A 144,179-nucleotide genomic window follows, 5' to 3' on the forward strand; every position below is an offset into this window, starting at 1 on the left:
TTCCATTACTTTTCTTCCCTTGGAACAGTGACAATGGACATCAGTTAGGGTGTCAGCCTGATGAATGTGTTCATGGAGTTGTCCTGACATGACCCCTGTGCAAAAAGCTCAGGCTTCCTGGATGCTGCATCTGGCCAGAGAGTACACATGTGTTGGAGGAAGGGTGTAACCGGGCGGTGGGGCAGAACCTGATCAATCTCAGTTTTTTTGGCAAGGATTACCCAGGGCAGTGTTGAGTAGAGTGTGCAGTTAAAAGCTTCTACTAGCATGCAGCACCTTTATATTGGCCCCTAACATTCACCCATGAATTTGGATTCCATTAACTTCAGGATGTCATGTCCTTCCTGTGTTAAAGATTGATAACCTCCAGTCTGCCAAGGATGAGACTTCTGGTCCTGGCTTTGCATTCAGTTATTCTCCCTATATCTTTCCTGGCATTTCCTGTTTAGTAGGGAGGAAGGGGGACTGCAACACTTTCTAGTTTTCTATCTAGTCTGAACCTGGAAGTTCCAACTTTTCCCATGTTTGTGTTGATGTGTCTGCATGTGTGTGTGTGTGTGTGAATGCAATGTGTAAATGTTTGTGTGTCTATGTACACACAAGTATACATACACATTCTCTCTCTCTGTCTCTTGATAGAGATAGATATATACACACACATTCATATATATGTATGTATAAACACACACAGGTATATAAGCTCATATATGCCAAATATATACATCCACTTATATATATTTATGTTATATTTATTAGTCTGCTATTGTTTTTCTCCTTTGCCAGATCTAGAAGAGGTGGACTGGTTCACTCTTACACAACTTTGTAGGGCCTGAGGTAAGAGTAAAAATGAAGGCTCACTTACCATAGGAATAAGTATTTAAAAGTGACAAATCAAGACAATAAATGGTTAAACAAAATATGTCCTCTCCTCCTACCTTGACAATTATATTTTCATGATAACCTGGAAGGCCAGGCTTAAATTTAAAGTGCTTTTATCTCTCAGAGTTCTGTGTCAGAAGTGGTGGTATGGGTAAAGCTGGTCCTTGGTCCATGGCCTGCTCCCCTTCTTTCCACCCCTGACTGGTGCGCACACTAGCTCATGCATTCAAGCATCATTTATACCTCCTGCAAAGAGTCACCCTTGGCCACACTTTGGGCTTAGGCATGGACATTCCAAGAGCCCAGTCCACCCTTGGAAGAATGGTTAGGGGAAGGCCAGGTAGGTGGTTTCAGGGACATTTGGGGAGGGAATGCCAGGGTCCTAGATATCCAGACTGTGGTCTAGAATGGGTCGGGGCAAGACTCCAAGTAGGTATCTCTTTGGCCCTAGAAACATCATCTTCCCCTTCAACCTGTGAGGAAGAGCATAGCCAGCAGAAGAACATATATTGCTAACAATACTATAATGCTAACAGTGTTTCATTGAAATATAAATCTTCCTTGATCAGGTGCATTATTCTTTCAATATGCTAGCTGCAAATATTTTCTTTAGAATTTTTGTATAGATACTCATAAGTAAGACTGGTTTATTTTCTTTTGGACGCTGTTTAATTTGGTTTTGGTATTAAGCTTATGCTAGATTTATAAAATGATTTGGGAAACTTTCCACTTATATATTATGGAACAATTTGAATAATTTATGTAGAATTATATATTCCTTGATGGTTAGGTTAGTTAGATCTTGCCCATAAAACAACCAGGGTCTAATGTTCTTTCTTATTTTTACTTTTTAAAGTGGTGGATTTATTTATTTTATTATTTTTTTTTAATTTAAAATTCTCGGCTGCATTGGGTCTTTGTTGCTGTGCGTGGGCTTTCTCTAGTTGTGGCGAGCGGGGGCTACTCTTGGTTGTGGTGCACGGGCTTCTCACTGCGGTCGCTTCTCTTGCTGTGGAGCACAGGCTCTAGGCGTGCGGGCTTCAGTAGTTGCAGCACGCAGGCTCAGTAGTTGTGGCTCGCGGGCTCTAGAGCGCAGGCTCAGTAGTTGTGGCGCATGGGCTTAGTTGCTCTGCAGCATGTGGGATCTTCCCAGACCAGGAATTGAACCCGTGTCCCCTGCATTGGCAGGCGGATTCTTAACCACTGCACCACCAGGGAAGTCCCATAGTGTTAGATTTATGAAAAACTTTGCTAGTGTATTGTGTGGTTGTTAATGTGTTCAGATAGTCTACTTTTCCTTGAATTAATTTTGGTAATTTCTATTGTGCTGGAAAATCATCCATTTCATCTAGATTTTAAACATTTGACAACATTTTATATTGACAACATTTTACAAGATATTTTATAATTATTTTTACTGTTTTTCCACAACTACGGTTTTATCTTCTTTCCCGTTCCTGATATGTGTATTTGTCCTGCATTTTTTCTTAGTCAAACTTGATAGAGTTTTGGGCTTATCTACCATTTTTTGCTGGCATTTTGTTTGTGATTCACTATTTTTAGCATTTTATCTCTATTAATTCCATCATATTTCTTTGAGTTTGTTTTGTTCTAATCTTTTAACTTGAATACTTAGCTCATTTATGTTCAAATTTTCAAATGTGAATACCAAGGAAAGAGCAGATATAGGACATAAATAGGAAATGAAGCCAAGGGTCAGGAGGACGGGATGTGAGGTGGAGGAGAGAGGTTGGGAACCACATGCAGAGGGACTTGGAGTGTTATTACAAGCAGCACAGAATGTGTGAGGTTTGGTTGTCAAGGTGACATGTTAGAAAACATTGCCATCAGGACACCCTGCCTCTGCAGGCTCTGCATCCAATTCCTGTCTCCTTCTTGGCCGTGAGCACATCATAAAGAGCTTGCCAAATACCCAACAGAAATCCAGACCCACAATGTCTACTACATTTTTGATCCAAGACTTTTAGTTTCATAGCCCAATAAAATACAAAAAATCAACAGGGACAAACATAGGGTTGCTGATTTTTATTTTGTCAAGTACAGATATTAAGCATATACACATACAACCATTTATTAGCACAGCAATTATACCAGGTTTTAACAGACAGAAGTAATAAGGTCAAAAATCACAGAATAACTGTTTTATTCAATTTGCAATGTGGCTTGCAGAATTTCAGCCCTAGCATCACAAAGCAGAGTATAGAAGGGTGGGTTTGAAGCTGAGTAACAATAGCTTAATAACCAGCTCACTTGCTAGGCATGGGGGAAACTTGGGGAGCCCTACTTGCTGTAGATTTAGGTCTCCAAATTTTGTACTCTAGGAGTAAGCACGAAATGGAGTTTGAAAACCTATCACAGGGAGTGTAACTCAGCTTTGCTAACCCAATTCTTAAAAATTAAGGTGAAACCACAGTGCCAAGCACCTGGCAGCAGCAAATGTCAGTTCTCTCAAAAAGAAGGCATGGTCATGTATATCACAAATTATTTTCACAAGCAATTTTGTAAAGGCAGTATCCTGGACTGGACAAAACTAGCCAGGAACACAAGGAAACAAAACAATAAGAATGAAACCCATCAGAGGCAGAACCAATAGTGCTTCATTTACTAGAATGATCAGATATAGACTTTAAAATAATGGTGATTACTTATTCAAGGGAATAAAATACAACGTCTAGAATTGGAGCAGAAAATTGAAAGCTATATTAAAAATGGAACCAAATGAACAGCCTACATATCAAAACCAAAATTAAGGAGTCAATGATTGATTGGGTTTAAGAGCTAATGAGAGAATTAACATATTAAAAGACAGATTGGAAGAAAGCATCCAGACTGAAACACAGAGAAGCAGAAGGAGGAAAAACAAAGAATAGAAGCTAAGAGACAAAGCGTATAAGAATATCCCATATAGTTTCTAATATTTGTATTACTGACATGGCAGGAGGCAGAAAGGAGGGCGAGAGAGATAGAGGGAGAGAGAGAGGGAAAGAGAGGATGAGAAGGAAACAATATTTGAAGAGATAGTGGCTGAGAACTTTCAAAACTGATAAGAGAGATAAATTCCCTACATATGTCTTGCAGGATCGATGAAAAGGATTCCAAGCATATCATAGTAAAGATGCTGAAAACAAAAGACAAGGAAATAATCTTAAAATCAACAATAGAACAAGGATATATTACCTTCAAAGACACATAAATTAGTGACTAAGAACTAATAGAAAAGAAAAATTGAACAATTAAAAAAACTCAAGAGAAAAAAAGAAATAAAAAAAGAAAATATGTGCAACAAAGAAAAAACAAATAGTAAAATGGTAAATTAAACCCTACAATATAGGTAATTATAATAAAAACAAATGGACTAAATATTCTGATTAAAAATCAAAGATTACTAGACTTGATTAAAAACTCAGTCTATGCTTTAGACAAGTTGTACATAAAACATAAGGCTATGGAAAAAAAGGGAAGGATTGAAAAAAGATATATCATGCAGATACTTATCAAAAGAAAGCTGGTATATATTCTAAATATGAGCCCCTTACTCATTATGTGTGTTTTATATAATAGATACAGGTCTATAAAAGTATAGATTATATATTTATATTATATATTATATATTTAGATATATTATAGATTATATATTTAGATATTTAGATATATATTGTAGATTATATATTTATATTATATATATCTCATCATCAATAAGAAAAAGACAAACAATCCAACAGAAAAATGAGCAAGAGAGTTGAAGAGGCATGTCACAAGAGCATATCCCAAATGACCAAAAAATATATGAAAATATGCATAATCTCAGTAGTAATCAGGAAAATGCAAAATAGAGCCACAGTTGGATGCCACTATCTATCCACCATAATGGCAAAAATTAAAAAGATGGATAATATCAAGTTTTGCCAAAATGTGGAACGATGGTTCTTTTTTGTTTTTTGTTTTTGGACAATAACACCACTAACCTCAAATATTTATTTCTGAAACTTGTTTTAGATTTTAATCACCTTCCATTTTCCCCAACCATCTTCTCATTAGGTAGTATTTTGGTAAATATGAAAATAGTAAATTTCATATGTATAGTACATTTCAGTTTATAAATTATTTTCACATACATTACCTCATTTGATCCTCACAAAATATGAACAGAAATTATCATCCTGATTTTATGGATGAGGAAACAATTGCCCAGAAAGATTACATGCCACGCAGTAAATAAGTGCTGAAACCAATACTGCAATAAGGATTGAAAATTTTCGATTTCTAGCTCTAGACCAGTTCCTTTGTACTACAACCAGCTGCTGCTTCCAAACAGACGAGAGAGGACTGGATAATCTGTCTTTGAATAACAGTTTAGGAAAGGTTACTCCTATCTTCATCAGTATATACAGTCAATAAATGTTGAATTGTAACAATTTATGAAAGATGTGAAATAATAATTAGAGAAATATTTTGGATAAGTATTAACAGCATTTTCCATCTAGAGAAAATTAGTGATTTATAATCTTTCTCTCTCAATATACTGGGTAAAGAAGTTGAAATTTTTATTAAGAAGAACAATGGAATTTTTATACACTGTGTGTGGGAGTAGAAATAGATACAGCCATTTTGAAAAACTGTTTGGCATTATCTATTAAATCCAAAGATATGCATACCTTACGAGCCAGCAGTTTCACTCCTAGGTGTATCCCTATATTCATTTCTTAGGGCTGGCACAACAGAGTTTCACAAGCAACGTGATTTAGAACAACAGAAATTTATTCTCTCACAGTTTGGGAAGCCAGATGTCGGAAATCAAGCTGTTTGCAGGGTCATGTTCCCTCTGGAACTTCTAGGGAGGATCCTTCCTTGCCTTTTCCAGGGTCTGGTAGCCCTAGGCGTTCCTTGATTTATGGCAGCAGGACTCCCACTTCTATCTCCATATTCACATGGCCATATTCTCTCTGTGTGTCTGTCTGTGTCCAACTTTCCCTCTTCTTATAACAACACTTCTTATATCGGATCCAGGGCCCACCTTAAGCCATTAAGACCTCATTTTAACTAACTATATCTGCAAAGAACTTATACTCCAAATAAGGTCACATTCACAGGTACCAGGGCTTAGGCCTTCAACATATCTTCTTGGGGGACAAATTCAACCCACAACAATACAATACCCAACAGAGGTACGTGTACATATGTACCTTGAGGCTTGCATAAGAGTATACATAACAGCATTATTTGTCATAATCCCAAACTGGAAACATCTCTTGTTTTAGCAATAAATTATGGTGGTGGAGTCATACAATAAAATGCATAATATACAATAATTAAAATAAATAAATTATAGCTATATGCACAGCATGTATCTCACAAACATAATAAGTTGAAGAAGCTAGACACAGAAGAATTCATACTGTATAAATCCATTCACTAAAAGTTAAAAAAAATGCAGGCACAGCTATACTTAACTATTTGGGGATATATGTATAGATGGTTAAACTAAAAAGAAATTCAAGAAAGTGTTTACCACAAAAGTCAGGATAGTGGTTACCTTTGAAGGAAGGGAAGGAATTGCAATTGGGAAGGAGCATGAAGGGGGCTCCTGGGTTTTGGCAATGTTCTATTTCTTGACCTGGGTGCTGGTTACATTGTGTTATTTTGTGATAAATCATTTAATCATACAATAGTCCCCCCCTTATCTCTGGGGGACACAACTTCACCACCATCATCTATCAGTACATCCTTTGTCTCCATTTTTATCAGTCATTGCATCCCCAGTGGATGCCTGAAACTTTGGATAGTACCAAACGCTATATACACTATGTTTTTTCTATACACATATACCTATAATAAAGTTTAATTTATAAATAGGTACAGTAAGAGATTAATAATAACTAATAATAAAATGAAACAATTATAACAATGTACTATAATAAAATTTATGTGAATGTGGTCTCTCTCTCTCTCCCTCTTTCTCAAAACATCTTTTTTTTTTTAAAGGAATTAAAAAAAAAAAAAATTTATTTATTTATTTTTGGCTGAGCTGGGTCTTTGTTGCCGTGCGCGGGCTTTCTCTAGTTGCGGCGAGCAGGGGCTACTCTTCGTTGAGGTGTGCAGGCTTCTCATTGCGGTGGCTTCTCTTGTTGCGGAGCACGGGCTCTAGGCGCGCGGGCTTCAGTAGTTGTGGCTCGCGGGCTCTAGAGCACAGGATCAATAGTTGTGGCGCACAGGCTTAGTTGATCTGCGGCATGTGGGATCTTCCCGGACCAGGGCTCGAACCCGTGTCCCCTGCATTGGCAGGCGGATTCTTAACCATTGCACCACCAGGGAAGCCCTCAAAACATCTTATTGTACTATACCTACCAGTATGTGAGTGATAATGTGAGCTGATAAAATATCTATGTGATGAGATGAAGTGAGGGGAATGATGTAGGCATTGTGACGTAGAGTTAGGTTACCACTGACCTTCTGATGGTAAGTCAGAAGGAGGATCATCTGCTTCTGGTGATCCTGGATCATCGAGTCATGGTGATGTCCATTTTCATAGTTAAATACCAGGAGCAGACGATGTCAATGGTTGGGGATCCTGGGTAGGATGGAGTGGGATGTCATCACGCTACTCAGAATGGTGTGTAATTTAAAACTTATGAATTGTTTATTTCCGGAATTTTCAAAATTTAATATTTTCAGACCATGGTTGACTGCAGGTAACTGAAACCATGGAAAGCAAAACTGAGGATAAGGAAGGACTACTATATACCCTTATTTTGTTTACTTTTCTGTACATGTGTTTTATTTCTCACAGGTGTGCACATGCAAGCCTTTTTTTTAAAAAAGAAAGAAAAAAACAAAGAGTGACTCCAGAAGGTTAGTGGATTTAAGGCCATCTGGGTTACATTTACAGCCAAATGAGCCAAACCAAAGCAAGGGTAATTAAGTTTAGTTGAAACAACATATTGTTCTCAATTCTATTTACCAACCTGGACAGGTGTGGCCCTGCCTGTACTATCTCCTGAATACAGTTTTGAAAATGTTAATTTATTCAATAATTTGTTTTTGAGAACCCACAATGTGCTGGACACTGTGATGTGCCTTTCCTCTGAGTTGTGTTTTTGTGGAATTCAGAGGAAATATAGGCAATTTTGATTTGAATAGCTACTAATCTCAAATTTCTGCACAGTGAGAATCTTTTCCCTCCCACCACTCCCACCTTTGCCCACACTCTAGTTGGAATGATGAAAACTTGCAAAATACATATTAAAAGATGCACATATTCAAAAAATATCATGGCCATCTGAGATCAGGGTGAGAAAGGCTGTTGAAAATCTGTGGCAGCCTGAGTTGGGGGGTTGATGTGCATGTTCTCTGAATATTTAAGTTTAGATAAAGATTCTAAATCTTATTGCTTGAAAGCTATCCAGAAACCCAAAATGCTAGTCCCACTGGTCTCTCCTTTCTTTAGGAATATAGATGTCATCAAATCTCAAAAATGAAAGCTATTAACAGAGCACGTGAGACTAAAAAGAAACTTAAGACATTTATTGTTTCTTAAAATTTTATTATCTTCCACGCCTGACTTGAAATTCATTGCATATGATGTTGCTGTCCTATTTAATTGTATATTTGGGACTAATGTAGCTGTAGCACATGCCAAAAGTAAATTTCCAGGAGTCTGGCTTGCTCAGTTTTAAGTAAATCCATGTTCAGGTAGTGATGTGCCAAGATGCCTATTCACTTGTCATCATAGCCTTTCTCTTTTCTGAGAAGCCATGAGCTTCAGAGGGCGGAGACTATGCTTCCTTCCCTTACCAATGTGTACTCAGTACCTACACAGTGTTAGACACGGAGTAAACACTAAATACTTGTTGATCTGCTGATTGAGAAAAAGAATGAGCAAATTCTTGATAAAACACGTTTCCCTAGAATGAGCAAGAATATTCCCAGAATGGTTCCATTTAAGTTGTATTTAACCCTCCAACCCACAAAAATACCCAGACTTTCGGGCTTTCATTCATTTCATCAACTAATTTTCATTGAATGCTTATGTAGACCTTAGGGATATATAGTACTTTTGACGATGAAAGCTAAGGGAAAATAAAGCAAAGTGGTAGGAAGTGTTGGGGGACAATTTTAAAGAGAGTCATCCAGGAAGGTCTCCCTGAGGTGATGCCTCAGTAAAGCTCTGAAGAAAGTGAGGGAGTAAGAGGTAAAGTGAGAGGAGGATAGGAGATGAGGGAGTGTGCTGTGGTTCTACCTGACAGAATGGCCTTTTAGACAGAGAGAACAGATGTGCAATGGCCCTGAGGCAGAGAATCCTGGGAGAATTCAAGGAAAAGCAAGGAGCCCATTGTAGCCAGAACAAAGTGAAAAGGGGAGAACAAAAGGAGGTAAAGTCAGAGAGGTAACTGGTCCAGACTGTGGAGGGTCTTAGAAGCCACTGGTTTTTACTAACAGTGAGATAAGAATCTATTGGATGATTTTGAGCAAAGGATTGACATGATCTGAATTGCTTTTTAACAGAATCACTTTGATGGCTTTATTGGAAATAGACAGAATGATCAAAAGCAGAAGTAGATGGAACCAGAGCTAGCCTATGGGAAATCCTAATCATCAGATATATACAGTTGTAACAGAGGATTCAGTTTTCACAGAGGCCAAGTCGAAATAGTAGTTTTCTCCTTTCAGGAATATATTTGATGATAGAGTAGATATAACTATAATTACACAATAGATATTTTCTTCTTTTTGATAAAAATATGTATTTGATAATGCATGAATATGGTACTGTAACTGCAATTTGGAAAGATGTTTTGGAATATTTAAATGAAATGAGTGAGAAATTATAGACTGCTCTTAGGAATGTTTTTGGAGGCTATCATTTATCATCTTTAATGTATTTTTTAAAGAACTGGGAAAAGATTTAAATGAAAATCAATGGAATATGAAGCAAAAACAATAAAGATGAACAATAAAAGCGATAGAAATTATTTGAATACTGAGAAATGAATTGTGACAAAATTTTCCAGATTATACTTAAAGCAGTAATTCATTAAGACAAAGAGATAAATTTAATCCAGTATATTTGATAATCCACTTAATAAAGAGAAGTGATTAACTAAATCCACTGTTAATTTGGCAAAAATCATTGACATTAATGAAGATAATATAAAATTCAAAATATACCAACAAACTAAGATATCAACAAAAACTGACTAAAGAGTGTTGTCAATTCAAAAGTATTTATTTTCAATCATGGAACAGTAAAGCTTGGAATGTTCTGAAATCTTATAGCTCATATAGAGGTTTTCCCAAATTTGAAAACAAACCTAAAAACTTATATGACATTACCATGAACAAGTTGTGAAACTGAAAGAAAATTTTCTAAAATATCAATATTAAAACTCTATTTTTCACCAACAATGTGGGAGGAAAGACCTGATTTTGTCTTTTTATTTTTCATGTAGAAAATGAAGTGTTGATCAAAGAACATGTACCCCAAAATGGTAAGATAAAGTATTATAAAGATGTGTCAGGCAGTTAATTCATCAAAACCTTTTATTATGTTTCTGGATTTTGTGATGTTCATTGGTTTTGTTGCCTTTTAAAAATTTGGATCTAGTTGTGATTTTTTTTCTTCATTCTTGTTAAATCAATTAAACAAGGGAGGTCATTAGACTGAGGTGGCTCTAACAAGGTGGTGACCTATGTAGCAAACCAAACCTTAAATGCCTCAAGGTTACAAAATCGAAACCTAAAAACAACCAATCACAAAGAGCCAACTAGGCTTTATGCTACAGCAAATCAAATAATTTCCTTTTTTTTTCTTTTTGCTTCAGATCCCTCAAATATGGATTCACTCTGACCCACAGGTCCATTTGTGCATGTTAAGACTGAGAAAACAAATGGGTGTCCATAAAGATATACTGAGACAGATATTTGAATCTGGAGTTCAGGGTAGGGGTTCAAGTTGGAGAAATAAATCTGTGAGTTATGGTGTGTTGTCCATATTCCATTTTTCCCCTGTACCACCAAGCAATTAACTCAGTTCTCCATGGACACTGACCAGGTGTCCCACAAATTTAACTCAATTCTGACACTATTTACCTGGAGAGTGTCAGATTCCACAGGTAAAGGCTCAGTCCCACAGACTGCATATATATATATTTCAGTTAGAGCCAGAAAGTGAAGGCAGCCTATAGAGAAGGCATGAGGGTTTGGGGGACATTGCTTATTATGACCATGATTTCCAGATAGTCGATGGTTTTAGAAGTTGGAGAGTGTTATGAGATGAGGTCAGAACATACAGAACATTGGGGGGATTAGATCTTGGGGATGAGGGACAAATTAGGGGACCCAGGCATCTTGCAATGACTGATGAAAATGGAGATAAAGAACATACAGGTAGATGGTCAGGTTGAAGTTGTGAGTATTGAGGGGGAAGAGAGGGATAGGGTTCTTGTCAAGGAAAATTCTGAGCCCCTGTGCTTTTTCAAGACTCCTAGAGGTGTAGAAGGCCACACTCATAGAGTGACAGATTAAAGGATCATTTGTCCATTGAGCACATGGGGCTCTGATTTGACCCCAAAGATGGAGGTGTGGAGAATGCAAGAGGGCAGTCTTACAAATGTGAAGGTTTCCAATGTTAGCTTAAAGACAGCCCTGTGAAGACTGCCAGAGTTGCCTCAAAAGTCCTACCAAGCTTTTAACATGAGCCTGATACACAGGCATTTGAATATTTGTTGAACGAATGAGTGAATAACATTTGCATTAGAATGACTTCTTGGGTAGGTCCCTGCCAGTCTTCCACACAATAAGAATAACAAAACAAAAAGGAGAGTCTGCCTTAAGAGCAAATTTCAGCAATGGAATGAAGAAAATTCTTACAAATCCTAAAATTGCAGTTTTCTCAGTCTGATAATTTAAAAATCCAGACTGTGTAGAACGTAGGACAAGTGATTACAGAAAAGGAAGGAAAGAAGGAGGTAAAGAAACAACTTTTTCAGTGGTGGTGGGAGAGAGTGAAGAAAGGGTGTGATGAGTTTTCAACATCAATTTGTTGTAAGAAACAGATCTGGGGGAAAGGGGTCGTGTGTAACATGTATTTCCTCTAAGTCCCACCGACCCTGGGGCAAAGTTGGGGAATGGGGCACCTAAATGCTTAAAATGAAAGAAAATTAGTTATCTCACTTTTCTTCATTAGCCACCCTAGGGGATCACCCAGCATTGCCTAGATCTCTCCTTGCAGTGGCATCCAGGAGCAAGTCCTTGGGATGTGGGTCTCTGCCCTGGGAGAACCACTGAGTGTCTCTGGTTTCTGGTTCTAGGCTTGTTCAGGTCACAGCCCTGCAGCAGCTTCTAGAAGAATTCATATTCTGCTTCCCAGTTAAAGTATAGACCCATCAAGGCCACACTCCTAAAGTAAGAGATTAAAGGGACCTTACAGCATTTTTAGTCTATTTCCCTATCTGATGCAGAGGCCCTTTAGAAAATGGCATTCTACCTCAAAGTGACATAACATTTACCACCCCAGAGCCAGCCCATTCCATTTTGGTCCTTTTCAATGAACAGAATGTTCAGGCTCCTTTAACTGAAATCCCCATAGGTTTTTCACATTTCTGCCAAGACTTTGTAATTAGTTGAATTAGATCAGTGGTTGCTGGTTACAGGCCATAGGATGTCTCTCTGATAACCAGAATTCAAAGTCTCTCTTACGGAAACAGCTGATTCAACCCTGGTGCAGTCTTACTAATCAATTTCTTTTTCTATATGCATTATGTATAAGTGTTCTTCTATTACATTATTAGTTAATTCACTCTTTCTTATATCCAATCCAAAAAGCATTACATAAATTACAGAATGCCTACTATGTGTGGGGCACAGGGGTTTTAGTCACAATGGTAAGTGAGTCAGATAAGGTCCCACTCTCCAGGACTTTATTGGCTAGAGGGCGTTAGAGCCAGAGAAACAGACTACAATTCCAAAGCAAATCTTAAGAAAAATGGAGCTGAAAGAATCAGGTTCCTTGACTTCAAACTATACTACAAAGCTATAATAATCAAGACAGTATGGTACTGGCACAAAAATAGAAATATAGATCAGTGGTACAGGATAGAAAGCCCAGAGATAAACCCAAGCACCTATGGTCACCTAATCTATGACAAAGGAGGCAAGAATATAAATGGAGAAAAGACAGCCTCTTCAATAAGTGGTGCTGGGAAAACTGGACAGGTACATGTAAAAGAATGAAATTAGAACATTCCCTGACACCATACACAAAAATAAACTCAAAATGGATTAAAGACCTAAATGTAAGACCGGATACTATAAAACTCTTAGAGGAAAACATAGGCAGAACACTCTTTGACATAAACCACAGCAAGATCTTTTTTGACCCACCTCCTAGAGTAATGAAAATAAAAACAAAAGTAAACAAATGGGACCTAATGAAACTTAAAAGCTTTTGCACAGCAAAGGAAACCATAAACAAGACCAAAAGATAACCCTCAGAATGAGAAAAAATATTTGCAAATGAAGCAACAGACAAAGGATTAATCTCCAAAATATACAAACAGCTCATGTAGCTCAATATCAAAAAAACAAACAACCCAATCAAAAAATGGGCAGAAGACCTAAATAGACATCTCTCCAAAGAAGACATGCAGATGGCCAAGAGGCATACGAAAAGATGCTCAACATCACTAATTATTAGAGAAATGCAAATCAAAACTACAATGAGGTATCACCTCACATCAGTCAGAATGGCCATCATCAAAAAATCTACAAACAATAAATGTTGGAAAGGGTGTGGAGAAAAGGGAACCCTCTTGCACTGTTGGTGGGAATATAAATTGATACAGCCACTATGGAGAACAGTATGGAGGTTCCTTAAAAAACTAAAAATAGAACTACCATATGACCCAGCAATCCCACTACTGGGCATATACCCTGAGAAAACCATAATTCAAAAGGACACATGTACCCCAATGTTCATCGCAGCATTATTTACAATAGCCAGGACATGGAAACAACCTAAATGTCCAATGATAGATGAATGGATAAAGAAGTTGTGGTACATATATACAATGGAATATTACTCAGCCATAAAAAGGAACGAAATTGGGTCATTTGTAGAGATGTGGTTGGACCTAGATTCTGTCATACAGAGTGAAGTAAGTCAGAAAGAGAAAAACAAATATCGTATATTAACGCATATATGTGGAACCTAGAAAAATGGTACAGATGAACCTATTTCTAGGTCAGGAATAGAGACACAGACGTAGAGAATGGACATGTGGACACAGAGGGGAAGGGGAGGGTGGGACGAATTGGGAGATTAAGATTGACATATATACACTACCATGTGTAAAATAGATAGCTAGTGGGTACCTGCTATAAAACACATGAAGCTCAGCTTGGTGCTCTGTGATGACCCAGATGGGTGGGATGGGGGTGCGGTGGGAGGGAGGTCCAAGAGGGAGGGGATAGATGTATACATATAGCTGATTCACTTCTTGTACAGCAGAAACTAACACAACATTGTAAAGCAATTATACTCCAATGAAAAAAAAAGAAGTCAAGCACTATATTATGGGAGTTATTAGAGTTCATTAGAGTTTATAGATGGGCTACCTAATCTCATTTGAATTATAATACCAGAAATCAAGTTGCTGTCTTTTTTAGGTACCTACTAGACCTGAATGTAAATTCCACTCAACTTAGATAAATTTGGGTAGGTTCCATGTTTTTATTAGTCATTCATTTACAGACCATCACCAGTGATGGAGCATATGGATAGGGCAAACTCACTACTGAGCAGTCATGGAGGGAATCAATGGGGGTGGAGGTGTAGGGAAGTGGGCCTCGGCCTTGGGTATGTTTTATGGCTGTTAAATTTCAGACTCACTGGTCTTTCCCTAGTGGGAATGGTTACTTCTCAGACTGACATAAGTTCCTGGGCCTCTGCTGATAAAATAGAAACACTACTTATTGATCATTGATTATTCAATGGAAGAGCAAGGTCAGAAACATTAAGCACAGACATTTAAAAGAATGTATGCAAGGATTCATCAGTTTCTCTCTCTCTCTCTCTTTTTTTTTTTTTTTTTGTGCACAGATCCAGTAATCCAAGGTGAAGATTGAAGGAATCAGGAAGAAGATGTATTCTTAGGCACTGTTACATATTTCAAGACAAAAATGATTACTAATATATTTCCCAGATATCAAACCACATAAGTTAAGAGCCTCATTTCACTGATAGCATTCCTAGCCCCAGGCCATCTTCATAATTTTTACATTTTCTTTAATTTAATGAAAACTGCCCTGGTTAAAAAAACAAGATCTCCATAATTATGCTCTCAGTTATGGCTGAGGGAAGAGGAGGGGTCTAATTATAGACATGGGTAAGAATGTGGACGAGGCTTTAATCCCAGCTCCTCACCCTCTTGTCTGTGATCTCCAGCAAGTTCCTGCTCCACTCCATGAATAGGGGTTAAAAGAGGCACCATGTTATGGTATGAGTGTTAGCCAGCCATCATTCACTCAGCAGATATTTACTGAGCCCTTACTCTGAGGTTCCAAATCCTCAGGACAGTTCTAGATTATTGGGATACATCAGTGAAGAAAACATACAAAGATTCCTGCTTTTGTGGAGTGTACATGGTGCAAGGTATGATGGTAAACAATAAACATAATTAATAAGTAAATTATATAGAAGATGATAAGTGCTAGAAAAAATGAAAATGCAACAGGGCAAAAGGGATGTGGGAGGGCAGCATGGGGCCGTGCAGTTCCCAGCGTTAAATAGGGCGGTATAGGTAGGCCTTGTTGAGAAGGTGAGATTTAAGCCAAGACTTGAAGATGGTAAAGGAATTACCTAAAAGAATGGCTAGGAGAAGACCCTCACAGGCAGAGGGAACAGCCAGTGCAAATGTCCCAAGGTGGAAAGTTTCCTGGCACATTTGAGGGTAAAGGAGGCCAGTATATCTAGAAAAGAGTAAAAAAAAAAAAAAAAGGAGTTGGGAGTAGTGGGGGTCTGGGGTATCAGAGAATTGTGTTAAGACCTTGTAGGTTGTTGTAAGGACTTAGGCTTTTACTCTGCGCAAAGTGGGGAACCACTGCAGGATTTTGAATATTAATTCTGAGCATAGGAGATTTCCTGTCTACTGTGTTGAAAGTACATCTTTAGGAAGCAAGGGAAACTGGGTTGGAGTAAAAGGGGTGAGAGATGATGGTGACCCAGAAATAACAGGACGTGGTGAGAAATGGTGGAATTCTAGATGAATTTTGGAGGCAGGGCAAGCTTGATTTCCTGATGGATTAGATGGGGAACATGAGTGTGTTTGTGGAGGAGATCTCAGTTTGGATATGTTTAATCTGAAATGTCTGTTAGACATCAAAGTAGGGATGTCAAAAGGCACTTGGGTATGACTTTGGAGGTTGTGAAGGGAGTATGGAATAGAGATATAAATTTGAGAGTCATCAGAAACCCATTAAAGTATGTAGCAAGTTAATTATTGATAATAATTAGTGTTTAAAATTTTTTTTTAATTTTTTATTTCTTTATTTTTAATTTTTTTATAGTAGGTCCTTGTTGGTTATCTATTTTAAACATAGCAGTGTGTACATGTCCATCCCAAACTCTCAGTCTATCCCTCCCCCCACCCTTCCCCCTGGTAACAATAGGTTTGTTCTCTAAGTCTGTGAGTCTGTTTTTGTTTTATAAATAAGTTCATTTGTATCATTTTTTTAGAGCCTGCATATAAGAGATATCATATGATATTTGTCTTTCTCTTCCTGACTTACTTCACTTAGTATGATAATCTCCAGGTCCATCCATGTTGCTGCAAATGGCATTATTTCATTCTTTTTAATGGCTGAATAATATTCCATTGTATATATGTATGACATCTTCTTTATCCATTCCTCTGTTGATGGACATTTAGGTTGCTTCCATGTCTTGGCTATTGTAAACTGCACTGCAATGAACATTGTGGTGCATGTATCCTTTCGAACCATGTCTCTGGATATATACGCAGGAGTGGGGTTGCTGGATCATATGGTAATTCTATTTTTAGTTTTGTAAGGAACCTCCATACTGTTCTCCATAGTGACTGCACCAATTTACCTTCTGGCCAACAGTGTAGAAGGCTTCCCTTCTCTCCACACCATCATTATTTTGTTGTCATTACATTTTTCCCTTTGTATCCCCATTCCCATGACAGAAAAAAAAAAAAGGGAAGCCAGGCTTTTTCTTCCTTTTGTCTCAAGGGGAGTTTGTTTGGCGATGGAAAGCATCCAGTGCATGAAGGAAAAGCCCTTTCTTTGCTTTTGTCTTCCAAAGCTTAGAGTTTCTGAAAAGGGCCTCCCAGGGAGGTATGTGCAGCAGGTAGGTAGTCTGAGTAAAGTTCATCCTCCTTGTCACAGTTCAGGAAACCCGAGACTTCCTCAGTCAGCATATGACGTTCTTCTAACCTCAGGGATTAATTCAGGGGTGGCCCAATCTGCCAGAAGCTTAAGACATTTGTGAGGGATTCTAAGATATCCATGCAGACTCTCCTCTTAGACAGTGTGGTGTATGGTTGTTGGACCTGGAACTGATACAGCCATTTTACCCCATGGGAGAAGTAAGCTTAAGGACTAAGATGTCATATGGAAAGGGCATAATAAAAAAAATAGCAGAAATGGGGCATATTAATTATCTATTACTATATAACAAATTTTCCCAAAACTAAATGGTTTAAAACAACAAACAGTTATTAGTTCATATGGTCTTGTTGGATGAGGAATTTGGAAATGGCTTAACTGGGTGGTCCTGGTTCTTAGGGTCTTTCATGAGGTTACAGTCAAGATGTCAGATAGGGCTGCACTCATCTGAAGGCTTGTCTGGGGCTGGAGGAGCTTTTCTAAGATGGCCCTTTCACATAGACGGCAGGTTTGTGATGGCTGTAGGTAAAACCCTCTCCATAGGGCTGCCTAAATGTCCTCACAACATAGCAGCTGACTTCTCCCAGAGTAAGTGACCCAAGAGAGAACAAGAAGGAAACTGCAGTGCCTTTCATGGTCTAGTCTCAAAAGTTGCACACCATAACTTTTGCCACATTCTATCCATTAGAAGCAAGCCACTGAGTCCAGCCCACACTTAACAGGAGGGGAATCAGACTTCATTTTTTCAAAAGAGAAGCATCAAAGAATTTGTAGACATTATTTTGAAACCACCCCACATGGTGTTAGAGCTCTTATATAACCACACCTGAAGCCTTTCCTACGAGTAAGTGAGCCAATAACTTTCCTTTAGTTGTAAAGCCAATTTGAGTTGAGTTTTCTAATACTTGTGGCTGAAAGCATTCTAATGGATGTAGAAGGCTATAAGTTGAAGTAGCTGATTCAGGAGAGGATAAAAGTTTCAAAACGGGGAAGGAGATTGTTTCTTATGAGGTGATACGTTCTCAAAGAGATAAGGGGAAATGGCAGCTCCTAGGGAGACTGGACCTTCTACACTGGGGCTCCCAGCCTCCACAAGGATCCATGGGCCCTGGCACCGCACTAATCATGTCTTTTATTTTCTGTAGTCTGATGCTTTGACTTACTTCACTTAGTATGATCATCTCCAGGTCCATCCATGTTGCTGGCACCGCACTAATCATGTCTTTTATTTTCTGGCACCGCACTAATCATGTCTTTTATTTTCTGTAGTCTGATGCTTTGACTTACTTCACTTAGTATGATCATCTCCAGGTCCATCCATGTTGCTGGCACCGCACTAATCATGTCTTTTATTTTCTGTAGTCTGATGCTTTGACATCTGGGGCCCTGCTCACTCTGCAGGGACTGCCCCTCCCATGGTTAGTTTCCTAGAGATAGTGAACAACTCACCCATGAGAACACTTTTCACATACAAACCAATCAATCCAGAGCCCACACACCAACCACCTCCTTTATGGGGCTCTCACACTTTGGGCTACTATCCACCTGTGCTAATCATCTAGGGCCAGGTCTCAGACAACTAGGGACAGCCTCTATGCTCCAGACCCTGTGGAAATTATTCAAACTTGCCAATCCTAAACCTGCTCACCATGCCTCACCTGTCCTTCCCAAGGAAACTATAATAAAGGCTCTTGCACACAGTTCTCCCCTCTCCCTCTGCCTCCTGACCAAACTTGGTGTTTCCCTGCGTGGCCCCTGCATGCCCTGGCATGCTCCTCTTGGGAACTGTGAGTAACAATGTATATTTTCAATGGCGATCATCTCCTGATCTTTTGACCTTACTCTACCTCAAATTTTCTATTAATACTATTTCTATATTTTAAATCAGGGATACAATCCATGGAACTTCCCACCTTCAAGGGACCATGTGGATGAAGATGAGAGGTATTATCAGCTGTGACCAGTATTGTCCCTTTCTCAGCATTCTGCACTATGTAAGACCCTAAGGGAAAGTAGGGGGCAGGAACTGGCTAGTTGAGGTAGAGTCAGATTTAATATAGTTTTAAGAAAATGTTAGGAAAATAAATAACATGATGCTTCTTTACCTGAGTGCACTGAGTACAAATTAATGTCTGCTACATATAAATTTTGTTTTTTGAACAATCTGTGATAAGCTTAATAAGCAGTTATTTCTATTCATTTGTTGGTTTAAATTTTCAAAGTAATTTACAAAGATTTATTTTTAAAAATCTCCAGCCTCTACCATCTCCCCCATTTGACCTCATGATACATTTAAACACTAGGATGTGTGAAAGCATTTGGTAACAATTTTTGTTACACAGATGGTGTACGCCTCACCTCATCTACAAAATTTACGAAGTACTTTGAGTCTTATTATTTCAAAAATATTGTGCAATTATTTTTGTAAATTTTATCATGAGTTCACTTCATCGGGCATTTCAATTTGACCTTTCTGCCAACCTACTGATTTTTCTCAATTCTGAATCTCAACCATCTCTATCTAGTAGGTGAAAGGCTTTCATTTATTTATTTGGATCTATTTATTTCTTCCTAGATAGGAAGGTGATTCTCCTTCTTAGAAGCTTCTTTCAACAAGCTTTGCCTAAGACTGTTATGCCCGGAAATATTTTCTCCTTTGTAGTCATGCTGATACCTTCCTTGTAGTGTCTGTCTCAGGCCCTTTCTCTATCTGCATGCCTATCGTCAAGCTTTCCCATCATTGTCCTCAGTAAATGATTGTACATTCTTCATCACTGATGACATGGAAGCGGACTAATATGAGGGAGTTCCCTCAGTCACACTCAGGTTCCAAATTCTCTGTACCTCTGTGTTAAATTCTTTCATTTTCCTACAAATGTCAGAGGAAAGCATTGTAGGAATGTACTCTTAAGCTAAACCATTCCTTTCGGCTCCTTGAGAAAAGGGGCTCCTATGTTCATCATCTCTCATGCATCCATACATCTAGCCAGTCTAATGACTAAAATTAATTATTGAGCATCTGCTATTTTGGGGAATCAGAGATGCTTAAGACACTGACCTTGTCATTAACAACTTGAAAAGAAGACTAACCAATTAGCAAACCAACAATTACAAAAGTGTGTACAAAAATACTACCTAGATACACAGAGGTGATGATGACTTAATGTGGTATAGGGTAGTGTTTCAGTTTTCTATTGCAACAAGCCACTCCCAAATTTAGTGGCTTAAAACAACAATAATTTATGATTTCTCATGATTCTATAATCTAGCTTGGCTTAGCTGGGAAACTGTCCTGCGTTATGTGTTGTCTGCTGGGGCAGAAAGTCCATGATGGCTTCTTCACTTGTATGTCTGCTTATTTATCTGGGATGAATGGGTGCTGGCCAAGCATCTCTCACCCTCCTTGTGGCATCTCTATTTGGCTTGCTTGGACTTCCTCATAGCATGGCTCTCTCACGGTAGTCAGCCTTTTTTTCATCAGAAAGCTTCTAAGAGAGAGGACATGAAAGCTCCTAGTTGTCTTAAGGCCTGGGTTTGAAAGCCCTAGAATGTCACTTTCACTACATTCTATTGTCAAAACAGATCATAAGTTCAGACCAGATTCAATGGGAGGAGACAAAGTTCATTTCTTAATGAGTGAAGCGCCATGCATGTACACAGAGGGAAGGCATTTACAGCAGCCATCTTTGGAGATTACCAAGGTGAAAAGGTCAGGGAAAGCATTGTAAAGAAGTGATTGAATTGGCCCAGGAAAAATTATCCAAGCATAAACTCACTTATTCTTTTGGCCCCTACAAATAAGGACTTCCTGTCCTCACTAACTCTTACCACTCCCCACCCCATTGTCCAGAGAATCAAGCATGATTCACATCGGGCGTAAAGATAAGCCTTGGAGAATAGCATTTGAAATGTGATAAAGAGTCTATTGGCCATACTAGGCCTTTCTTTTGATTAGCTTGACCCACAGTTTTTCTCTCCATGTTCCTGGCATTTCTTTTTTTCCTCTTGTGACATATACCCCAGTCAATACCAAACTTGTCAATAACCTGGAGAAGAGGTATGCCTCGCTGAAGGAAAGTAGTGGTGAGAGAAGGGTTCCTGTGGGCTCAGGGAGAATGATGAACACTTGGCCTCTTTTGGTCCCCCCTGGAGAGGAAACTGGAGAGAATACAGGATATACTAGGAACCCAATTTATATGCGGGACCACAAAATGGTGCTTGTTGAAGGAGCCAGGCTGAGAGTTGGGAGGAAAGTGATGTGGCCATGGCTGGCTGAGAGTTGGGCGGAAAGTGATGTGGCCATTGCTGGTGAGGCCTGCCAGCTCTCTGGGGCCAGGAATTTCCTGCTGCCTTTATGGAAATGTGGACTCTGGAAACCTGGCAATGTCTGTTCCTGTGGGACTAGCAGCTCATTTCTGTAGCCTTAAAAACTCTGGAAATCATGCTATTTCTGTGCAGTTTGCATGTGGGGAATTACTTCTTTACTGTTCTCTCTCTGGATTTAGTGAAGTTTCCTTGGCATTTCCGTCTTTCTCAGCTGTGCTAAGTGAAGCTATGGGTAGAGGTTTAAGCCCACACTTGGGCCAGAACCATAAAGCTGTACTTCTCCCCTCCCCCCACCTCTCATGGTCTGTATGGTGGCAGCGGCAGGAAAAGCAGGGGGAGTGCTTTCAAGTGGGAGATCAGAGACTTTGGTGGGGCTCTCTGGCCGGCTGCCTTTACTTTGCCAGAGTCCCCTCCTCCTCTTCTCAAAATGGGAGGTTCTGTGTTTTACATTCATTTCTTTATAGGAGACGGTTGCTAAAGTCCAGGTAGACATGGAGGGTCTGAACTAAGCTAGTGTGTTGGGGAGAAGTGGCCAGGCATCTCTGCCCATGCCTACTCTCCATCTCACACAGACACACACAGACACACACAGACACACACACACACACACACTTGGACACCCCTGCCTGGCCAATGCAGCTCAGTTTCTGCTTTGTGTGCACAGCAGCTTGTTTTCCCATCCTGTTGGATCCCTGCACTTTTTCAGGGCACTGACAGCTCTGCCTGAGAGTAACCCTCTGCCTGGGAGCTGCCTTCTTTCATTATCACCGTCTATAACAGCCACTGAAGTCAGATGGGGGGCATGTCTGGGAACACATTGCAACTTCAGAATCCAGATGCCACCACATCCAGTCTAAAGACAAATGGGATGACAGTTTCTTGCCCCTAATGAAACAGAGGTTAACTTGGAAATTAAGACCATGAACTATGAGCTCCACAGCCCTCCTCCCTGTCAGGGGTCCGAGCAGGTCAGGACATCACTGTTGCCCTTGGAATAGGTTGTTCAGAAAGGAGATAGGACCAAGCTGATTCCCCCTATCTAGGGGGTCCAAATTTTTCTTTTTTAAGATTTTTTTGATGTGGACCATTTTTAAAGTCTTTATTGAATTTGTTACAGTATTGCTTCTGTTTTATGTTTTGGTTTTTGGCCGCGAGGCATATGGGATCTTAGTTCCCTGACCAGGTATTGAACCTGCACCCCGTGCATTGGAAGGTGAAGTCTTAACAACTGACCTGCCACGGAAGTCCCAGGGGTCTTTGTTTTTGTGTTTGTTTTTTCCCCAGATGTGTTTTGAGAATTAAACATTTCTGAGAAATTTTGGTATCAAGCCGGGAAAAAAGAATCACCGTAACCATAAGAGGTTGAAATCAATATGCCCATTTTACAGAGGCACGGGGTGATGCAGACACTGCTCCACGCTGACACAGCCAACAGTGGCAGAAATTTGAATCCCAAACTCTTTGGCCCTGGATGGCCTCCGCTCCCTGATTAGAAGGGATGAACTACCAGGAGCTCTAGGCTTGGCCTTTCCGCTGCTCTGCCCCAGGCTGCTTTCTCAGGCCTGGCCGGCTCCCTGCTCTCTCCTTTTCCTTTCCCCGACAACAAACCTCAGAGACTTGGCCGCTTTTCTCTCCTCTGGAGCTTCATCACTGCCTCCCCCTGGTCTTCTCTTCCCAGTCTCAGCTGCACAGTGGGCTGCAGTGTATCCAATTCCCTGCTTCCTCCCTGCTGTCAAAGACAAACACACCTTTTGTGTTTAAAGGATCTCGCTGCAGGTCTCAACAGCGATGCAGAATGGCAGTTACAGAAATAAGAGCTCTGCAGCATCTTTATAGTCCTGGTCTCGGGTCCAGTGTCCCTGACTCCCTCTTGAGGTGGGTAAGGAAAGCCTTGGTGACCTTTAAACATCCATTTTTATTTCAGAGAGTGGAGCTCACTAGCGCCCCTCTCTTCCCACTGTCCCCCGGCTTAGGGATGAATGCAGGGGTGCTTCTTTCTTTTAGGAAACTTCTCCCTGGTCAAAAGACTCCAGCCAGGCTGGGCATTTCTTGCCTCACCTGGGCAGTTTGCCTCTCTGGAGCCTTCCAGACTGGGAATCACTCAATTTCCTGGCTTCTGCCATTCCCAGCTTGTCCTCCTGGGGACGCTGTCTCATTGTGTCTTGGCCCCAATCCTTTGAGGCCAGGAGGACCCTGGCTAAGTGAATGGGGAGCTGCTTCTGAGACCAGGACACTGGTCTCAGAAGGCATCACAGGACACCGAAGACTGAAGAAGTACGACGCATCAGCCTGGTCACTCACCAAGAGACCACACATTTTCTCAGAATTTAAAGTATTCAATTTCTTATTGCCTAAGAAAAATCTCATAAGGGAATCAGTCACGAACAAAGAAGGGGATGGCTGTAAATTTCTTTTTCCTTTTTTTCAGTGGAGAAACAATACAATAAGGTCAGAATAGAATAGGTGATTGTCTCACCAGGTGATTCTTAGGGGAAAGCAGAGATGGTGTAGCTTGAAAATAATCTAGTATCAGCCACAGCTGTGGAGTGGGAGGGAAAGTCAGCATTCTCAGCGGGCAGTGAAAGTCAGTTATTCATTACCACCAAAGACCTGACGGTACACTGAACACACAACATTATATTTATGCTACATAAAATAATGTGATACAATTTTTATGACCCAACTTAATCCAGTAGAGGATATTGGTTTAATAAAGACAAGGACACTAGAATTAAAATTATCTATAGATCTACATAACAAAAGACTAGTAAAAAGGGGAACTACACTAATTTGACAGGAAATAGATAGCATTGTCATAAAATTTGTAAAATGGAGAGAAAGTGCCTCACTCTGAATTTGTGTGAGTTAAGCTGACAGGTGCTGAGATCTGTAAGAGGAAAAAAGCAAAAACCACAAGGTCTTTTCTGAATTCCCAGGCCAAGCAGACGTTCTGTTCATTTATTCATTCCTCTGACAGCAAAACGGAGTATCTGCTGTGAAAAACTTTAACGTTTTAACAACCATCCAACAAACAAGCAAACTTTCCTACAATCGTGTAAATTTTTCAAAGTTGAATTTCACTCTGTGTGGGTACCTTGCTTACCTTCTGGATATCCATGGCAACTGGCTGGAAATGGCTAATACAAATATAGAAAAATCAGCACTAGCTGCTCTCCAGACCCATGGAGAGCTGTGGTCTCAGAGCTCTGTGTGATTTCACTGAAGAAGAAAAATGCGTGTGACATGTGGGTGGATTTCAATTTTATGTCCACCCATCAAGTGTTTATGAAACTTCCCCTGAGAATCCCTGGTCCCTGCTCTCAAAGAGTTCACAGCCCATAGGGGATGTAAATTACTCTGATGTGTGGGCTTTTTTTTTTTTTTAATTGAAGTATTGTTGATTTACAATGTTGTATTAGTTTCTGCTGTATAGCAAAGTGAATCAGTTATACATATATCCACTCTTTTTTAGATTCTTTTCCCACATAGGCTATTACAGAGTATTGAGTAGAGTTCCCTGTGCTGTACAGTAGGTCCTTATTAGTTATCTATTTTATATATAGTAGTGTGTATATGTCAATCCCAATCTCCCAATCTATCCCTTCCCCCACCTTACCCCCTGGTAACCATAAGTTTGTTTTCTACATCTGTGACTCTATTTCTGTTTTGTGTGGCCTTTCTTTTATGGGTTGGGGTTGAGAGTAAATCCTAAAGGTTTTTCTTACCCACGTTCCTAGTTCCAAGTTTGTGGTGGCTTCAGCCTCTCAAGTCTCTTTTTCCTTTATCAATCAGTCAACTCCCTTGAACTACCCAGCCAGAACCCCACTCTGGATTAATCCAACCATTGGCTTCCTTTACCCCTTAGGGTTACAGAGGTGGATTTTGGGGATGTCAAGCATCTAACCCCTGTCAGCCGATTTTCAAATCCTGAGCTCTTTTCTCCCTAGAGTGGCATCCAGTCTCTGCCCCTCAGAACTCCAGGGCTTCCCTGAGGCGCTTCAGGGAATATTGCAGGGAGGGAGAAGAAAGAAGGGAAGCTGGGTCAGGCCCCCTCCCCTGCTACAATCTGGTTAGCTCCACCTGCATATATTTTATGTATAAACTACATAGACACTATCAAATTCGTATGAGCCTCAGCAAGGATGGGGGCTGAGAAGCAACCACTGGATTTGACCATTAGGGAATCTTTAGTGGTTTGTGTGGTTAATTTTATGGGTCAACTTGACCGGGCTACAGGGTGCCCGGATATTCAATTAAATGTTATTCTGGGTGTGTCTGTGAGGGTGTTTCTGGATGATGTTAACACTTGAATTGGTAGAGTAAAGCTAATTGCCCTCCCCAATGTGGGTGGGCGTCACCCAGCTCACTGACAACCTGAATAGAACGAAAAGGAGAGGAAGGAGGAGCTCAGTCTCTGCCTGTGTGCTGAGCTGGGATATCAGTCTTCTCCTGCCCCGGGACAGGGACTTTCACCCTCGGCTCCCCTGGTTCTCAGTCCTTCAGACTCAGACTGGAGCTGCACCCCTGGCTTTCCTGGATCTCCAGCTTGCAGATGGCAGATCATGGGAACTCAGCTTCCATAATCACGTGAGTCAATTCCTTATAACAATTTTCTTTTTCTCCATCTATAGCCTATTGATTTTGTTGCCCAGGAGTATCTTGACTGATACATGGCTTTAGATCAGTTTCAGAGGAGTGGCGGGGGCAGAAGCCAGGCTGAAATGAGTTGCTGGAAGGTGAGGAAGTGAAGGTGGTAAGTGTAAAAGTATTTTTTCTAGAATGGATGTAAGGAAATAACTTGAGCCCGGGGGAACGAGCTATAAGATTTAGGGGGCACTTCCTTTGAAAATTCGTGAGTTTGAGAGCAGAGAGGAAGCTGCCCACAAGTTGGGAAGGAGACAATGAAAGTGTGTGTGGGCAGGGCAACTGGTGACACATGGTTCTGGGTAAGTGGGTGGGGAAGGAGCCAAGAGTGCTGCCTAGTTGTGTGAACTCAGATGAGTTACTTGCCATCTTGAAGGTCCATGCCTTTGTTTGTAAACTGGACATACAAGCCTTACTGGCTTGTAAAGATTAAAGGAGACAGAGTGTGTGAAAGCAGATACATAGGGCCTGGCACACAGCAGATAGTCACCTCTTCCTTCTCTCCTTTTTCCCTCAGCTTCCTGACACCACTGTCTACCATCTCCTGGTTTCTACATCTCTGTCTGCACCCGTGGTTGGAGTCCAGTAGATCAGGGTTTAGACCATGGCTGTACCATGTACTGACTTTAGGCCAGTTATCCAATCTACCTAAGCCTCAGTATTGACATCTATAAACCAGGAATAATATTTTTACTTTAGGGTTACTTGTGAAGGATAAACGAGACAATATATATATAAACCACCTAATGAAGTGCCTAACTTACACAAGAGACGGTCAAGGAAGAAAACAGTTGAAGTGACTCAGTAGAGACTGAAGGCTTTACTCAGCTGATGTGCATCAGTGAGCTCCTGAGACCAGGTGACTCTGAGTCAAAGCAAGATTATTAGTTTTATGGGGTGGAGAGAAGAGAGAGGTATGTGTCCTTGTGGTTTGGCTCAGGTAGTCATTTTTGTCACTAACTGCTGTGAAACTTGTGCTTGGAACTGTGCCTCTTGTTCAGGATCATTGGTGCAACCCTAGAACCATTCTTTCAAGAGCTGTTTTTTGTTTTTGTTTTTGTTTTGTTTTGTTTTGTTTTTTGAATTTTCTTTTATTTATTTTTTTATACAGCAGGTTCTTATTAGTCATCCATTTTATACATATCAGTGTATACATGTCAATTCCAATCTCCCAATTCATCACACCACCACCCCCACCCCCCTGCCACTTTCCCCCCTTGGGGTCCATACGTTTGTTCTCTACATCTGTGTCTCTATTTCTGCCCTGCAAACTGGTTCATCTGTACCATTTTTCTAGATTCCACATATATGCGTTAATATGCGATATTTGTTTTTCTCTTTCTGACTTACTTCACTCTGTATGACAGTCTCTAGATTCATCCACATCTCTACAAAGGACCCAATTTCATTCCTTTTTATGGCTGAGTAATATTCCATTGTATATATGTACCACATCTTCTTTATCATTCGTCTGTCGATGGGCGTTTAGGTTGCTTCCATGACCTGGCTATTGTAAATAGTGCTGCAGTGAACATTGGGGTGCATGTGTCTTTTTGAATTACGGTTTTCTCTGGGTATATGCCCAGTAGTGGGATTGCTGGGTCGGATGGTAATTCTATTTTTAGTTTTTTAAGGAACCTCCATACTGTTCTCCATAGTGGCTGTATCAATTTACATTCCAGTGCAAGAGTGCAAGAGGGTTCCCTTTTCCCCACACTCTCTCCGGCATTTGTTGTTTGTAGATTTTCTGATGATGCCCATTCTAACTGGTGTGAGGTGATACCTCATTGTAGTTTTGATTTGCATTTCTCTAATAATTAGTGACATTGAGCAGCTTTTCATGTGCTTTTGGCCATCTGTATGTCCTCTTTGGAGAAATGTCTATTTAGGTCTTCTGCCCATTTTTTGATTGGGTTGTTTGTTTCTTTAATATTGAGCTACATGACCTGTTTATATATTTTGGAGATTAATCCTTTGTCTATTGATTCATTTGCAAATATTTTTTCCCATTCTGAGGGTTGTCTTTTCGTCTTGTGTGTAGTTTCCTTTGCTTTGTAAAAGATTTTAAGTTTCATTAGGTCCCATTTGTTTATTTTTGTTTTTATTTCCATTACTCTAGGAGGTGGGTCAAAAAAGATCTTGCTGGGATTTATGTCAAAGAGTGCTCTTCCTATGTTTTCCTCTAAGACTTTTATAGTGTCCAGTCTTACATTTAGGTCTCGAATCCATTTTGAGTTTATTTTTGTGTATGGTGTTTGGGAGTGTTCTAATTTCATTCTTTTACATGTAGCTGTCCAATTTTCCCAGCACCACTTATTGAAGAGACTGTCTTTTCTCCATTGTATATCCTTGCCTCCTTTGTCATAGATTAGTTGACCACAGGTGTGTGGGTTTATCTCTGGGCTTTCTATCCTGTTCCATTGATCTATATTTCTGTTTTTGTGCCAGTACCAAACTGTCTTGATTACTGTAGCTTTGTAGTACAGTCTGGAGTCAGGGAGCCTGATTCCTCCAGCTCCATTTTTCGTTCTCAAGATTGCTTTGGCTATTCGGGGTCTTTTGTGTTTCCATACAAATTGTGAAATTTTTTGTTCTAGTTTTGTGAAAAATGCCATTGGTAATTCGATAGGGATTGCATTGAATCTGTAGATTGCTTTGGGTAGTATAGTCATTTTCACAGTATTGATTGTTCCAATCCAAGAACATGGTATATCTCTCCATCTGTTGGTATCATCTTTAATTTCTTTCATCATTGTCTTATAGTTTTCTGCACACAGGTCTTTTGTCTCCCTAGGTAGGTTTATTCCTAGGTATTATATTCTTTTTGTTGCAATGGTAAATGGGAGTGTTTCCTTAATTTCTCTTTCAGATTTTTCATCATTAGTGTATAGGAATGCAAGAGATTTCTGTGCATTAATTTTGTATCCTGCAAGTTTACCAAATTTATTGATTAGCTCTAGTAGTTTTCTGGTGGCATCTTTAGGATTCTCTATGTATAGTATCATGTCATCTGCAAACAGTGACAGCTTTACTTCTTCTTTTCCGATTTGGATTCCTTTTATTTCTTTTTCTTCTCTGATTGCCATGACTAGGACTTCCAAAACTCTATTGAATAATAGTGGCAAGAGTGGACATCCTTGTCTTCTTCCTGATCTTAGAGGAAATGCTTTCAGTTTTTCACCATTGAGAATGATGTTTGCTGTGGGTTTGTTGTATATGGCCTTTATTATGTTGAGGTAGTTTCCCTCTATGTCCACTTTCTGGAGAGTTTTTATCATAAATGGGTGTTGAATTTTGTCAAAAGCTTTTTCTGCAACTATTGAGATGATCATATGGTTTTTATTCTTCAATTTGTTAATATGGTATATCACATTGATTGATTTGCATATATTGAAGAATCCTTGCATCCCTGGGATAAATCCCACTTGATCATGGTGTATGATCCTTTTAATGTGTTGTTGGATTCTGTTTGCTAGTTTTTTGTTTTTGTTTTTTTTTAGGTTGAAAACATTTAATTATGCCCACACAGTATTTCTTTTTTTTTTTTTTCACACACACTGTATTTTATTTTTACAAGAGATAAATAGACTGACACCAAGCATTGTACATGGATGACCACAACAAAAGCAACAATGATTGCAATTACCAAACATGAAACACACTCATACTATGTCATAATATTGACATTCAGTCCAGTAATCCTCCACTGCAACAGCTCCTTTACTTTGCAGTGAAAATCGATTTGTATATTCTTTGCCTCTGAGTTCTTGTGGGATTTTTTCTTTTTTTAAATTCAACCAGAAAGTCACAAAAATTATACTCATCCTCATCAGTTCACTCAGTCCCATGTAATTAATTTTTTTTTTTCATCTTGATCTTTTGTTAGCACTTTTATGAGCTCATCAGTTTTTCATTAGAGTTCTGAAAATGTTTATTCATTCAGTTCAGCAGTACAGTCAGGTACCAGAAACCTGTACTTGTCAGAGTCTTTTCCATGAATTTCCTGAAGATGAAACCCTTTTATAGGAACATATTTACAAAAGCATCAGAGTACACCCAGAACTGTCTGTAAATGACAAAAGACTTAAAAATGACCACGGTTAAAGATTGGATGAAAGTTCATAATAATGCAGTTGACAAGAAAATTAGTTATTTCTGAGATATACATTTTAAAGTAATAACTAGGATTATGACTTATAACATTATACCAGAACATATAAGATTTTTAGAAATTTCATGTAATGTCTGAAACATTTATATTAACATATTTCCATACAAATAACCCAATGAAAGTTTAGTATTAGTTGTTTTGTTTGTTTGTTTATACTGCAGGTTCTTATTAGTCATCAATTTTATACACATCAGTGTATACATGTCAATCCCAATCGCCCAATTCAGCACACCACTATCCCCACCCCACCGCAGTTTTCCTCCCTTGGTGTCCATATGTCTGTTCTCTACATCTGTGTCTCAACTTCTGCCCTGCAAACCGGCTCATCTGTACCATTTTTCTAGGTTCCACATACATGCGTTAATATACAATATTTGTTTTTCTCTTTCTGACTTACTTCACTCTGTATGACAGTCTCTAGATTCATCCACGTCTCAACAAATGACTCAATTTCGTTCCTTTTTATGGCTGAGTAATATTCCATTGTATATATGTACCACAACTTCTTTATCCATTCGTCTGTTGATGGGCATTTAGGTTGCTTCCATGACCTGGCTATTGTAAATAGTGCTGCAATGAACATTCAGGTGCATGTGTCTTTTTGAATTACAGTTTTCTCAGGGTATATGCCCAGTAGTGGGATTGCTGGGTCATATGGTAATTCTATTTTTAGTTTTTTAAGGAACCTCCATATTGTTCTCCATAGTGGCTGTATCAATTTACATTCCCACCAACAGTGCAAGAGGGTTCCCTTTTCTCCACACCCTCTCCAGCATTTGCTGTTTGTAGATTTTCTGGTGATGCCCATTCTAACTGGTGTGAGGTGATACCTCATTGTAGTTTTGATTTGCATTTCTCTAATAATTAGTGATGTTGAGCATCTTTTCATGTGCTTCTTGGCCGTCTGTATATCTTCTTTGGAGAAATGTCTATTTAGGTCTTCTGCCCATTTTTGGATTGGGGTGTTTGTTTCTTTAATATTGAGCTGAATGAGCTGTTTATATATTTTGGAGATTAATCCTTTGTCCGTTGATTCGTTTGCAAATATTTTCTCCCATTCTGAGGGTTGTCTTTTCGTCTTGTTTATGGTTTCCTTTGCTGTGCAAAAGCTTTGAAGTTTCATTAGGTCCCATTTGTTTATTTTTGTTTTGATTTCCATTACTCTAGGAGGTGGATCAAAAAAGATCTTGCTGTGATTTATGTCAAAGAGTGTTCTTCCTATGTTTTCCTCTAAGAGTTTTATAGTGTCCAGTCTTACATTTAGGTCTGTAATCCATTTTGAGTTTATTTTTGTGTATGGTGTTAGGGAGTATTCTAATTTCATTCTTTTACATGTAGCTGTCCAGTTTTCCCAGCACCACTTATTGAAGAGACTGTCTTTTCTCCATCGTATATCTTTGCCTCCTTTGTCATAGATTAGTTGACCATAGGTGTGTGGGTTTATCTCTGGGCTTTCTATCTTGTTCCATTGATCTATGTTTCTGTTTTTGTGCCAGTACCATATTGTCTTGATTACTGTAGCTTTGTAGTATAGTCTGAAGTCAGGGAGTCTGATTCCTCCAGCTCCATTTTTTTCCCTCAAGACTGCTTTGGCTATTCGGGGTCTTTTGTGTCTCCATACAAATTTTAAGATGATTTTTTCTAGCTCCGTAAAAAATGCCATTGGTAATTTGATAGGGATTGCATTGAATCTGTAGATTGCTTTGGGTAGTATAGTCATTTTCACAATGTTGATTCTTCCCATCCAAGAACATGGTATATCTCTCCATCTGTTGGTATCATCTTTAATTTCTGTCATCAGTGTCTTATAGTTTTCTGCATACAGGTCTTTTGTCTCCCTAGGTAGGTTTATTCCTAGGTATTTTATTCTTTTTGTTGCAATGGTAAATGGGAGTGTTTCCATAATTTCTCTTTCAGATTTTTCATCATTAGTGTATAGGAATGCAAGAGATTTCTGTGCATTAATTTTGTATCCTGCAACTTTACCATATTCATTAATTAGCTCTAGCAGTTTTCTGGTGGCAGTTTTAGGATTCTCTATGTATAGTATCATGTCATCTGCAAACAGTGACAGTTTTACTTCTTCTTTTCCAATTTGTATTCCTTTTATTTCTTTTTCTTCTCTGATTGCCGTGGCTAGGACTTCCAGAACTATGTTGAATAATAGTGGTGAGAGTGGACATCCTTGTCTCGTTCCTGATCTTAGAGGAAATGCTTTCAGTTTTTCACCATTGAGAATGATGTTTGCTGTGGGTTTGTCATATATGGCCTTTATTATGTTGAGGTAGGTTCCCTCTATGCCTACTTTCTGGAGAGTTTTTATCATAAATGGGTGTTGAATTTTGTCAAAAGCTTTTTCTGCATCTATTGAGATGATCATATGGTTTTTATTCTTCCATTTGTTAATATGGTGTATCACATTGATTGATTTGCGTATATTGAAGAATCCTTGCATCCCTGGGATAAATCCCACTTGATCGTGGTGTATGATCCTTTTAATGTGTTGTTGGATTCTGTTTGCTAGTATTTTGTTGAGGATTTTTGCATCTATATTCATCAGTGATATTGGTCTGTAATTTTCTTTTTTGGTAGTGTCTTTGTCTGGTTTTGGTATCAGGGTGATGGTGGCCTCATAGAATGAGTTTGGGAGTGTTCCTTCCTCTGCAATTTTTTGGAAGAGTTTGAGAAGGATAGGTGTTAGCTCTTCTCTAAATGTTTGATAGAATTCACCTGTGAAGCCATCTGGTCCTGGACTTTTGTTTGTTGGAAGATTTTTAATCACAGTTTCAATTTCATTACTTGTGATTGGTCTGTTCATATTTTCTGCTTCTTCCTGGTTCAGTCTTGGAAGGTTATACCTTTCTAAGAATTTGTCCATTTCTTCCAGATTGTCCATTTTATTGGCATAGAGTTGCTTGTAGTAGTCTCTTATGATGCTTTGTATTTCTGTGGTGTCTGTTGTAACTTCTCCTTTTTCATTTCTAATTTTATTGATTTGAGTCCTCTCCCTCTTTTTCTTGATGAGTCTCGCTAATGGTTTATCAATTTTGTTTATCTTCTCATTGTTTTCTTTTTTAAACGTTGCAGTTTCTCTGCTAGTCAAGGATTGGGGAGGAGAAGGTAGAAGGAAAAAAAGAGGAAAGAGGAAAAATGAGGAAAGGGGACAAGGCACGGAGATCTAGGGGGCTTCTACTGTGTCTGTTTTCATCTTCTTATAATATTAAGTAAATGTGCTGAATGAATGAATAAATAAATGCATGTCTGGCCCAGGAGCTATCTTAGTACATTCAACTGAGATGCAGAATTAACCAAATGAAAAACAAGACTTTAAATAAGTAAATAAATATGTATATCTTTCAGGTTTCCTCAAGCTCTCTACCCTACAGAGTCATCCTTTTTTAAAATATTAAACCAAAATGATTCAAGATTTCCTCCTTGGTGATTTCAGATATTCTGGTCTTTCATAAGATTTTTCTCAAGAAATATTTTTGAGCTTTCTCCAAGAATGTTTGTCTGACCTCTGGGTCACCCTCTGTCTTGGTATTAGAAGTGGTCCCCTGGGTCATTGACTCTTGTAAGAACAAGATGGGTCTCTAAGTTTGCAAATAGACACCAAGTGGCTTCAACTATAGAATAAGTGTGTGTGATGTGAAGGAGGAAGCCAGGCAGATTCATCCTACACCTGAGTTTGATATCTTCTCAACTCTGGACTCTTAAAATAAACTTTAATTTCTTATCACTCTCATCTCATCTGAGCAATTTATCTAGGTCCACTTGCTAAAGCACTAATCCAACCATGTTATTTTGGCTACACTTTCCGTGACTCCTACTGCCAGCAAAAATAGAAACTTCTCACCCTGCATTCAAAGCCTAACCTCCACTCTTTCTTGCAAGTTTAACTGGATCACCAAGTTTAACTAGATAACAAGTTTCACATGTTTTCATAATATATTTTGTCCTTTGCTGCCTTCAAGCCTTTGATTTGGCTGTTCCCTTACTCTTGAAGGCCTTCCCATTTTCACTCCTGGAAAAGTCAGCTCAGTACAGTAGGGAAAATCATATCTAGGATTCAGTTTTGGGTCTACCCTCTGATGGTTGTGGTTTGGAGTATGCTGTTTAACCTTCCAGATCCTCACTTTACTCATTAGGTAAATGCGGATGGCAATACCTATTTGGTAGGGCTGTTGGGGGGATTAACTATAAAGTTACATGCTAGTGTCTGGCACATAGTTGGTGCTCAAAACTGTTGCTGTCCCATTCTTCAAATCCATCTCTGTTGACATTTCCTTCCGGCATCCTCAACCTCCACAGACACTTACTGGTAACTCTCCGTGGCACTTGCATTTTCTGCGGTTCACTGAGTATCTGTGCACTTGTTCTATCTCCCTCTTTAGGGTTTAAGCTTTTGAGGACAAACCTGGAGTTGTCTTTATCTTAGCCTCTTCAGAAAGTGCTACAGAGCAGTGACTTGTGGCCATACTCAAAGTATTTAATAAACATTTGTTGAATTTAATTGAAATGTCTGAAATAACCTGATCCCATTGTTATTCTGAGAAATGTCAGTCTTAAGAGCCACAGCCATCCCAGGCCATGATGCATTATTCATGCAAAATTGCCCTCAATGTCCTGGTTTCTTGGTCCACTGTCAGAGGAAGCAGGACAGTGGTGTGGGCTGGGCAAATTTACATTTCAGAAGATCTGATCTCTCTCCCCATCAGCACGTCCTGGCCCCAGTGAGGTTAGCTCAGCATTGCCAATCACCGAACCAAAGTTCTCATAGTTACCTCTCATAGAAGCTCTGGCAGGAATACTGGGTTTTCCATGCAAGTCCAGCTCAAATTTATTATTTTTTCTTTTCACATTTTTAGTATTTCAAAAAAGCAAAACTTGAGCAGACTCAGAGGAGAGAAATTGTTTAGTGAAAGAATTTCATTTGGCGTTAAAAGAAAATATTTGTGGAGAGGAAGTACAGAAAATCTGGATATGGAAGTGGCTGGATCCTCCATGAGAAGATACATGCAGAGTCTTCCTTTATTTTTATTTCCTAACTTGCTAAAAAGTTTGAGGTTCTATGCTGTCCCAGAGTGGGTAGGCCTGTGATATTTATGTGGCTGATTTCATGTACTTTGACAGTTGCATCACAGTTCTGACAGTTAAAAATCCATCTTCCACCTCTTATCATACTGGGATGTTAATGTTATGTTGGTGTGTTTTCTAAGCACCCTGCACCCATGCTTAGAGAACTCAGGATTTGCAGAGTCTTTTTAGAGTTTAAGGCATACTGATTTTGAATTGATTTACTTACAAAATAACATCTTTCCGGAAGGAATGTACAATCGACTAGAGATCATTTCGAATTGAATTATACAAAAACCCACAGTCTCTTTCCTCGCACATATTATTCTTGCCAGTTCCTAGCAGGCTCTCCCTAGACAAGACACCATATCTTTGCAGATGCTGTTCCCTCTGCTTAGAATGCTCCCCACCCATGTCCTTATGGGGGACCAGGTCATGTTCAGCTAGGATCAACTGTCATCTTTCTCAGCTCTATGCAGAGTGAATTGCTCCCTCTTTTATGTTCTCACACACCTCTCTCAAGTGCTGCTTTTTTTTTTTTTTAAACTGCTGCAGTGGTTTGTTTGTATGCCTCTTTTTCTAGATTGTGAGACCTTTAGTTACAGAGATAATTTTCTTTTCTAGGACCATTTTCCTGCATAAAATTGTGTATCCCATGACCTGCATAAAAAATAAAACAAAATCCGCAAGTCAATCTCAAGGAATGGGCAGTTGTGAATAGAAACAGAACAACTTAAAATTCTGCTCTACAATGATTACAATCATAGAAAACTGTTAAAAGATAAAATGGCGACTATAGGAGATTATAATGGTGAAACACCAGATAGAGATGATCCAAATATACATAGTCCCCAAAACAAAGTGTATAAAGAGATGTCTAGGATGCTTCCTATCTCCCACCATTGCCTGCTGGACTTCATGTAAACAAGAAATAAACGTGTTTACTGTGAAGTCACTCCTTTATTATTTATTCTTGGTTCTGTAAGAAACCACCTTTCCCCACTTAGGTTATTTTTACTTATTTTCTAAACAGGTGGTTGAAATAATAGTTATATTTTATGTGGAATAATTGATTTCACTGCTCATTATTTATGCATTTTTGTAGCCAAAATTTCTCCATTTAACACTCATTATTCTAGATAAGGCCCTCCAATGATTTCAACAGAATAACTATTTGAGTTGTATAGTTTCTGAAAATTTTTCAGGTCTTAGAATGTCTTTCATGAAAAAAATAATAGATTGAATGGACATAGCCATCTTATATCGATCTCTTTTTCTTTAAAAATTCTGTAAATAGAATTCATTGTCTTTAGACACTGTAAGTTGTGGTAGAGGAATGTGAAACTATCCTAATTTGGTCCCACTGGAAATTTTTATAGATAGTACCACATCTTGAAGAGATAAATGCACAACTGAGAGACGGTAGATAGATATTGTGAAATATCTATATTCCCCCATTCCTATTCCCATCCAACCTGGCTCCCACCCCCATCTCACCACAGGTAAGACTATTTCCATATCTAGCTAGTAGATAGAACCACTGAAAGAAGTTTCTTATGCACCAACAAATAAATATAAATATATATTCTTACTCCCCCCCTTTACAAAGCAAGTAGGAGGGGAAGGAGAGGAAGTATTTATTTTAATTGGTTGGAATGAAAGCAGGGTGTAGAAGACACAAAAAGAGGTATATTAGATCTCAGATTAAGCTAATGACTAATGAGAAAGCATGAAAGAAGGAAGAAAATCCAAAAAGGACTTAACTCCTTATCTGCCATAAAAGAAATTCTAAAGTTATGCTAGACTAGATAGATATAAATTGATGGCTATGGTGCATGGGATATTTATGGAAGGTCTGAAGTTAATGATGAGTAATGTTGAAACAGAGTATTTACCTTCTAAATCATACTAGAATACAAAAAGAAACTAATGTTGCTCCTACATCAAAAATTCATAATAGAAAACGGCCCTCAAGGAAAAATAATGTTTAAAGGCGTAAACTAGGATGACAGACCTAGTATTGCAATGATCGTCATGCTATCCACTTTGAAATAGTGGTTTGATAAATTATAGTTTATTAGCCCTTTACAGGGTGGTGAAGATAAAGGAAATCTTTGCAAGGACTGAGGGGTGATCAGAAAAAGCATTTAAGATGTGAAGTTAAGTGAAAAGCTGGTACGTGTATTGGGACCACAGCTATGAAATAAATGTGGACAGGTGGAGGGTCACGTGGCAGGGTGGAGGTGTTGAAATTACAGGATTTATTTTTGTTATTGTTTTCCTTAATTAAAGTTTCCTTTAGTATTCTTTTTGTATTACCTTATCCTTTATTAAATTAAAAATTACAGTATCAATGATTATAATCTATGAAACCATCCTAAACTATATTTTTAGAAGGTTAAAAATCTCTTCCCACTGCCCTCCATTCTAATCCTTCTGAGATTATCAACATTAACAACCTGTTGTATATCTTTTTGTATTTCCTTTATGCTCAAACACAAAAACACATAGTTAGGACCTTTTGGTTGGTGTTGGTGTTTTGGTGTTTGTTGGTTGGCATTTTGGAATTATACTATAAATGTAACTCTGCAAATTGCCTTTCTTATTTAACAATACACTATGGACAATGAGGGGTAGCTCTATTTCAATCTTTTTTTGAAGTGTAGTTGATTTACAATGTTTAGGTATATAGCAAAGTGATTCTGTTATATATATATATATATATATATATATTCTTTTTTCAGATTCTTTTCCATTATAGGTTATTACAAGTTATTGAATATAGTTCCCTGTGCTATACAGTAGGTCCTTGTTGTTGATCTGTTTTATATATAGTAGCATGTATCTGTTAATCTAAAATTCCTAATTTATCTCTCCCCCAGCCTTTCTCCTTTGGTAGCCATAAGTTTGTTTTCCATGTTTGTGGGTCTATTTCTGTTTTGTAAATAAGTTCATTTGTATCATTTCTTTAGAATCCACATATGAGTGATATCATATGAACTAGGTTCTATTTGTTTATTTTTGCTTTTGTTTCCATTACTCTAGGAGATGGATCCAAAAAAATATTGCTGCAATTTATGTCAAAGAGTGTTCTGCCTATATTTTCCTCTAGGAGTTATATAGTATCTGATCTTACATTTAGATCTTTAATCCATTTTTAGTTTATTTTTGTATATAGTGTTAGAGAATGTTCTAATTTCATTCTTTTACAGGTAGCTGTCCAGTTTCCCCAGCATCGCTTATTGAAAAGACTGTCTTTATCCATTGTATATTCTTGCCTCCTTTGTCATAGATTAATTGACCATATGTGCATGGGTTTATTTCTTGGCTTTCTATTCTGTTCCACTGATCTATGTGTCTGTTTTTGTGCCAGTACCATACTGTTTTGGTTACTGTAGCTTTGTAGTATAGTCTGAAGTCAGGGATTTCCCCCAGCTCCATCCTTTACTTTCAAGATTGTTTTGGCTATTCAGGGTCTTTTGTGTTTCTATACAAAAGAAACACAAATTCAAATTTAATATTTTTAAATTTTAGTTCTGTGAAAAATGCCATTGATAATTTGATAGAGATTGTATTCAATCTGTAGATTGCCTTGGGTATTGTGGTCATTTTAACAGTATTGATTTGTCCAATCCAAGAACACGGTATATCTTTCCATCTGTTTGTGTCATCTTCGATTTCTTTCATCAGTGCCTTATAGTTATCAGAGTACAGGTCTTTTGCCTCCTTAGGTAGGTTTATTCCTAGGTATTTTATTCTTTTCGATGTGATGGTAAATGGGATTGTCTTCTTAATTTTTCTTTCTGATATTTTATTGTAAGTGTATAGAAATGCAACAGATTTCTGTATATTAATTTTGTATCCTGCTACTTTACCAAATTTGTTGATGAGCTCTAGTAGTTTTCTGGCGACATCTTTAGGATTTTCTTTAGGATTTTCTACGTATAGTGTCATGTCATCTGCAAACAGTGGCAGTTTTACTTCTTCCTTTCCAATTTGGGTTCCTTTTATTTGTTTTTCTTCTCTAACTGCTGTGCTTAGGACTTCCAAAACTATATTGGATAAAAATGGCAAGAGTGGGCATCCTTGTCTTGTTCCTGATCTTAGAGGGAAAGCTTTCAGTTTTTCACAATTGAGTATGATGTTAGCTGTGGGTTTGTCATATATGGCCTTTTTTATGTTGAGATATGTTCCCTCTATGCCCACTTTATGAAGAGTTTTTTTAATCATAAATGGATGTTGAATTTTATCAAAAGATTTTTCTGCATCTATTGAGATGATCATATGGTTTTTATTCTTCAATTTGTTAATGTGGTGTATCACACTGACTGATTTGTGGATGTTGAAAAGTCCTTGCATCCCTGGAATCAATCCCTCTTGATCATGGTGTATAATCCTTTTAATGTATTGTTGGATTTGGTTTGCTAGTATTTTGTTGAGGATTTTTGCATCTATGTTTATCAGTGATATTGGCCTGTAATTTTCTTTTTTAGTGATACCTTTGTCTCGTTTTGGTATCATGGTGATGGTGGCCTCACAGAATGAGTTCGGATGTGTTCCTTCCTCTGCAATTTTTTGGAAGTTTCAGAAGTATAGGTGTTAACTCTTCTCTGAATGTTTGGTAGAATTCACCTGTGAAGCCATCTGGTCCTGGACTTTTGTTTGTCAGGAGTTTTTTAATTGGTGATTCAATTTCAGTAATGGTAATTTGTCTTTTCATATTTTCTATCTCTTCCTGGTTCAGTCTTGGGAGATTGTACCTTTCTAAAACTTTGTTCATTTCTTCTAGATTGTCCATTTTATTAGTGTATAGTTGCTTGTATCAGTCTCTTATGATCCTTTGTATTTCTGTTCTGTTGTTTGTAACTTCTCCTTTTTCATTTCTGATTTTATTGATTTGGGCCCTCTCCCATTTTTTCTTCATGAGTCTGGCTAAAGTTTTATCAATTTGGTTTATCTTTTCAAAGAACCAACTTTTAGTTTCATTGATCTTTTCTATTGCTTTTTTAGTCTCTATTTCATTTATTTTTGCTCTGATCTTTATAATTTCTTTCCTCCTACTAACTTTGGATTTTGTTTGTTCTTCTTTCTCTAGTTGCTTCAGGTATAAGGTTAGGTTGTTTATTTGAGATTTTTCTTGTTTCCTAAGGTAAGCTTGTATCACTATAAACTTTCCTCTTAGAACTGCTTTTGCTGTGTCCCACAGGTTTTGGATAATCATGTTTTTGTTTTCATTTGTCTCTAGGTATTTTTTGATTTCCTCTTTGATTTTGTCAGTGATCCATTTGTTGTTTAGTAGCATATTGTTTAGCCTCCACGTGTTTGTGTTTTTTTGCAGTTTCTTTCTTGTAGTTAATTTCTAGTCTCATACTGTTGTGTTTGGAAAAGATGCTTGATATGACTTCAATTTTCTTAAATTTACTGAGGCTTGTTTTGTGGCCTAGCATGTGATCTATTCTGAGGAATGGTCTATGTGCACTTGAAAAGAATGTGTATTCTACTGCTTTTGGATGGAATGCTCTATAAATATCAATGAAGTCCATTTGGTCTAATGTGTTATTTAAGGCCTGTGTTTCCTTGTTGATTTTCTGTCTGGATGATCTGTCCATTGATGTAAGTGGGGTGTGAAATTTCCTTACTATTACCGTGTTACTGTCGATTTCTCCTTTTATGTCTGTTAATATTTGCCTTATATATTGAGGTGCTCCTATGTTGGGTGCATATATATTTACAGTTGTTATATCTTCTTCTTGGATTGATCCTTTGATAATTATGTAGTGTCCTCCTTTGTCTCTTATAACAGTCTTTATTTTAAAGTCTATTTTGTCTGATATAAGTATTGCTCCTTTGGCTTTCTTTTGAATTCCATTTGCATGGAATACGTTTTTCCATCCCCCCACTTTCAATCTGTATGTGTCTATAGATCTGAAGTGAGTCTCTTGTAGGCAGCATATATACAGGTCTTGCCTTTGTATCCATTCAGCCAGTCTGTGTTTTTTGGTTGAAGCATTTTGTTCATTTACATTTAAGGTAATTATCAATACGTATACTCTCATTGCCTTTTTTTTTTTTTTTTGTAAACATCTTTATTGGAGTATAATTGCTTTACAATGGTGTGTTAGTTTCTGCTTTATAACAAAGTGAATCAGTTATACGTATACATATGTTCCCATATCTCTTCCCTCTTGCATCTCCCTCCCTCCCACCCTCCCTATCCCACCCCTCTAGGTGGTCACAAAGCACCGAGCTGATCTCCCTGTGCTATGCGGCTGCTTCCCACTAGCTATCTATTTTACATTTGGTAGTGTATATATGTCTATGCCACTCTCTCACCCTGTCACATCTTACCCCTCCCCCTCCCCATATCCTCAAGTCCATTCTCTAGTAGGTCTGTGTCTTTATTCCCGTCTTGCTGCTAGGTTCTTCATGACCTTTATTTTCCCTTAGATTCCATATATATGTGTTAGCATACTGTATTTGTTTTTCTCTTTCTGACTTACTTCACTCTGTATGACAGACTCTAACTCCATCCACCTCACTACAAATACCTCCATTTCATTTCTTTTTATGGCTGAGTAATATTCCATTGTATATATGTGCCACATCTTCTTTATCCATTCATCCGATGATGGACACTTAGGTTGCTTCCATGTCCTGGCTATTGTAAATAGAGCTGCAATGAACATTTTGGTACATGACTCTTTTTGAATTATGGTTTTCTCAGGGTATATGCCCAGTAGTGGGATTGCTGGGTTATATGGTAGTTCTACTTTTAGTTTTTTAAGGAACCTCCATACTGTTCTCCATAGTGGCTGTATCAATTTACATTCCCACCAACAGTGCAAGAGTGTTCCCTTTTCTCCACACCCTCTCCAGCATTTATTGTTTCTAGATTTTTTGATGATGGCCATTCTGACTGGTGTGAGATGATATCTCATTGTAGTTTTGATTTGCATTTCTCTAATGATTAATGATGTTGAGCATTCTTTCATGTGTCTGTTGGCAATCTGTATATCTTCTTTGGAGAAATGTCTATTTAGGTCTTCTGCCCATTTTTGGATTGGGTTGTTTGTTTTTTTGTTATTGAGCTGCATGAGCTGCTTGCAAATCTTGGAGATTAATCCTTTGTCCGTTGCTTCATTTGCAAATATTTTCTCCCATTCTGAGGGTTGTCTTTTCATCTTGTTTATGGTTTCCTTTGCTGTGCAAAAGCTTTTAAGTTTCATTAGGTCCCATTTGTTTATTTGTGTTTTTATTTCCATTTCTCTAGGAGCTGGGTCAAAAAGGATCTTGCTGTGATTTATGTCATAGAGTGTTCTGCCTGTGTTTTCCTCTAAGAGTTTGATAGTGTCTGGCCTTACACTTAGGTCTTTAATCCATTTTGAGTTTATTTTTGTGTATGGTGTCAGGGAGTGTTCTAAGTTCATACTTTTACATGTACCTGTCCAATTTTCCCAGCACCACTTATTGAAGAGGCTGTCTTTTCTCCACTGTATATGCTTGCCTCCTTTATCAAAGATAAGGTGACCATATGTGCGTGGGTTTATCTCTGGGCTTTCTATCCTGTTCCATTGATCTATATTTCTGTTTTTGTGCCAGTACCAAACTGTCTTGATTACTGTAGCTTTGTAATATAGTCTGAAGTCAGGGAGCCTGATTCCTCCAGCTCCATTTTTCGTTCTCAAGATTGCTTTGGCTATTCGGGGTCTTTTGTGTTTCCATACAAATTGTGAAATTTTTTGTTCTAGTTCTGTGAAAAATGTCAGTGGTAGTTTGATAGGGATTGCATTGAATCTGTAGATTGCTTTGGGTAGTAGAGTCATTTTCACAATGTTGATTCTTCCAATCCAAGAACATGGTATATCTCTCCATCTATTTGTATCATCTTTAATTTCTTTCATCAGTGTCTTATAATTTTCTGCATACAGGTCTTTTGTCTCCTTAGGTAGGTTTATTCCTAGATATTTTATTCTTTTTGTTGCAATGGTAAACGGGAGTGTTTTCTTAATTTCACTTTCAGATTTTTCATCTTTAGTGTATAGAAATGCAAGAGATTTCTGTGCATTAATTTTGTATCCTGCTACGTTACCAAATTCATTGATTAGCTCTAGTAGTTTTCTGGTAGCATCTTTAGGATTCTCTATGTATAGTATCATGTCATCTGCAAACAGTGACAGCTTTACTTCTTCTTTTCCAATTTGGATTCCTTTTATTTCTTTTTCTTCTCTGATTGCTGTGGTTAACACTTCCAAAACTATGTTGAATAATAGTGGTGAGAGTGGGCAACCTTGTCTTGTTGCTGATCTTAGTGGAAATGGTTTCAGTTTTTCACCATTGAGGACGATGTTGGCTGTGGGTTTGTCATATATGGCCTTTATTATGTTGAGGAAAGTTCCCTCTATGCCTACTTTCTGCTGGGCTTTTATCATAAATGGGTGTTGAATTTTGTTGAAAGCTTTCTCTGCATCTATTGAGATGATCATATGGTTTTTCTCCTTCAATTTGTTAATATGATGTATCACGTTGATTGATTTGCGTATATTGAAGAATCCTTGCATTCCTGGAATAAACCCCACTTGATCATGGTGTATGATCCTTTTAATGTGCTGTTGGATTCTGTTTGCTAGTATTTTGTTGAGGATTTTTGCATCTATGTTCATCAGTGATATTGGCCTGTAGTTTTCTTTCTTTGTGACATCTTTGTCTGGTTTTGGTATCAGGGTGATTGTGGCCTTGTAGAATGAGTTTGGGAGTGTTCCTCCCTCTGCAATATTTTGGAAGAGTTTGAGAAGGATAGGTGTTAGCTCTTCTCTAAATGTTTGATAGAATTCGCCTGTGAAGCCATCTGGTCCTGGGCTTTTGTGTGTTGGAAGATTTTTAATCACAGTTTCAATTTCAGTGCTTGTGATTGGTCTGTTCATATTTTCTATTTCTTCCTGGTTCAGTCTCGGCAGTTTGTGCATTTCTAAGAATCTGTCCATTTCTTCCAGGTTGTCCATTGTATTGGCATAGAGTTGCTTGTAGTAATCTCTCATGATCGTTTGTATTTCTGCAGTGTCAGTGGTTACTTCTCCTTTTTCATTTCTAATTCTATTGATTTGAGTCTTCTCCCTTTTTCTCTTGATGAGTCTGGCTAAAGGTTTATCAATTTTGTTTATCTTCTCAAAGAACCAGCTTTTAGTTTTATTGATCTTTGCTATTGTCTCCTTCATTTCTTTTTCATTTATTTCTGATCTGATCTTTATGATTTCTTTCCTTCGGCTAAATTTGGGGGTTTTTTGTTCTTCTTTCTCTAATTGCTTTAGGTGCAAGTTTAGGTTGTTTATTCGAGATGTTTCCTGTTTCTTGAGGTAGGCTTGTATTGCTATAAACTTCCCTCTTAGAACTGCTTTTGCTGCATCCCATAGGTTTTGGGTCGTCGTGTCTCCATTGTCATTTGTTTCTAGGTATTTTTTGATTTCCCCTTTGATTTCTTCAGTGATCACTTCGTTATTAAGTAGTGTATTGTGTAGCCTCCATGTGTTTGTATTTTTTACAGATCTTTTCCTGTAATTGATATCTAGTCTCATAGCGTTGTGGTCGGAAAAGATACTTGATAAAATTTCAATTTTCTTAAATTTACTGAGGCTTGATTTGTGACCCAAGATATGATCTACCCTGGAGAATGTTCCATGAGCACTTGAGAAAAATGTGTATTCTGTTGTTCTTGGGTGGAATGTCCTATAAATATCAATTAAGTCCATCTTGTTTAATGTATCATTTAAAGCTTGTGTTTCCTTATTTATTTTCATTTTGGATGATCTGTCCATTGGTGAAAGTGGGGTGTTAAAGTCCCCTACTATGATTGTGTTGCTGTCGATTTCCCCTTTTATGGCTGTTAGTATTTGCCTTATGTATTGAGGTGCTCCTATGTTGGGTGCATAAATATTTACAATTGTTATACCTTCCTCTTGGATCGATCCCTTGATCATTATATAGTGTCCTTCTTTGTCTCTTGTAATAGTCTTTATTTTAAAGTCTATTTTGTCTGATATGAGAATTGCTACTCCAGCTTTCTTTTGATTTCCATTTGCATGGAATATCTTTTTCCATCCCCTCACTTTCAGTCTGTATGTGTCTCTAGGTCTGAAGTGGGTCTCTTGTAGACACCATATATATGGGTCTTGTTTTTGTATCCATTCAGCCAGCCTGTGTCTTTTGGTGGGAGCATTTAATCCATTTACATTTAAGGTAATTATCGATATGTATGTTCCTATTCCCATTTTCTTAAATGTTTTGGGTTTGTTATTGTAGGTGTTTTCCTTCTCTTGTGTTTCTTGCCTAGAGAAGTTCCTTTAGCATTTGTTGTAAAGCTGGTTTGGTGGTGCTGAACTCTCTCAGCTTTTGCTTGTCTGTAAAGGTTTTAATTTCTCCATCAAATCTGAATGAGATCCTTGCTGGGTAGAGTAATCTTGGTTGTAGGTTTTTCTCCTTCATCACTTTAAGTATATCCTGCCACTCCCTTCTGGCTTGCAGAGTTTCTGCTGAAAGATCAGCTGTTAACCTTATGGGGATTCCCTTGTGTGTTATTTGTTGTTTTTCCCTTGCTGCTTTTAATATGTTTTCTTTATATTTAATTTTTGATAGTTTGATTAATATGTGTCTTGGCGTGTTTCTCCTTGGATTTATCCTGTATGGGACTCTCTGTGCTTCCAGGACTTGATTAACTATTTCCTTTCCCATATTAGGGAAGTTTTCAACTATAATCTCTTCAAATACTTTCTCAGTCCCTTTCTTTTTCTCTTCTTCTGGGACCCCTATAATTCGAATGTTGGTGCGTTTAATGTTGTCCCAGAGGTCTCTGAGACTGTCCTCAGTCTTTTCATTCATTTTTCTTTATTCTGCTCTGCAGTAGTTATTTCCACCATTTTATCTTCCAGGTCACTTATCCGTTCTTCTGCCTCAGTTATTCTGCTATTGATCCCTTCTAGAGTATTTTTAATTTCATTTATTGTGTTTTTCATCGTTGCTTGGTTCCTCTTTAGTTCTTCTACGTCCTTGTTAAATGTTTCTTGCATTTTGTCTATTCTATTTCCAAGATTTTGGATCATCCTTACTATCATTATTCTGAATTCTTTTTCAGGTAGACTACCTATTTCCTCTTCATTTGTTAGGTCTGGTGTGTTTTGACCCTGCTCCTTCATCTGCTGTGTGTTTTTCTGCCTTCTCATTTTGTTTATCTTACTGTGTTTGGGGTCTCCTTTTCACAGGCTGCAGGTTCGTAGTTCCCGTTGTTTTTGGTATGTGTCCCCAGTGGCTAAGGTTGGTTCAGTGGGTTGTGTAGGCTTCCTGGTGGAGGGGACTAGTGCCTGTGTTCTGGTGGATGAGGCTGGATCTTGTCTTTCTGGTGGGCACGTCCACATCTGGTGGTGTGTTTTGGGGTGTCTGTGGCCTTATTATGATTTTAGGCAGCCTCTCTGCTAATGGATGGGGCTGTGTTCCTGTCTTGCTAGTTGTTTGGCATAGGGTGTCCAGCACTGTAGCTTGCTAGTCGTTGAGTGAAGCTGGGTCTTGATGTTGAGATGGAGATCTCTGAGAGATTTTCGCCGTTTGGTATTACGTGGAGCTGGGAGGTCTCTTGTGGACCAGTGTCCAGAAGTTGACTCTCCCACCTCAGAGGCACAGCCCTGATGCCTGGCTGGAGCACCAAGAGCCTTTCATCCACATGGCTCAGAGTAAAAGGGAGAAAAAATAGAAAGAAAGACGATAAAATAAAATAAAATAAAGCTATTATAAAGCAAAGCTATACAGACAAAATCTCACCCAGAAGCATACACATATACACTCACAGAAAAAGGAAAAGGGGAAAAATTAATATATCCTGCTCCCAAAGTCCACCTCCTGAATTTGGGATGATTCGTTGTCTATTCAGGTATTCAACAGATGCAGGCACATCAAGTTGTTTGTGGAGTTTTAATCCGCTGCTTCTGAGGCTGCTGGGAGAGATTTCCCTTTCTCTTCTTTGTTCGCACAGCTCCCAGGGTTCAGCTTTGGATTTGGACCCGCCTCTGCATGTAGGTCGCCTGAGGGCGTCTTTTGGGAGGTCTGACATCTTCTGCCAGCGTTCAGTGGGTGTTCTGTAGGAGCAGTTCCACGTGTAGATGTATTTCTAATGTATCTGTGGGAAGGAAGGTGATCTCCGTGTCTTACTCTTCCGCCATCTTGCCCCCCATCTCCCTCATTGCCTTTTTGTTAATTGTTTGGATTTGTTTTTGTAGGTCTTTTTTTCCCCTTTCTTCTTTTGTTCTCTTCTTTTGTGATTTGATGACTACCTTAGCATTATATTTGGATCCCTTTTTCTTTTTTGTGAATATCTATTATAGAATTTTGGTTTACATTTACCATGAGGTTTTTGTATAGCAGTCTGTACGTATGTGATTGTTTTAAGTTGCTCATCTCTAAATTTCAAATGCATTTTAAATACTCTTCTCCCCTCATGATTATTATTTTTGATATTGTATTTTACACCTAATTGTTTTGTGTATCCCTTAACTGCTTATTGTGGTTACAGATGATTTTACTACTTTGTCTTTTAACCTCCCTACTAGCTTTGTGTGTGGATGATTTCCTACCTTTACTGTATGTTTGCCTTTACCAGTGAGCTTTTTCACTTTGTAATTTTCTTGTGTCTAGTTGTGGCCTTTTCTTTTTCACCTAGAGAAGTTCCTTTAACATTTGTTGTAAAGTTGGTTTAGTGGTGCTGATTTCTTTTAGCTTTTGCCTGTCTGAAAAGCTTTTGACTTCATCAAATCTGAATGAAAACCTTGCTGGATAGAGTATTCTTGGTTGTTCTTTTTCCCTTTCATAAGTTTAAATGCATTGTGCCACTCCCTTCTGGACTGTGGAGTTTCTGCTGAAAAATCAGCTGATAGCCTTATGGGAATTCCCCTGTATGTTATTTGTTGTTTTTCCCTTGCTGCTTTTAGTATTCTCTCTTTATCTTTAATTTTTGTCATTTTGATTACAGTATGTCTTGTTGTGTTCCTCCTTGGGTTAATCCTGTGTGGGACACTCTGTGCTTCCTGGACTTGGGTGACTATTACCTTTCCAAGGTTAAGGAATTTTTCAGCTATTATCTATTCAAATATTTTCTTGGACATTTTCTCTCTCTTTTCTCCTTCTGGGACCCCTATAATGCAAATATTAGTGTACCTGATGTTGTCCCAGAGGTCCCTTCAACTGTCCACATTTCTTTTCATCCTTTTTTTTTTTTTGCCCATTCATTGGCAGTGATTTTCACTACTCTGTCTTCCAGCTCAGTGATCTGTTCTTCTGCCTCATTTGGTCTACTATTTATTCCTTCTGGTGTATTTTTCATTTCGGTTATTGTATTCTTCAATTCTGTTTGGTTATTCTTTGTGTGTTCTAATTCTTTTTTAAAAACTTCTAACTTCTTGCTCTGTATATCCATTGTCCTCCTGAGTTCTTTGATCATCTTTACAATCATTACTCTGAACTCTTTCTCGGGTAGATTGCCTGTCTCCACTTCACTTAGTTCTTCTTCTAGTGTTTTATCTTGTTCCTTCATCTGGGGCATGTTCCTCTGCTGCCTCAGTCTGTCTAAGTTTTTATTTGTATTTTTATGTGTGTGGTAGGTTAGTTACGTTTCTAAACCTTGGAGAAGTAGCCCTCTGTAGGAGACATCCTATGTGTACCAGCAGTGCACTTGCTTCTCAGCACCCAAGCCATATGCTGTAGTGGTTCCCCCTAAGAGGGTTGTGTGTGTCCTTCTGTTGTGGCGGGCTGACTATGTGGGCAGTCTGGTGGGCTTGGTTGGCCCCTTGTCTGGTTGGTTGCCAGGCCCTGCCTTGTGAGGATGCCGCTGGCTGCTGTTTAGCAGGGCCTGGTCACAAGGTGGCTGGTTGTGGAATCCTAGGGGCTCCTGGGGCTAGTGCTGGCTCACTGGTGGGCAGAGTCAGGGTCCTGAAGACTCTGGGACTGATTCCCAACCACTGGCAGGTGAAGCCAGATCCTGGGGTTAATGTCAAACTACTGGCAGGCAGAGCTTGTTCCTGGCATCTGAATGCAGAGCCCAGGGATCCCAGAGCTTGTTTCAGATATTTGGGGTGGGAGGGTGCAGTTCCTGACACAGTTGGGTATAAGGTCCAGGGTATCCCAAAGGTTGCATTTGTCTGCTAGTGGGCAGGTCCAGGGCCCAGCTGGTGCCAGTGTAGGGTCTGGTCTGCATTCTGGGGTCATAGTTTTCTTGCTTCTGGTGTCTTCCTCCTGGTGGGTGAGGCTGCTCTAGAGGTTTGTACAGGCTTCCTGGCAGGGGTGGCTGGTGCTTGCCCACTGGTGGGTGGAGCTGGGTCTTGGCCCTCTTGTGGGCTGGCCATGACTAGGGACATATCTGTTGGTGGCTACGGGTTCTTTAGTCTTTAAGCAGCCTGTCTATTGATGGGTCAGGCTATGTCTCTGCCCAGTTAGCTGTTTTGCCTGTGGCATCTCAGCACTGGAGCCTACAGACTGTTGGGTGAGGCCAGGTCTTGGCACTAGTGAGCCAATGTGGCAGCTGCCATAAGTGTTCATATAGTTGGTGGCCAATATGTTTACCACCAGTGTCTACGTACCCAGGGTAAGCTGCAGCCTCCTCCCCCAGCCCCACCTCTCCAAGAGACTCTGCAAGACCAGCAGGTAGGTCTGGCCCAGGATCCTATCAAATTACTGCTTTTGCCCTGGGTCCTAGTGTGCATGGGATTTTGTGTTTGTCCTTTAAGAGTGGAGTCTCTATTTCCCCCAGTCTTGTGGGTCTCCTGCAGTTAAACATCTCTGGCCTTCAAAGCCAAATGCTCTGAGGGCTCATCTTCCTGGTACTGGATCCTCAGGCTGGGGAGCCTGATGTGGGGCTCAGAACTCTAACTCCTATGGGAGAACCTCTGCAATATAATTATTCTCCAGTTTGTGGGTTGCCCACCCACTTGTGATTATATTGCAAGTCTGCCTCTGCTACCCATCTTTTTTTTTTATATAAATCAATTTATTTTATTTATTTATTTTTGGCTGCTTTGGGTCATCATTGTTGTGCATGGGTTTTCTCTAGTTGTGACGAGCGGGGGCTATTCTTCATTGCAGTGCACGTGCTTCTCCATGTGGTGGCTTCTCTGGTTGCGGAGCACAGGCTCTAGGCGTTCGGGCTTCAGTAGTTGTGGCACGTGGGCTTCAGTAGTTGTGGCTCACGGGCTTAGTTGTTCCATGGCATGTGGGATCTTCCCGGACCAGGGATCGAACCCGTGTCCCCTGCATTGGCAGGCAGATTCTTAACCACTGCACCACCAGGGAAGTCCCTCTCCTACCCATCTTGTCGTGGTTCCTTCTTTATATCTTTAGTTGTAGAAGATCTTTTCTGGTAGGTTCCAGTGTTTGGGGATTTTTTTTCATTGATGGTTGTTCTTCAGACAATTGTGATTTTGGTGTGCTCATGAGAGGAGGTGAGCTCAGGGTCTTTCTACTCCACCATCTTGGCTGCTCTCCCCCTATTTCAATCTTTTTAACAATTGCATAATAGTTCATGGTATGGATATATCACAGTTGAATAAGGAACATCCCTAATTCCTCACTTAGGTTCTTCCCATGTTTTTGCTTTTTTAAGCCATAATAAGATAAATATCTTAGTACATGTATCCTTATATAGTAGAGCTTTTATTCTGTTAGATAAATTTTCCCAAATGGGATTTCTGGACAGTTGGTTGTATTGTCTATTAGAAAAGAAAGAACTTGGAGGAAAAAGTGAGCTTTTTATAAATTTGTGCATATTTACTTTGGCTGTAGTTCTCTGAGATGACCATTTTTTGTAGGACCATTTTTTCTAGGTTCTTTTTTGGTCCATTCTGGATGAAATTTTAGGTCAGACAATGGAGGACACATACATTTTGAGGGAGAAAAGAAGGGTAATAGAAGGAGTCAGAGAAGAGGGGATGAGGGCCAAAGGAGAAGAGAATTTAAAGAAAGAGAATTGTTCAACAGAGTTAGATGCTGTGGAGAGGCGTAGCTTCTACTGATGGGGAGGACTGTGCATGAAATGTCTTATGAGTCTCTCCTGGGCACAAGGTGAGATGGTACTTCTTCCATTCCCTTGATGTTAGGAATGGCCATGTGACTTGTTCTAGTGAGTGAAATGAATGCAGAAGTGACATGTGTCGCTATGAGGCAGAAGACTTTAAGAACTCCTGGTGCTCAATTTTCCATGTCTCTTTCTCCCTATCAGAGTGACAGGTGACATTCCAGATATGGATATTCCATAAACCAGAGTCCCTGAGTGAGGATGACATATGGCAGAGCGCCCCCCTTACCTCCAAACTAATGTGGGATAGACACATGTAGCATGAATGAGATTTAAACCTTATTGTTTTTAGTCACTAAGGTTTTAGGGTTGTTTGTTTCTTTAGCATAATGTAGCCCATTCTGACTGATACAGTTACCTAGAGAAGAGGTTCAGTTGAGAAATCCTGAAGTCTGATCTTGAGGGGTTAAAAAGTAATTAGACTGTAGCTCAGGGGGGTAAAGAGTAGGGTATGTAGTGAGGAAGTATAAGTAGCAAGTGTTGAGTTCCCTTCAAGACTGCTTAGGGGCTATCAGAATCCAGTTCTGCCAATTAGTTAAAAAGTGCTCTTTGGGGAAATCTAGGAATAATTCCAGAACACTTTAAAAATAAACCAAGGAACATTAACTGCATAAATAATGACAAAATCAAGACATATACTATAGAATTCTATATATATAGAATAAGATTTCAGCAGCTTTTATTCATCTCAGTGTGTACTGAAGATATAAGAATATCACACAATAAATTCCTCAGCATTTAGTTCTAGGAAAAATTTTATTTCTCCAGATGAAATATGTTTCCTTTTATTGGTTAATGAGAATTATGTCAGTATCCCTACAAAACCCTTGTACCCTGTTCCTTTCTTGTCTTGATTGCCAGGGAGTCAAAAGATTATCTTTTACCTGGACTGTTTGGTACAACTCAATCCTCTTAGGGTCTAGCTTGTGGAACAGAGCATGAGGCATGGGGTCATGTCAGAAGATCTGGAGGACCTAGACCACCCAGGGTGGCTGAAAAAGGCTCTGTTACTGATTGTGGCCAAGACAGTTTGGGATATTCTGCAACTGGAAAAGACCCACCTGAAATTGTATGGGAACAACAGAATTGAGGAAGGGAGTGTGTGTGTGTGTGTGTGTGTGTGTGCGTGTGCATGCACGTGTGGGGTGTTTGTATTTTATTGAGGATGGCCCTTAAACCAGTAGTCACATAACTAGTAAGATCCAGCAACATCTTGAGAATGATTCAGCTATAGTTGGACAGTCTGAAGGTAGAAAACAATGCTGATAAGGACCAGCAGATAAGACCAGGACTATCTACTTCTCAAGATCAGAATTTAAAAAAAATTTTTATTAGAGTATAATTGATTTACAATGTTCTGTTAGTTTCAGGTGTACAGCAAAGTGAATCAGTTATACATATACATACATCCACTCTTTTTTAGATTCTTTTCCCATATAGGCCATTACAGAGTATTGAGTAGAGTTCCCTGTGCTGTACAGTAGGTTCTTATTATTATCTATTTTATATATAGTAGTGTGTATATGTCAATCCCCATCTCCCAATTTATCTCTCCCCCCTCTTACCCCCTGGTAACCATAAGTTTGTTTTCTACATTTGTAATTCTATTTCAAGATCAGATTTTTTGAAACTGCTAGTCAAATGTTTTTAGAGGATTATGAAATTGATTTAGAGCATCTCAACTCAAGCTTTTAAAAATAAAATAAAATGGAATAGAAAACATAAGCATGTATCCCATGTAGTAAAAGTAAGGTTTTTTTTTTCTTTCTAAATGAAACTTCTGTTGAAGTGTGTGTGTGTGTGTGCGTGTGTGCGTGCGCGCGTGCCCATGCGTGCGCATGTCCTGGGTTGTAATCAAGAATGTATTTCTTACTGTGGGTTCTGGGTCAAAACTATTTGAAAGCCACTGGTCTAGAGATATACAGAACCTAAATCTATTCTATGAGGACAGAGGCAGACCAGTAACTTTGAGAAACTAAAGCTGGGTGATACCAAAAGATGGGTGAACTGGACATTATGAAGCTAACACCCATGATAGTACCACTGACTTCTGAGTGATCTGGGCCTTCCCAAACATGAAGACGAGGGGGCAGTTTAACTGAGCCTGCAGCTTTGGCCTGGCTGAACATAGTTGGTTAGAGTCAATAAATGTTCAAATTGGTATACCTTGTCAGTAGCAATTTGTATTAAATCTCTGTCCTTGATCTTGGATCAATTTCCTCCTGTATAACAAGCCAGAGGGATAACCTGCGAGAGAGATCAAAGGTCAAAGGAAAGGAGTGGTGCCGAGCTGAGGGCCTGAGATGAGGCTAGTGTGGTGTGAATAGGGCTGCAGGGGAGGGGAGGTCGAAGGCCTGGAGGAGCAGGAGCAGGTCAGGGCTGGGGCTTCAGGACAAAGACCTTGGGGGCGTGGAAGACCCGGTTTTAGGTGGTTCTGTTGCCCAGTGTGAGGGCAAACCTGAGAGGTTCAAGTTCCCACAAAGGACCAAGTATCTTTCCCTTTGTTACATGGCTTTTTGGCATTGTTATTTTATTTTAGGATGATAATGCCTTTGAATTTTTCATTAAAAGTTACTTCAACTCTTTTGCTAAACCAGTAGTATGCAAGTGATAAATAAGTAAATGGAGATTGGTAAGACTATAGCTCATTTTATTTGTGTCTTAGCCTCTTGTTTCTACTACCCTTTTGAGAGTTTATAGGCTGTAGCTCTTTTCCTATCAATGAAGTGTTAGAGAGCAGCCAACATCCCCAAAGTGATGCCTATACATGGGACTCACAGACACCTTGAACTGTCACCAGAGTTTTCTCTTAAATCATTACCTTCTATCTTTTAAATTTTATTGCAGGCATAATTTTCCAACCTCTGAAGACTGTTCCAACCATGGAACCAGACTTATCACTGAATTGAGATTTTTCCCCCTTTATTTTCAACGCTCTGGCTTTGCCTGGCATGCTGCAAAGATCTTACTCACCCACACTAAAATTGTAATTCTGGGTGTGTACAGTGTGACCACGGTGAAATTGGTAGTACTGAAGAATTCTGTTTAAGTTATTGTCCGTGATAGAGGGCAAAACATGTGCTTGTTTGAACATTAATCTTTCTTTGTTGTTAGGAAGATTATAAGAACAAAAAGATCTTCATTTAGGATAGTAGCATATTTTATTTAACCGAACACTGTCTCATAAATAAGAATACATTTAAGGCAGGATACAACCTAGAGCAATATTTGTTTTTTTAAAAAAATGAATATAAATCTTCACTAAAAAATTAACCTTTGTCACAATGTTAATTGCATTTGGTCAGTACCTTACTCTCTTGCTTGTATTTATTTCACTTTTATTTATTTACTACTTGCAAAGAAAACTGGTCTGTAAGGATTTACCCTTTGGCCCATTACTGCCTGTAACAATCACTTCAGGAGCTGGTTTGCATCCTGATCATTTAACCTTGTGTGTTCTTAGTTCTGATTAACTCTAAAACTCAGATTTTTCTCACTGTACTACATTGCTAATTTCTTAAAGGACTCAGGCTCTCAATTGCCTTATGAACATTTAAAACCTATGGGAGAAATCAAAACAAAATAAATTTTAAAATCAAACATATATTTTTCATAAGCTTCAGTACTGCTTTCCCATTTTTATAACCATTCAAATATATATTTTCATAAAAGATACAAAATATCTAAGGGAAAAAACCTATATGCTCCTCCTATCTATCCGTGTCCCTACCCGCAAAGAGCCAAAAAAAATTTTCTTAAAGGGAGTTTGGTTTGCATTTAGAGACAGCAGAAGTGAACTTTAAAGATAACATGGTTTACGTGTGTGCTGGGATTTCTAATCACTCCTTCTTTGGATGGCTTGAAAAACTTAAGCGTGCCGTGTCCTGTGTATAACCAGATGTGCATGGCTCCTCATTGCTTTAAACAGTTCCAGATCCTTAGTAATTTGAGTTTATCTCAAAAATTACTGAACTGCATGGCAAGAAATTAAACTAAAAATTACGTTCATCCATCACGTTTTATGAGCCATGAAAAACTACATGGGGAATAAATCTTTGCAAGCAAGACTGTTTCTGTTATAAGTGGTTCTTCTCACTTCGAATGCATTAATATTCAAAACCATAACCTGCCACGTGCTCAGCTTTGTGTGAGAAGGGGAACAAATCAATCCCCTCCTTCTGTTTACCGAGTTGATTAACACTGTTCTTGTCTGTGCCTGGGGTGTGGGAAGTACAGCTGCTTCTCCCTTAAAGGGGTAGGAACTCAGGAAACCCTCCAAAGAGGGAGGGAATCAGCACTTATTATGAGCCTGCTAAGGCCAAGCTCAACCCTCCCAACAATTCCAAGAGGATTTTGTTATCCCCACTTTCCAGGGGAGGAGAGTAAAGCTCAGAGAGCCTGTGAAACTCAGGCAAGCTGACCCAGCTGGTAAGTGAACCAGGTCTAAATCCCAGTTCAGTGGAACTCCAAACCCTCCTTGGATTCCTGCATGACCCTGCTCAAAAAAGCCATCAAAGGAGGCCAGAAAACGATGCCTCAAGCAACTGGAGCCCTTTGAGTGACTACAGAATGGAGGATGGAGGATTCTGCCTGTCACCAATTTATAGACAGCTCCTTCACTCTGCCCACAGTTTACCCAGAAATCACAGCGAGCTCTTTACTCTCTGTGTGATCATCTGAGTTGTGAGTGGGAAGGTCATGAGTGACTCATGCCCTGTGCACCCACACAGCCCCCGGAAATGTATGGGAAGCTTCCACCTCAACACGTTCTGAAGGAGTTCATTCCTTCTGGATGACATCGTTGATCCCTAGGTGACTGGCTGGTCCACCCTTCCCCACCTCCGAAAGGATATCAAAGTCTGAATAAATGTTTTTCAAGCTGAAACCCAGTCTCTCTACCTTTTGTAGAAAGTCAAGTTGTAGTCTCCTTGGTTGGCGACCTATCACAGGGCACCGTGGTCTTGCAGCTCTTCCCAGCTCTCTGCTTAAACCCTGGGCACTGGTTGGTGCTTATGGGAAGAAGCCAGGGAGCAGTTCCTCCTGCAAGCTGTCCCGAGTTCAAAGTTATTTAAGCAGCCGCCTCGGTGGGTATCTGTGTTTCATGGCAGAGAAAATCTCGAGCCTTTTCCACAATCAAGATGACTTCTTTGTAATCAACCAAAACTGTAACTGTTTTTCTGGCCCATTTGAGAGAGGCTAGCATGCCTGGTCACCCAACTGCCCTCACAGGCCAGCAGGTCCCCCTGTGTGATACCCTGTGACAGCTTCTGGAGAAAGTGTAATATTGTGAATGACATTCTTATCTCTATCTACAGCCCAGTGTCCCCTGTTGTCCACTCTATAGCCTCCCTAACATCTTCTAGATCCTCAGCCCCTTGTTTGTCCATTGCACCCACCTTGCCAATCAGCTTCTCTGCCTCTGCTCATCAGCCGCTAAGCCTTCCTGGAGAAAATTCACACACCCAGGCCAAACGGTGCTGCAATTCAAACTGTCACATTTCAAGCTTTAGCGAGCTCTCAACACAGCTTAGCAATAAACAGTCATCCTGGGTGATCTCCCATCACATTCACCGCCTCAGGGACTGACCTGAAGTTCTTCCACTGTCCCTGGGATCAGCCATCACTCCTATCCCCTCTCCCTACCCCCTCCAATTCTTGCAGCAGGCTTCTAAGTTAAAATTCTGAGCTCCTTGAAGGTAGGGATCATGTCTTGTTTGCATTTGTGGCAATAATGTGTTGAATAAATGATTGCAGTGGGAAAACAGACTAAAACTGTTTAACCCAGGTTCCCACAAATTCATTCCTCTCTCCCGTGAATCCTAATCAAGGAGAAAGGGCAGGGAGACTAATTTAGATTGAGCACAAGACCGTTTTCTAAGCCCTGTGATCAGCACTTTTACATATATTATCTCATGTAATCCTCGCCCAAATCTGTGAGGTAGATACTATTTCCATTTTGCATGTACAGAAAAGCAAGCGGTCCACATTCATCTAATTCCACAGCTCATGCATTTTCCATGCTTTTGCTATCTAACTTCCCACCTGCCCTTTCATCTTTATCTCTTCAATTTCTCTAATAACCAAGGGAGTTTATGAACAGTTGGTGTTGGTAGAAGCACTTTAGGAAGAGGCAGCATTTGGGTTGGACTCTGCAGATAACAAGGGGGAGAGGTTCCCCAAACTTTAAAACTCTGTGATGATACTCGGCAAAGGAGACAAGAAGGGTCTGGGGCTGTGTATTAGTTTGAACACATTTGATTTTGATTGCAAGTGGTAGACACCAGCTTAAAATAAAGAAAAAAAAAAAGAAAAAAGGGAATTGTTGTATCAAGTACCTAGGAAATCCGAGGTACATTTGGGGATGTTTGGATACAGAGCTTTAACAGTGCCATCAGCATGTAGCTGCACCCCACTCTGTCCAGGTTTGGTTCCCCGGGGTGTTGGCTGATCATAAGGCAGGGTGTCTCTGCACGGTGGCAACCCCTGCATCTCTAGGCCACACTGCCCTCCTGACACTGCCCACTTTGCACCCCCTCATCCCAACTCCAAACTCCCATCTCTGTCTGAGCTCCTTGAGAGCAAAGTCTATACCTTCAGCTGCATTCCCAGGGCCTGGCCCAGTAAAAAGCTCACTGAAAAGATGAATGAATATAACCTGCCGTTCCTCTTAAAGTCCAGACTGGCCAAGTTCACGGCTAGTTCTGAACGGGGGCAGTCAGAACAGATCTAACATGAGGTTTCTCTGTGTATATTTCTACTTTGTTTTTAATTCTAGCACTGTTTGCCTTTGTTCTCCAGTGATTTTTGGCAGACCTTTTCTTTCCTTAACCACCAATCAAGAGTTGGCCGAGGGAGGGGAAAACAGGAAGCGACCGCTAATGGGTGCAGGGCTTCTTTTAGAGGAGAAGAAAATGCTCTAAAATTAGATTGTGGTGATGACTGCACAACTCTGTGGATGTACTAAGAAGCAGTGAATTGTATGCTTTAAATGGATGAATTGTATGGAATGTGAATTATGTCTCAATAAAGTGGTTTTAAAAAAAAGAGTTACAGGGGAAAAAATCCAGAAGAGGGTAATATTATAACACAGAATAAACAGAATTACCATATATTGTAGACAGCCCCACACCCCACCACCACCCAGGGTGCGCTGCACTGCTACAGACCAAGGGGCTCTATGACAACTTTCTCCCTTCCGTTGGAAAGATGAGAAGGAAGCTGTTTTCCATATGCTCCCAGGCAACATGAATTAAGCTGCCACTCTTGCCACTGCTTTTCCTAAGAGATTCAGAGAGGTGAGATTAAGAGGTGGGACTGGGGACGGCACCGGAATGCCCTGGAACACAGAGTACCACAGGCATTTCTGGAGAAGCCTCAGGACCGCACCCTGAGAAAAGAGACCAGGAGAACAGAGATGTCTGTCTTGCATCTGGCCTCTTAAATATGGCTGACGCACCATGTATCATGCTCTAGCTGGCAAGTCAAGTCCACTTGTTCTAAGTAACTGTCCCAAACCACAGCCAAATACTCAAACCTGGCATTCTCACATTCATTTTCCAGACCTCGGTGCCACAGCTTTCGGCTGCTTCTTTTTAGTTTAGACAAACCATTCGGACTCCACTTTGGCTCATAAAGACCCAACTTTCCACTCAGAATTTGGAACCACTCTTTCTTTGGATTTTGGTGTCTCCCCCAAAACCTTGTCTGGAAGGAACGAAACCAACTCATCCTAGTTTGCCCAGTTTTAAAATGGAAATTCTTGATTCCCTGAAAACACTTCGGTCCTGGACAAACCAGGGTAGTTAGTCACTAGTTAGGAGATCTTCGGAAAACCCAGATGGCCAGGCTAATGCCCCCACCCCTACGTGCAGCTGAGGAAACCTGCATAGTCCACTGATGCAGCATCTCACCTACAAGATGAGAGGCAACAATTGCTTCTGTCACATAGGGTAGTTTTGAGAAGTCAGTGAAAGAGAACACGCCAAGTACTTACTGCCTTGTAGTAAGTTGTCAATAAATATTTATGATTGGTGTTGTTAATATTACTAATATTATTATTTAGACCCATATCCTAGAAGAGGCAAATTAGTATAACCCTGTAGGAGAGTTTAGGAAATGGTGCTGAAGAATCAATGAAAACTAATGTTCCACTAGATAAAATGAACAAAATCAGAACTTGGGAGCCATGGAGATGCCTACTCTCTGTAGCGATAACCAAACTAAGATTATTTGATGTGAATTAAACATTGTTTGGAAAGTGTGCCTGTATCATATTTAAGATCTTCCCAAGAGTGCTCGAGAAAGGGGGGTGATGCCAACCTGACCCTATTACATGAAGTAAACCACCTGAAGACATGAAGAATGCATTACTTACATCTTGCCTTTGGCAACTAACACCTCTTGACTGCCAACTGATTCAGAATCTCTGAGAGTGAATCCCAGAAACCCACACCATTAACATGTTCCTTGGATGATTCTTACACTCACTAAGTTTGAGAAGCCCACCTAGACCTTGGCTCCTGGTGGATGGAAATTGTACCTTGTTCACTACTGTGCCTCCACCTCCACCCAGAACTGACCTGTGCCTAATAGGTGCTCCCCAAATGTGTATTTATCAATTCATCCTTTCATTTCTGATGTTAGCCTGCGAAGTGTTTCTCTGGGATGAGACACCAACACATGTTCTAGTCACTGAGGCATTTATTTAAACTAGTTTTTCACCCCGGTGGTAATGATTAGGGCTGAGAACGCTTTGAAAATTAACAAATTTCACAAGGAAAGGAACAAATTAAGTTTGTGCAGGCAAGAGGCTTCGATTAGATGGAAACAGCACTTTAAAAACAATCACCCGGCCTGCTAAGGAAGGTATACTTGCACCTCTCAAATTAATGCCATCTGGTTATCCACAGCGACACAAACGGCCCTCCCAAGGAACACCAGGCACTGGGATGAGGACAAGTAATCTAATTCTCCATGACACTTCCATCTCCATTTTAATATGGAAAATCTCGATGAAATGGATTCTGAAAGAACAGATTTTCGTTATTGAAAAGCCATGTCAGAATAAATTAGCATGAAGAAGAAGCAGGAAAACACTAGATTGGATTATTCAGAAAAATTTGATTATCCACCTATTGGCAAAGTGTTTCTTATGCATTTAGTAGCCGTTAGCGACACTAAGTATTGTTCTTTCTGCTAGTGAAAAAGTTGATTTATCAATCCTGTCTGGGTAGTTAATTTGAACACTTTGCCTGCTATTTCCATGTCATTTGGTTATTTTGCATTTTGGGTCAGTTGTGATTGTAGCAGAGCAGTGGTTGAAAGAGGGATCTAATATTTGTAGGTTCAGCTCAGCCTCAGAGCCATCACACCTGAGCCTACACCAAGCAGGAATTTACCTGGAGTATACTGTCAAAGGAGAGGGAAGGGCAAAATGGATCCAGATTGGCATATTTGGGGGTTGTGGGCAAGACCTGCTCCTTTTGTGGGTGAGCCAGGGGGTTGGCCCCAGAGACCTGAACTGCCGGGGTCTCGGGGAGACAGTGAGGGGTGATGGAGATTGCTCACAAGCTGATGTCAGGGCAGCCGGGTCTCTTAGATAAGGATGGGGCTCCAAAGCCTTCCCTCCAAGGTGGCATGGGCAAGTCTCCCCTCCTTTTCTTCCCCCTCCCCACTAACTTCCATGCCGCCCTCAGGCTGCCCTCGTAAGATTCAGATTCATCTACTCTTTCTCTGATGCTTACTGTATTCCAAGCTCAGTGTTAGTCTCCTTTACTGTCAATACTATTCACGTGGAATCGGGTGTTAGAAAATATACACGTGAAACAGGAAAAGCAGCCAAGCATTTGCTTTATGATTTTCAGTCTTCTTGCCTGAATTCCTGGCTAGAGGGCAGGGATCGTGTCTTGTTCATCCAGCCACTGAGTGCTTTGCACTTGGCAGGCACATGATAAATGGGCAATGAGCAGATAAACTGGTGGGCAGTAACCCTGTGGCATTGGTCTTATTGTTCCCATTTTATAGATGAGGAGACTGAAACTCAGAGTTTAAATGATGTGCCTGTGGATCTCACAGCTAAGGTGTGGACTGCAGAGCCTAGCTCAATGTCGTCTTTTGGCTGAGTACCATGATGGGTGGGTTGAGGACCAAGCCTTCATGCCCTCTTCTATACTACACATCTATGGATCCCATTCCTCTCTACCAGGGGCACTTCTCAGGGAAATACCTGGTGTTCTCTATCCTTCACCAAAGAAACTCAATTTAGCCCCATCCCTTCCTGACTGGTGGCTTTTCTCAAGTGGCAGAGCTGACTCTCCTCATTGCCTGGTAACTCTTCTCTTCTGATGGTCTTTCTGGTCTGAAGGCTTTGCTGGGCTCTGGTTGAACATGGCTCACTTTGTATTACTGCCTTGGGCCACACACCACCACCACCACCACCACCACCACCCCCCGCCCCCCACTCCAGCACCACCCCCTGCAGCTGCTTCCCCCGGAGGATCTGCAGCTCCAAGCATTGGGCCTCCAGCATCTGTGGTGTGCCACTGGGGCTTCTGCCCTGGTCTCTGAAGGAGCAGAGCTCCAAGTGTCTCTGCCACGGATTTCCTGTCTGCCCAGGACTGTGTTCAGAGAACCACGATGGGTTTATAAAGTGAGAGGTGGGAGTAGGATGGAACAAAATGCTGGAGAAGCCACTAGGACCATATCATGAAGAATTTTATGTATCATGTTATGTTATTCTACTGTCTCTGAAGGCAACTAATTCATTGGGTATCACCCCCAAATTCCCTAACTCAACATCTGTGGAATGGGGTAAAACATCTTCTCCCAACGGAATCACTCTCTATGACAACTAATCAATCACAGGGACTTCTCCTCCCCAGAGCCTAGACAGAGGACTGAAATTCTTTCCTATAGAGTCTTCCAGGCAGCCACTACCGATGCACTGGCTTGGCACATGAGATAAAATCTATCTGCCATCCTGATTCTAGGCTTGCCTGCCATTTCCATAAATAGAGAGAGAAAGATCCTGTCATCCAGGTAGCCCCAATCAATCCCCCCGCACCCGCCCCCTCCTTGCTCCGGGGATCTATATACAAATAACCCTCCAAGGTTAGTCATGCACTCACCCTCTCCCATTGCCAAGTCCCCAGAGGACAAACCCTCACCCACTCTAAGACCAATAGCATCTGTGGCTTTCTCAGAAGTCCTGTGCCATGGTAAACCCCTGGCTTGGAATCAGGCTTTCCCGCTAAGCTCTCTTGGACTTTCACTAATCAGGGGTCTAATTTTCCTCCCTCCGTCAATATCAAATGGTAGAGTCCATTTTCCAAAGTGGGATAAAGGCAGCATGAAGTCAGTGGGCATGACGTAGCCATTGACCAGCACAGCGCTTCATTAAATGAGAGCTTATGATTCTGCCCAACAGTTCCGTCTGGGCTCCCTGGTAGTTCCGATTTCCTTTGTTAGGAGAGAGGAGTTAGGGCTCAGGGTTTGGAGCTTCTCCCAGGGCCGCTTGGAGGCGAGCATCTGGAGCTTTGACAGCTCCAAAAGGTGACGCGGGGACCCATCGCTGCCTCTTGTTGAGGCCCGGGCTGCAGGACGAGGATTCTGTTAACAAATCACAGCAAATGCAGACGGTTGTCATCCATGAACAGAAGGCCAATGTGTGAGGAATTGTAAAGTGGAGTTTGTTCAGCCCCAATTAAATCCTGTTTCACAAATTCCATCCGACTCCTCCACAGGAGAAAGCTCATTAAATTTTTTCACACCAAGCCAGCCTAGGTGGCAGTGCTGGGCTGCGCTGGGGGGCTCGGCCAGCTCTCGAGGAAGGCTGTCAGAGCAGAGTTCTGTGGTTTCTTAGAAACGGCCAAAGGATTTATGTGGGATAACTAAGTACCAGAAAGACGAGGTTATTTCTAAGCAGGTATCAGAAAATAAAACGACGGACATGAAATGGGAAATATAATCTTTGAAGAGAAGCATTTGTGCAACCCAGGGTCTCACAAATCAAGAGAAAAGATTTTTTTTTCATTGTCTTGGCTTCTTTAGAGAAGGCTAATTCTCTCCAGTCAGGGATACCCAGCGAGCATTATGGGCTTTATAATGGCTTGTGATTAAAGCAATTTTAAAAAGAACGTCACAGATAAAGCGTCCTGGGTTGTCTTTGAGCTACTGAATGGATCACCTAAGGATTACTCTGTTATTCACTCAACACCTGGCCAGGAACTGGGAATCATTTAAATATCCTAATGTTAGGATGTCCTCTCCTCCAGTCACCTTTTCCCCTCCTAGGTACCCGGGAAGTGCCATGTAGGGGGCACAGAACCAAATTCTCACTCTTTGCTCCTGACTTGGAGTCAGCCTCAAATGCATCCCCACTGCCGTCCTGTTTTTCCCCCCTCGTAAGCAGGGCTGTCTGGCAAGTCCCCTTCGCACCCTCACTGACGCCTAGGGCAGCTTTAATCCAAGCAGCCAGCTCCTGCCCCTCCTCCTCGGGCCTTGCTGGACCCCGGTCAGCCCTCCAGAGCCAAAGGGACCTCCCATGCACAAGGCCTCCCCCAACTCAGGTCTGGCTATTAGCAATGCATCGTAAAGGGGGAGGAGGAGGGAGAGTGGAAAGGGGCAGAAATACCATTACCACGACCTCACCCTGAACCTGAGGTTTGCCTTAGGACAGACTTCCGGGGGTCACAGAGGAAGAGTACGACCTCACCCTGAACCTGAGGTTTGCCTAGGACAGACCTCCGGGGGTCACAGAGGAAGAGTACGGCACAGGGGTCTGGTGAGGAGCAGAGGGTAGAAGAAGGGTGACCACCTGCTCTCTCCCTCCCTTCCTTCCTTTTTCCTTTCCTTCCTTCTGCTTACTTTTTAAAAGTCTAATTAGGTGAGAGTAAAATAAATGAAAGAGCCAAGGCTTCCACCCCACTTCAGAAACCTACCTTGCTTTGCTTAGTCATTCAGTTCCTGTAGATTTACTATTGGCAAAAGGACACATTACTTATGAAGAAAGGAAATAGAAAAACTGTCTTTTCTGCAACGTTTCCTTTTGGAACCAGCAAGACCCTGTGTAGAATTCTGGCAGAGTTAACCAAGAACAGAGCGTTGCCGCCTTTCATCCTCATGCAGATTTAAAGAACAAGGGAGTGAAAAGTGCATCTATTAGACGAAAGCTGAACACCCGTCTTCTCTACTTTTGTTTTTTTGTGCTCAAACAGGAGATCTGGGGTTCTCTCGGCTGGCAGATTTCCCAGAGAACTTCCAGCCCAGGTACTTGGATACAGAGAGTCTCAACAGGACTGAGCCAGCAAGACTGAGTATGAGGGCAAAGCCTCAGATGGTTGGAAGTGAAGAACTGGCCCAGCTGAGGCAGGCAGGGCCAAGGCTTGCCAGGCCAATGTCGGAAACAAACTATCCAAGCAAAGAATGAAAGTCAGGGAGCTGTTGGAAAGGGGGTGGGCAGTGTTGGGCATTGGTAGGCCTATAGAGCAAGATGATATAGTTCAATGCCCATGAAGGTCCAGCTGGTGAATGAAATGAGGGCAGAGGGAAGCGTGTAAGGCAATAGGGACTGGTGAGGACTGCATCAAACTGGAAGCTAAGTGCCTCTGCCTGAAGGATGCTGACTCTCCTCAGATCCAGTAGATTGTGACCATGAAGGAATGCTGGTCCAGTATCACCAGATCTTCCCATTTTTAAAGAAAAGCATGGAATCTTGATTTTAAATTCCCAGGTTTAAAATACTGGGCAAGTCAACAAAATACAGATGGGTTTGGATGACATGACACAAGTCTATGACCTATAAAAAAAAAAATTTAAATGTCAAGGCAAAATGAGAGAAGCAGGCACAAAGCTGAAGGCGGCACAGAGGGAAGTAGTTAAGGCTCCGGGAAGAGGTGAGGTTAGAGGGAGGGAAAGGGTCAGCTTTAGGGGAGGTACACAGAGCATGGCCACCATGTCTTTCAACACAACCTTTCTGTACTGCCCTGGGAGCTTCCTGCTGCAGCCCCCTCTCTGCTGCTAAAGGACAAAGGAGCAGCCTGATACCAGAGTGATCAGAGTATGAGAGCCTGATACAGAGTTACAACAGCCTAAAACCCCTATGAGATCTGGATCCCCAGACTCTCTTGTATCATCTCTTCCTGCTCGCCTTCCTTTCCCCTGCTCCAGCCACATCGGCCCCTTTGTGGTTCCCTGAACACACCAGGCACACTTCTCCTGTAAGGCCTCTGCCCTGGCTGTTCCTTCTGCTTAGAACTGTCTTCCCCCAGATATCCACATGGCCAATTCCCTACCTCCTTCGCGTCTCCGCTCCATGTCATCTTTTGACCTCTCCGTTTAAAATTTCAACCTGCAACTGCACCTGGTTGGCTTTCCCAGTGCCTATTTTCTTTTTCCAAATCACTTGTCACCTTCAAAATACTATGCAATTTACCTATTTATTATTTGTTGTCTGTCTCATGAAACTAGAAGGAAAGCTCCTCCAAGGTGAAGATTCTTGTTTGTTTTGTTCATTGATGTATTGCTGGAACAATGTTTTTCACATATGGGGTGTTCAGAAAATACTTACTGAAAGAAAGTATGAATTCCTATTTCTTCCTTCTGTCCTGTGGCTCTAGAGCTGTGATTTTGACGAGGTTCTCTTTTCCTTCTGTATTTCATTCCTCCTCTGTCTTTCCCAGAACTCAGTCCAAGCCAGCAAATGTTAATTGAGCCATCATGCTGTGTCAAGTCTCAGAGGAGATGTGAAGGCACAGGGACAAAGGAGGAACAGTCTCTACCCTGGAGGAACTTATAATCTAAGGGGAGGTGCAGACACAACTAATAACCATCATGCACAGGGGTGTATATAGGTGCTGTGGGGAAACGGAGGAGGGCCACTTGTGCGGGGCCTTAAAAGATGTGCAGTTTACCAAAAGAAAAGGATGCCATGGGGACTTCCCTGGCGGTCCGGTGGTTAAGACGACACGCTTCCAGTGCAGGGGCCATGGGTTTGATCACTGGTCGGGGAACTAAGATCCCACATGCTGTGCGGCGGGGCCAAAGAAAAAAAGAAAAAAGAAAAGAATGCCATAGACATCTAGGGGATGGGGGTAGAGACGGGGTAGAAGGAAATCAACAGGAATAATGCTGTGAACTTAATTTTGTGGAGTATTTAAAATTACTTATAGGACGTTGTCTTACGCTCTTGTGGAAATATGTCCATTGGTATTTTGATGCTTTCCATGACTTTGTAATCAAAGTTTGCAAATTAAATATTTCCAAGACTGTTCTTTGCTCTGTCTCCTCTTCTTCTGACTGGAGAACTGTTCTGGTAATGTGGACTTCTGACCCCAGGCTGGTAATAAGTTTCTTGGACTTGAACTCCAAGGCATGTTCTTTATCTCATATTCTGATTGTAAACACAATTTTCCACTTAGAAACAGAAGTTTTATTGAAACAGGGAAACAAGTGATGTGAACAAAGCACAATTTCTATATGTTACTTGTATTGTCTCAGCTCTTCTAAAACAAAATAAACTCTCAGATACACGACCCTCAGTACTTCCTCCTTTTGCCACAGTTATCAGGCATTCTGACTTCTGCATTGAAACGCTGAAGGTTTTTTTTTGTTTTTGTTTTTCCTGAAACTGATTTAATTATTCAACAGGCACTCTCAGACCTATTCAATGGAAAGTTGTGAGTTTGCCTTTCTACAGTTTCCTGGGTGATTTTTCCTACATGACAGGAATGAAAAATTAAACTCTCATGTCAAATTGGAATGCTTCTGGAAGTAGGAGGAACCCTCTGACTTTTTAATCTCTCAGACTCCCTGAATAAAAGGAAGTGATTATTCCCTTGTCTCCTGAAGCAGAGTGAAGCATGTTCCCTCACAAGAGGTATTTTAAATGTTCTAAATGTGACTTCAATCAATGTAAGAATAGTACTTCTCAGGAACAACTTGAGCTCCTACATTGGCACCTTTAAAAAAGTTTCTTTTTATAAATTCAGACTTATGTTGAGTATAGCCCTTTAACGAAAAAACCTTAAATACAGATTTGGAAATAAATTAGTTTTTTTTTCAGCCACAATAAGCAAATATTTGCTGAGTGCCTCATTATACAGACATTCTACGAGGTGCTGGAGATACAGAATGAATAAGATATAGCCCTTTTTTAAAAAGGTGTTCAGTTCATAAGTCAGGTAGCTACAGATTCACATACAATGTACATTTCTATATATATTCTCTCTATATATAATAAAACAGTTGCATTATAAATACAAAGAAAATCATGTGTATATAGATGAAGGTACAAGCCTTAAAAGCAAAGTCTAATTAAAAAAAATTAAGAGAGAACACTCAAATATACAGAGAACTTCTGAGAAAAAATATCTGAAGCAAACCATATTTGGGTTTCTTTGTGGGTAAATATGAAGAATTTTTAACCCTAGATTCTACAGAGAGACATTTGAAAGCAGGACATAGAAAGTATTAAATATAAACAGAAAGGGCTTCTAAGTAATGGAGAGAAGCTCCTCTTAGTCATAATTAACACAGAAATTATTATTTTTCCTCCTCAATCCAGTACTGAAGCCAATAGCTATAGTACTAAAGGGGGAAAAGACACCTATAGTAGGAGATTTTAGGCAGGCTATTCACATGGTAAATACAGATGAGTGAAAGAGCCAAGAGATACCTCAAAAGCTAGAATTAAAATGCATTGGTGGCAACTTTAATCCTTGAAGACTGAGATTTGTGCAATTACAGAGAGAGAAAGGGAGAAGTAGACTGATTTTGGTACAAGGGTGTGGCTGGGGTCATGTGAATGGGTGTGCATCAGCATGGGAACAGTGAATATGACAAAGAAAGGAGATCTGGACCTAAATCAGATAATATCAGATTTCCTAGACTTTAACACATCTTCAATTATAACCCACCATTAATTTAGAAACACCTCAGGAGAAACAAACACTACTTTAAAGAATGCAATTCAAAAAATTTATACTCAGCTTTATCTGTATAATTATACGGTACTTTCTTTTTTAAAGAAAGACAATCAAATCTTAAGTCTAAGATTTTTCCAAACAATGAATTCAAATATTTTTCTGAATTATTTTTGGCCAATAGTGATGCTTACCATCACACGATATATTGATTTTTCACAAAAAACACTTTTGACTTCTTTGGCATCTTTATTATCTTTAGGATTGGCAATATAATTTTGAGTCATATAAAAGAAAACCTTGTCTGCATTTCCTATTTGGCTACTGTAGTCTACCTCCCACCCCCAACCAACATTGAATTATTAGAAATTAAACTGGTAGTGTTGAGTAGAGAGACTTAAACCAGGTACAGCAAAGGGCTTTTTCCTGGTACCCAAGATGTACAGCTTAAATAAACACCCTCATAGCTGGGCAGTAACTGAAAAACCCTTTTCTGGGTGTGTATGTGATATGCCACCAAGAAATGTTTCATATATGCATTTCTTTTATTCAAGAAAAAGTAAGATCTTGAAACCTAATTTCTATGAGCCCTGTGTTCTTTCTTCTAGAGCAGAAGGGAACTATCGTGCAGCTACTGTGTACCAGGCATTGGGCTGGCACCTTCTAACCACCAGTTTCATTTATTTTTCACAATGACTCTAAAGGTGTTATTCTACTCTTTCTGTAATTGGAGAAATGGAGAGTCAAAAAGTTATATAATTTGTTTGAAGTTACATAGACAGTTTAGAGTTCAAACCTGGATTTGACTGGTTCTGAAGTCCCTGAAGTCAAATAAGTCTTCAGTTGTGGTTGTCTTCCTCTGTAGTCAAATGAAGAATGGGTCATGGGAACTCATTAGAACCACATCATTGACAACTGTTCTGTGCTCTGCTGTCCAATCTACCCTCATCTGTCTGGATCAGTTCACTCCATCTGGTGCCCTGACACAGGAACCATCTGACCCAATGCCTCTTCCCTGTGCCTTTCTTTGACCTAAGGGGTGGATTTCCATCCTTTAAGGCCCCTGAGATCTTTACTGATTGCACCCTTCCCCCAATCACTTACTATTTCTTTCTTCTTTATAACTGCATACATTTTTGATCCTCTCTTATGGCACTTATATTCTATTGTGAATTATCTAATTGTCTTATTTTCTCCCCATTTTATTGGGAGGCCATGAGACCAGCATTCCATGAGACCAGTGCCCATGGTTTTGTAGACCCTTCAAAGAGGGCCTGTCAGAAGTATCAGTCATATGACTAATCTTTCTTCCCAGACACAGGAACATTCAAGTCACGTGAGCAACTCACTGGTTGCCTGGTCCACTGACACTTCCTTCCAGAGCTACAATGCCTTGTTAATTAAAGTACTTCCAATGACTACTACCCCAGTCAATATTCAGAAGAACTATGCGTCACCCAAAAGAATTTTTAGGAAATCCTTTGATGTAGCAAAAAACAGTGCAAGATATATTCTACATATACATTGTATTTATATAGGTAACTTATAGTTGTAACTATATTAGCAACACCAAGTTGGTGCTTAACCCTGCCTCTCTGAACATTTCCATTCTAGAATTACATGAAGGGAAAGAGAAATGATCTTTTCAACCTAAATTTATGCTAATCAAAAGAGAAGCAGTAATACGCCTCAAACCAAAAGAGAATGCAAAAAAATGACTCCTTAGATAAGGAATTGCTTCTGTCAGAAATGGCTTCTAGCCAAACAAATTAAAGGGAGCAGAGGAAGACTTAAAAGTCTCTGTCAGGTAGGTTGGTTTAGCCAGCATGGAATCTGCTTAAAATCCCAACACTTGCCACATTTCCACCTCAAGCATTGCAGTCTATACCTTTCAAGGTAACAGATCATCAAAGCTATGTCTTTGCCATTCACCTTCCCTCTTTGATGTATATTGACCCATCTCTTATCACTTCTACAACCCACTACTCAGTCCTGACGCTCCAATACGTCAAAGCCAAGTTTACCACCAAAGAATCATACAACTACCAATGATACCATGACCCACGTTAGTCGCTGTTTCTTGGGAAATGTTGAGGCCAAAAGAATGGATATGATAGGTCACCTCAAAGCTTAGGAACATCTCCACATGCATGGAAGATCAGCAGTAAAGAAGCCTGTTTACATTAGTCTTAATAGCTTCATGACCAGATTTATTATGACAGACTCTCACCCTCTCCCACAGCCACCCAGCGTTCGTTGCTCTTGCTCTAGCGAAGGCAATTAGCCTCCTTTGGAACACAATTTGGAAAACATTAATGTCCCCTTCTGGTTCATGGCTACAGCCCTTCTTACATCCTCAATTTTCTGGCAAGACTTACTCAGGAGATCTCACCCCAATATCCTCCCCTAAAGAAGTTTTATTTTAAGAAATATAGTTTGACAATAAAAATATGGTAAGGATATGGGCTCTAACAGTCTCTGCCAAGGGCAGTCATCTCATTAAGCCTCAGTAGTGCCTGCAGATGTGGCACTCTAAAATTTTCTTATAAAGTTAAAACTCCAAAAGTATTTTAGGTAAGAGTAGGTGGCTTTTTGTTTTGTGCGATAGCTCCTTATGGAACTATTTGAATAAAGTAGTTGTTTGGGAAGCTACCTTTTAATATACTTTCTTTCATCAGCAAACTTTGGTCTTTTTGGAGATACTGTATGATTTTCAGAATAATTCACATCAGAGAAAAATGTCTTGTTTGAAGAACATTGAGTGACTTCTCACTTCAAAGGTATGTCAGTCTGTCTATTCCTAAAAGCTCAAAGGAATGCTCCTAGAGTCTATCCAGAGCCTACAGAGGAGGTTGAACTTTCAAATATTCATTATTCAGTCAGTTAGTTATGGGTAAACATTTATGGAGCCCCTACCTTGTGCCAGATTCTGTTCCTAATGCTGGAGATAACAGTGAACAAAGACAGAAGAGCTACATGGACTCTTGGATCTTATGCTCCAGCAGAAAGGAAGAGGAAATAAATAAACGAGAGCATCTCAGCGAGTAATAAACACTCTGGAGGAAATAAAGCAGAGTGAAGGGAAGGAAGGTGGATTGTGGAGGCAGGAGAAGAGAGGCCTCTCTGAGGAGGTGATGCTTGAACTGAAACGAGAATGAGTCGACGGAGCCAGCTTTGAGTAAGGGAAGAAGACAGGGCACAGAAGGTGCAGCAGATGCAAGAGCCCTGAGATGGGAGCAAGCTTGGGATTTTCCAGGTCCAGAAAGAACGTTTCTGTGCTTGTATGTGTCACAAGGGAGGGAGTGCGCCTCGGTATGAAGTTAGAGAGGTGGTCAGGGACCAGACCAGGCAGGGTCCTGAAGGCTAGGGCAAGGCACTGCATTTTATTCCAGGATAATAGGAAACCATCGGAGGGCTGCATCAGGGGAGTGGTACTGTCTGATTTATACCTCACCAGTCTGCACCAGTACTAAAATAACTCTTGACAGCATTTTATTTCGAAGCTTGAGATCTATCCCCACCACTCCCACATGCCTATCAACTTTGGCTGAATCCCCAAGTTCAAGCCTCAGCAGTCACCAATCCTCTTCTATGGCTTCATCTCCTCATATCCCACTCTTTTTCCTCAAAATGATTCTACTCTTTTAGATTCCCCCAATGCCAGAATAAACTCCCCTTTCTTCTCAATATCCTCACTGTTTATTCCTTCACCTTCTTATCTCAACTGAGAGACAAGACTGTCTTTGTACGCGCTGTTTTCTGCATTCCTCCTGAGCATTACCAGCTTGTTCTCCTGAGGGCATGGGTGGACAGTGGGCACCCTCTTTCCTCCACATGGCTGCTTCCACATCCTGCTGCCTCACCCTTGCCTTCCTTGATGATGCTCTATTCTGTTTTACAGCATATCTGTCTGGCAGTTTCTTCCAAGTCATCTTTGTTAGTTCATTTCCCCCAGCCCCTTAAGTTTTTGGGTGCTCGCGACTCTTTCCTGGACTCCCTTTCCTTCTTACTTTATACTCTTTTCCTGGTTTAATCTAATTCACCCCCACCCGACAGATTCAATCTTCTTCTATAACCTGAAGACTCTTGAATCCATGTTTCTGGTTCAGACTTCTTTCTCAAGTCCCAGATTCTTAAATCAAACCGCCTCTCAGAAACCTCCTCTCGAGTGTGTCATAGGCACTTGAAACTTAAGATGTAAAAACTAAACTTATTAATCTCAACCACCACCCAAACCGTTACTCTCCCAATAGTTTCTCCCTCTGTTGAATGGCGCTGTCCAGTTGTCTAAGCTAGAAACCTGGGAGTCACCCTGACTCCTCACTTCCCCTTGACTCCCAGCCATCTTCCAAATTCTATTGCTTTGACTTAAAATTTTCTCACACTTCCGTTCCCTTAGTTCAGGTCCTCATCAGCCTTTATCTGACTAGTACTAACTGACTAACAAGTATCCTTGCCTCCAGTCTTCCTGGTCAAATCCATTTTCTGCACAGTTACCAAGAGTGATCTTTCTTAAAACCAGAGCACACGTTTGTTGTTCTTACCTGCTCAATATCCATTCACCATTATTCTGGTGACAGTACCCTGATGTGGAGGAACCACCTTCCCCCTTCCCCCTCTAGGGAGTTTGAATGGGGCACTGATCCTGGTTCAAGGGGTGGAGTTTGAGACCATCCTGGCCAATCAGCACACTGAGCCCTCGGCACAGTGATTGGTTCAGAGAGAGCTTGTGACCAAATTGGTTCAATCAGAATGAGTCCTGTGACTTGAGGGAGAACTGCCAGGAAGAAAAGCTCTCTTACTGGGCTTCCCTGGTGGTGCAGTGGTTGAGAATCTGCCTGCCAATGCACGGGACACGGGTTTGAGCCCTGGTCTGGGAAGATCCCACATGCCGCAGAGCGACTAGGCCCGTGAGCCACAATTACTGAGCCTGCGCGTCTGGAGCCTGTGCTCCGCAACAAGAGAGGCCGCGATAGTGAGAGGCTCGCGCACCGCGATGAAGAGTGGCCCCCACTTGCCGCAACTAGAGAAAGCCCTCGCACAGAAACGAAGACCCAACACAGCCATAAATAAATAAATAAATAAATAAAATTAAAAAAAAAAAAAAAAAGCTCTCTTACTACTGGATTTAACTCTGGGTAGACATAGGCACAGGACCGCCATCCCAAAGAGCTAGAGAACGAAACCAGCATTTAAGAAAGCAGAACCAAAAGATGGAGTAGAACAATACTAATAACATAATTTAAGCCCTATATCAAGATTTGATTGAAGCCAACTTTACCCTTCACATTTAAGTTATGTGACCAATAAATTCATGTTTTTGCTTATGCTTCTTTGAGTTGAGGTTTTTATTTGTTTCTTTTCATCATTTACGACTAATAATCCAGACTCTTATCATTCCTTTACTTCATGGTTTCCCGGTATTCTTCAGGATGAAGTTCAAAGTCCCTAGACTGTCATAAAAATCTTTATGATCTAGTACCTGCTTACCTTTTTTTAAAAAATTTATTTATTTATTTATTTATTTATCGCTGTGTTGGGTCTTTGTTTCTGCGCGAGGGCTTTCTCCAGTTGCTGCGAGCGGGGTCCACTCTTCATCGCAGTGCGCGGGCCTCTCACTGTCACGGCCTCTCCCGTTGCGGAGCACAGGCTCAGTAGTTGTGGCTCACGGGCCTAGCCGCTCCGCGGCATGTGGAATCTTCCGGGACCGGGGCACGAACCCGTGTCCCCTGCATTGGCAGGCAGATTCCCAACCACTGCGCCACCAGGGAGGCCCCACCTGCTTACCTTTTAAGCTTCATCTTCTGCCACTCCCCACATCTCCCGTTAAGCTCCCATCACACATAGCTTCCTATAGGTCTCCGAGTTTGTCATCCTTCCATTCACCATCATGCTTTGCACTCACAATTTCCTCTCTCTAGAAGAATCTCTAGTCTGCCTCACAATGCTTCCTCTTACTCTCTTTAAAATTGAAATCAGCCATATTCTCTTCTAAGAAATTTTCTCTGATTCCCTTTCCTTAGTCCACATTAGGAAACCTCCTCAAGACCCCTTTACATCATGTGTAAATCTCAATATTAGCATTTATCCTATTGGGTTACAATTTTCTATGTTGCTCTTTGTCTCTTCCCCATACAATAAACTCCTTGAAGGCAAGATCCATGAGTCTTTGTGTCCTTCAAGGCCTAGTATTACACTTGTCACAGACTAAGATCATGAATAATGCTTGAATCAATAAATGCCTTTCAATGTTATTTACATTTATAGGCAGTAAATTGTAAGCTCTTTGAAGGAGGGACAATATTTTACTCTTATTTATATCACAGCATGCACTGGACTTCATATATAGTATGCATTTAGTAAATATTTGTCTAAAAGTTGGATGGAGGAAACATATGCCATCTTCTACCTCTCCTCCTTGTTGTCATTCATTGATCCCCCTGTCTCACCATCTTTCACTGTAGGCTTCAGCTTTTCACACCACTCCTGACATTAACAATCATTTTGTTAGTGTCAGCATCTATGGAGGATACACAGCCAACAGCTGGCCCCAGACATTCAGCTTCTCATTCTCATGATGAGTTCTCCACCCCACTTCAGCTACCAACTCCTATGCAATACCCTACTCTAGGTCTTATCATCACCAGTAGCTACACCTCCTCTCAAAATCTCAATTCCATGTCTCCCATAACCTTCTGTCAACCTTGTAGAACCACACTGTAATAATTCTTCATCTTCATTTAGAACTTCAGTCTATAGACACTATCATTTTGTACTCTTTATTATGCCCTTGTGTCCTTATCTTCCCCCTACCCACCTTAGAGTCCATCATTATCATCAGTCCCTTTGAGTTTAGATTATGTCTCAGGCAAGTGCTAGGTGCTGGGGATAAAGGATAAAGCAGGGAAGAACAGACAGGTTCTGCACTCCCAGAATTTACAGTCTGGTGGGGAAATAGATATTAAATACATGAAGAAACATACAGATGTATGATTAAGCAGTTTGAGAAGTGCTTGGAAAGGAAAGTACAGGAGGTAATGAGTTTGCATAATAGGATCATCTAATCCAGTCTCTGGAGACAGGGAAGGCTTTCCTGAAGAATATTAAAAAGAATTTCTTCTCCCTCTTGCGAGAGCACCAGAATCACTAACTGCTGGACAGTCATCGACAGGAAGACACTGGAACTTACCATAAAAGATACCCCACATCCAAAGACAAAGGAGAAGCCACAATGAGATGGTAGGAGGGGCGCAATCACAATAAAATCAAATCCCATAGCCACTGGGTGGGCGACTCACAAACTGGAGAAAAATTATACCACAGAAGTCCACCCACTGGAGTGAAGGTTCTGAGCCCCACCTCAGGCTTCCCAACCTGGGGGTCTGGCAACAGGAGGCAGGATCCCCAGAGAATCAGACTTTGAAGGCCAGCAGGATTTGATTGCAGGACTTTGACAGGACTGGGGGAAACAGAGACTCCACTCTTGGAGGACACACACAAAATAGTGTGCATACCAGGACCCAGGGGGAAGGAGCAGTGACCCCAGAGGAGACTGAACCAGACCTACCTGCTAGTGTTGGAGGGTCTCCTGCAGAGGTGGGGGGGTGGCTGTGGCTCATCTTGAGGACAAGGACAGTGGCAGGAGAAGTTCTGGGAAGTACTCATTGGCTCTCCTGGAGTCTGCCATTAACCCCACCAAAGAACCTGTAGGCTCCAGTGCTGGGTCGCCTCAGGGCAAACAACCAACAGGGAGGGAACTCAGCCCCACCCATCAGCAGACAAGCGGATTAAAGTTTTACTGAGCTCTGCCCATCAGAACAACACCCAGCTCTACCCACCACCAGTCCCTCCCATCAGGAAGCTTGCACAAGCCTCTTAGATAGCTTCATCCACTAAAAGGAAGACAGCAGAAGGAAGAAGAACTACAATCCTGCAGCCTGCAGAATGAAAACCACAATCACAGAAAGATAGACAAATGAAAAGGCAGAGAACTATGTCCCAGATGAAAGAACAAGATAAAACCCCAGAAAAACCAACTAAATGAAGTGGAGATAGGCAACCTTCCAGAAAAAGAATTTAGAATAATGATAGTGAAGATGATCCAGGACCTCAGATAAAGAATGGAGGCAAGGATCGAGAAGATGCAAGAAATGTTTAACAAAGACCTAGAAGAATTAAAGAACAAACAAACAGAGATGAACAATACAATAACTGAAATGAAAAATACACTAGAAGGAATCAATAGCAGAATAACTGAGGCAGAAGAATGGACAAGTGACCTGGAAGACAGAACGGTGGAAATCACTGCCATGGAACAGAATAAAGAAAAAAGAATGAAAAGAAATGAAGACAGCCTGAGAGACCTCTGGGACAACATTAAACACACCAACATTTGCATTATAGGTGTCCCGGAAGGAGAAGAGAGAGAGAAAGGACCCAAGAAAATATTTGAAGAGATTATAGTCGAAAACTTCCCTAACATGGGAAAGGAAATAGCCACCCAAGTCCAGGAAGCACAGAGAGTCCCAGGCAGGATAAACCCAAGGAGAAATATGCTGAGACACATAGTAATCAAACTAACAAAAATTAAAGACAAAGAAAAATTATTAAAACCAACAAGGGAAAAATGACAAATAACATACAAGGGAACTCCCATAAGGTGAACAGCTGATTTCTCAGCAGAAACTGCAAGCCAGGGAGTGGCACGATATATTTAAAGTGAGGAAAGGGAAGAACCTACAACCAAGAATCCTCTACCCAGCAAGGATCTCATTCAGATTTGACAGAGAAATCAAAAGCTTTACAGACAAGCAAAAGCAAAAGCTAAGAGAATTCAGCACCACCAAACTAGCTCTACAACAAATGCTGAAGGAACTTCTCTAAGTGAGAGACACAAGAGAAGAAAAGGACCTACAAAAACAAACCCAAAACAATAAAGAAAATGATAATAGGAACATACATATCAATAAGTACCTTAAATGTGAATGGATTAAAAGCTCCAACCAAAAGAGACAGACTGGCTGAATGGATACAAAAACAAGACCTGTATATATGTTATCTACAAGAGACCCACTTCAGACCTAGGGACACATACAGACCGAAAGTGAGGGGATGGAAAAAGATATTCCATGCAAATGGAAATCAAAAGAAAGCTGGAGAAGTATTACTCATATCAGATAAAACTGACTTTAAAATAAAGAATGTTATAATAGACAAGGAAGGACATTACATAATGATCAAGGGATCAGTCCAAGAAAAAGATATAACAATTATAAATATATATGCACCCAACATAGGAGCACCTCAACACATAAGGCAAATGCTAACAGCTATAAAAGAGGAAATTGACAGTAACACAATAATAGTGGGGGACTTTAACACCTCACTTACACCAATGGGCATCATCCAGACAGAAAATTAATAAGGAAACACAAGCTTTAAATGACACAATAGACCAGATAGGTTTAATTGATATTTATAGGACATTCCATCCGAAAACAGCAGATTATGCTTTGTTCTCAAGTGCACATGGAACATTCTCCAGGATAGATCACATCTTGGGTCACAAATCAAGCCTTGACAAATCGTATCAAGCATGTTTTCCGACCACAACGCTATAAGATTAGAAATAAATTACAGGAAAAGGAACCGTAAAAAACACAAACACATGGAGGCTAAACAATACACTACTAAATAACCAAGAGATCATTGAAGAAATCAAAGAGGAAATCAAAAAATACCTAGAGACAAATGACAACGAAAACACGACGATCCAAAACCGATGGGATGCAGCAAAAGCAGTTCTAAGGGGGAAGTTTATAGCTATACAAGCCTACCTCAAGAAACAAGAAAAATCTCAATCTAGCCTTACACCTAAAGGAACTAGAGAAAGAAGAACAAACAAAACCCAAAGTTAGTAGAAGGAAAGAAATCATAAAGATCAGAGCAGAAATAAATGAAATAGAAACAAAGAAAACAAAGAAACAAAGAGCAATAAAACTAAAATCTGGTTCTTTGAGAAGGTGAACGAAATTGATAAACATTTAGCTAGACTCATCAAGAAAAAGATGGAGAGGACTCAAATCAGTAAAATTAAAAATGAGAGAGGAGAAGTTATAATGGACACCACAGAAATACAAAGCATCATAAGAGACTATTACAAGCAACTGTATGCCAATAAAATGGACAACCTGGAAGAAATGGACAAATTCTTAGAAAGGTATAACCTTCCAAGACTGAACCAGGAAGAAATAGAAAATATGAACAGACCAATCACAAGTAATGAAATTGAAACTGTGCTTTAAAATCTTCCAACAAACCAAAGTCCAGGACTAGATGGCTTCACAGGTGAATTCTATCAAACATTTAGAGAAGAGCTAACACCCATCCTTCTCAAACACTTCCAAAAAACTGCAGAGGAAGGAACATCCCAAACTCCTTCTATGAGGCCACCATCACCCTGATACCAAAACCAGACAAAGATACTGCAAAAAAGAAAATTACAGACCAATATCACTAATGAATATAGATGTAAAAGTCCTCCACAAAATACTAGCAAACAGAATCCAACAACACATTAAAAGGATCATACACCATGATCAAGTGGGATTTATCCCAGGGATGCAAGGATTCTTCAATATATGCAAATCAGTTAATGTGATACACCATATGAACAAATTGAAGAATAAAAACCATATGATCATCTCAGTAGATGCAGAAAAAGCTTTTGACAAAATTCAACACCCATTTATGATAAAAACTCTCCATAAAGTGGGCATAGAGGGAACCTACCTCAACATAATAAAGGCCATATATGAAAAACCCACAGCAAACATCATTCTCAATGGTGAAAAACTGAAAGCATTTCCTCTAAGATCAGGAAGAATACAAGGATGTCCACTCTTGCCACTATTATTCAACATAGTTTTAGAAGTCCTAGACACAGCAATCAGAGAAGAAAAAGAAAGAAAAGGAGTACAAATTGAAAAAGAAGAAGTAAAACTGTCACTGTTTGCAGATGACATAATACTATACATAGAGAATCCTAAAGATGCCACCAGAAAACTACTAGAGCTAATCAATGAATCTGGTAAACTTGCAGGATACAAAATTAATGCACAGAAATACTCACAATGAAAGAACAGAAAGAGAAACTAAGGAAACAATCCCTTTCACCATTGCAACAAAAAGAAGGAAATACCTAGGAATAAACCAACCTACAGAGGTAAAAGACCTGTTCTCAGAAAACTGTAAGACACTGATGAAAGAAATCAAAGATGACACAACCAGATGGAGAGATATACCATGTTCTTGGATTGGAAGAATCACTATTGTGAAAATGCCTGTACTACTCAAAGCAATCTACAGAGTCAATGCAATCCCTATCAAATTACCAATGGCATTTTCCACAAAACTAGAACAAAAAATTTTACAATTTGTATGGAGACACAAAAGACCCTAAATAGCCAAAACAATCTTGAGGTAATAAAAAACAGAGCTGGAGGAATCAGACTCCCTGACTTCAGACTATACTACAAAGCTACGGTAATCAAGACAACATGGTACTGGCACAAAAACAGAAATATAGATCAATGGAACGGGATAGAAAACCCAGAGATAAACCCATACACCTATGGTCAACTAATCTATGACAAAGGAGACTAGGATATACAATGGAGAAAAGGCAGTCTCTTCAGTAAGTGGTGCTGGGAAACCTGGACAGCTACATGTAAAAGAATGTAATTAGAACACTCCCTAACACCGTACACAAAAATAAACTCAAAATGGATTAAAGACCTAAATGTAAGACCAGACACTATAAAACTCTTAGAGGAAAACATAGGGAGAACACTCTTTGACATAAATCACAGCAAGATTTTTTTGACCCACCTCCTAGAGTAATGGAAATAGAAACAAAAATAAACAAATGGGACCTAATGAAACTTCAAAGCTTTTGCACAGCAAAGGAAACCATAAACAAGATGAAAAGACAACCCTCAGAATGGGAGAAAATATTTGCCAATGAGTCAATGGACAGAGGATTAATCTCCAAAATATATAAACAGCTCATGCAGCTCAATACCAAAAAAATAAACAACCCAATCCAAAAATGGGTGGAAGACCTAAATAGACATATCTCCAAAGAAGACATACAGATGGCTAAGAGGCGCATGAAAGATTCTCAACATCACTAATTATTAGAGAAATGCAAATCAAAACTACAATGAGGTATCACCTCACACTGGTTAGAATGAGCATCATCAGAAAATCCATGAACAACAAATGCCGGAGAGGGTGTGGAGAAAAGGGAACCCTCTTGCACTGTTGGTGGAAATGTAAATCGATACAGCCACTATGGAGAACAGTATGGAGGTTCCTTAAAAAACTAAAAATAGAATTACCATATGAGCCAGCTATCCCACTACTGGGCACATACCCAGAGAAAACCATAACTCAGAAAGAAAGACACATGCATCCCAATGTTCATTGCAGCACTATTTACAATAGTCAGGTCATGGAAGCAACCTAAATGCCCATTAACAGACGAACAGATAAAGAAGATGTGGTACATATATACAATGGAATATTACTCAGCCATAAAAGGGCATGAAATTGGGTCATTTGTAGAGACATGGATGGACCTAGAGACTGTCATACAGGGTGAAGTAAGTCAGAAAGAGAAAAACAAATATCATATATTAATGCCTATATGTGGAATCTAGAAAATGGTACAGATGAACCTGTTTGCAAGGCAGAAATAGAGACAGAGATGTAGAGAACAAACATACGGACATCAAGGGGGGAAAACAGGGTGGGGGGGTGGGATGAATTGGGAGATTGAGATTGACATATATACACCAATATGTATAGAATAGATAACTAATAAGAACCTGCTGTATAGCACAGGGAACTCCACTTCGCTGTACAGTAGAAACTAACACAACATTGTAGAACAACAATACCCCATTTAAAAAAAATAAAAAGAATTTCTTTTTGTTTTTAAAAGGAAGAAAAGTATTTCTGCGCTTTAAAGGTTAATTTTTAATTATCTCAAAAATCCACTCAACTTTTACCTAGTGAAAGCACTGATGATTGCCTTCTAATGGACCCCAGGACTTCCGGTCTTTCCCCACACCCTTCGGGGCATATCACCCTTCCTAGGCATCTCCTGGTGTCCACATTTTCTCCCTCTCCTCCTGCCTTCGCATGCTTCTGGAGATACCAGTAAAAATGATCAAAACAGACCATAAGTCCTTTGGAAACCCTGTAAGTAATTGTTACCTTTCCTGCCATGTGCAGTGCTCAGGTACAATGGCCCATGTTTGCTAATTAAAAATCAGCACTTTTCATTTTGCTATTAGAAGTGGTACATTGGCTCCTTGGCTCTCTCCCCACAAGGCTCTTTGGAAGCTGTCTTATTTATCCTTCACCAGTAGGTGGCTCAAGTCTCCCCCAGCATCTGGGAACCTGGCCCTCTGCAAGGGTTATCTTCATTTGGCCTGTCCAGCTATACTCTGACAGCTTAATGTCTGAGTCACTGCGCTTCCCTTCCTCTTGGGCAAGGGCATCTGTTGGGTTTATTACAGAATACTGTGTTCCTCTTCCATGCCTATAAAGAACATTGTACTGCTCCAGGGAAGAAATCATCCCTGTGTAGCTGGTTGAAACAAGCTACAACTGCTTTCCACTACTGAGAGCAGACGCTCTGCTGAGGACTGGCTCTCCAAGAAAAGTATCTCTTGAGTTCTATGAGCTTCCCACTCATTGGCCAGTGGTCATCCATATTTTGCCTCAAGCTTTCCTCTGGGCACCTGACTCCTCTGGAGACAGGAGCAAATGACCAGAAAATATAATGAGGCTGTTGGAAGAACAGGAGAAAATTATTAGCTTTCCTAGACTTTGGAGCTTGAAGAATAATGATTTTTGAACTGGCTACTAAACATACTTGAATAAAGATGCTTTGGAAGTCATTTAGGAGATCAGTTAATAAGGCAAATGGGGGAGGAAGGGAGGTAGGATGGGAAAGAGAGAGAAAGAGAGAGAGAGACGGGAGAGAGAGACGGAGAGAGAGAGAGAGAGGGAGAGTGAGGACGGGGAGAGAGAGGGAGAGGGAGAGAGAGAGGGAGAGAGAGAGAGGGAGAGGGAGAGAGAGAGAGATGGAGAGAGAGAGAAAGAAGTGAACAGTGTGCACGGAGCAAGGAAACAAGAGAACTATCTTGAATGTTAGCCACTGGACGTCCAAAGAGTTATGGTTTGTTTGCCTGGAGCCATCTCAGATAGCTCTTTCATCATTTGAAGAGTCCTTCCTCTCTGTGTTGAAGTCTTATAGCCTCTAATTTTTGACATAAGCTTTCCTAGCTTCCTCTTGTGATGGGTTTGGGTGATGAACCAGATGGGAAGAGGTTCCAGTCAGGTAGACCTTTTGGAAGGGTGCTGTTCTTATCAAGGTGAGAGATGAGCTAAGACAAAGGCTGCATGGATTGAGAAGGGAGGAGGAGGAGGGATTAAAAAGACCTCAAGAAAGTAGACTTGGAAGGATTTGTAAACTACCCATATCTGGAGGGAAATGAGAAAGGAGAAGTTCACGGTAAAATCTAGGTTTCTGGCTTGGGCCATGGAGTGCATTTTCTATGGGAATAGAGGTAGATGAAGGTGGAAAATTGTCAGCCCTGGAAGGGGTCCAGGGAAGGGAGAGACCCTGACAGCCATTAGGATGCATGTGGAAGGGGGGTTAGGGCACACGGATGGCAGAGAGGGGTGGACATGCTGACAGTCCCAACCCTTCACAATCGAACCTTGGGGCAGATATTACTCATCAGTTGTGCCACTCTTTCCCACAGAGCTTGGACATAGCATCAGAACACTTAGTGATATAATGGCTCCTGGAAGTCATTATTAGTTCATTAAACTTAGTTCTGGAGATGAAAGCTGTTTGCTTCCTCTTATAGTCCTAGAGGTTTAGGAGCCCAGCTTATGGGTAAGAAAGCTGCACCCTCACCACCACTCAGTGCCTGCTTAGCAAACTCACTGCCACCCAGGCCAGCTTCCTCACTCCCACCTCGAGACTCTGCCTTTTCTTGGCACCTCTGAGGGCTCCTAGCAACCGGTGTCAGCAGCCAGGATCTAAAGATGAGCATTGTGCCACCCTGACCTGGGCTGCCTCCCTGTTCGTAGTTTTTTTTTCTAATTGAAGTACAGTTGATTTACAATGTTTCAGGTATATAGCAAAGTGATTCAGCTATATATAGATAGATAGGTAAATAGATAGATAGATATTCTTTTTCAAATTCTTCTCCATTATAGGTTATTATAAGATATTGAATATAGTTAGTTCCCTGTGCTATACAGTAGGTCTTTGTTGTTTATCTATTTTATATATAGTAGTGTGTATCTGTTAATTCCAAATTCCTGATTTATCCCTCCTCCCTTTCCCCTTTGGTAACCGTAAGTTTGTTTTCTAGGTCTGTGAGTCTGTTTCTGTTTTGTAAGTAAGTTCCTTTGTATCATTTTTTCGATTCCACATATAAGAGATAGCATATGTTTGTCTTTCTCTGCCTGTCTGTAGTCTCCATACAGGTCAAGCAGCTTCTTTTAACTAAAGTGAAGTGTGTCCCTTTGTCCCTGCCAAACCCCACCTTACAGAACTGCATGGCTGGTAGCCTTGGCCCATCCGGAAGCCTAGAGCCTGAATCTCGGGAGGCTGAGTGACAAGCATGCCCATCAGGAGACAATAGCCGTCCTGCTAGAACGCAGCCTGTCCGCATGCTCCGAGGACAGCTTGCAGACAGGCTTTTCCTCCCGCACAATTGCTGGCTGTTTCCCATGTTCCACAAGAGAATGGCTGCACATTCCAGACAAGGGGACTATTTATTTTCCCACCAAAGGTGACACGTGGCATCCAGAGGTCAAGCCCAGGCCGAAGCCATGTTTGCTGGGCTAAGCCTCGCCTTTTCCCAGAGGCCTGGATTGTTCTGACAGCCATCCCAGCTGTGTCTTCTGGGCTGGGAATGTTTCCTCAACTGCTCTATACAAACACCCATACTGGCTACTTAGTCTCCCGGGTTTGTTTATCGACCGAAGTCAAGGAATGAGACCCGGTCCAGAGGGCGGGCTCCAGACAGCTCTGCCACAAACAGGTGGTGAAGGGGCAGAGGTGGGACCCCCCAGGCTGCTCTTTCTTCACACAGTCTGAGCACGAAAAGCAGGATTAGACTATAAAGAGATCTTCAAACCACAATCTGACCCTTTCCAAAGAAACTGCGTGGCTCTACCTCCTTACCTTTGCCAATGGCATGAAAGTTCTTCAATAGCCTTTCAGCAGTTAGATTTTCTTTGAGAAGCAATAATAATAATGATGATGAATTTTATTTGAGAAGCGCTTAACATTTTATGAGACACTTTTACAAATATCATTTCATGCAATTCTCGGTACAACCTGGAGCGATCAGGTTGCACAGCGTGTATTGGGTCAGGCACAGTGCTGGGTAAGAGGGTAAGGAAGACATAAAGATGGGTGAGAGTCCTGACCTGCGGGGGGAACCCACTGTTGAGAGTGTGTATCAGGATGGGGAAGACAGACGGGCCTTCTGAGTCTCTCCTCACTCAAGGGCCTCTCAGGTTTTAGATGTTCTTTGGGGGAAAATTTGTGCAAGGGAGTAGGGGACACTTCCACACAAATATTGCTCCTATCTCAAATCCACCAGTCCCAGGGAGTAGCCAAACCTGAATAGGTTGCCTCAAAAACTGCCTACACGTCGATGTGCTTACAGTCTCATGCAAAGATAGCTGCTAGGTTTGCCTTGAGAGACCATTCTGTTGGGAATCTCGGCTCTGCTGCTTTACTAGCTGCGCAAGCTTGGGCAAGGTGCTCAAGCACGTGGGCAAGTGAATGTGAGCTTCTTCATCTTTAAAATGAAGTTACTATTACTGGTTACTTGTTGGTAGTGAGAGTTAAATGAGTTAATGTACGTGATGTGCTTTGAATTGTACTTGTCACATACGTAATACATGATTAATACCTGCTAGCCGTTGTTATTTTTGTTATTATCCTAATAACTACATGGATGGTGAATTGGATGAAAATAAGGTTAGAAGCAGCAATACCAGTTCAGACATTAATGAAAAAGTCCAGAGAAGAGTTAGAGGAGCCTACCTGAAGCCCTTTCTTCTTTCTTGCTTTTCTCCCTTCTTCCTCCCTCCCTCCCTCCCACCTGCCCTTATTCCTTCCTTCTTTCTCTTTTTTGGTGGGATGAGTGTGACCAGGGAATTGGAAGAGTCAAGGCTGATTAGATGCCCTCTGGTTGGATCTAGGGCAGGGTCAGACCCCAAGCTTTGGGAAGAACCAAAGGACCCATCCAAGCCTAAGGCCATGAGGGAGCGTCCATAAGCCAAACACTGGAAACCAAACACAAAATCCATGTGCCTTGCCTTGCCAAGGGCAAGGCAAGATTGGAGTCAGAAGGCTGAATACAGAGACAAGAGAATACAGTTGGGGAATGGGCTTAGGGTGACAGCAGGGTGGGAACAATCAGAAAGGTCAAAATGATTTGCCACTAACAGGCCTGGGAGGTTTGGGTGGCTACATTGGATGATCATAAAGGGTCAAAGACAAGTCAGAGACTTGTATGAATCACACCATCACCACCTTCACCACCACCAATGGCCACCATCTATTTAGCACTTACTGTGATGGTAGTGTGCTAACCCCTTTATGTGCATTTCTCATATAGCATTCAGTGGGGACTATCATTCTCCTCATTTTGAAAGCTGCGGTTCAGAAAGGTGAGCGTCTTGCTCAAGGTCACAGAGCTGGATGTGATAGAGTAGAATCAGACCCAGGACTATTTGTCTGTGGAGCCCAAGCTCTATACTTTGCTGTTGCCCTTAATCAGAAGCATCACCTGAATGGCCCTCGTGCCCCAGTCTCTGGATCAAGCATTTTGAAAGTTACCCAGATGAATTGGACTTGGTCCCTGTTCTCCTAGCTAAGAGTGCAGCAGTGGAGGCAGATATAAAATCGAAGAGCAATTTGTTAAGGACCAAAATACATTTCAGTTATTTTAAATTTAAATAATAAGTTTGTTAAGGACTATAATATATCTTCTGCTAGAAAGTGATCAGTGTTTTACATAAGCAACACCAGAAATATGAAAGAAACTTGATCTAACAGATTCTGAATTAAGGGAGGGGACACCTAATTTTTAAAAATCTCCTCCAGGCCTAACTTTCTTCTAGTGTTCTCTGCTTCAAGCCTTCTTCTTCTGGTCATTCATCTAATGCAGATGTTAGCTGGCTGGGTGTCCCCAGTCCTCCAAGATGCTGGGCTATCTTCATCCTTTAATGGGTGAAGATGACCCCAGCCTTATCCCATATATGAAGAGAAGCACAGCATCCACTATTATCTTCAGTTTCTACGTATTTTGGATTCTTAACTCCTCTGACATCTCTTTGCTCCACTTCATGCATCACCCCAATTTTCTCCGTTTCTCTCCAAGCTACTACCAACACATGGCCTCTTACAGAGTAGACCTTCCTGGAGGGTTTGGGGTACCAGGTAGATCTGAGCACCCCACATTAGAGATCACAACCTACAGTCATGTCTTACTTGTCAGCATCTAGGTCACTAAGCTTTCCTGTCCTGGGAAATGTCCTGCTGGCCAGTTTCTCACTAGGCCTTGCTGTCACCTTCTCTGCTCTCAGCCTTGAGAACCTTCCCCTCCCCTCCCATACTGCCAGGTCCCTGCCCAAATCCCCAGAGTCCTATTAATTTCATACTGAGAACACTTCGGCCATCCACCCTCTACCCACAAACCTTGGGCTCACTTTGCCCATCCCTTTGCTCGTCCAAAATTCATTAAGGGGCTCTGTTGAACTTTGCCATCTTTTCATGAACTTCATCCAAAGGCACCCAAAGAAGCTCTGAAATCAGGGTTCCTTTTAACATGCCAAGTTCATTAGAAAGGAACTCACTCCCCCATGTCCCCCCCTCCCTGCACCTCCCCAGGGGAGGTTGGACTTTTCTTTGTTTCTTTTTCCTCCTCCATCTGCTTCCCCACTTCCCTCTCCTGCCCTTAGCTGGATTCCTCAGCTCCACTTAACCCTGGGTTGACCATTAGGTTGCCTGGATTTGACTTCACTTTCTGGCCTAACTGTCCTTGACCACACACGCTGCAGCCCAGACCAGGCGCACACTCCAGCCGGGCCCTGTGTCACATGCTTGCTCTCTGGAGGGGGCCGGTTTGTTCTGTGAGGACAAATGTCATCCTGTTCATGGGGGCTGGAGGTGGGGAACCTGGAGCCACCTTCTAAAGTTAGAATGTTCACACCTAGGGGACACAGGGGTGACCAGGAAATCCATAAAACGGAGGATAGAATCTAGGCAGCTCATGGCTTAGGCCCTGGCTGTCTGAAGGTGACATTAATGGGAATACAAGCAAAGCAGATTTGGGGAGGAAAGGTCCCTTCAGGCGTATTATTAAGGCTGATGGGCCTGTGGGACAAACAAGGCTGAAAGGCCTTAAGTCAGGCAGCTGGGAAAACAGGTCTGCAGCCCCTGAAGAAAAACAGGGACAAAAAAGGAGGGTATGGGGGAATTGAGGGCCAGAAAGTAGTGTTATCGCCAGAAAAACTGCCTGCTGGATGGCTCAGCTCTTCCTGACCTCCCTGGGGACCAGAGAAGGCTTGAGATCCAATAACCCCCCATATGAAGGACCCCACTGTGCCCCTGAACCGCAGCACAGCAGCCCTTGCACTTAGCTGGCGCAGGCAGGCAGATGATGCGCTCGCGTTCAAGGACAATCAGACTCAGCAAAGCGTGAAATCAGTTTTTTCCAACTAACTCACTCTGGGCAGGAGGAACAGTTTCTATCTTGAGAATGAGGAGTAACCTGTCATTCCCTGAAGCAATTTACCTGTTTCAGTGGAAGTGGACATTCTTTTAAAGATCAAGGGGCATCTGTGCCAAACCAGGAACTGCCCATGCACCAGAAAAGGTGCCTTTCTCAGAACCAGGCATGGAAGCCGCTGACTCTCTCCTCTGCCTCTCGTCTAAGGGCTTTGGATGCTGGTGGCCACGTCCGAAAAGGAGATGTTACACATCAGCAGCCCAGGGCCACTGGGAGCCAAGAAATAGGTTTCATTCATTTGTTGATTCATTTTGCATTTATTAAGCACTTCCTATACATCTGGCCCTGTGTCTGATTGTTTTATAAGAGAGACAGGAAAATAGAGGATAGTGTTGGGTGTGTAGACTCTGGAGTCAGGCCTCTTGGGTTTAAGTCTGGCTCCATCATTTACAAGCTATTGACCTCGAAAAAACTTGCCTCCCTTCTTTGTGCCCCAATTTCCTTATTTATAAAATTGGGATATAAAAATTGTACCTACTTCCTGAGATTATTGTAAAGACTTAGGGTTCTGATACATGTAAAAGCTCTTACATCATCATCCTGGCACACTGTAAGTGCTCCCTAAATGTTAGTATATGCTATGGTATGAATGTGTGTGGCCCTCCTAATCCATACGTTGAAAACATAATGCCCAAGGGAATGGTAATAGGAGATGGGGCCTTTGGGAGTTGTTAGGTCATAAGGGCAGAACTTCATGAATGGGATTAGTGCCCTTGCAAAAGAGCCCCCATAAAATTCCCTTGCTCCTCCTGCCATGTGAAGGTACAGCAAAAAGACAGCCACCTATGAGGAAGCGCGCCCTCACCAGACACCGAATCTGTCAGCACCTCAGTCCTGGACTTCCCAGCCTTCAGAACCATGAGAAATAAATGTTTGTTGTTATAAGCCACCTAGTTTATGGTATTTTTGTTACAGCAGCCTGAATGGACTAAGACAGTATACAGAAGCAAAACCATTTGATTAACGTGGTACACGCAGTACTGATGCAATGATGTACCGGATTCCATGAGAGCACCGAAGGAGTATCTGGAAGATCTCATGGACATGGTGGTGTCTGCACCAAGTCTTGAAGAATGATCAGGAAAGTGGACACTGGGATATGGCTTATCACAGCTGGAGCCAAAGTTCCCGCAGGGAAGAGGCAGGTAGTAAGAGAGGAAAGGTTGGCAGGGGCAGACCTCAGGGTGTCTTGAATGTCATGCCAAGACATGTGGTATTAGGTGATGCATTGTTAAGATGATTCTGGAATCATTTCTAGGGACTAAAATGCCATGCCATTCTTCATTTGCCTTGGAAATAACTGTTCTCTCATCAGGAAAGTAGAATTATAGTTTGTTTATTTTTAACAAAATTGATTTTTTTCAAACCTCCCATCTCCTTGCCAACAGACTATTGTGCCACTGATGCTTCTTCATAAGCCAGTGCCTGTGCTAGCTGGAGTGTAATAATTGCTTTTCCTCATGGACTGACTGAAGCATTGGTCTGTGAGGCAGAAGTTCAGGTTCAAATTAAATGGCATTTGTTCTTATTTAGGTCCACCTGTTCTGAATATTTACAAGGTGGAAGAAAACCAAGTGAACAAGAGGACAATCTGTGATGGTGTTAGTTTGGGGGACAGATCCTCCTGGTAAAGGAGGTGCATGTCTGCAGATGCACCCCTCCCAGGAGTCTTTCCAGGCCTAGAGGTGTCTTGAAGGAGCATTTCTAAGTGTTCTTATCAGGATCCTTCCCATTTTCACCAGGCAGTGATCTTTCCTTCATGCCCAGGGGGTGCGTTCCAAAAGCAACATCATTTGGAGCATCCCCTGCAGCACCTTAGGAAGTACATGGGCTTCAGTGACAAAAGACCTGAGCCTGGTCCCAACTCCAAGCCCTTGTGTCCTTGTTCGTAAAATGAGCAACACCAAGTTGTTTATCTTGGGGTGGCTGAGAGAATTAAGTGAGGTCGTGTGTGAAGGCTCTGAGAACAGTTGTCACAGTACAGTGTGGACAATTATTATCATTATTCACTCTTACCACCCCCTCCTGCATCTGCCACATCCTCCAAGTGCACCCACAGGGTTGCACTGACAGAATTCACATTTGCACAAAACAATGGCACAACACCAGGGGCATATGCCATGTTAAGAACATGGGGCCGTGCTGCCTGTTGCAGTCAAGAACTCAGATTTGGGGCTGAACCTGACCCTGGGCAGTGGGGAGGAGGACGGTACCTCCTGCAGGTTCTGGTGAAGGTTAAACAAAGCGATGCATATAAAGTGATTTTCTTGGACCTCAGTCAATGAATGGCAGGTCTTGGCTTGGTGGGATAGGTATTTGAGTGGGGAGCCCAGTGGTGTCAAGAGCTAATCAAGAAGTGGGAAGACTGGGCTTAAGAGGAGACTGATGACACAAGCACAGAAAGAGAAAAAGAGGGACTCATACAGTATAGAAATACAGAGAAAATGGGAGGGGGGGCAAGGAGAGAGTGAAGGAAAAAGGCAAACAGTCCTGTAACACAGGGACAGTGGCACTAGAAAACTGGACAGGGGTGATCACTGCCAGCAAGGTGTGTCAGTTCCCAAGCGTCAGTTTCCTTATGGGTGAAATGGTGGGGAAGTGCGGTGAGGAGAGGCCTGGGTGCAATGCCTTATGAAGCAACAGCTTCTACCTCCTGGTTTCAGACAACATGGGCTGATGTCCAGGTGCCGTGCCTGGCACACAGGAGGTCATATAATTATCATCCACACTGGGTCACTTGTACCAGTGAAAGGGGAGCTATTACCTATTATATAATTGCTGTAGGAGAGCAGGGCAAATCAGGACTCTGCAGGGCAGGCTGCTTTGTGTGGTCCCCACACAGTAATTTCTCAAGTAAACAGGTCCTATCCCTAGGATTCATTAACGGGGATCACATAGAAAAGGCACTCATCTAATTCTTTTTTTCTTCTGACAAAAGGTGGGTTTGGAGAAACAAATGCCTGATACCTATAAATAGAATGTGTTGATTGATGAGAGGGTTATAGTCAGGATGCAGAGTTGCCAGAGAAAATACAGGAAGTTCAGTTAAATTTGAATTTCAGATAAGCAACAAATAATTTTTAGTGTAAATATGCAGTGGACATACTTACTGTAAAAATTATTTGTTGTTTGTTAAAAGTCAAACTTAGCTGGGCATCCTGCATTTTTATTTGATAGATATGGCAATCCTACCAAGATGTAACATGTGCTTCTATGGATTTAACTATTAAACTAAATAAAAAGCTATTTGGTGAATACTTTCTATCTGTCGGGAAATGTGCTGGATACCAGGGTGGCTTCCCAAGGGAACAAGACACAGTTTCTGCCACCAACTCACAGGCCAGTGACGGAAGGAATGCAGAGGAATTAGGTTGACATTTATTGAGCACCTATTAGGATCTGGGCACCGTCACCAGTGTTTCCTATGTTACCTTAGTAAATCTTCATAATCAAGGTTATTCCAGTTTCACAGATAAGAGAATTAAGACCCAAAGAAAAGTTATATGCCCAAGGTTTCAGAGTTTGTAAGTGACGAGTCAAGGATAAAATCCAGGTCTGACTGACTCCAGAGCCATGCTCTTTCCAATGAAAACACGTTTTCCATAAACACATACAAAAATTGCAACATCAAAAAGGCTGTGAGAGCACACAGGAGAGAGAGAGATGAGCTCTGCTTTGTGTAACCTGGGAAGTTGTTCTCACCAACTTCCTTTAGTTTCAGGTCAAATTACTTCATCAGAAAAGGAGTCAGTTACCATAAGAAAACCCAGGAACTGGGATCACGGTGGAAAACTGTGGGGAGTGGAGGTTCCTCTACACTGCTCTCTCCATCTCTCCCCCGGAGTCTCATGGTCTCTCTCTTGGCATCTCCCCTTCTCACTTCTGGCTGCCTTCCTCCGCATAGTCAGAGATTCCACTTCAGAACTCTGGCCTGTGCACGGTCAGGATGGTTCCTTAGGGCCCAAATCTACTTCCAGGCTTTTAGTTTCAATTCTCACTAGCAGATGCCTCAGTATTTCAAAGTTTCTATTTAATATTTTAAAAAGAGTTTTATTGAGGTTTAATTTACATACGGTAAGAGCCACCCATTTCCTAATTTAAATTTTGCAACAGACTGTAGGCTAGCTTATGAATGGGTTGCCTTGGTTGCGTGCTCAGCTCTATGTCATGCACCCACCCCTGGCCCAATAGCTGTGACCGGAGGACGGGTCATATGACTGTCATTTGGGTGGGTGCTGAAGGTTGAGCAGCTTCACTTAGGATTGTGGACCTTTATTATATACTCATATGTCTCATACAGAAGGGTTTTAAGGGGAAATGACACTTGATACGGGCCTTGAAGGACAGGTTAAAAGCAAAAAAGGGAAGAAAGACATTCTAGCCAAGGAACATCGTGTGCAAATGCAGAGGTGCACAAAGTAGGAATGAGCAGAGAGAGTGAGTGGTTTGGAGAGCCTGGAGCACAGAGTCCTAGATGGGAAGGCAGGTGGTGTGAGCTGAATGTAGGCTTTCATGTTTCGAGCTTGGCTGCTTGGGTGGATACCATTGGAAGTACAATGAGATTGTGCTTCTATGAGAAATATAAGTTTGGGTGTGAAAGATGGATGCGGCTGGTTTGGGTATGCTGGGTTTGAGGGGCCTATAGAACATCTATATGGGGAGGGTCCAGTAACTGTGTATCTAACTAGACACACAGTTAGAAACCTATAGTAATCTTCACCCCAAACTTGTTAATCTAGGCTTTAGAAGACCTTGATGCTGGGCTGTAAGACAGTGCAGCAGGAAAATGAAGCCGTTCCTCCAGAGATACCTGCTCAAGCCATCCTGAGCGGGGGGGGGGGGGGGGGGGGGGGGGGGGGGGGTGTCACACCAAATTCTGCATTGTTGATTCAGCCCCAATTCAACCATCTGTGTACCTTATGAGGAAGTAGAGAGCAGCAGAATTCTGACATGCTTTATGTGAAATCGCTGCTTAGCCAGCATGTTTAGATATTAAATGTTGAAAAGAAAAAATGTGACCTGCCATAAATTCTCATTACACACGTTATTGCCTTAATAATACAAGTACAGATAGGCCCCTAAAGAATTTTCTGATTTGTCATCAGTATTCAGTTTTAGCTTTTGATTTATTAATTTGTTCTTTTTTTTCTTGTGTGCTTATGGTAAGCGTTTTAGAACATGCATAATTTTTTTGAAGGGAGGAAGAGAAAAATCACCATAAATCCCACCACCCAAAGAGAAACCATTTTTAGCAGTTTTGAGTATGTGCTTCAACCTTTCTTTCTTTTTAAAATTACATTTTAATTTCTATCTAAGTAATACATACAGTTACACATCAAATGGTACAGAAAAGTTTATGATAAAAGGCAACTTGGCTCCATCTCAATCTCCTCATACTGTCCCACTTCCCAGAAAGAACATATTTTAGTGGATTCTGCTTCTCGTGGTGGTTGCTTCCATGGCTCATGTCTGTGCTGTCCAATATGCTGACCACTACCCACATGTGGCTCTTTAAATTAAAATTAATTAAAACTACATAAAAATAAAAATTCAGCTTCTCAGTCTCACTAGCTACATTCGAGTACTCAATAGCCACATGTCGCCAGAAGTTACCATGCTGGACAGAGCAGAAATAGAACATTGCCATTATCGCAGAAACTTTTATTGGACGATGCTGCTCAAGATAAAAATGCGCTTTTACCTTTATCTCTTGACTTGTCAATTTTAGGCAGTAGCAACTGCCTCAATTCTGTTTCTACTCAGATATATTTTTAATAAACTTTTTAGAAAAATTAAAGTATAACATACATACAGAAAAGCATATCTGTCATAAATATAAATCTTAATGACTTATCACAGAGTGAATAATCCAGGTAACTGCCCCCCAGAGCAATAAATAGAATGTTACAGAGACTTCCCTGGTGGCGCAGTGGTTAAGAATCCGCCTGCCAATGCGGGGGACACAGGTTCGATCTCTGGTCCGGGAAGATCCCACGTACCACGGAGCAACTAAGCCCGTGCGCCACAACTACTGAGCCTGCACTCTAGAGCCCACGCGCTGCAACTACTGAGCCCACGAGCCACAACTACTGAAGCCCGTGTGCCTAGAGCCCGTGCTCCGCAACAAGGGAAGCCGCCGCAACGAGAAGCCCGCGCACCGCAAAGAAGGGTAGCCTCCGCTCGCCGCAACTAGAGAAAGCCCAGGTGCAGCCAAAAATTTAAAAAAAAAAAGAATGTTACAGGGAACCCAAACTCCCTCTCATGCTCGCCCCCAATTACTAACTACTCTCTCAATATCCCAACTTCTATGGCCCTGAGTTGGTTTTGCCTGTTTGTAGTCTTTAGTATCTGGCTTCTTTTATGCAAATTATGAATGAGGAAATCATCCATATCGTGTGACGGAGAATTCATTCATTGGAATAGTATTGTTGTGTAGTTTGCATTGTACGAATATGTTACTACAGTTTCTTGATTCTAATATTTAGGGACATTTGAGCTGTTTCCAGTTTGAGGCTATTATGAATAGTGTAGCTGTGAACATTCTTGTACATATCTTTTGATATGCATGCCTACACATCTCTGTTAGGTACAAACCTAGGAGTGGAACTTCTGGGTCACAGGTATGAATATGCTCAGCTTTATTAGATCTTCCTAAGGAGATTGTAACAGTTTATGCTCAGCAGAGTTTGCGAGTATCAGCAAGTATTCCACATCCTCAGTTAGGGATGAAGAAGTATTGATATTCTAACAATTACATCATTATCTTTTAAATTTGCATTTCCCTGATAACTAATGAAGTTTAACATCTTTTTAGATATTATTTGTTTTTTTTTTTAAACGTTTTTTAATTATTTAATTATTTATTTATTTATGGCTGTGTTGGGTCTTTGTTTCTGTGCGAGGGCTTTCTCCAGTGTGGCAAGTGGGGGCCACTCTTCATCGTGGTGTGCGGGCCTCTCACTCTTGTGGCTTCTCTTGTTGCGGAGCACAGGCTCCAGACATGCAGGCTCAGTAATTGTGGCTCACGGGCCCAGTTGCTCCGTGGCATGTGGGATCTTCCCAGACCAGGGCTCGAACCCGTGTCCCCTGCATTGGCAGGCAGATTCTCAACCACTGCGCCACTAGGGAAGCCCCTGATTATTTGGCTATTCTCTTTTTGTCAAGTGTCTGAGTCTCTTGCCTATTTTACTACTGGATTGATTTTCAGTCTCTTCAAAAAATTGGCTTGTAGTTATTTGTAATATTTTATGGATATAATCTCCCTTTCACTTACATGTATTCTCAGACTGTAGCTTTCCAACACCTTTTGCTGAAGAAAAAGGTCATGATTTTTAATATAGCCCAATGTACTAGTCTTTTTCTTTTCCTTTATGGTTAATGCTTTTTGTGTCTTATCTAAGGACTCTTTCTCTACCACAAGGTCATGACTATATTCTCCTATATTATTTTCTAGAAGCTTTATCATTTGATTTTTCACATTTATGTCTATAACTGAGATGGAATTTATTTTTATATATGATGTGAGGTAGGAATCAAATTTCATCTTTTTCAGTATGGGAGTCAATTGGATGCATATAATATCTTTTTAAAAAAACTATTCTTTCCCATTGCATTTCAATACCACCTTTATCACAAGTGACACACACACACACATAGCTCCGTTTCTGAATTCTCTGACAAGAGATAGACAAACTAAGGCCAGCTGCCTCTTTTTGTAAATGAAGTTCTATTGTAACACAGCCATACCATGTGTATTGTCTTGGCTGCTTTCAGGCTACAACAGCAGGTTTGGGTTGTTGTGAGAGATCATGTGACTTGCAAAGCCTAAATAGTTTTTACTATCTGGTGCTTTTCAGAGAAAGTATATGAGCTCTGCATTCTGTTCCTTTTTTTAAAAACTCATTCTTTCACTAATGCTATTCTGTCTTAATCACCGTAGCTTTACCATCAATCTTGATTGTTGGTAGCGTAAGCCTTCCAGTTTTGTTCTTCAAGATTGTCTTGGCTATTCTTGAGCCTTGGTATTCCCACATAAATTCTATTCAGATATATTTTGATTATAAAAATGTTCTTATACAAATTACATAGAAAGTTCTGTAATTTGTTTTATAAATTACTTAATATATAGTGGAAATCTTGCCATGATATTAAATGTTCTTCTACAACATTATTATTTTTTTTTTTTACAACATTATTTTTAATGACTTTATTGTATTCAATTATACAGATAAACTATCATTTACTTAACCAAACACATTGCTTGGCGATACGTTTTTCTTATTTTCCTATCATCAGATTGTAAATTGCTTCTTTAGCTTGTTCATACTCTTTTACTAAGTAATTCCACTTATAGGAATTAACCAAAGTAAATTATCTTAAATGAAAAACAATTGCATGAAGATGTTTATCACAGGATTATTCATAATCATGAAAAATTGGAAGGGACCAATTCACTGACATTTGGTAAATGGCTAATTATGGTATTTCCACTTATTAGAATAGTATGCAAATGTTTAAAATAAGGATGTTTAAAATGCTCAGGGAAACTGAAAATTATTATGTTTTATGCAATAAAGTACATATGTATGTATACTCTTTAATTCGGAGTATGAAACTATAGCCCTTAGGAAAAGATCTGGAAAGATATACACCAAATTAAAGTTAGTTAATACCAGGGAGTAGCATTTGCTAGGGGAGGGGAGGGGTAAGTACTATGTTCACTTTTGTCTTGCTTGAATATTTTATAGAAGTTATGTTATAGAAAAAACTTTTGAAAATCATTTTTAAAAATAGGTTGTGTGATGCATGCAATGATAAAATGGCAATGCCCTAAGGAAAAGATAAGCCCTCTGTAAAAAGTAACACTAAAGACTTGCTTAGTTTTAAGCAAGTGCATGCACAGAGCCTAATATTTAAAGGGAGACTGAAACATCCCAGCTTGGCAGATGAATATAGCACAGGAACATGGAACCCACAGAGGAAAACCCCAGTTAGACCAGAATTATTTCCTAAGTTGCCCTGGATACCCTAATCACCAGCTCCTAGTGAACACAGACTGGAGACTGTGGGTCCTTGGAGACTGGTGGATATACTCAGAGTAAAGGGCATGTGGTTCTCATTTCAGAGTGTGGGCTCAAGCTGATCCTGGAAGAGACTGAATGTGACCATGGAAAATGCATTCCATGGGGCTTGTGAGTATCTTGTGGGACCATAAAGACAGACCAGTGTCTGGTGGATGGGGTGGGAATTTTCTCTGAAGAGGTAAATATCCCCATAGCCAATTATCTTGGGAAATGTTCATGAGATGGTCTTTGGACTAGTGGAGAGAAGAACCTCTCCCTTCCCTCTCACGTTTGTACCAGCCAGGTGCAGCCTAGCCTAGACACTGAGGGAAGCCTGGAGAAATTCTGGTGGTGGACCTGACCCATCTCTGGCCATCAAGAGGCAGGTGGGATGGAACAGCAATGTGGAATAGTAAGTGGTAGCAACAGCATCAGCAATAGGACAGAAGGGCTGCCCCTACAGCAGCCGACATCCACATCTGGAGGCAATGTTTGCAGAAGCAGACCTCTCACCTCAGCGGGCTCACGTCTAGGATCAACTCTTCCCCGCACCCTTGGGTGTTGGACTCTCATCACTGCACCTAATTTGGATTGTGCTGCCCTGCAGAGTAATGGTGAGTAAGGGTTTCACTCATCAATAACGAGCCGCAGAGTCCTACAAAATGACTCCGTTAGCCCTGGCAAGCGGCCAGCCTTTCTCTTCCCTCTTTGCCAAAAAATTAATGAGACCATTTATTGGAAGGTAGAAAACTAACCACTGCATTTGGTAGTGTTGTAGGTCAAACTGCTCACATTCTGCTACACTTCAGCTTCCATCAGGAAGGAGTAGAGGAGAAAGACCCTGGTCACGTGCTAGGTATTCTTTCCAAATGTTATTTCTCTTAATCTTCACAAAACCCCCTGGAGAGCAGGTATTACTATTAGCTCCTTTTTTTTACAGAGAAGGAAACTGAGATATAAAATGATTAAGAAAACTGACTGAATTACACAGGTGGTGTAAGTGGCAGAGTGGGGATTTGAGCCAATTTATCAGACTCCAAAGGTTATCTCTTGTCTTTCTCTTCATTATAACATCCTCCCTCCTTGTTTATTGATGCGCATAAAGCACTTAAAACAACGTCTGGCAAATAGCAAGTGTTCTATAAATAGTAGTGACTCCTCCTGGGATTTTACTGTGAGGTCAGGGTTGGTCCCGCTAATTCCTGAGCCTGAATTGCAGTAATTCAACTTTGTTGGAGGAAAATATAGAAACATAGAAGTTGTGACTGGGTGAAGGAAATTTCCACACCTATGGCTGAAATCCTTAATCTGAAAGGATTTCAGAAAGTAACGTCCTGTCGGATTCATTTATGCAAAATAAAACATTAAGATCCAACTTTACTAAAAAGAGTGCATGTAGTGGATTAAGTGCTTTAAAAATGCAAAGCAGGTTCTAGAACTTATTGAACTCTTTTCTTAATTAAGCAAGTCTTTTATCCAACAAAGGACAGGAAGGTCCACGAGTTTCAGATGATCTCAGTGATTTCCATTACTGGTGGCTCAGGAAGCAAAATGGACTCTTTCTTGGCAGTCATGTGGGTTCCTCTGAGGTTCTGGAAAGGGCAGAAACAACAGGGGAGAGCAAGTCTGAAACTGGGCAGGAAATGACAAGTCTACATGAGAGCCATCTCAGGACGGGCCCCTTGTTGAAGCAAAGCACTAGGTAGGGCAGTGAGGGTGTCTGGTGAGTGAGTGCCCCTCCCATCACTCCTAGATTCTCTTTCCTTTAGAAGGGCTCCCACTTGGCTTCAGTTTTTGCCACTGTCTAATCCCCTGGGGGTGCTACCGCCATCTTTGACGACTGGCTTTGCAGAAATGGAAATACCTTTTACGACAGTCTGACTTCCCAAATAAACTTTACTAAATAATAAGAACAAAAAAGAGAAGATTATATAAAGTGCAAGCAGCATAAAGATAGACTTAGAAAATGATGTTTTATATTTGTTTCTTTTATTCTAACCTACATGACTTCTGGCTCCGAAGGTTTGCTTCATTTCACACGTCCTGTGTGTCTTTCCTCCTACGCACATGCTGGGCCGTTTCCACCATACCCAAACCTGCAGCTCAGACATCCTTGAGCCTACAGGGAAAATGACCTACTTCCCCGCCAGCACTCCCTATAGTCTAGTCTCTGGTCGGAGCTGATGGCCTTGTTCTCTCCCCAGCTGATGAACGGGCCTCTGGTGGTTGATACACACACAGAAAAGAAACTCCTCAGATGAGAACCTTGTTTCCTACTCACAAAGGTAGGCTTTGTCCATTTAGATTCCGATGGAATAAACAATACCCTCTCTATCAGACACAGGATAACAGAAACATAATTTTTTTACAAAGAAGCATTATGATCATAGCAAAGATTTTTTTTCCTGATTCAATTCCTGGTGGTGCATAATCACACTCTCATTTCTTACAAAGTAACTTCTACTAATAAGACACCATTGCTGATGGGTTTTTTTCAGCATTATAGGGCGTCAACCTTTAGCTAGGCAGTGATGGGTCCTTTATTTGTGACTTATGCATTACTCAGAAGATACAGGTTTTCTGGGATTTTGATCAAGAATTCCAAACTGTCAGTAAAGCAATTTCTCAAGCAAATATCACAGACACAGCTTGAGTTCTGTGTGTGTTCATATTATGAGTGTGTTTTTACGTGCTCCATAAGCAGGTAGCAAAGGACCAGTCATTAAAGGGTAATAAGAGACAGTACCCCCTTCTGTCTGCAAAGTCACGCCAGATAGATGTCTGCTAGAATGTAAATAGCCATGGTCTCTGTGAAACAACAGCATACAGTGACAGAGAAGATAGTTTGTGATTAAAATACAGCTGGAGCGGGTGTAAACAAAGATGACTGAGATAAGAATGAATTACAAAGAAATTAAAAATGCAGGAGTAGAGGACTGACAAGCAGAAGCAGCACTGCAGAAAATCAGATCAGTGATGTGGAGAACAAATTTCAGAGGGTCTCCCAGGATTCGGAGAAAAAAGAGCAAAGAGATGAAAACAATAAGGAACAATATGATAGTTATGAAAAGTAGAAAAAAGAGATCTAATCTAAGAATAATAGAAGTTCTTGATTAAAAAACAATTAGAATAGAAACAATAATCAAAGACACATTGAAGAAAACTTTCCTGAGTTAAAAAGCAAATAGGTCTTTATATTTTTTAAAACACTTTATTTTGAATGATTTTAGATTTATAAAAAAGTTGTAAACACAGAGTTCCTGTATACCCTTTACCCAGTTCCCCCTAATGTTAACACCTCCCATAACCATGATGCATTTGCCAAAACTAAGAAATTAACATTGGCACGTGACAGTCAACTACAGACTATGCGATTTTCACCAGGTTTTTCACTAGTATTCTTTTACTGTTCCAGGATTCAATCCAGGACACCACACTGCATTTAGCCTTTATATTTTTATAAAAATCGAATTACAGTGGGAGACCAAAACACTGAGCTACCTATTTGAGCTTTTCAAAAGAGGTCATTCCTCATACCTCACCCTGTCTCATTCCCAACTTCCCCCACTTCTGATTTTTCAATTCCTCCTGAGTTTTCTCCTTGCCCCTTAGATCTGATGCACACTATGACCTTAGAACTTCTATTAATGATGACTTTTTCTCCATTCGCACTGAACTGCCTCAGCGGTCTCGGGTAATGTCCCTCTCCGTCCCCTGTTCTATTCCCAGCACCTTCTCACCCATGCTCCAGCCTCAGGGGCACCGTCACCCCAGCCTCCCCTGAATTTCTCTGCTACTATGTATTCTAGCTGAAAAGACAATTTAGGTCTGGAGAAGTCAAAGGAAAAATGAAAAATCAAAACCGTTTCTATTTGCACGCAACTCTATGTGCTTCCCTCTTCCCCTTGATAAATGTTTGATCCTTTGAAAATGCCATTATTTCTGTTTCACAAAAGAAAAGAACTCTCCGTGGCTGGGTTTGCGGGGCTAGTTCTCTGTTGGGTATTGTCCTGTGAGTTCATCAGCTTTTCAGAGGCGATCACACTTGGGAATGCCCACCTGTGCTAACAAACTCTCTAAGAAGTGGAAATAAAATCAGAACACCGATTCACTGATTTATAAGGAGCAATACTCCTGACGGACGAATCCATCATTGCATGGACCTGACCAACGAGTTCCCTAGGAACCAAATTACTGGATGGCTGCTTGTGTGTATGGGAGCAGAACAAGGGAGTTATAGAATTTGAAATTTTAATGACATCAGGCCCTAAAAAACTGATGCCTCCATTTCCCCAGGGAGGACAGGCCTGTCCAGTGGCTTGGGCACTCTCCCGGCCTGGCTGGGCACTGGCTCCTCCGGGCACTGTTTGAACAGCACTTTTTCTCTCTGTGCTTCCACAGCTGCCCTGTCCTATGGCTCATGCATGCTTTCTCTAGATGTGACCATAATTTTCCTCAATTCTTCTCTGGGTCTGCAAGTCATACTGGTTCATTAAGCTGATAATGGTTCTGATCAGTTGTATGGGAATCTGAATTTTAACCCTCAAAGACTCGCTTCCAAGTCCCCGTGTGTGTATGTACATATGTGTGTGTGTGTGTGTGTGTGTACATGTGTGTGTTACTTACTGTCATGTATGTTCTCTGTTTTCCCTTGAATGTAGCTCTCCCTGACCCCAGCAAAGTGGGAAAGACCACAAATAGAACAGCAGGAACCCCCCATTTGCTAGACCCGGGTCAGGGAGTAGATACAGAAACCACCTAAACAGACCCAGTCCCTGCCCTCGTGGAACTTGTGGTCTGGTAGGCATACTGCCATTAATAAAATAACCACACAGATCATGGAAACATTAGTGAATGCTGTGAAGGAAAAGGACAGGGAAGCACGGACCAACTAAAGAGAGACTTGCTCTAGCTCTGGAGGTCAGGTAGGATTTCTTTGAGAGATTCACACTTGAGCTGGTATTTAAAGCTTGAGTAGAAGTTAACTAGAGGAACAGAGAGGACAGAGGGCTGGACGTCTTACAGACCCACTCTCTACCCTTCTCCTTCCTGCTCTGTTCACCTGGGGGCCGACAACCTGGGAGTCCACCACAGGCTTCCCTGCCATCTTGGGCTTTCTGTTGGGGAGCCCTAGCTCCCTAAGGAATCAAAGGGAGGGAGGAGCCTGAGATCAGGGCTCAGGGCTCCTATACCCTGTCTTCTTCCCAGTGGAATTGCCTTGGGGAGGCAGGAGGGGCTGGGTCCTGTGCTCTCTCTCTCCAGCTGTGCTGCCCTTTGACCCATGAGAGAGGGCCCCTGCCGTGGGCACCATGCTTTAGTGCTCTGGTCCTCCCCCAGCTGCCCACCTGCCCATGGTGTGAGAGCCCCTGCCCCTCCATTTTTTGTGCCCACACCCCATCTCTCTTCTAGAGTATGGACCACACCAGCAGCGTTCTGAGCCCTAGGCTTCAGGGGTCAGCCAGAGGGTGCGTGGTGCATGTGTGGTGGGTTCTAGGGGCAGCATGGCCATGAAGGCTGGGGTGTCCAGCTGTATGAATGAGGCCACATGTTGTTATAGGCAGAGGCAGGGATGGGAAGAGAAGGGGGTGGGTTGTGAGCCAGGGGCTTGGGCCCAGATGTTCCCCTTCTGTCATATTGTTCCTACACAGAACTCTGAGCAGTGGGAGGCTTCTAAATTCAAACTCAGTCTTACAGGTTGTTCTAAAGGTTTATTTGCCAAGGTCAACTGATAGAATAGTTGACCTTGGCTATATTTCATTTAGCAGTTTGTTAGTTTGAGTTATAACTTTCAAATATTTAGACATGTGGTTTGGGAGGCCTCCAAGTGTTCTTATCCTGCGCCCACAAATGTGTGGGCTGAGCTGCTTCCAGGGACCCCTCCCTCCCTCCTCACTTTTCTCTTTGGGCCTAAGGGTAGGATGCCGCAGGCACGAATCCCCTGTGCTTCCCCTGCACCCACACCTTTGTAAAGGGCCCCCTGCAAGTAGACCCTCCTTGAGTTAAACTATTTTGAGTAGGCCATCTGTCTCTTGTCAGGACCCTGATTGGTTCAGCAGGTGTTACAGGCAGAAGGAACAGCATGTGAAAGACACACACACACACACACACACACACACACACACACACCCCACCTCTTTTTGCTTATACCTTTCATTTCTCCTGCAAGCCATTAGTTGTAGGAAATAAGGTGGAGAAAGATGCTAAGTGAGGCAGGAGGGCTAAGGGCTATTGTGGTTGTTAAGCTAAAGTGTATGTGTGTGTGCGTGTGTGTGTGTGTACATGTGGAGGGGGTTGCCATATCTCAGCTCACATGGTGCTTTCTCTCCCAGCCCTATGAAAAGTGAGTACTCACCAAGCCCCCTCTGCAGACCTTGGCTGGCATGAGCTAACCCCTGGCATCTTCAGATGCTCCCCAGGCTGGCTCCAATTGCCAGAGCAGAGAGAAGGCAGTGCCATCGCTCAATCTCTGGAGCTCCTCCCTGCAGGACAATTGGATTCCTGTCCCCTCTTGCCCCTCTCCTCAGGGACTCTACTTGCCCAGTTTTGCTCACTTGGCCTTCCTCACTTCCCAAGTTCCCTAGGAAATATGTAAGTGTCTCTCCTCCTAAGCAAGTACCTGAAGCCAGCTCAGATGAGGTCATGCGCACGAATGTAACTGGGACGCTAGACAAGCACCACTGGTGGTGTAATCAAAACACAGTTGTATTTTTCTCTCGCACAATCTTTTGCCATTTATTCAGTAGGGGTAAATCTCCCTCTGCCCGCGAAGAAATCTCGAGCAAGCACACAACTATTCTGCTCACTCCCAGGTAATAGATATGCCTAGGTCACTTTAAATTGCAAACACAGTCTAATTTAGTAATTATGTTCAGTCCCAAACTCTAATCTTGGTTTAACTTGGTGTCTTCTCCTTCCCTTCCCCCAGCTGAGGCCAACTTTAGGGTGGGAGACTGCAATGGGAAACAGCGTGGTAGTGTGGCTGGGTCCCCACTTCTCTGCCCAGGGCTTCTCACTATCCGATCTCCTCAGGTGGAGGGAGGGTGGAGTAGGTGGGAGTAGGAAAGGTCTTACTCGAAATGTGTGGTCTTATCTGATGTCAGGCTCTCTCCGCCTCATAGATGTTTGAGCTGACCTATTCCCTGCTGGGGTGTTCTCTCAGACTCTCTGGAATTTGCTATTGGGCCCCTCTTGCCCAAATTTCTCTTCACTCAGGGACATGTATTTTTTTATGGGTGGTAAACTCCTTGCCCTCCAGTCAGATGTTAGAACCCCAGGCTGCTCTTCTTGAGTTCAGCCCACATGTGTTCCATGGGAAAATACTTATCCTTGCCAGACAATCTCTAGAAGGGCAAGAAATCTGTGCTGAAGGCAGCAACCTCTCCTGGGTCCACCAGGAAAACAAGGGGGTCAGCCTCTTAGTCTTTCCATCCTCTAGATTTCCCAGGCACTGCATGTATGCATATAAGATTGTCCCTGGATCCTTGATTCAATTCTCTTCAGGTGTCCATCTTTTCTTTGGCTGTCAGAAAGTTCAGAAGTAAATTGGCAGCTCCCCTTTATAATCATGTAGCAGTCCTGCAGCCTGTACATCTGTGTTTTAATTTTTCTGCTGAATCATGTCTAGGAGAGTGTTGTAGACCAGTTTTCCTGGGGAAGCAGACTCTGAGATGGAGATCTGTGTGCAGGAAATGTATTGGGATGTCTTGTTAGTAAGACCTGTAGGGGTGGGAAAGAAGCAGGACGGGCAGATCAGAAGGGGAACTGCAATGCAATCATACATAGCAAAAGTCTCAGCCAGTTCTTGGAGAGCCCTGTGTCTTGGATGGTGCTTCGGAGTTGTCTTGAATTGGGGAAAGGGGCTGAGACTTTATACTCCTGCATGCACTAATCACCGGATGGGTGGTATAACTTCCATGAGGCATGTGCGAGATCTGGGCAGCATACTACAGCATCCATTACAGGGAGAAACACACCTCCTAGTAAAGCACTTACACTCCGGATTCACGCTCTCTGAATTTGAATTCTAGCTGAATGATTTTTTTGGCTAGTTCCATAATTTCCTCATCTATAAAATAGATAATGATATTATCTACCCCATAAGTTTTTTTTGCAAGGATTCATTGAATAATCCATATAAAGGGTTTAGATCCATAGCAGCCTCAGAGTCAGCACTCAATAAATGTTAGCTAGTATTATGCTAGTTCCTATATTTTCTGGTCGAAACTTTAAATTCATTATTTATGTGGCTATATCGTATATAATGTTCTCAGTGTCTTCAAAAACCTCTGTGCATTGAGGGAATTGATTCTAGGTCCTGGATCTGATCTGCAGTCAACACAACATGGGGATCAGCCCAGGTATTCAACAGTTATAACCCTACTAACTACTTCCTTTGAGCCCTGGGACCTGGGGTGGAGCAGAGTGTGAAGGTAGAACAGAAACAAGACAAAGCCGACAGATACTGTTTGACAAATGATATTAAGATACTTACAAATCCTGCCTCCAAAATATGGCTTCTGAGCAAGGCAAAGGATATTATATTATCTGTCACAAGGAGATTTTCCATTTCCCATGTATAACCCTGCCAGGCAGTTAAATGCCATAGAAAATATGGTGACAGCTTGCTGTGCTCCTGACACCATTATGCAGCCAGTGCATGAAATATGTCTCCTTTGAAAATAAACAGTTATTCATCAAGTTGTCTCTTGCTAGCATGGTGTAATTATCTTCCCAAAATTATGAATTAAATGATAGGTTCCCGACAAAAAGAGCGTGATGTAAAGATGGGTTTCAGGGCATCAGTTTGTTTCTAAGAAAAAATTGGGCCCGCTACTCCTTGGGCTGCTTTTGCCACTGAACACGTCTCAAACTGACTGACTTCATGATGTGCATGGAGGAGAGAGGGACCATGGGGAGAATCAGAGCTTTCAGGTACCCAACAGGGGGGGTGTTGCCACATTTTTAGTTGGCCCACTCCAAGGCTGAGTGGGTCCAACCTAATGTCCCCAACTTTCTGGAGGCTGAAATGGGTCAAAGGCTTATGAGGCCAGACAGGAGACCAGGACTGATCTGAGGATGCAGGCATTGTCCATGAAGTTGTCTGGCTGCATCTGTGAGGGGCTGGGCACAAACTGAGTGCAGGGGTGGCAGCTTCCTGGCCTTGTAATATGTTACTGAACACCAGAGATTCCTTCCTTCGGTCTATGTGATTATTCCTTGTTCACGGCTAAAGTCTATAGAAGCAAAACATATCAGTAATTTCTACTTAGAATATATTAGTGTCCCTGAGTTTTGTCTAACATGGAAGTCCCCCTCACTCAGAGCAAGTAAGAAAACCTCCTTATTTCCTGAGAGATGAAGCCACTGAGCTCAACACTCTCTGAGTCTCCCCCTCTGTGACACGCCACGGTGTGTCTGTGCTCATCCTTTCTTCTCAGCGCCCTGTCAAAGAGGAATGGGTGTCCCTCCTCTTGTCCAAAGCGAATGCATTTCATCTGGTTCTTTTCTTTTGACCTGTGTTTTTAATTCCCTCTGATCTCCTTAGCACTCTTGCCATATCAAGTATTCCATCGTCTTGCAAATAAAACACTTTGCATAGTGCCTGACATAAGAATTCAACTCATGTTGGCTACTACTACGGTTATTATCACCAAGAAGATGCCAGTAAGCTTTTCACATGTGGATCAGCCCATACCTTCCACTTAGAACAGTATGGCCACTGAGTAACTGCTATCCAAGTGTTTGCTATCATTATCCTCCTTCCCCTCCTCCTCTTATCATCATCATTATTATTGTTATTATCACTATTATTATCCACCTGGGTAAAATTTCTACCAAGGGTTCTTTAAGCTGACTACTAGAGTGACATATGCCCAATGATCCAGTTAGGTCTAATTGTGAGGAATTAAAAAACAAAACCAAATCATTTCATAAGACATTAGAAGCTCTGATGACAATTTCTAAGATATATAGCTTCAGGTTTTTATTTATTTTTTATTCTTCCAACCTCTTTTTTCAATGCATAGACACACATATACCTATGTTTGTGTTTTTCCATAACTGGAACAAGTGAAATGCATCTTTTTAAGGCATATATTACTAAATAACTCTATTATCAATATATCAACATGCTGATTCTCCTATCCAGTGGTTCTTAACTTTGGATGAACAATAGAATCACCTGGGAAGATTTAAAAAATCCAATCTATCAGGCCCTTTAGACCAATTAAATGAGAGCTTCTGGAGTGGGTCTGTCAAACATCAGTGGGTTTTTATAAAGCTCCCAGGTGATCTCAATGTGTAGCCATGGTTGAGAACCACTAGCCCGATCCTTTCCATCTCACTATTTTAATTGATTGAGTTACAGAATCTGCTTAGAATCAACTGCCCATCAACCAATCAATGCTGTGTGAATTCTTGAAATTATTCATTTCTCATTGTTGATGTCTGAGTGACCAGTTGTCCTTGCTTCCAGGGTTCTACTGAGTTATTTCCCTCACCCCTCCCTGAAGGATGTGCTGGGAACAGTCTGTGGAGAAAAAGTTTGGGCGTGGAACTCTTCAGGGTTTAATTTTTGACAAGATTTAACTGTTGTCCTCTCTAGCGGTGGGTGTGGTAGGGGTCATGCTGGGGGTGAGGAGAACACACTTACGTGAGTAGTAACCCAGACGAATGTTAACAGCAGCAAAGACCTCATTTCATCACATCTTCAACCACTTCCCACTGTCTTCTCACCTTCACCAAAGACAGACTCACGTGGCCCCTATAACTCCAAACTCAGCCGTTACCCCAGTCTCCCCTCAACCTGCCCTACTATGGTCCTTTGCAGCACAAGTAAATTTCTGGAAAGGAGAATGTATATACATAGTTTCTCTTTTTCACTCTGATGACACCTGCCCCCACTGTTCCAACCAAACTACCCAAGATTACAAATGGCTCCTACTTTCAGGATTCTTCTCCTACTCATCTGACTTCCCCTTCTCTGTTTCCTTTGTTGGCCCTACCTTTTCTATTCAAATTACAAATTTCAAAGTTCTGTCCCCAATAGGGTGGCCAGATTTAGCAAGTAAATAAATATTTTACCTGGTAACCCTAGCCAGCTCTCTTCTTGCCCATCTATGTTCTCCCTGGGATAGCTTTTCCATGGCTTCACTATTCCCTTGGTAGACATGTCTCAAAGTCCATATCTCCTACTCTGTTTCCTGAGACTCAAGCTGAGAAGTCCAGTCACCTCCTGGTTGTCTCCAAACACCTTAAACTAAATATACAGTCTGCCACCTCAAAACATGCTTCTCCTCCTGTGTTCCAATCCTGGGATACAGTTTTCTTTAAAGGAAGGAGTACAGAGTTCCTCTCTCCTCTTTCCAAGCTCTTCCTTCCTTCTCCCAGAGAGGAGAAATTAATATGCATGGGTCAGATTTTAAAATCTAATCAGGCCCTATTTATTTGGGGGACATCACTATACTTTAGAACAGGGGCTGGCAAACTTTTTCTATAAAGGGCCAGATAATAACTATGTTAGGCTTTGTGGGCTATATCTTCTCTGTTGAAGCTAAAAGCAGTCATTGACAATAGGTAAATGAATGGGCATGGCTGTGTTCCAATAAAGTTTTGTGTATGGACAATAAAATTCAAATTTTATACAATTTTCACTTGCCATGAAATATCACTCTTCTCTTAATTTTTTCCAACCATTTAAAAATGAAAAAATCATTCTTAGCTTATGAGTCATACAAAAACAATCAATGGGCCACATGCTCCATAGTTTGCCAACCTCTACATTAAAAGGTATGGGTGGAACTTTCTCAATTGTTTTGCTTTCTCTGTAGAGCCAAACTAGTTTGCTGACCCAGGCCTTTCTCCAACTAAGCAGATCTGACTATCTGTCTCTTCCTTCTACATGTCTAAAGTGATAAGGGCCCCAACCAGCCTGGCTGTCTTGTACTCTCTCTCTTTTGGGCTTCTTTCAACCATGTGATCAGTGTGGCAAGAGTTGAAACCTGAGTCTGGGCTTTGAGGGAGAAAGGACCAGGAAAATTGAGCAGAATCTTTTACCTGATTTACCCTGTTCTTTTATTTGCTCTGTGTGTGTGTGTGTGTATGTGTGTGTGTGTTTTCTCTTGGTGACTTCACCGTAGGTGGCAATGGTTTGGGAAAGGATTGTGGTAGGCCCTGGTTTTCTGGCTAAATACTAAATAATAACACCTCAAATCCCAGTGCTATTTCTAACAAATAATATCACCATCCTCCCAGGACCCCAGCTAAAAAATGTAAATCATCTTGGCTGTTTCCTGATCTGTTATCTCCATACCCAACCAATCTCAAATTGCTATAGGCACTGTTGCTATTTTGTGCCTTAATGTTGATCCCCTCCTACCCTCCAATCTTGATGCCTTTGGGCATGAAATAATTTTTAAAATTGCAATGGGAGTAGGGGACATTTTTATGGTGACTATGTGATGTCAGAATTAACCAGAGATTTAAATTTGTATAGAGCAATGGTGAATAAAAAAGGATTGTGGAGGAAAACAAGATGGTGGCTATGAGCAGACACGTGATGGTGGCCATGGCTTCAGAAGGAGAGGTTGGCCCCACAAAGTAATAGAGTCGCTTTATTGTTTGGAATTCTGCACATTCTAGGAATATATTAGAGACTGTCAAAGACTTAATAACACAACCACCTGTTTGGAACAAGTGGCAGCTCTGAAGAGAGCAGTGGAGAGGCTCCCAGGATTTGAAAACTGTCTCTCTCCTCCCTCTTCTTTTCTTACTTTGGATTTATGAATATGCTTACCCCTCCCCATCCCAGTTAGAGCAGACTTGTTAGCCTTGATTAGAAGATTTAATATCTATGGTATGTTTTCTATGTTAATTAACTTTCTCTCTATGACCTTGGGTTTAAAATACTTCCAAAGAACATGGAGAACACAACTCTATTTCTTTCATATAACAAATATATTCCCAGATCTGTTGGGAGCAGAAGCACGATTCCAGACAAACTTTCCTTGAGGAGGTGGCCTCAAAGCCATGGGGAGGGAAGTGCTCACCTGTGTGCACTACCATCCTGTCTCTAGTCTGGCTGTCCTTGTCTCCAGTCTCTGCCCACCCCCTAATCCCTCCTCAGCAGAGTCATCTTTTAAAGGACACATCTGAGCAAGCCAGTATCCTCAGAAACTCTCAGTGGTAGAGTTGCCTACAAATAAAGCAAACTCCTGAACAAGGTGTTCCAGCTCTTCCTTTGAGCTGCCTTCCACAAGCTCACCAGCCCCATCTCTGACTATACCCTCTCTGTCTGCCCTGAAGGTTCAGGCAGCTCTGGGGTGCAGGCATTGAACCTCCATGATACAGGCTGTTCACATGACTTCTCTGCACTGAACAAACCACATACTCTTTTGTGTCTATTGCTCAGCTCCCTTTACGTCTAAATTGTCTTGTTCCTAGTCTCTGCCTATTAAAGTTTTACTCAGCTTTCAAGGTCAAGTCCTGTCTTCTCCATGAAAGTTTCACAGATTCTCTCAGTCTTTTCCCCACAGTACATTGCCACTCCTTTGTTAAACACTAGTTCATTCTGACCTCTGTTATGTCAGTTTGATCACACACTTACTCATTCCATAAATATTTTTAAATGACCTCCTGAGTGTCAGGCACTGCATCAGGCTCAGGAGATAAACAGGGAGCAAGACTGAAATCTAGATACTCTTCTTGACTGCATGGGGTGATAGGGACCACTGGTCCTAGCTCCCTAACAGTAGGCATTGTGGGATGAACTGAGACGTTCCTGGGCAGCATGAATTAGGGAAGAATAGCAGTCAGTCTCACTATCTCGCATTGGTTTTACTGAATGGGATGTGCAAGCTGATGGGAAAACTGAATTGTTTAGGACAATAGAGGGAATTTTCAGTGCCTTGACAAAAAGAAGACAGAAGAAAGAGACTACTCAGAAAGTAGTTCTTTCTCTAAAGAGAAGAGGCTCTACAGAAAAAAATTAAAATATCCAAGAGAAAGTTGGCTTACATGTTGCTGTATTGTATGGAATGAAATGAAATCATTCATGGGAAGTATTCAGCACCATGCCTAAAACATACTAAGAATCAGTACCATTTAGTTGTTGTTGTTATTATTATCATTTTACCCCTTCCTCTGAATCTCCATGAAATCTTCATTAACATTAACATTTTTTGTCAATCCTTTGGAGCTGGTCTTTTTGGTGGGAAGGGAAGATATCAGGAGTCTGAGGCAAACTACTAAGTCTGGCCTTGTGGTGGGCTTAGGGGATAAATCAAAGGCTGCCCAAAGAGAACCAGTCACATTTGAGTATTATATATACCATTTATTGAGTGCTTCCCTTGTGCCAGGAACTGGGCTAAGAGTTTGATGAACATTATTATTTTAATTTAATCCTCAAAATACCCTATGACATAGATACTATTATCATCCCCATTTTACAGATGAGGAAACTGAGGCACCAAGAACACAAATAATTTGCTCAAAGTTATACAGTTAATAAGTGGGTGGAGCTGGTATTCAAATCCTAAATTTCCAAAGCTCACCCATGCTACCATTTACCTCCTACTGTCCCTCCACTAACCATGAGCTCCCTGAGGGCAGGAAAAACATAGTCTTGAAGGAGGTATGGCTTAGGACACTATCCTCATTTTATAAACAAGAGAATTGAGACTATGAAAAGTTAAGTGACATAGTCAGTACATTTTGAAATCAGCACTTCAGCCCCTGTCTTCTGACCCCTACTCAAGTGCTCTTTCCATTATAGGAGGTTGACTTTATGTGCAAATGTAAAATTCCCATGTTATGCATGATTGCTGTCTTCACTCCTGGGTTGATAGGATCACCAAGCCCCAGCCAGGAATAGAGTCTTCTTCGATTTATGGTCTTATTCTTTTCTGATCTGGGTTATTCAAATGTCAGTTGGACTAATGGATGAGGGCTGCTTTGCAGTCTATGTTCAATTTAAAGTACATGATGGCTGTCAGACTTTTATTTTTAAAAGGGAGTTCTCATCGATGCAGGGGTACTGTTTTAGAGATGATTCTATGATTGGTTTTAGAGAATAGATCAGATACAATTCAGAAAGATAGTGTTGAAATTCATGGTATGTGAAGAAAAAGGGAACTTAATTCTCAAATGAACTCCTGGTAAGAACAAAAATATTCTCTGAAATATTTCACCAGTCTTTTGAGTCCATTAAGAAAGTGCCCAGCCAGGGCTGAGAAGTGCCTTTATGGTTATTTCTTTATGGCAATTGAATTATAGCATCAATCTCCACCTAACTTGAATCACATTGAAGCAGGTTATTTTAAAAATTAGATACAAGTGTTCTGGTTTAAAAGGTGGGTGGCTAGTAACCCTTGACACAACCTCTTCCAACCTCCCAATAAAAGTCTATGAAACCGAGAAAATGTCAAAAATGCATTTAAGCAACTGCAGACTAAGACAGACAAACTGCTGCCAGAATCTGGGACTAATTAACACCAACTTTTATGCCAATGGAATTGGCCTGAGAATACAGATCCTGTCCTACTCTTGCTCTGTTATTGGAAACAGAGCAAGTCTGCTAGACTGAAAACAATAATAATAATATTAGTTAACATCGTTAAAAGATAAACTGAGGCATATTAAAAATTTTAAGAGTTTATTTGAGCAAAAGTTGATTGGAGTTGGGCAGTGCCAAACCAGAAGTGGTTAGGAGTGATCCAATGACAGTAGCTACGGGCAAGAGTTTTACAGAGAAGATGCAAAGCAAAACAAGGAAATTGTTTGATTGGCTACAGCTTCAGCAGTTGCATTATTTGGGAAAGCCCCTTTGGCTCTTTGGTGATTGATTCTTCTTCTTACCCTTGAGGCATTTATAGGAACTGACTCTGACAAACGTATTCTTACGCAGGCTACCAAGGCAACAGAGACACCTCAGTCTAATGGCCTCCTTGTTTGATTACTTTCATAACCCTTATTGAATGCTGACCATGTGCAAGGCACTGTTATAAGCATTTCACATAAAATTAAATTATTTAACCCTCTCAACAGCTCTGTGAAGTAGGAACTATTATTTCTTCCATTTTACAGATGAGGAAACTGAGGCACAGAGAGGCTATGATTACAAACATAAGAAGAAACTGATAGTTGTTTAATTTGGGGGTGACTTCTGCAGACAAATGAGAACCAAAAAACCCCATCACAAAACTGTGGTTACAGAGAATTTGAACAATACATACATATTATAATATATAATATAAACAAAATATACCTTTTATTAAAATGTTTGAGAAACATTTACATTTACAAAAACTGATCTTACACTAAACCACAAAGAAAAGTTCAATAAATCTCAAAAAGTAGATATTGTAATGACTACCTTCTCTGCCTAAAATGCAATAAATCTAGAAATAAAGAAAAAAGTTTAAGGATAAAGCCCTCAACCTCATGGAAGTGAAAAATACTCTCCTAAAAAAAACTTTCAGTAAGAGAGGAAATCAATGGTGCAATTGTAGGTCATTTAGAAAATTGCAATGAGAACACATTAAATCAAAACTCACAGGATGTTGTCAAAGCTATCCTCATAGGCAAATTCACAGCATAAAATGATCTCATTGTTTAACAACGAAATGAAATAAACTTTCTTCTTTGACTCAGTAACTTAGAAAATAAACAGCAAGATAAATTAAAAAGAAACAGAAACAAGCATCCTGAAATTGATATATGTGGTAGAGACTGTAGGATGATTTTCTTTTTTTAAAAAAAAATATTTATTTATTTATTTATGTCTGTGCTGGGTCTTAGTTGTGGCACACGGGATCTTCGTTTCTGCTTGCGGGAACTTTAGTTGCGGCATGTGGGATCTAGTTCCCTGACCAGGGATCAAACCCAGGCCCCCTGCATTGGGAGCGTGGAGTCTTAACTGCTGGACCACCAGGGTATCCCTAGGATGATTTTCGTAAACTTATTTTCTCTTGTCTTCGTCTATAGAAGCTGGGAAGTAAATTAAATAACTTCTTAGAACTGCTTGTAAGTAGAAGTGGCCATGTGAAATAAATCTTATCACTGAGATACCAATGGAGGATGATTGAGGGGGCTTCCTGGAACACTCTTGCTTTAATGGTAGAAAGCAGTACTGTCAGAGCTGATTCAGTGCTTTCTCTCTTCCCCTTCCCTGGCCACATTTTCTGCCTTGAATGTACCTCTGATGTCTGACATAATAACCATCTTGTAAACAGGAAGTCACAAACATGAGGAGGGAAGTCAATGATAGGGATAGTGAATTGAAAAAACAGAGTGAGTCTGGATCCCCGAGTAGTTAAACAATGCTAGCAACTGTCTACCTCTGAGCTCATTATTATGTTGGAAAAATCAATGCCTATTTGTTGAAGCCAATGTTAGTTGGATTTTCTGATGCATGCAGCTAAATACACACCTCTAACGGTATAAAAATCAAAGAACAGGTTCTGAAAATAAAACCTCTGGCAAATCTAATTTTTAAAAAGAGTGAAAAAAGCAAATATATAAATAAAAGTAATATTTAGTCCAATATATCATAAATACAGAAAGAATTTTAAAAATTTTAAAGAATGTCATGCTAATGAAATTGACAATCTCAAAATGAATCTTTTGCTATAGAAAAAATAAATGAAAAATAATTATTGCACATTCAGGTTTTTTATTTCCTTCTAATTATTGTATTAGTTACGCCTTGGTTAGGAAAATGAAGTAGTCTGGGTATTTTAGATAGAACATGATTTAGGACAGGGAATATATGCTTAAAAAACCATTGGGAAACACACACACACACACACCCCCCTTTGAAAGAAACAGAGGAGCAAAAGCCAGGGAAGATGGCTGACAGCACTCAGGTTCCAGACAGCTTTCAGAAAATCTGGAAGTTGCTATGTCTCCCCAGTCTGCAACTGCAAGAAACCAATCCCTGCCAATGGCCACAGTTGCCTGCAGCACCAAGGTAGGTATCTCTGGGAGGAAAGACCCTGAGGCCACTGCACTGCTTTCCCTTCTACCTTTTAAATCTCACAGTGAGTGCCTCTCATTAATAGACCATGAGTCAGAACCCTGACAGCAAAGGATTTTGAGAAATGTAGTTCTCAGGTTTCCAGCCCCTGTACTGTAGAGAGAGCACAGAAGGGGTGGGAAGAGGGGAATGGTACCAAGTACCAGCAGCCATCTGGGCACGTTTATTTATTTTATTATTGAATATTTTACTTAGGAAAAAACAAAAACCCCATATTTCTCTCTCTCTATATATATGATATAATATATAAAGTATATAATAATTTTATATTTTGTATACTTATGTAAGAATTATAAGAATTCTAAAAATATATAAATTACATATAATATACAAATAATTACATAAATATATATGTCCATGAAATTCTCATGCTGTATAACTGTGCACACCCTCCCTCCGTAATATATTGTCTTACAATCCTGGAAGCAGGATTATGTTCAAATGTGTTTAACTACAGACAATTTAATGAAGGAATTATTTATAGAGAAGTGGGCAAGGGTTTAGGAAGTTCATGTATATTGAGGTATCCAAAACCAGCAACAGTGGGAAGCCATTACCATCCCAGGCCTGAAAGGGGCAAAGAGTGTGGAGGTTTTAAAGCATGGCCACAAATTTTTTGCTACTCCTTCCTTGAAGAAATAGAGCTGTATTACCCTCTGCTTGAGTGTGGGTTAGACTTAGAGACTCCCTTCAAACGAACAGAATGTGGCAGAAGTGACGGGATGTGACTTCTGAGACTAAAAAGCATGTGCCTTCTTCCTTGCTCTCTCTCTCAGATCGCTTATTCTTAGGGAAGCCAGCTGCCTTTTCGCAGGACACTCAAGCAGCACTTTGGAGAAGCCCACAGGGTAAGGACCTGGGGCCTCCTGCCAACAACCATGTTCAAGAGCTCCGAACCAGATCCTGCAGTCCCAGTCAAGCTTCAGATCACTGCAGCTCAACCCACATCCTGATGCAGCTTCATGAGAGACCCTGAGCCAGAACTACCCGGCTGTCAGAAACGATGTGGGAGAGTAAATGTTTGCTGTTAAATTGGGGGGGGGGGATAATTTTTACACTGCAGTAGAGAACTATGCGTGGAGAAAATAATGTCCCTAGAGATGGTGAAGATTTGAATTGTGGAGAAGAGGCTTCAGGGTAAGAACGGTAGCCATGGAGAATATGGCTGTTGCCAGAACCACCGGGCCCAGGCTGGGAGGGAGGGAGAGGCAGAAGAAAGCCTTCTACTCTCTCTCCTCCTGCCCTTCAAACTTCTACCGGTGCACATATTGACCATGCCCAATAGAAGTCAGAGGGCAAGTGAGCCCCCATCTGTAAAGATTAGCCCTGCGGCACAGAGCAGGGCTGAGCAGGTCAGAGGATGACTCTTATGGAGCCAACAGAGAATAATGAGAACATATTTAGATCGTCTCACTTATGGACAGCGTTTCAATCAGGATTTGGTCAGAGAAGGAGAACCCCCAGGAGATATATAACATAGGGATATATTATATAGACCTTATACAATTGTGGGAGCTGGTTAAACAATTCCTATATGGCTGTTGCTTCTGTGTCTGGGGCTGGAGCCTGAAGTCAGCAAATTAGGCAATGAGGAAAGAAGGATGGACGTGAAGCGGGGCAGCAAGAACTGGAGCCTGCAAAGACAGACTGGACCCTACCTCGGCCTCTCATCACCCACCAAGCCTCCAATTTTGATAATAGGGAGATCTGCAGGAGAAATTGGCACCCTTCTCATGGAGCTGAAACGTACCTAGCCCAGGAGTCAGTGAAGCTGAAGATGTTGGCCGCCAGGGACTTGGGGTGCTGGGACCCAGCTGCTGTCCCACCACAATCAGTGGGAGAGCCCACAGAGCAGTGACAACACTCTAAATGGCATCAATGCCTCATGCCTGGCCCTGACTTACGAGTGTATGAGAATATGGCTCCTGCTTCACTTCCTCTTCTCAATCTCACATGATTGTCTCTTGTGGTCCAGCTAACCCAGAACTATGCACAGAAGGGAATTCTAGAAACACTCCCAGCTAAACTAAGTTGATACAGTACAAATCCACCACAGAGTTGCAAAAGGACAAAATATAATGGCAAAATGAAGTATTAACAGAATTATTTACCACAGCTATATCAGGTTTACTCCAGGAAGCAAGGATAGATTCACATGAGAAAAATTTTCAGTTCAACAATCTCAATAAGAAAAGCTGTATGATAATCTCAATAGATGGCAAAAAGAGGTTCAGATAAAATTCCACATTCATGCCTGATTAAAAAGATCCTCATAGAAATTTAGGAATAAGAAGATACTCCCTTTAACCTGCAATATCTCATATAGACAGCCTGTATCATCCTTAATATTGAAACACCAGAAACATTCCCATTAAAACCAGGAAGAGGAAGAAATGCTGGATGTCTATATTATTATGTGGCACTGTTCCAGAAATTTTATCTGATGCAATAAGATATCAGGCAGAAATAAAAGGTAAAATTATTGGAAAGGAAGAGTCAAAATCACTGTTATTTGCAGACAATATGATTATATATCTTTAAAAAACTGCAGGGGAATTAACTGAAAGTTCTTAACATTAATTCATAATAAGTAAAATGGTAGCATACAAGAAAAATGTGCAAAATCCAGAAGCTTTCCTCTATGCCAGCCATACCCCTCACGAAATATAATGAGGAACAGAATTCAACAACAATAGAAACCAGAAAACATTAAATTCCATGACACTGGCCTTTTTGATGAATACAGATCATTTATTTTGTTGAATGTCTCCTAATTTGGGTTTGTCTGATGTTTCCCCATGATTAGACTCAGGTTATGCATTTTGGGCAGGAATATCTCAGAAATGATGCTGTATCCTCCTTCTTGCATCCTCTTATGAGGAACATGATGCCAATTGTCCCATTACTGATGAGGCTAACTTGTATCTCTGTTAATGTGGTGTCTGGAAGTTTCCTCTTCTGTAAAGTTATTATTTTTTCTTTTGTAGTTATTAAGCACCTGTGGGAATTTATTTTGAGACCATCCAAAAACCCTATTTCTCATCAAACTTTCACCCATTGTCAAATATTGTATATGATAACGTTGATAAGGATGTGGTGAGATGCATGTGTATTCACAATGCCAGTGCAAGTATAAATAGGTCACAGTCTCTGAAGAGCAACTGAGTGATCCTTATGAGGAATATTAAAAATTGTCATAGTCTTTGATCTAATAATCCAACTTCTAGGAATCTATTCTAGGAAGGATAAAAATCAGAAGTGTGGCCAAAGAAGCATTGCTTTCATGTCAGAAATAGTTATAATAGTGAAAACTTGGTAACAAGATAAATGTCCAATAATAAATGGATGGATAAATAAGTTATAATAGTTCTATAAAAAGAAATAATATACCACCAATTATAATATTCTTTTGAGACTAATCGAAAAAAGTCACTAAATAATATTGTTTGAAGCTGCATTTTAAGCTGCATGTGCAGTATATACTTAGAGGATAGTAATCTTTTAGAAAAAATATACCAGTGTTTTAATAGTATTTTTTCCAGGGGTAGTTTTGCAGGTAATTTTCATTGTTTCTTTTATATTTATATATGTATTTGCTGTATTTCCCCAGTGTTCTACAATAATATATTTATGCATTCTTTTTATAATTGAAAAAAACTTAGTAAAAAACACCATGTACAAATTAATTTTCCTGCACATTTTTCTTGTATAAATTTGTGATCCATGTGTTACCTCCTCTGAAGTCAGCAGCAAAGAATCAATGGAACAGCTGACAAAGCAGGTAAAATCACTCTGATGTGTTTGATTGTCATCAAAATGTGACACGTAATACTGTACGATTATGTCCATCTGGTCAGACCATTTTATTTATTAACATTGCAGATTTAATCAGAAATTCACCCAATAGTTAGGCAATATTTTATAATTTACAATGCACTTTCATATACATTATCTCATTTATTAAATGCTGAGCTATTTTAGGTCATTTTAATCCGACCATGGAGAAAACTTTAAAAACTTCACTGAAAACTGAAGTCACTTAGCCTCTTTTGACCTCTCTTTCCTTGCTGTGAGCACACTGCGGTAGAAAGGGCTCAGACCTGAGATTCCAAAGACTGGGGTTTAAGTTGTCTTTCTGCTCCCTATCAGCAGTGTGACCCTCACAGTCACTTCATCTGTGTGTGCTTCATTTTTCTGATCTTCAAGACAAAAGACTCCTAAGGTTTCATTTAGCTGTGTTAGGCTGTGATTCTTAGATGACGTATCAGTCCCTTCCATGTCCCATATGCTGCAGTGTCAACAAACATCAGCGCCCTTGCAGTGTGTCTGCAAACATCATCCCACAAATGTACCTTCACAAGTTCACATTAGAAGAGGACTATATTTTATTTTGCCCTGACAATCATAAGCACTGGGCAAAACTGCATTTTCATTTCATTTCTCTGGAAACTTTGGACCTCTCTCTTACATGGCCCAGTTCTTTGATGTTGACTCCCTTTCCACTGTAACCCACTTGAAAGACTTTTGGCCACACTGCGGTGAAAGGAACTTTATACATAAATGCACAGCTATTAGGCATTATGCAAGAGGGCGAGCCATGGTACTCCAAGCTCAATAAACAATGTCTCAAATAAACACTTCCCAGTGAGTTGGGAGAAATAAGGGGAAAGGGGAGTTCATGCTCCCAGTTCCTCAAGGAGACCATGCCTTGAGCAACTATTTACAAAAATACGTTTTTCAATTGACCCTCACACTAAACCCTCTTCCTCTCAGTAAGAGCTGTAGCATTTTTATGAAAACAGGCTCCTTATAGAGCACAGTTTGATTAATTCATGAGTTGCTTCATCTGAGACTTGTTTTAGATATGGCTTGCTAACCTTGCCAAGTTTTTAAGGCTTCCAGTAGCCTTTGTTAAACCAAGATTTGGGAACTGAATATTGATTGAGGGCCAACCCACAGTATGGTTAAAGCCAATTATATCAGTTAACCCAAACAATCTTGTGAGCTATTGTATCTGTATTTTACCAAAAGAGAAAAATGTCTCAGAGATTAAACGAGTCACCCTAGGTCACACAACTAGAGAGATCTGCCTGACAGAATCTATGATCTTTTGACTGCACCATGGTTATCCAGATCTGGGGAATTCTGAGTAAGGTTTGGTCCATCTTCATTCTGTTGCTATAAGATCATTTATTCATTCAACAAACATTGACTGAGTGTGTTTTGTTTTTTTTTTAACATCTTTATTGGAGTATAATTGCTTTACAATGGTGCGTTAGTTTCTGCTTTATAACAAAGTGAATCAGTTATACATATACATATATCCCCATATCTCTTCCCTCTTGCTTCTCCCTCCCTCCCACCCTCACTATCCCATCCCTCTAGGTGGTCACAAAGCACCGAGCTGATCTCCCTGTGCTATGCGGCTGCTTCCCACTAGCTATCTATTTTACATTTGGTAGTGTATATATATCCATGCCACTCTCTCTTTGTCCCAGCTTACCCTTCCCCCTCCCCGTATCCTCAAGTCCCTTCTCTAGAACGTCTGCATCTTTATTCCCATCTTGCCCCTAGGTTCTTCATGACCATTTTTTTTTTTTTTTAGATTCCATATATATGTGTTAGCATACGGTATTTGTTTTTCTCTTTCTGACTTACTTCACTCTGTATGACAGACTGTAGGTCCATCCACCTCACTACAAATAACTCAATTTTGTTTCTTTTTATGGCTGAGTAATATTCCATTGTATATATGTGCCACATCTTCTTTATCCATTCATCTGTCGATGGACACTTAGGTTGCTTCCATGTCCTGGTTATTGTAAATAGAGCTGCAATGAACATTGTGGTACATGACTCTTTTTGAATTATGGTTTTCTCAGGGTATATGCTCAGTAGTGGGATTGCTGGGTTGTATGGTAGTTCTATTTTTAGTTTTTTAAGGAACGTCCATACTGTTCTCCATTGTGACTGTATCAATTTACGTTCCCACCAACAGTGTAAGAGGGTTCCCTTTTCTCCACACCCTCTCCAGCATTTCTTGTTTGTAGATTTTTTCATGATGGCCATTCTGACTGGTGTGAGGTGATACCTCATTGTAGTTTTGATTTGCATTTCTCTAATGATTAATGATGTTGAGCATTCTTTCATGTGTTTGTTGGCAATCTGTATATCTTCTTTGGAGAAATGTCTGTTTAGGTCTTCTGCCCGTTTTTGGATTGGGTTGTTTGTTTTTTTGATATTGAGCTGCATGAGCTGCTTGTATATTTTGGAGATTAATCCTTTGTCAGTTGCTTCATTTGCAAATATTTTCTCCCATTCTGAGGGTTGTCTTTTCATCTTGTTTATGGTTTCCTTTGCTGTGCAAAAGCTTTTAAGTTTCATTAGGTCCCATTTGTTTATTTTTGTTTTTATTTCCATTTCTCTAGGAGGTGGGTCAAAAAGGATCTTGCTGTGATTTATGTCAGAGTGTTCTGCCTATGTTTTCCTCTAACAGTTTTATAGTGTCTGGCCTTACATTTAGGTCTTTAATCCATTTTGAGTTTATTTTTGTGTATGGTGTTAGGGAGTGTTCTAATTTCCTTCTTTTACATGTAGCTGTCCAGTTTTCCCAGCACCACTTACTGAAGAGGCTGTCTTTTCTCCACTGTATATTCTTGCCTCCTTTATCAAAGATAATGTGACCATATGTGCGTGGGTTTATCTCTGGGCTTTCTATCCTGTTCCATTGATCTATATTTCTGTTTTTGTGCCAGTACCATACTGTCTTGATTACTGTAGCTTTGTAGTATAGTCTGAAGTCAGGGAGGCTGATTCCTCCAGCTCTGTTTTTCTTTCTCAAGATTGCTTTGGCTATTCGGGGTCTTTTGTGTTTCCATACAAAATGTGAAATTTTTTGTTCTACTTCTGTGAAAAATGCCATTGGTAATTTGATAGGGATTGCACTGAATCTGTAGATTGCTTTGGGTAGTATAGTCATTTTCACAATGTTAATTCTTCCAATCCAAGAACATGGTATATCTCTCCATCTATTTGTATCATCTTTAATTTCTTTCATCAGTGTCTTATAATTTTCTGTATACAGGTCTTCTGTCTCCTTAGGTAGGTTTATTCCTAGATATTTTATTCTTTTTGTTGCAATGGTAAATGGGAGTGTTTGTGTTGATGTCTTAGTCTGTTCTGGCTGTTTTAACAAGATACCACAAACCTAGTGCCTTATAAACAACAGAAGTTTATTTCTCACAGTTTTGGAGGCTAGAAGTCTGAGCTCAGGGTACCAGCACAGTCAGATCTGGTAAGGGTGCCCTTCCAGGTTGCAGACTGCCAACTTATTATATCCTCACATGGCAAAGAACAGAGCAGAGAAAGCAAGCTCTCTTGTGCCTCTTACAAGGGCACTGATCCCATTCATGAGGGCTCCACCAATACGACCTCACCTAATCCTAATTACCTCCCAAAGATCTTACCTTCTAATAACATCACAGTGGGAGGTGGGGGTGGAGTAGAGCTCAACATATGAACTTTGGGGGAAGGGCACAAGCATTCTGTCTATAACAGTCAGGAACCATACTAGGCTCTGGGAATTCATTATTGAATGAAAAGAAAAAGTTATTCCATATGTTGGAGCTTACCTTCCAATGGGGAAGACAGATAATAAACAAAATAAGTAAGTAAAATACCTAGTGTGTAAGTGGTGATATGTGGGATAAGTTGACAGAGAAGATCAGTTTTGGACACTGTTAATTTTGAGATGTCTGTTAGATATGCAAATGAAGGATGAACTTGGGGGACAGTTGGAAATATGGGTCTGGAGTTCAAGGGAGAGGTGAGTGAAAATACTTCACTATAAAAAATGAGTCAGAGGGGAAATCCTAGAATTTTCTGTATTTGTAGTTTAATAGCTCCCACTCTCAACCCTGTCAGCAACGTCTGTGTACAAAGACCCGGAGGTTAGAGAAACAATGTGTGTGTGAAGAATTAAAAGATGCTTGGTATGGCTGGAGTGCGATGTGAGGGAGATGGATAAAGAAGAGACTGGAGAGTGACCAGAGAAAAGATGGAAAGGATCATAAGGAGGTTGGACTTTGTTCAGAGGAGAACAGGAGGACCATGAAAGCGTTGAAAGGAGAGAAGCTGTGTGCTTTAGAGAGAGAACTCTGGCTGCAATGAAGGCTGAACAAAAGGGCAAGACTGGAGGCAGGAGGCCCACCCAGAATCTGCTGCAGGAGCCCAGGTGAGAGAGATGGGCAGCCTTAACCAAGGCAGTGGCAAAAGATGGAGAAAAGTGAGTGGGGTCCAGTTAGGTTTGGAAACGAAGGGTGGGCAAGGGTGAGAAGGGAGTTGGGATGCCCAGGTTTCTGGCTTGGGCACGTGGGTAGAAGGCAGTGCACTTACCAATATGGAGATTTAGGAAGGGCAGCTGATTTGGAAAGGCCAAAGGTGAGTTTAGTTTTGCATGTATTGTGTTTGAGGTAGCTGTGGAAAGTCCAGGTAAACAGTTGAGTGTGTGGATCTGAAACTCATGGGTGACATCTGAAATGTATTTGGAATACACACACACACACACACACACACACACACACAATGGATGGGTGTCACCCAGGGCTAGTGTAAAGCATGCAAAGTGAAGGGCACAGAACCCCAAGGAACCCTGCAATATCCACATGCACTATCTAGTTTATCTGTTTAACAACCCTGTGAATTGAGTTTTTTCTTTTCAGTTTTCTCCAGAACCGATTGATTAGACAACCAGAGGCATTTCCCAGCTCTCAGCCTGGGACCCTATGTCAAATCTGCTTACATGAGAGTTACATGCTTACTACATGAGGAGCACCTGCTACATGAAAGCATGTGGAGAAAGTCTGAGTGCTATCATGAAGTCTTTTTTTAATGCTAGAAGAATGCAATGTTTTACACAGGTTAAAATGAGAAACTCCCCATTTTTACAACTTTTGAGGCAAGGATATTTGGGCTGATGCTACAGTTTAGATTGAGAGCCAGGAAAGTTATCAACATGGTTAAAGTCAAGCTATAGAACCACAGAAATCAGCTAGGATGTGGAGGTTTTAATACATGAAAATAGTCTTTTGGTCAATAAGGTAACAAAAAGTAACATTTCCACATGTTCCTTTCAGTGAAGTAATTAATTGGTCAGGAGAAAAGGTGGTCAAGCAAAGAATCATTCCACAGAGAGAAATATCACAAAATATAAAGTATTTTGTTATTACTTTTTACTACCTTTCTTGTAAGAGTTCGTAGGAGGAAAGGGAAAATATTTCTGTAGAATCTTCAGAAAACCTTTTCATGTGGGCTGATTCCAAATACATAAAAGAGAGTAGAGACTTTTGAAAGGAACTTTTAAAAATAATGGGTAAGTGGTTTTTTTCCCTTGAAAATTGGTACACTGTGTGATTTTAAAACACCTTAAATCCTCAAACAGAAATCCACTGAAATGCAGTCATTTCATTGTAGGATACACTGAAAATAAAATTTAACCCAGTGACTGTGCATCAAAGTGAGAAAGATTATATGCTAGAATGGCACTTGGAGCCCATTTCATGGTCCTCATAGCTGACTGCCACAGAGCACCTTGGGAGCAAGCTTTCAATGCCATTGTGTAATTATTCATATTCATCTTAGCCATGAGATATGACTCCTACATTTATATAAAGGAGAAAAGAAAGTCATTTTCTAAGTTTGTTTCCACAGCAACAATATTCCGTACTTTCTTCTTCTGTGTCTAAACATGAACAAGCTTCAACCAGAGGGAGTGTTAACAGGGAAGAATCTTTGTATTCTTTTATAAGTTAATCACTAAAGGGATGTTACCTATAAGCTTAATTAAATTACGCATAATGGCCCATCTCTGGGAACCCTGCCTCCCAGGTAATGAGCATTACGCTAAATACCGTTGTTTAGGTCACAGGAAACATCCTGACCAGGACCACCTGTGAATGGCTGCAGGCAAGAAGAAATTAACACATCCCCTTCCGGGGTCTGGCCGGAACCAGAACTTTACTCCCTCCCCTTTTAGTATAAAAGAAGCCTGAATTCTAACTCGGGAAAGCTGGTTCTTTGGGACGGTAGACCACCGTCTTCTGGGTCTGCTGGCTTTCCAACTAAAGTCGCTACTCCTTGCCCGAACAACTGAACTGTTGATTTATTGGCCTGTTGTGCAGTGAGCAGTGTGAGCTTGGACTCAGTAACAAATTTTGGTAAAGCCAGCCAGGAGGCTAGTTGCTCGTGGCCAGCTGACCCCGGTTGGGGAATTCTTGGGTCAGGCCCTAGCAGCTGCTGGGACCACTCGTCCTGAGGATCTGCCCTTCGAAATTCCCCGAAGCAGCCCTGGCTGCCCCAGTGCATGGCAATTGGAGCAAGGAATCAACATCTGAGAGTCGACGAGCTCAATACAGTGGGGTAAGTCGCTTTGGTGTGTACAGCTGGAAACTTTATTTTCTCTACATTTGGGGCTTTTCCTCTGGAATAAGCCAATTGTTTTGTATTTGGGGTACCCTGTTGGAGAGAGGAAGTAGTTGCTGAACTTTTACCCGATTTGTGAACCAGTTTCTTTGTTTCTTTGGATGCTAGCCTTTATGTGCGCCGTTTGGGTTTTGTTTGCCTTTTATTCTGTCTTTAAAAATAGGGGAATGTTTCAACTATCCCTACAGAAAGTCCTCTGAGGTGAGTTTTGGATAAGTGGTCTGGTTACAGCTATGAACCCGTGACTAAGAGGAAGATGAGCAGTGTATGGCCACGGTACCTGTTCGGATCGCCACAAGGGCGTTAGTCAGGGTTATCCTGGGACTCTGTGCACCATGTATTGCCACCCATGCTGTGTTAATTACGTTGATTGTGGTCTCCTGTGTTGTTGGTATATGTAAAATCCCGAGACTAAACTTGAGGGTTTACTTAGGGTTTTCTGTTTGTCCTTTGAGTTTTTTGTTTCATGTTGTTTTGGTACCGTTTCTCCATTTACAGCCATATCACTTTGTGATATTTGAAACTCTTACTGATGTCAAATGGAAGAACAAGAGAAAAAAACCTGTCTGCTCTTGTCCCAGAGTGCGACCCTCCCAGGGAGAAGAGAAAGGTTTCACTTGGTTCCTAAAATCACCAAAAGCCCCAGCCCAGAATTCAGACTGGTTGGTTGATGCCAAGACAAAATGGTTAGAGAGAATCAGTTGCTATTTATGGTTTCACAGTAAAATGCTGAGGGATGGTGGCCTTTGAATGGCTCTATACAATCCAGCAATTAGAGCTTCTGTGAAAAAGTGGGGAAGAATGATGAAATCCTCTATGTGCAAGCATTTGTGCCATTACATCAGGGAAAATGAGAAAAGGAAGGGAATGAGAGTGAGGATATGTTGCTTCAAACCTTGACTCCTCTGCCTGAGCTAGCTGTTCCAATCTCTCTGCCTTTACGCCAATATATTGACACCTTCCCCCGCCTCCCATTCCTATCCAGCCCCAGTTCCCGACACTGGGGCTCAGGAAGCAAAGAAAATGAGGCAATGAAATCTTAAAAACCAGGATTGGGGTGGGCGAAGAAATGCCAAAGGAGGTTCCTTATAGGGGTCAATTAGAAAATCCTGTGTTCCTGGGGCACAGGGACCTGGTCTGGTATTGCCATCTAAGACCTGACGGGGCACCCAGTTTGGGCCAGGAGCCAATCCCAGGGCAGGGCAATTTCCCTTATGTGGTTATCCAATAGGGTGTCTAAATATAAACAGCCAGCCAGCTGGGTTTCTCAGACTTGTTTAATTGGAAAGATTGCAGTCCTCCTTATAGGGAGGAACCCCTCCAAATGCTTCTATTTTTGCTACCCACCACCCTTCCTGGGCAGGCATACACATTCTTCTCAATATGATGCTTACAGGAGATGAAAGGAGTATGGTCATCGATAAGGCCAGGGAAGAAGCATACCAGCTCCACCTAACAGACCCAAAGGATATACCTGAAGCCCACTTGGCCGTACCCACGGCTGAACCAAATTGGGACCCCAATGAAGGAAGAAGGCCCATATTAGTGCACTACAGTAAATTCATCTTGGCAGGGCTTTGAAAGGGGGAACCAAAGCAAAAGAGTTTGAATAAAATTCAAGAAATTCAGCAAAAACCAAATGAAGACCCCTCTGAATTTTTGGAAAGGATTTATCAGGCCTACAGGCATTATACTGATGCAGATCTTGAGGCCCCTGAAAATACGAGGTTGTAAATTTGACCTTTTGGGGGCAAGGCGCCTCAGGTATGAGGAGTAATTTTCAAAAATTAGAGGGTACATTTGAAATGAACTCTTCTCAATTGGGGGTGTGGGGACGACTGTACTATGCCATTTTATACAAAGAAGTTGAGCATCCATGGATTTTGATATCCACAGGGGGTCCTAGAATCAACCCCCTCTTCCCCCCACCCCGGATTCGACGGCGCACTGTATATGCTATAGCAGAGGTACATTTGGAGTGTTAGGAGGGAGAAAGTAATGGCCTGAAGAATTGATGGATATTTGATCTAGATCTTGAATAACTGAAGAACTTTTGCCAAAAGAGACAGAGAACAATTAAGGCAAAGAGAATTATACATGTGGAAACATGCAAATGGAGGTATGAGAGCAATGCCATTGAGAAAAGCCCTTTGGGGTGGCTGGAAGAGGGGCAGGGTAGAGGGGATAGGGACTGCAACATGAGGCTAGGAAAGCAGGGCAGGGCTGTTCAGGAAGGACCATGTGTGCCTAACTCAAGGGTGAGGATTTGATCTTGTAGAGGCTCCACCAAACCTAAAGCAGAGGCATGATCAGATCTGCTACTAGAATATTCCCCTGAGCTGCCAAGTAAACAACGGGAATAATTGGAAGAGCTGGGGGGAAAGGAGGTAGAGAGATACAGCTAAGATCTCAGTATATCGAAGATTTGAGAATTTACTAAGATCTAAAAACAGACGTATAGGCTTTGGCTCCTAATTAGATTACTCAGCAAAAGTTAGTTCACTTTTTTTCATCTCCTGTCCCTTCCCCTCCCAATCTTGTTTAACCCCAGGGTGGGCAGTTGACCTGGAGCTAATCATTGGCCAGGATTTTACAGATGAGGAATTTAGATGTGACAAGAAAAATGATGATCCCAAAGTTCTAACACTAGTAAGTGGCAAGATTGGAATTTGAACCCAGGTGTTCGGACTCCATAAGCTGGATGTGTAATTACCACTCTACGCCACCTCTAATTGAGAGAGAGGTTTGTTGTAAGGATTAAATGAGAGGATGTATTTCTCATGCTGAGATGATATAAGTAACGCTTTGATTCCTTACTCCTCTCCCTGTGTCTGTTCTCCTGGTCTGGGACCTTAACCTGGTTACTTCCCATTTTTCAGAGTCTCACATGGGCCCTTGCAGTTCTGTATTTACCCTCACCCCAAGGCTAGAATTGCTCTCTACGGTCTTTAAATTTTCTAATCCTAGGCCCAAACACAGACTCTCCCAGGACTTCTCATGAAAGATGCCTCCCACTGGCGCTTTGTGAAATAGCTGAACCTCTTCAAAACAGCCATTCCTGCTCTTTCCCCCTTAAGTAAGTACCCAAGGTGGGATGCCACAGGGCTCCTCTTGACCAGAGATCTTGCTGGTTACAGAGATATTGATCGGTGTTGCTGAGATGCCAGTCTACCTACAACTGTCCCACCCAAAGGTTTGAGCCAGTTGGCCCAGAAGGGTCCAGTCCATTGGCTGGCCAGTGACCAATTCAATTCTCTTTCTCCCTCTCACTTGAACTTGCATTAAGAGACTCAGACTGAGATTCTGGAACTTGGAGGTCAGGGGGAGTAGAGCTTGGGCTCTGCTTATGAGCCCAGGAGAGCTGGACTATACAGGCAAGAGTTGAAGGCCAGTGCAGCCCTTAACCTTGGGTCCTGACTTTCATTTACATTGACCCTCTGGCTATACTTTCTGCCCCTGGGATCTGAGATATCCCCTGTCTACTTCCAATAAGCTCTCCTTTGGGGTTTGTGTCTTTTTCAATGGGTTTCTGTTTCTTACAATCACGTACTCCCTGCCTGTTGTATAAGCATAGTTGGTGTTCTCCTGTATGAGTTTTATGTGTGCTCAACTATAAACCCCATCAGAGCCAGATTAAAAAAAATGTCAGGGGGAGTGATGAAACCCATACTGAGACTCAGCATTGAAAGTAGATTTCACTGCTCCTAGCTTATAACAATGTAAAACAGGCTGTTTCTGTCGCGCCACCCCCCTTTTTTTTAAACCTCTGGTTAGTTCATGCCAAAGATCTCTACAAAGCACTTCTCCACCTCCAGTTGGCTTAAAATATTTGGCAAGCCTTAGTCTAACCATTTTGCTAAGGTATGAGAAGTCATTATAATGACTAATTTTATAAGTCCTAAGAATAATGGTACTGGAGAACATACATGTAGAGTAGAGGTCAATAAATTTTAGGATTCAGATACTGAATCTGTTTGTAATTGTTGTATGCCTGCATACACACACATGCACACATACAGGCATGCATACCAGGATTTTACCACACAAAAGACGGCACCTGACTTTTGAAAATATGTCCTTTTTTATTTTGACAGTGAGCTATGCCAGGTGGTCAATCTGAATGACCATTAATCAGTGCAATGGGGGGCCAAGCAGTCAAGAATCATTAGGAAAGTATTGTCTCTGGAAGGTTTTGCAATTTTCCAAATTTATTTTTATCTAAGGAGACTCATGAGGCTCCACAGCGACATATGTGTCCTATTTACGCCACCAGAACCAGGGTGGCCTGGCCTAGCACAGATGCACTGGTGAGGGATGAACTAAATCCAGCTGGAGGTGGCTTTATTGTGAGGGGTCAGGGCAGACTGCAGCAATGGGTCAACACAAGGACATCATCTCGTCCAAGGGGTACGTGTGAGGTAGGGGTACCCAAGTAGCGTGAAAGCCCTGAAAACTGCCGGGTCTCTGGAGATCAGTATCAGCAGGGGACAACTTCGTGCTGGGCAGGCTGGCCAGGTGCTGAAAAGGTACAAGGCTTTGCAGTGGGGTGGGTTTGCATCCTCAACAAGGGAAGGCTTTCTATCAGAGAAAAATACCCAATTTTAAAGGGACAGAGCTTAGCTAGTCACCCTGGGATATCTGAACATTGCTATTAAACTGTAAAGCTGTCATAAAAGGAAGCATGAAGATCAACAGATAATATTCTTTAGCACTTTAATTGTGTAGAATTCAAAATATGAGAAAATGAATTTCCTGGCCTCTTGACAAAGCAGATATAAATAAGTAGTTATCGAGGCTCTAATTTACTGAGAATTTTAATAAAGGGAAATATTTATGGTTTGAAATTACCTCCGAAATTATGCAGCGAAGAATAGATAGTTTATGACTTCGGAGAACAAAAAAGAAACTTGCAAATACTTGATGTTGGCAGATCAATTAAGTGGTAATACATGCTACATTATAATTTTAATCACCATGAAATTAAAATATGGTAATGAGTGTTAACATGACTTTATCTTTTCAAACTATGATTTAATTTATGGAAATTTTCTTGACTACTTCTTTATTTCCTTGGTTATTTTTCTTACTTTCTGTGCTACTTTAGATTATACACTTTCCAGAGCATGTTATTCAAGACAGCCACCAATTAAATGAGTTCTTCTTCCTTTATCAATTAAGGATCTTGTAGGTTATTCTTGCTCTTTTTCATCTAGTTCTTTTTGCCTCCCTGCATAAAATATATGGAGAATTAGAATAACTCTTTTTTTGAAAGGCCTTTTTGGTTTTCACATTGTTTATTTTTTCCAGTGATACAAAGGCAACCCAAGTGTCAGCTTGCCTTCTTAAAGTCAACCTTCCTGTAACATATTTGGGGGAAGGGGAGGTGCCTGTTCTTGGCATCATGTGGCAGCTATTGGTACCTGGGCACACCTCCTGCCTCTCCCATCTCTGCTGGTGCTCCGGTCCCTTCCCACCTTCATGCCGCCATCCCATCCTGACATCGGTGCAAAGGCTGCCTTTCCCTTTACTGCTCAAACCTCTAATTCCCAACACCTCACTTTCACTGCTCCATGTTGGGATGTCCAAAAATTATCTCACTAAAGGAGAAGAAAATGTTTACTTGTACACCAAAAGTGACTCAAATAGTCTATGGGAAAAGAACCAAAAGTTAAACTTTTCCCGGAGGATCCCACTATGTCTCCGCAAGGTACCAGTTTACTCCCTTCATCTTGAGGTCAGCACTCCTCTCTTTCCCTCCAGATTACCCCTCTTCTTCTTCAACTCCCTACACATGGAAACTCCACCTCATTCACAATGTAGGAAGCCTTACCCTCTATCCATAGCTGTTGGTCTGATTCTAGAATCCACTTGTTCCATGCAACCATGCCATCTCAGGGTCACAATAATCCTGTTTCCCAAATGCATTTTTAAAAGAAAATCAGACTTATTCACCCAAAAACATCATGAAGACGGTGGGTTGGGTTGGGAGTAGGGTGCTGAAGCAGGACGGTGTTGAGTAGGTTTCTGCACTGAAACCAGCCTAACTTCCTGTCCCTGCATTAAACAATGCTGGGATCAGGCACACTTTCCTGTGTCTGTAATCAACCATCATGAGACCTAGAAAACATAACTTGGTTGCCTGCTCCAGGAAATACCAACTCCTGCAAGGCGAGGCTGTGAATCAACAGTTAAATCATCAAAACTAAGAGCGTGCTCAAAACTCACTTCAAAATCCCAACCTCACTGCACTCACCGATTTAAAGCTATTATGCCATGAACTCTACCCAATCCTAACTATCAATAGTTCCTTGACTTATGAGATTGGCTTTAACATCACCCTGTCCAGGCCCTTGTTACACTCTTCGATGGCTCCCTGTCAGCTATAGGATAAAGTACAAACTTTTATAAAGTAATCCCTGTTTATCTGTCCAGTCTCACCCCCATCACTCTGCCTTTTATTCCAGAACCCTGAAGAATTTGTAACCACCCCCAACACACACACACCAAGATGTTTCACATCTCATGCCTTCATCCATTTTTCTCATTGCTTTCAATACCCTCCCTCTCTCTCCCTCATTGCCTTGGATAAGTTCTTTTCCACTTTCATCAGTCCAAGGCCACCCTTCAGGAAGTTTTCCATGAACCTCAGGCCACATTAGGTGTCCTTCCTTCCTCTTTTCCCAGAGCTCCCTGTGCTCTTACAGCAGTGCATGGGAGCGGTCCATTGCTACATCCTGCCCTCTCAGCAGAACCCCATGAGAACTGACACTGTCTTACTGAGCTCCAGAGCGGGAACGCACAGTTGGTGTGTGTTGAACTGGACTGGACTGGATTTGCCATCATAGTTGTGGGGATATTTTTCTCAGTTTACTGTTTGCCTTTCATTTAGTTTGTGTGGATTTTGGCAGACTAGTTTTTAATTTTTATGGAGTCAAATCTATTGATCTTTGTGTGATTTCCTCTATTGATTTTGAGCTTAAAAAGTGACGGACTGGTTTTTAAGAGACTCTTTAGGACTTGGCTGAGAAATTCTGCAATCTCATGCTCCATACTGAGAATAGGAAATGGAGAGACAGAGAAACATAGAGACACCTTATCCCTCTCTTCTCGGGAATTCATGGCTCTTTTCCTTCTCCCTGAGGGATGGTATCTGGGTCAAAGGCACAAGTTGTATCTTGGCTTTTATAATTTTCATCAGTATGTGAAGACAGCCATCTTCAAGGTAAGCAATTCCATTTGTCTTTAGGTCCCCAAAGACAGTCTATACCTAAATGCTTTCAGGGGAAAGGAAAACAACATTTGCTGTTTCACTCTTTTCTTACTTTATTTTCTAAATAAGTGTAATACATCACAGCAATTTACTCAGAAGGCTGTGCTTACTGGGCTCCAAGCTTTGCTCTTGGCTTTTCTCCATCTGAAATGCCAGCCCCTCCTCCATAGGCCAGCTCAATAGTCATGGGCTCCATAGCACAGGGAGATCAGCTCGGTGCTTTGTGTCCACCTAGAGGGGTGGGAGGGAGACGCAAGAGGGAGGAGATATGGGGATGTATATATATGTATAGCTGATTCACTTTGTTATACAGCAGAAACTAACACACCATTGTAAAGCAATTATACTCTAATAAAGATGTTAAAAGAAAAAAAATAGTCATGGGCTTGATAAGCCCCTTCTCTGATGAGCTCCTTCTCCTTCTAAACTCATCTACCCCTTCTAGACACGTGCTTGTATATAACTCTACCAAAATGTAAGCAACACAAGGGCACAACCGATGTCTCATTCATTCCTCTGTTCATTTGCTGTTCAAACATGAATGAAGCACAGCAAATTCTCTGCCAAGCATGGGAGAAACATAGTGAACAAGCCGGGCACCAGCTCTACCCTCAGGGAACTTGCATTCTAGCAGGGGAGACACAGTTGATTACAAGCTTGGAAAATGTTACAAAGGAAAAGTGTAAGGGATAAGTGAATACATAACAGAGGAGTGAGTGAAGGGGAGGTCAAAAAGAGCCTGTCTACTTATCTGAAGGTTGAATAGACATCAGCTAGGTAATGTGGAGGGGGGGGGAGAGCAGGGAATGTAGGGTAGGAGAATAGCATATGCAAAGTCCTTGAGGCATATGTCACCACACTGCTGGCTAAAGTCACTGCCTTGCACACAGAAGCTACCCAACACCCATGTATTAAGTAAAGAAAATGGTAATACATATCAAATAAAATAATATTATTGCGTACAATAATATTTCTTTCCAACGTTCTAAGATGGTCAACTCTTCAGAGTTTTATTCTTTATCAAGAATAAAATTAAGGGCTATCAGTTTACTGTAGAGACAGAATATAATTATTACAAACATGGCTCTGGAGTCAGACAGGGTTTAAATCTCAGCTCTATCATTTATGGTAGGTGTGTGACCCAGGGCAAGCTACTTAACTTCTCTGTGTCTTATTTCTTTATCTGCAAAATATAATAATGATAATAAATAGACTAATAAATAGTACCAATCTCATAGGGTAGCTGCAGGGATTAAATGAGCTGAAACGCGCAAGGAGCTGCGAGCACTCAACAGAAGTCAGTACTCGTCATTTAGTGAAACCAACATTTCATCTGTAAATCTCAATACTACTACCCAAATAAATACTTATTTGAGTTTGAACTAACAGTAATAACATTTATCAGGAAAGGGGAAAATGTAATTTTTCCTTTTTGCCTTCTGCCTAAGGAATTTCCCTTTGAGTATATCTATATATAGCATCACTGGTGAAAAGGAGAACAAAGAACAGATCTCCAAGTGATAAAATTACATTTCAGTCTCAGTCATAATTACACACCTTCCTAGCGACTCTCATGAATTCCAAACATCATTTCCCCTCTGCTTACACTTTTGAATACCTGTAGGTTTTGGAATCCTGTTGGCAATTTTCTACAACTTTTTAAACTGGGACAGCTTAATTAGAATCCTGACTTCTCTCTTTTCCATCAGCAATTTGCTTAAGTTTTGAAAAACATCATTAAAACAAAGGATGCAGTGAGTATGCCGGACCACTGGGCTTTTGTTTGTTTCTGCGACAAGATCGTGGAGGGAAGTGGCTTGCAAATGATTAATAGACTTGATATTTAGACTTTCTGGCCTAGATTTCCAGCTTTGGAGCTTGCATTTAATTTTGAGAAAGACCAGGCTGTTGCTGCCCCTTCATTTTACACCTCACATTTCTGCATTGGATTGATCAGCTCACCAGTTTTTCAGAGCTAGACAGGAGACAAAATTAAAAAGAAGCACTTGAGGGGTAGTTGGACTGGAACACAAGAATAATCATTAATTAAATTTTCCCATCTCACCTCGAAAATGATAGGCAGTTAGTCTTTTCATCTCCCCTTGGTCTTCCTTGGTGAGGATGTCTGTTGTGCAGGTGGCTGAAGATGCCTGAATCCATGCATGGGCAGAACAGGAAATCTGGTTAAGATTGAGGAACTCAGTGGTGTTGAGCTTCTGATTTGGAGACATCACTTTATTGACTTTTTTATTTTTTGGTAACAGCTTTATTTATCGAGATAGAATTGACATACAGTACAATTCACCCATTTAAAGTGTACAATTCAGTGGTTTTTAGTATGTTCACAGAGTTGTGCAACCATTACCACAGTCAGTTTTAGAACATTTTAATACCCCTCACAAAGAAACCCCATACCCTTCAGTTATCACTCTCCCCAAAACCCTCATCCTCCTAGCCCCAGGTGATGGTTAATCTACTTTCTGTCTCTATAGATTTGCCTTTCCTAGACATATCTTATAAATGGAAGTTTATAATATGTGGTCTTTAGTGACTGGTTCTTTGACTTAGCATAACTTAGCATAGTTTTCAAGGCTCACCCTTGTTGTAGCACTTAATAGTACTTCATTCCTTTTTATGCCTGAGTGATATTCCATTTTATGGCTCTACTACATTTTGTTTATCCATTCATCCTTTGATATGAAGAGTTGGGTGGTTTTCTACCTTTTGGCTGTTATGAATAATACTGCTATGAACAATCACATAGAAGTTTTTGTGTGGACATATGTTTTCATTTCTCTTGAGTACGTACCTAGGAGTGTAATTGTTGGGTCAAATTTTCCTGCTGTTTTGTCTCAAACGCAAACCTTATACCAAATTAAACTAAATGACAGCATTTTGTAAATAATAAGGCACTTATTAAAAAATAACGTTTAATTATAGCCATCTTCTAGAATATTTAATCTCTTAAAATTTATTCCAGTAATGTTGAATCCATTTCTATTATGTACTTTGCACTGTGCTTTGTACTGGGGATAAAGATTCAAAGAGGACTAAGATGAAACCCTTAACTTGCAGGGACTTACTGTTTATAAAAATAACTAACACGTATTGAATCCTTACTCTGTGCCAAGCATGGTATGAAATGTTTTATGTATATTAAATCCTTGACTACTACTGCTATCATATGAGGTAGGTATTATTATTATCATCTTTTTATAGAAAACTTAAGTAACCTGCTCAAGGTTATACAAGTGGTAAATGGCAGAGCTGTGTGGTCTTTATCACTGTATCACACTCCCAGGTTGTTTCTCTAGCATCAGTATCGTGCAAGAGTTAAGAGCGTGTCATCTGAAGTTGACGTCCTGGGTTTGAATGCTTCCTCCCCCACTCACCACGTGACCTTGGGCAAAAATAATCACACTTTCTAAACCTCAAATGCCTGATCTGTAAAGGCGGGCTAATCCAAGTGCCTACTTCGTAGAGTTGCTATAAGCATTAAGTGAAACAAACATACATCAGGTGCTTGACTTGTAGTTAGTGCTCAATACATGTTAGCTATTGTATTATTCATAATAAACTCTATAAGCAAACCATTACAAGGGCATGTGATATGTAAAGACTGCCAAATGTTGCAATTTGTCTCTGCTAGAAAGGAAAACTGCAGAGAGCTCAACTGGTTTGCCTCCTTTTACCTGAATTCTATCCATCGATATTAACAACTGAAGTCTGAAAAGCAGGCTTCTGCTTATCTCTTCTCCCTCCATCTCCAGTGCTGCTGGGAAGCCTAATGCAGTGTAGTGATTTGTATTCTATAAGTGTCTCTTGTCTCATCAAGAAAGGGGCCCATCTAGGCTCATTTTGGGGTGAGTTTGGAACGTGACACCCAGGAGATGGGGGTAGCAGCAAAGGAATCAATCCAGGCATCTATAGAGGCGTCAGCCAGGCAAGATCCATTCCTCTGCAGGTTCCTGCAAGGAGGGGGAAAGCCAATACGATTATGCAAGAGAAGAGCTCATAGAAATGTGTGATGCATTTCAACATAATTGTGTACTGTCCTCCGTAACTTGGAGTTGCCGGTGCATTGGGGTCAGCCTGACATGGGATTGGGGAGGCTCAGGGTGCAGTGTGACTTGTCACACTAAGTACACTTGTCTCCCACGGCAACGGGTTACTGGGCAGCAGGAGACAGCAGGGCTGGGAAAAGCATTCAGGGGAATGGTCAACAGGGAGCCCTTCTCTGCATATTTATCCAGCCCCAGATTTGGCTGATGGTTTCGGAATGTGTTAAGTGGTCATCAGCATTCCCTGCTGTTCTTCGGGACGTGGTTGCTCTGGAGGGAAGAAGAATCAAGATTGGCCTCTCTGTACTTGTTACGGGAAAGTCAGACACCCAGGGAACCCAGCCATGGTGAAGGCAAAATCCAAAATGAGAATGAATTTCTGGATACACACATACAAATATACACCACAGTGACTCTGCAGAGGGTCCCTCACATTCAAATAGTTGATGCTTAATAAATATTTATTCCCTCCCTCCCTTCTGTCCCTAAAGAACTTTTCTTAGAGATCTGTCTATATCATAACTACTCACCTATGTCTCTGTTCACCAGTTTGTGGATTTGGGCGGGGAGGGGCAGGGACTATGTATCATTCTCTTGGAATTCCCAAGGACTAGAGCGGAATCCAGACCACAGTACATGTTGAAAAAAATGAAAAAATTATAACCAAATAGAATGTTAGGGGTATATATAACCTTTTGGCTGGAATTCTATTTAATTTAGTTATCACATCAAGCCTGTGCAGTTGGTTTTATTATTCCTATTTTAACAGATGAGGAAACTGAGATTCAGAAAGGTTAAATAACCTACCCAAGGTCATATGTTTGGTGGAGCTGGAGTTGAATTTCAAGTTGAACATCTGACAGGTGATTAAGACTCACATAAAAATCAGTCAACCTACTATCACATTAAGACACCAACTAGGATGAATGAAAGAATATGCCTGAAGATTTGAGGAAGTTCAATGTCATCAACGAGCTTACGTTAATCGCCTTCAGGCCCATGGCGCTGAGTGAAGTGCTGGAAAAGGTAATCCACGCAGATGGCATGGGTCTCCAGTGGATTTTTAAAAATAAAAACCTATAAGTAAAATATAATTACATATAAGAAGACAACCAGCACCACAGTGAACTTGAACCAATCTGAATATGGACCAGAGAGCTCCCCAAGAGCAAGGACTGGGTCTTTTTAATCACTGTCATCCCAGCGCCCTGCACATGCAGGGCACAAAGCTGGTACCCAATAAGTGCTGCTGAGACGGATTCCATTTTAAGTGTAAAGTCTGTGTAACCATCGAGTCTGAAGTACAAAATGTCAATCAATAGGATTAGAGTCAAACGAATGCATCCTTCCTAGCTGGCTTCCTCAGGACTTACAGGATGTTCACTTCACTGGACTTGAGATGAAAGCCCTGGAAAAATCATCTTAGCTGGCATATTCTTGGGGTTAGCAATGCAGCTCTTGGCCACAGATACAGGATGGGGACATCCAAGGGCCAGCAAGGTGGAAGAGTAGTTCCCCACAGCATTAAGACCATCTCTTTCCCTCTACCCTGGAAGTGGGCTGGGGACACAGAGAAAGCACCAGGCAGGTGAGCTGAAGCTAGGGATGGAGGCAGAAACTGTTAGCAGAGCCCGGGGCGCACCTCAGAGTCCAAGGGACAGCAGTGAGAGGTTGATGCTGAGCCATAGAACATGAGGCTGCGCCTGGGCCAGGTGCTGCTGCAGATGGGATTGGTTGTGGGGCAGGCTGGGAGCAGAGCAGGCAGGAAGGGAGCCTGGGGCCTGGGCTGTGCAGAGGAGGACTGGTATGGAAGTGGGGAGGTGGGCTAGGAAGAGCATGCACATTCAACAACGTGGACCCTGGCGCTATGGGTAGGCACTGTGCTAGGGAATATGGGTGAGTGCTATAGGAATAGAGATACGAGAAAACTCCAGGGGTTCACGATCTAGAGAGGAAGACAGACACAGACATAGCCAATAGTGATTCTATGTGACAAGTGGGAAAACTAAAGATGGAATAAAGTGTTACAATAATTTTTATTTTTTTAATATTTATTTTATTTATTTGGTTGTGCCAGGTCTTGGTTGTGGCTCACGGGCTCCTTAGTTGCGGCTCGCCAGCTCCTTAGTTGTGGCATGCGAACTCTTAGTTGCGGCATGTATGTGGGATCTGGTTCCCCAACTAGGGATCAAACCTGGGCCCCCTGCTTTGGGAGTGTGGAGTCTTAACCACTGAGCCACCGGGGAAGTCCCTACAATAATTTTTAAAAGGACAGATGAAGAAGGTTACTGAAAGTACCTGCAGATAGTGAGAGAGTTTGGGGTTCAAATTCTAACTCTTGTCATTTATAAGGTAGACGACCTAACATAAGTCATATAGTCCTATTTAAGCTTCAATTGGCTCATCTGTAAAGTGGATATAAGGTTTTGTAAGGATTAAAATGAGATACACGTAGATTGTTGAACACACGGCCGGCATAACAACACGCTCTGAATATTCGTTGCTATTCCAACTACAATGACTTCAACTCCTACTTGCCAGGCACTGGGCTGAGGGCTCTTGTCTATGCTACTTAATTTTGGCATACACTCTGCTAGCCATTTATTTTTATCCTGACTTAATAAATGAGAAAATTGAATCTCTAAGTGTTTAAATAACATAGTATCTAGCAGATCCAGGACTCATCTCCAGGTGTGTCCAGTTTCAGACACTCCACTCTGTTCATTATCTTGCTGCTTTATTATAAATATATTTTAGACACCTATGGAAACTGCCTAGGTTAGTGCTTGGATAATAATTATAGTAATAGCAAAATAAATATATTACTTATAAATAATATATTTAAATGAATTGTATATTATTACATGTATAGCAATTATGTATTTATAATAATTATTATAGTAATGGTTAGGCACTAACTAGATACTTTTCATACATTAGCTCATTTAATCCTTATAATAATCTTATGAATCAAGAGCTATTATCTCCATTTTACGGGTAAAATTAAGTGACTTGCCCAAGATTACGTATCTATTAAGTGGTAGAGTTGTGATTGAAATGGGAGATTGGGGGGGAAATGACTCCAGATTCTGTGTATTTTGTCCTACTCCAACCTTAGTCTAAAGAGTTTTTCTATCTCTTTCTCCAGTCTTTCCTTTTTCCTCTTTCTCACCCTTTTTTCTTCTCATTGGTGTCTCAAGGGCACTTCTCCCCATTTTCATAATCAGGTTAGAGATTCACTCACAAAGGAACACAAATCTGGGAAAATAACATTTACCCTCGCTAATAAGCAAAGAAATGCAAATTAAAATGAGAATGGTATTAACTCAGGCAAAATTCTTTAAAATAAGAAAACCCAAGTCTATAGGGAAACAGGCCCCATTTCCTGTGACAATGTAAGTTGGTACAGCCCTTTGGCAGGAAATTTGCACTAGATAGTAGTAGCCACAAAAGGGCAATTCCATTTAACAGTCATTTACTCACAGCAATAGAGCTGCTTGGGCTTTTTTTTTTTTTTTTTTTGAAATTTCTGACAGCTTTAACTTTGACAGAATAACAGCAACAGACTTCTATATAGCAAATAACACTAGGAAAAATTGAAAGAAAAATGGTTGGGGGAGTTCAGATGACTACAGCATCTCTTAGGGAGAAATCCATTAATATGTACATTTAAAATGCAGATACACTGTACCCCAGCGATTCCATTTACAAGAGTTTATGCCAAGGAAGTAATTGTATACGTTGTCAATTATGTGTGTAAAAGGATGTTCAGTGTGGCATTTTGTGTTTATTATTGCACATAAAAGGGGAGACACTAAATGTCTATCAGTAAGTAAATGGTTCAATAGATCATGGTGCATCCATATAATGGAATACTATTCAGCTGTTAAGATGGATAGTATTAAAATTAACCTCTGTTGAGTTGCACTGGCAAAACTCTGAGTTAAATGAAATATCTCATTCAGTCCTTTCAACAATGCTTTGATGTGCTGCTTGGGCCTTTATCATTAACTCCATGATGGAAATTACTTTCTTCTCATGGGAGTTCTGCTTAAGAAGGGATTGCAGGTTACTATTTACTCTTCTCCCAATCATCTTTCAGTTTAATAGCTCTCCCCTGGGGCTAGCCGGAAGAGGCCAGCTCAGCTTCAGTGTTGCATTCAATACCCTAGCCCCCAGGATGCTGTGGCTACAGAGGAGACCCATGTGGAGCCAGGGGCTCATTTGTCCATCAAGGATGCTACTTCAGTGAAAGGTAGTCCCTTCCCAGTGTGGGCAGCCAGCATGAGGAAACTCTGCCTTCCTTCTTAACAGACCTCTCAGCTCTCTGAAGTGTAACAGCCTGACTTTGTCACCCCTCAGGGCTTCTTGCTGACCTGCTGCCCCATCACTCTTGCCTCAAAGGATACTGGTTTCTCTTTTACATCCTCACTCTATTCCTAGTGTCCCTTCTGGAAGGAGGGGCCAACCATTTCATTCCAAAGACTCTTTCTTCATCACCCCAGGTCAAAGCCCACTCCCTTCGCAACAGCCTGGAGGTCCTGAGCAAATAAATCTGTGGTCGTGACCTTTCACTGTAGTCTCCATGGATCTGGTCAGCTCCATTCTTGATGCCTTCCAGGTCTTGGGCAGCACGCTTTTCAACCTGTTAGCTCGGACTGCGGCCGGGGCAGGGGGTGGTGAATGGGGTCAGTGAGCACAGGCACGAAGCGTTCTCCTGTGCCCTCCATTGCCTGCTATTGATTTTTCTCCTGCTCTCGCGCTTCCACTGCCCCATAAAGAAGCCAAAGTAGTAAAGCTGTCAGGACATTTTCTAAAAGAAAGATGCGCTGAGTGGAAACGTTGTTCATGCCTCTTAAACAAAGAGGCACAGGCTGGTGTTGCTGCGGGCTGTGAGTGGAGGATGGGTTTGGAGAGACATCCACGCTGGCAGGGGTGCAGCTGCTGACAGTCTTAGAGTTGAGGGGAGCACCGGAGCCCCATGGGCTAATTCTCTCCCCCAGTAAAAGCATAACTCACAGTGGGGCTGCTGTACTACTTCCGTTTCCCAAGGCTGAACACAAGCATCAGGGAGTCCCACAGATCAATGTGACTCAAAGTCTCCATCCCTCCTTGCTTTGTATCCCCAGCCCAGAAAAGAGAGAAGGCTCAGAGACCCAGAGGTATTTATAACTTATAGAATCTGTGCACCATGAGAACACTATCATCCACCTACATTGGTTGCAGGATGTTGCAAAGATGTTTTGTTTGCTCTGACAATCTCAGGTCAAGATCTGTCTCTGCCATTGACTGGCTCTGTGGCTTCAGGCAAGGTGCATAAGCATTCTGAGCCCCACTTTTCTTATCCTTCAAAATGGGGATACTGATACCTACTTGCAGGACTAGGATAATATAAAAGTTGAATCCTATAAAAGAATCTAGTCTAATGTCTTGTACATATGTATTCAATAAATGCTTCCTTTGCTTTCCTTCTTCAATCATTGGCCAGAGTACTTAACCCAATCTCGGCATGGCCCTTTATGTTTTAACAGGGCCTTATGGCCCAAAGAAAGATCATATAGACCAAGATATCAGTTCTGGAAAATGACTACTTCCCCCAAAATAAAACTCTATTCCCTCAATTCCAATACCTTCTTTTGAATAAAGAAAGCTAGTCCTCAGGGGTAATGGGGAGAACTTTGGGCTTGAACAGTAGATGGGAGACACCAGGTGAGTGAGAGCCAAGCTTACCTCCAACTAGAAAGAGTCCCTGAAGGGGGGAGAGGGAGCCAGGAGGGAAGAGATAAGTGCATGGATGTCATGGATCTCTGAAGAAGGGGCTTGTTTCTCCTTCAGTCAGGCTGAGCTCAGGGTAGAGTAGATGCCCCAGAAAAGCTGGGGAAAATGGAGAGATGGAACACGGTTGTCTTGTTTCCTATGTGGAACCCAAAGACCTCAGAAAGGAAACAGCTACCTAGTCTATGGGGAGGACCTCAAACAGTCCCTAAGAGATTCCCACAGCCCAGTGGGAGTAACAGTAGTGGAATAATTGAGTGGACTACAGAGGGACAGAAAAGTAGCTGCCAGTGGCCAGACCTCAAGGGGACTGCATGGATCTTTCACTGAAGAGCCAGAACATCCCACAAATGCCATCATGGATAGATGACAACCCAGAGCAGATAATGCCTCCCCAACTCTGGAACTTGGATGGGACTTTCAGGGAGTGGGGGAGGGGAGGCAACTAAAAATTAAATTTAAATTTCTACCATCCAGCAAGAAGGGGTAGGGGAGGTTCTACAAAATGATACAGAGTTCAGCCAAACTGAGTTTTGTAACTGAAGTGTACATTTGTTGAACAACTAGTCTACTTCTGGGAGGTCCAGTGAGAAGCAAGGGATATGTTTCCAGGAGAGGGAGGGGCCTGGCAGATCATGATAGGAGTGGCTCCGGTGAACTGTGCTTTCCTCATTCCCCCCACATTGCCTCCCTGTGACTTTCTTACATCTACAGACCTTAGCAAACATGAGGCAAACTGAGGCTTGGGCTTGCACATCGGTGCTTGCCCTCTCTCTCTCACTGCTTTTGGAGCCCATCTACCAAGCGAAGCCCAGGCTAGCCTTCTGGAGGTATGTGGCCCAGCTGACAGCCAGCACCAACACAAGTGAAGCGACTTCAGACCATCCAATCACAGAATGTTGCCACCACAGGACTGCAGCTGTATGAAGTGACCTCAGGCAAAACCAACACGGGAACCACCCACCGGAGCCCAGCCTAATTTGCTGACGCATAGAATCACAAGTAATTAAAACGGTGGTTGTTGTAGACTGCTGTATTATGTGGTGGTTTGTTATACA

Source organism: Eubalaena glacialis, chromosome 10 (assembly GCF_028564815.1).
Source record: "Eubalaena glacialis isolate mEubGla1 chromosome 10, mEubGla1.1.hap2.+ XY, whole genome shotgun sequence".
Classification (NCBI taxonomy): Eukaryota; Metazoa; Chordata; class Mammalia; order Artiodactyla; family Balaenidae; genus Eubalaena; species Eubalaena glacialis.